The following is a 127,331-nucleotide window of genomic DNA, read 5'->3' as shown; positions in this document are numbered from 1 at the left end:
TCAAGAAAGCAAAAGTCGAACGATATGGCTTCTTAGCTTTTTTTTTAAATATAAAATAGTAATTTATAGAATAATTTGGTTATTGGGTCATTAGGTAAATCCATATCTTTAAATACGTTGTGTAACCTATTTCAGTTTATCATTACAAGCAATTTTTGATATTGATCAAAAGAGAAAAATTTGACAATAATTCTTTCCCTCAATGGCACTAGGTTGTAACAATGATCCGTAAATCTATATCGTGATTATAGTTTAATTTAAAAAATGCAAAACGAAAAATTTAAAGTCTGCACCATGTGCAGGTACCATATTAACCCTCAATGCGTTACAGTAATATCCACTAATAATAGTTTTCACTTTCTCATATAGGCCTTATAACAAGGGAAAGTAATGGAATCGTGTCAAATTTCACTCTCTGGGTTTTTGCAAATCTTGAGTTTTGAGATAACAAAAGAGTCAAAAAAGAAAAAAAAAAAAAACGAGAACGATTCTGTGTAGGTGTGTTGGCGTCTATTTCTCTTAATATCTCGGGATGGGGTGAAGATTAAGAAACGTAATTTGGTATGGTGACTTGTATTTGAGGGGCATATGTTGCTATTAAATTGCTATTAAATTTTGCTGGTTAAAGGTCCAGTGGGTGAGGAGATAAAGAGGTGAAGTGTCATATGTCCAGAGAGTAGGACTTAATGAAAATTTTATTCTTTATTAACATTTACACTTTTTTATATATATAAAACTTATCACAATCCTTAAAATTAAGCTTTTTGCCATTTGATAGTAATTAAAAATATAAAAAACTTTTTATAACAAAATCTCATAACAGATGGCGCCACACACAATTTTATTTATTTTGCTTAATAATATTAAAATTATTTTTAAAATAAAAGCTCATAACAGCCGGGAAAGTTAGGCAACTCTCGTTGCTGGATAATTTTTTTTAATATCAACATTATTATTCTCAAGGAAAGTAATAATAATAATATCGAGATAATCTGTGCCTCTGGTTTAATTCTTCATAAGGAAATTTTTGCTAAAATTATCAAATAAATACATTGGAAGCGTTGATGTAGCATTCCTTCACAACCTCTGAGTCAGTAAATTGTTTCAGATGTTTACCAAGTATGTAACAAATTTCATATGATGTTTAGTCACCGCTGAATTTTGTGATAACGCACTGAAATAACACTTTGTTGTTGCTGCAATGTCTTTTTAAAGAAAATTAACTTTTAACATCTTACTGAAGATCCTTGGAAAAATTGTCATTAAATGATTTGTGTTTCGTGTTATAATGACGAACAATGTCATATTTTTAAAAATATTACCAGGGCTGTGGAGTCGGAATCGGAGTCGTGGAGTATTGGTATTTTAGTCGGAGTCGGAGTCGTCAAAAATCCCGACTCCGACTCCTTTTTACTTTCCCAACTTGTTATGTATATAAAAAACGAAAAAGTATTTGAATCGTGTCACATTTGACTCTCCGAGGGTTTTGCAAATCTATACGTTTGGAAATCCTATAAACCAAAAAATGTCAGATAAAAAGAAAAATTCGCGCTTCCACGCGCGTATGTTGGCGTCTAATTTGTTTAATTTCTTTATTCTGTTCTGAACTATTAAACAATATCTCAGAATGAGTAAAGTTTAAGAAACAAAATTTGGCACAGTAGCATGTGTATAAAGGGCATTGATGCTATTAAATTTTGGTTCTTTATTAAAGGTCGAAAGGGTAGAGACATAGAAGGTGTCATGTGTCATATCTCCAGTGTGAACTGATGGTTACACTTTTCCTCTTATATATAACAGCCAGAAAAGTAGAAATTATCCCATTGATTCATTACTTAGAGAAATATTTTAGCTTTGGAATAAAAAAGTTTCTACGTTCTATCTTTATTAGAACTATATTTATTAATGCTAATATTCTGAGGTCACGTGATGTCAGAATTTTCGGGCCTACTTTGTTAACAAGTCCGCCCCTACTCGGAGTGGGAGTGGGAGTCGAATCGTAAGAAAAAGTCGCAGTCGGAGTCGTGGTAAAAATCTACCGACTCCACAGCCCTGAATATTACACTTTCGCAACAAGTTGCTGATCCATCTTATTTGACACGACAAAATATACTTCTTCCCAATTGTCTTCAAACACTATTTTCTTCGGATTTTTTCATTTGTATTGATATTTTGAAGACACTCCTGCCATTGTGTGGTAATTAAGTTACGGTTTAAAACGGTCACCCATAACGATTCGGCCTAAATGACACTGAAAGTTATAAGAAACGAAACTGTATGCATGGACTAGGGTTTCTCATTTCCTGGTCTTTTGCTTGCCCTGGATTCCGGGATATATTTTATTTTATACCTTAAAAACAATTAATCTTAAAATCGAATGATATAATTATTTTTTAATCTAGTAATACTCTCTTTAATCCGAAAATTTGACGGTAGACTTAATAGGTTCAAACTCCTTTATTGCCTTTTTTACAAATGCATTTCGGATCAGTATTATTTTCTCTGACCCCTCTTCAGTGCTACAAAACGAAATTTGTATAAGTAACAAAACTAACGCGAGAAGAAAAAACAAGAAACACTTTAAAAAACCGTTTTTCCAATACTTTAAATTCTTCATACACTCCTTTTACATCTATACAGTACTTTCGGGTTCTGTTCACATTGCCTTAAAAATTACGGTTTTTTCCATTGCAACAGTGCACTACAGCAATACTACACAAATAATTACAAAAGTATAACATCTAATTAACGTTCTAACCTATTAAAGAGCACGTAGAAATAATAAAATATAATAGTAATAATAATAATAATTTAGTAAATATATCAAATGGAATACAGATCGACCAACAATGGTATAACCTGATAGAGGGCGCGACATGCCAGTAGTTTATATTAATAGAATCATATTGTCGTGGACGGGAGAAAACTGTATCGAAGGGATGTTTTCAAATGTGTATAACATATGTAGTGGCATAATTTGGCAGAGGCGTAGCCTCTAAAGAAAGGTCGTCTCTGCTGTGGAGAATAGTTTGTTCCTGGTGATTGGACATGGCGAGTAAAGATTTTCATTATCTGTTTACGTGTTTTTACTTGTTAATACAGTATTTCCGCCAGCCCTATTTTACAAATGCAAATGTATTCTGACAGTTTATGGGTTAATAATTATACTTTCTATTTGCAAAATTTCCTCAACTTCAACACAAACTAAGGAAACTGTTTTCTATTTAGTCACACAATTTGTTAGCTTTCTTTACTTCACAACACTCAAATCAGTTTTCGTTGCTGTCAGTAACTTTTACACAAAAGACACTAACCTCATTGAAACACACAACATTCACTGTGTAGTTCTATAATGTGTTGGTCTTACAACAAGTGGCTCTCGGTCGCACCAAGAATATTCTGAACACGGGAAGCTTAAAAATTGACACTTTAAAAGGCAAATTTGTAAATCAACTCTTTATTAAATCTCACATACAAGAATATTTTCACCGCTGTGTGAAGACACAAGAACCAATAGGCCTAAATACACTTTTCTCTACACAATGAAGTATAATTGCTGCGAAGGAGTAAAATTCAAGAGCTTGAGATGAAGTCTGGTTCTTCTTACATAGTGATGAAATCCGCACTGGCATACACATCTTAAGAACATTTCAGGATTTTGATTGGCTGAGCAAATTTATCTACCTGTTTACTAAATTAGTTGTGTCTAGAATTTTAGAGAAGAGTCCCATAACACATTTTCCTATTGTCTTCCATAGAAAAGTCAAAAAATGCAATGAATTAGAAGCCCATTAATTAGAGAATGCATTGAACAAGCGGATCTGATTTCAAGGGAGTTAGATGTATTAATTGAACTGTCATGTGAATCAGTTCTAAAATCGATAGTTACTACAGTCTAACAGAGTTTTGGTTTAAAAAAATCCAGAACTGTCTGAGAGGAGAATCATTTCATGGCCATTTTAGAATCACCCATTGAAATTTTATGAGAAAGAATCATATTTTCGAATTAATGGGAAAAGGAATGTTGGGACACACCATCCTAGACTAGTATCGAGAGTTTTACAAAATTTCTTTATAAAACTCTAAATCTTAGTAACAAATCTAGCACCATATAAATCTCTAGTTCCACGTCTGGACCTTTGTTAAACGCTATTCGTAGTACACAACAATAAAAAGTTTTCATAAAATTGAATTTTAATGACGTTTTTCAACAGATTCTAGAGAATTTTTCAAACACTTTTATGAAATTTTTGATGTTATTAATTAATACATTAATGCCAAAATTTTAGGTTTTTTATGCTGTTTAATATAAAAGCATAATATGATTTCAGCGCAAAATATTCTTGTTTGCTGACGTATTTATCTAGTTAGAGATACAATTTACGAAACTACGTTAATTAATTAAGTTGTTTAATTATTATTAATAATTACTGTAATTAAAAATGTATTACCGCTGAATAATTTCTGGAAATCGAAAAGTGACGCCGTCATTTTATTAAGTAAAAAATATAAAACGCATTCTTCGTGCTATTTACATAAATTTGGAAGAATAAAATAACCTGTCATTAACTTTAATTAGAGTTATCTTTGATTTATTCGAAATTTTAGAGTTTATTCTTCTTCATTTAGAAGAGGATTCATCTAGAACTTTACTTGAAAAAACTTTAAGACGATTCTTTCCAGGATTTTCTAGGATCTTTATTTTTTCATATCTGAGTCAGATCTAGAATTTTATTCCAGATAAAAAGGTATAGAATCAAAAGGTTTTAACTTCGAGTGGAAGAAAATGTTTCCCAGCGACGTTACAGATTGTGTCAGCCATAAAATAGTGTAACTTACTTATTAAATTTCATACTTCGTATTTAATTTATAGCATAAAACAATGAGCGTGTGTCACGAGATACTTACATTCGAGGATTCCGAGGATGTGTTTCGAGACAGTGGAAGTGAAAATATATTCCCAAAAGACCTACAAACCGTATGTATGTAGTGAGAGCTCGGAATTCGAATTTAAGAAAACGTTCGAGCTACGAAGCAATTTTTCCCGTAAGGCATACTGTAAAGTGAGTTAATCTGTTCCCAAAACCCAAAAGTGTCCATTTTAATTCTAAAAACGTCATAATTTAAGCTAAAATTACACAAGTAAATGCCCTAATTAATGAATAAAACAGTGAAAATAATAATAGATTAAAAACAATGAAAAAGTAAATGCAGATATCCTACACCAAGGATGGCGAACCTTTTTGAGTCCGCGTGCCATATTGTAAGTAGTGCCGTCTGTAGGGGAGGGCCTACGGGGCCCGGGCCCAGGACCCCGAGGTCATAGAGGGCCCTGAATCCGAAAGTAATAAAGTTACAAAGAAAACAAATAGGTTATTTGAAATGAAGAAACCATTAATAATACGATTGAAATTACTCCTCCAACACGTAGTGTGAAGTTTTGAGTACAGGGTGAAAAATCTCACTGGTTAAAAAAAAAAAGAAAAAAAGGTCAACAGATTTTCTGGGATATGTTAAAAGGGTGATAGCATGATATCTGTAACTGGTCTCGCCCATGCTAGCTACACCAGCGACCCATAGGTCTGTAATCTAGTATTGATTCTGTTTCTTCATGGGGGCCCCCAACATTCTTCTGGCCCAGGGCCCCTTACGTTCTAAAGACGGCACTGATTGTAAGCATACTTAGCTTTAAAGATGTTAATGCGTGCCAAAGTCTTAGACTTCGAATAATGATATTTAAAGAAATTAAACGAATACGCTTTAATTCGAATAAATGTAAAAAATCTGATTGAAAAAAGGATGATCAGGTGATAAACAGAAAGGATGATTGAAAAAGACAGAAATCATGTGATACATTACGTGCTAGATGATTTCTCAGGACCCCTGTTCTAGACCGTACGTATGGTCTAGAACAGGGGTACATACATACGGTTTGTAGGTCTTTTGGGAATATATTTTCTCTTCCACTGTCTCGAATCTTCGTGTTCGAGTTCCAACAAAAGTTCGAAGTTTTTGGCGAAATTTACTGGAAGAAATTGTTCGGATTCTGGAGCATTCGAGTTCGAGGTACCACCTATATACATACAGGGTGGGCCAGCGAAAACGAAACGGCAGAGTGTTCGTGTTCGTCCAAGCAAAGCGCTCGGACAGGTCGATTTTACTCTCGAGGGGACATCTTTTGCAATAAAGTTTTTGAGATTCTGAATATTAACTAAACAAACATTTTTTTCGAAATAAATGCTTGTTTAGTTAATACAAAATAAATGAGTTTTTAAAATTTTTTGTTGTCTGTTGTATTCAGAATCGCAAAAACTTTATTGCAAAAGATGTCCCCTCGAGAGTAAAATCGACCTGTCCGAGCGCTTTGCTTGGACGAACACGAACACTCTGCCGTTTCGTTTTCGCTGGCCCACCCTGTATATGCACACGTTTGTTAAACGCAGTTCGTGACGGAAGTGACTTGTATATATACGTTAAATGATGTTCCGTAACGAAATTCGTGATTGTATCAGCGTACTTTTAAAAATAATAAACGTAATAGATACCTTCTGCCGCTCTGAATGTGGTCTCAGGATCCGCACACTACGAGAATTGTCACTAGAAACGAAATTCATGACAAAAATTTCTGTAGAGTAAGTATTTAGACTAATTTGACTTACGTGACAGTAGTTATTGAGAATCTCGTCTATAGATTTGGACTCGTGATAAAATTACAATTTTAATTCTTTATCCTTTAAATTTCTTTTGTAGAAAAACAACGAGAGTTCACTGATACATATAAAACACTTCAACAGTAATTTAATTACTTTTTGTGCACAAATTTTAAAGACAGTCGATGCGTTATCGCAATCTGGAACAAGTAGATCATCTCAACACGTGTAGATACCATATTAAACATCGATAACATTTTTTAAAAAAGTAACATTAGAAGATTAGCGACGTTAAAGAATAGACATTAAATTATTTAAAAAAAAACAAAAAGTCCTACGCATTTTCGGCTGGTTCCAATTTAACTCGTCTATAGCATCCGTCGGGTAAAGAGGCGCGAATAGCTGCTATATTTTCTACTTCTTTCTCCAACATCTCGATCTCTGATTCGTAATCCCTCATCCATCCGGCTTGTTTCCTCCTAGCGTCCCTGAGATCGGCCGTTTTGGCATCCAGATCCGAATCCCTCATCTCTTTCTCAGCTCTCAACAGTTTCCTTTCGAGTTCGTTTAATAGGGATCCATCAACGTCATCCAAATTATCTAACAATGGATATATATACAGTTAAGATAACATTATACGCAATCTGTAATTAAAAAGTACGTACCTAATTGTCTTAAGATGTCGTAAATATCGTCGAGAGCATCGTTAGCGTTCTTGGCGACGTTAAGAGCATCGTGTTTAATTTCTCCGGACTTATGTAGGACCTAAATTTAAGGGGAAAATTTCGTGTTAAGTAGATGAGAATGCAAAGCATTCATGTCGCTTCGTTTAAAAATAATAATTATTAACTTAACATTAAGTAAGGATGTAATGATGGTTAAAGATAATATTTGATTGAGGAAGAGCCTCGGTAATGAGAATATCCCGAGAGAAGTAAAAGGTATGGGATAAATTAATTTGTAAGAATTTTTACGATTTTCTCTATGGAGTAAGGCCTATAGTATTAGAGTTCAAATTTATTAAACTAAATCCCTGTACAGCAATGCATTGCAGAGTTGCTCTTGAATTTTTCATAGATGTGTTGACAACTATGAAAAGTCAAAAGACAACTATGAAGAGGAGCGTATTGTTCCTATTGATTTTCTCCCTCTTGCAGCAATATGAGATCACTGGGCATCCAACCTAATATTACTGAAAGACTAACAAACTTTATCTTAAATTCTCAACTTTTTCGCCGTTATTTTCTCCAAAAACTCTTACTAAAGAATATTGTACAACAAAGATTTTCTAGTACCTCGTGTGCTAATTGATTTTCGTCGGCAGCTTGTTTCTCGGCGCTTCGAAGTTTCTCCTCCGCATCGTCTATGTGAATGGAAAGTTCTTCTCCTTGTTCCTTCAGTTTATCTGCCAGAGCCATTGTTTTGTCTGCTTCTTGAAGAATGTCTTTAGCTTTCTAGTTGTAATAAAACCAATAAGTACATAAACCATAAGCATGATTATCTTTAATGATAAGAAAATATCGACATACTTTCGAAGCTTGTTCCGCGATCCTTTGAGCCTGTTGCGCTATGTCACGTGCTTCGAAAGCATCCTGCTTGGCATTTCCTAAGGCATCGTTGGCTTCTTTAGTTTTGTCTTCCGCTTCTTTAATTAAAGATCTGATGAAAGGTATATCTTTTAGAGAATCCTCGGCTTTATCTTTGCTATCTTGAACGACTTTGTCGAATCCTAAAACGTAAAATTTGGACAATAACTAAACTTTCCGGCATATTTTCGATTTCTTATTTTCTTTTAAGTTAACCTTTTAACGTTTCCAGAGTCTTTTGTGCGTCTCTTAATGTATCTTCTCCTAATTTAATTGCATCTAGAGCTTTGGCAAGAGCAGAATCTGTATCCCCCAACAACTCGTCCGTTAACTATCCAATGATTTTTTTATAATTAAATCCAATATAATACCAAAAATTAATTTAATATGATAAACTTGCCTGTTGTTGATAATTTGCAGCATCCAGAAGATCCTGCAAGCTTTCTAACGCATTCTGAAGTTTGTCGACGGTACCTTTATGTAAATCCTCTACTTCGTCCGCTTCTCTACGAATTCTTTGAGCCTGAAATAGTAAAGTTTTTAAAACTCATAAATCATGTAGTAACAATCTTTGTGTAATTCGCTTACCTCGTCAATAATATAAGCTGCTTCGTCTTTCATTCTTCTCTCGTTAACTTCAGGTATAATCAATGAATGCACGTCAGTGTACACGTCTAGTGCCTTGTCATAGGCTTCTTCGCCTTCTCTATGCGCATCCTGTGATAATTTTTTCGACCTGTTTATCATATCTTCTACATCACTCAGTCTTAAAGAAAAACTTTTCATTAATATACCTATTATATAGTGTTCGAAAAACAGAGGAAGAAGAAATTTTACTTTTTATTTAAGGCATACACTTCTCTGTTCAATTTATCTAAAGAATCTACAGTGCTTCTAGCTAATTGGAATGCTTCTGCTGATATATTTAAAGCGTCATCACTGAAAATCTTCACTTCAGCTGCCATCTCTTCGTGGCTAAAATTTAATAAAAGTTACTATACAGATCATATAAATAAGCATAACGTTGTTAGAATATACTCTTGAGAAACTAAGCATTTATAAGAAGTGCTTAAATCGATATATAATCCGTTTTAACTGAAAAAAATGACAGCAATTCAGCTACATACACTTTAAATATTCAAACAATTATCGAAATTCTCCGGATAATTGCATAAATGAATAACTTTTGAAGTTTATTTTGTGGTTGCTATGAATGTTTGTACTATATAAAATCATTATAACATCGAAAAAACGTGATTCATCTTATAGAAAACACGAAAAAAGTTGTACTGTATGAGAATAAATATATGTGTCAAATGGGATAAAAATCAGTAATTTGGTGAAACTGGCAACGTAGTGGTAATGTTTCTACAAAGAATCACCAGATTATTATTGATATGGCAAGTTAGGAATTGTACCACTTGATGACGGGACTTTTCCCGCCATCTGTGACGCAAATTCTCTCTAATAATGATATCCTGGTTTTTTTGTGGAAACATTAATACTACATTCCAGTACAGCCAAATTAGTGAACTTTATCCAGTGGCGCATTAAAGCTTCGTGGGGCCCAGGCAAATTTGAATTGGGGACCCCATGTGCAGTGTTGACTTGAGACATTTTTTTTTTTTTTCGAGGAAATATTTTCGGAAAAATATTTTCTTATAAAAGATTGGTTTGGAGCCTTGGGCCCCCAAACCAATCTTTGTCCTTTGTGCCAACCAATTGCCCTTCGTGCCCATAGGATAACGCGCCACTGACTCAGTAGAAGCAAAGAAGAGAAAATGTTTGATTTACTTTAAGTTTATAAGTTAATTTAAGATATAAGTTTTTAATTAGCGTAAGGATGTCTACACATCATTTCCAAGTTTATATGTAAGCTTATATCGTTATATAGATCTATATACATTACTATAATACAGAATGAATAAAACATTTGCAGAAAAAATTGCAGAAATAAGCAAACCTAATATCATGAGAACGTGTGAACTTAATGTGTCTGTCCACAAAACTCTTGCAAAAATAAAAAAACACTACAAGTATTTAAAATATTTTTAATATAGTTCTCATATTATAAACAGAACTCCCATATTAAGCTGACTCGGTCTGCTTAATATTAATTAATGATATATTAATTTAAAATATTAAATAAATTAAAGTTATAATTTTAATTTAAAATATTATTACCGAGGGGTAACAGACTATACTTTTATTGTGTATTTTTGTAATATATTCTGTAAGATTATACAAATTTTCACTAGCAGTTTTCAACCTTTTTCACTCGATTACCACCTGAACCATCTGTATATAGACTTGTAACACTAACCGAAGCTTCTTGCGTACCCGTAGGGATATGTGTGCCACTGGTTGAGAATCGCTGGTCTAGACACTACACATCATTCCTGGGTAGTGTTTAAACGCTTCCCGGACTCGTTTTTTTTTTTCCTTAAAGTTATGATAAAAACTCCTTACCTATCAGCCAATATCCTGGCTTCTTTAGCGATTTCGGACATCCTCTTGGACTGTTCATCGTGTTCTTCGGACCGATCCAATGCATCCTGTAACGCTTTGCGACATCGACTATCGAAATAATCTCGAGCGATCCTTAAACTCTCTTCGATCTGATTAATAATATCTTCGGCTTGAGTGATGTTGGAATCTGCTTCTCCGCTGCCTTTTTGTATATCTGGTATCTGAGACGAAACTTTACCTGCCGTGTTTTGAACTGCTTCTATCTTCTCTCTTAGATCCTTTAGATCTTTTATCAATGGGCTCTCTTGAGCTAAGAAGAGAGCGAGTTAATTTAAACCCGTTCGAAATTTTGGCGCAAGCAAGAAATATTTTTAATGACCGACCTGCAGCTTTCGATGCGTCTTTCACTAGTTTGTCCAGAGAATCTTTGACTTCGTACAGTTTTCTTCGAAATTCGAAATCGTCTGTTACTACTTCGTCGTGGTTTTGGATTTCTTCGATAAGAAGTGCCAACTCGCCCAATCTGTTCTGCACCTCTTCGGTTTCCTCTTCGATTAATGTGTAACACGCTGGACAATCTGTAAAATTACTCATGAATCTGTACTCATAAACTGTAATTTTTTAAAATGGCTTCTTTTTAAGTTGTTTTATTTGTTTAATAGAATAAATATTATATATTAATTGAGTATTTATTATGTTGTTTCGTAAGCCTTAGGAAATTGTGCGGAGAAGCGTCAAGAGATTGCAGGCAAATCTATAGTATGCCGGTTACATGATGCATCATTTCAGGTCTGCAATACTGTCAAACGGAAATTGACTGCACAAAATTCATATGCGTGGCGGAATCACTTTTAACTAATGTAAATCGGTATGTTGTGAGGATTGAATTTGTTTTCTTTTAATACTCAATATGCGGATTATAACAAGGGCGCAACACATTGTCGGTTTAAATGTTATTTTTAGTTTTATTTAAATAAAATTAATCACAACAATAATTTATAAAAACCTCAATCCTCAGAACATACCTTGTTGTGAGTTACAGAACTATGCAGCCGGGCCATACGTTAGATGAAAGTGATTCTACCACATATATGAATTTTGTGCAATTCATTTCTCTTTGACAATTGACAGTACTGTGTACACGAAATAAAGCATAGTATAACCAATACACTATATACACTTGCCCCTGATGCTTCTCTGCACAATCTCCTATTGCGTGAGCTTTGTGAAAAACCCATATAAGTAGGGTGTCCACTTAAACATCTAACCAAGGGCAAAAGAGATCTTTCCAGCGTCGGGTTAGGTTGCGGACTGCAGAGGACACCAATACACAGGATATTATGTTGCCGTCACATCTACCCAGCACAACATAACATACAGAGGATGCAGCACTATGATTTGAGTGGTGCAACATGATCTTAAATTTACATGTTAACGACTAGCACATTTTGTGGACCGACGAGCCACTGTTTTCCCGGAATGGAGTGAACAACTGTCACAATGTGCACCACTGGGCAGACCGTGCTCCACGATGCACGCGATATACGCGACACCAGGTGTTTTTTTAACCCTAAACGTCTCATGTAGAATTTGGTGCGAGAATACACTTGGGTCCCCTATTCATCAATGGTACCCCGAATAGTGAATATCCGAACGTTCTAAACACGACGGTGGACGAATGACTCGATAACGTTTTGAATATGTTTTTAATAGTGTTATGTTTATCCTTTAGTCAGAAATTATTTGTATGTTATGCTGAATCATTTTAAATCGATCCTCTTCGGTTATTTTTGTTCCGGGACAAGCAAGCACTACATGTGTACACTCGTGAAATGATAAAAAACCTCCTTTGCCTCTTGATAGGCATTTAAGTGGACGAAGAAAGACACAGATTGAAGTTCAGAGATAAAATACAAATCGATACGATAAAAGAGTAGTTGACAGATGAAGATGTAAAGAAAAAAACAAAGATGGCAATGACTCATTAAGGCTACTAACTCCTAATTTTTTGGATAAAGTGAGGAAGAAGATAAACTATCAGCTATTGTATTCAATTAGAAACATTTAGTTGATATAAAACAAATAAGTTAATTATATAAAAACTTACAACATGATATAGAAATATAACGAATAAATTTTTAAAGAAAAGCTTCGAAACCTTTAAAGAAAAAAGCTGTAGAAATTAATGAATTAATTTATTGTTTCTGAGTTAACAAAACTTGTAGAAACGGCATCATGAACACGCCAAATATATAACAGATAAGGGAGAATATAATAAAAAATTAAAACTTCTCTATGAGTAGAAGAAGAGGTAAAATCTGTATGTATAGGGCCAATATTTAAAAAAAAAACGTACAAAATAGTTTCCATTGATCAAATTCAGCATATAATGTCTCAAATTAAATGTCGTGACCACTACATGTGCGGTAAACTATAAAAAAGTTGAATAAATTTCAAGTAACGAACAATTTTGGCGATTTCGATCTGTCACCTGACCAATAGTACTATCACACCATCTAATATAACACGTGAGTTGGACTAAAACGTAGAAATTTGTCGAAATTCCTTTACTTGATAATAAAATCAAGTAAAGGAATTCCTCTTGTGCGGTAAACTTTTTTATAGTTTACCGCACAAGAGGAAAATAAATAAATATTTTCTTCTTAAAGTATTACTGTATATTCACCACCGATCAAGCTGTATTACGTATGTTTATGCATATTTGAGACACGAACCTACCAAATCATATCACAACTCCGGCATTCAGTACTAAATACACAGAATATCAATATTTTCTTACAATATGAAATACGATGTAATCTCCTACCTAGGCAGATAGTTTCTGTCGGAAACTTCTTATTATCACGGCAATGAGTACATTGACGACCTTGCATGTTAGGCCTACATGGACATTGCCCCTCGGAATCACACTGCAGCGAAGTTGATCCAACGGGATCGCAATTACACGCTAAAAAAGTGATTAAAATTCATAATTAATGCGTAATTAATATACTTAAACAACGGTTTAAGTACAATGGTAATTACGTTTGCATCCCGAAGAAGAAAACCCGTAATAGTAGGGTCGACAAGTGTCGCAATGCTTGCCGGTTACGTCTGGCAAACAGTGACATTGCCCCGTTCTGACGTCACAAGTCTGATTATACGACCCTATTGGGTTGCAGCTGCACTTCTCGCAGCCCGTGCCACTTCCTATATTCCAGTAACCGACCTCGCAGGTGTCGCAGCCTAGTCCCACCACGTTAGCTCGACACCTGCACTGCCCGGTTAAGACGTCACAATTAGGAGCACCGGTCTGCTGTACCGTACCCAAAGGATAACAGTTACAAGCTGAAAAAACACAGAGAGGAAAATTAATAATAGCTTGAAGACGAGTCGAATGGCTTATAAAATATTCAAGACTCACGTTGGCATCCTCTTCGGGGTACAGCCAGGGGATTACCGTAATATCCCGTCTTGCATTTTTCACAATTTCGTCCAGCTGTATTATAGATGCATTTCAGACATTCTCCAGTCGTCCTGAAAGAAATTACACGAAAAAAATACTTGAATTTCTAACGAATATAAGTGAACTTTCGCGTGACGAAAAGACTTTAAAACATTAAAGTTAATCGAAAGTGAAAAATTTATTTATTTATTTATTTATGCAATCTTACTTACGAATTGCAATTTCCCACGGCGTTAGGATCAATATTATCGTTGCACTGGCATTTTCTGCAAGGTCGAGGGGGGCCATAATTACCTTTAGGATCTCCGTAATATCCGTCTACGCACAATTCGCACTTTGGTCCTACATTATATAAAATTAAATTATGTATATACATACTTAAACTTCATATAAAGCCATGTTCTTAAATTGCTTTCAACGATAGGCAAGTGAAATTTGCCTTACCTATAGTTCAACTGATTAATAATTGTAAATTCTCAAATATATATATATATTATTTTTTACATCAGCAAGTGAGCTATATATATACATATATATAGCTCACTTTTTGATGTATTTAGTGCAGTGGTTTTTAACTTGGCTCTCACGACGCTCCGGGGTGTCGCAACAAACTTCTAGGAGTGTCACGAGTTTCCCCGCTACCCGATGATTTATTTTATGCTTAAATAAATTATTGGCTATTTCGTGTCACACCAGCCAAAAACCTAATTGCTTACTTTGTTGTGTCTGACTCGCGACTTGTTTTCACTCGTAACAGGTGCGCGTGATCAAAAACTAGTGAATTGCAGTGGTTTTCGGTCATCTAGTGTGTGTGATAAATCACTGATTTAGTGTATTTAAGTGAATTTTATTTGTTTGATTACTAATTATAATTATTTAGACGAGACGGGTAAAATTCTTCAAAAATCGGTGCCATGTCATCAAAAGTAGTTATATAAATTAATATTCGCATTTTATCCCAGATTTTATATTGAAGATAATGGCATATTCGTGATAAATAATCTGATTTCACTGATTGCAGTGAGCAAAAATTCTCTCTCCTTAAAAAGAATTTTTGCATTGTTAGTGCTGAAAGTCATAAGATCTCATCTTTAATTATTTTTGACGTTATTATTAATTTATTTTTCAGTTTGTGCTACTTCAGAAATTAATATAAATTAATTCATTTGATTGATAATGGCTTAAAACTAAATGTTTAAGTTTTATTAAGAGTGTATTTATTTATTTATTTAGTACAATGTGTTCACAACTTTTATCTGCATAAAATGAAAGACGTGTAAACAACCTTTGTAAATAAATGTAAAATTGAAATAATTCTTTTCAAAATTTCTGGAATAAAAAAATCATAAAAATGTTTTAGGAAACTAAGTGTTAAACTAATCTAACTCTCTTAATAGCAATCAATAAAGAAGAAAATAATAAAACAAAAAGATATTTATAGGGAAAGAAAAGACTTCATTTCTGTCCTATCGAGCTACCCATTATGGGTGGATAAATATAAAAATTTACAATGTAGTACGAAACGCATTGATTGCTGCAGTACCAAATTTTATTTATATCTAGTTGCATTATATATTATAAAATAATATAAACAGTACTTTACAGTGTTTATCAGTGAGATAATGAATAGAAGTAAAAACTTGTCTTTTTAAAAACAAAACTGTAAATATATTTGTTTTTAAAGTCAATATTGTCTTTGTTTCATCTGCTGACACCAAAAAAGACAGTTTTTTTTTTTTTTTTTTGTATTTTGGTGTGTGCGTTAGTACAACCTACGTGTGCATTTCAATTAAGGTAATGATAATTATCTTGAATATTTCAATGCTGTTAATTTATATTATAATCATCAGCTGAAATAATCTTTGAAATTAAAATTATTTTCTGTAAATATTTTCGCGCAATTTGTAGTATTTAATATTTTCTCGCACCTGTGACTTAAGCAGGAAAAGTACCAACAAACATTTGTTATTTTAAGCTTTACACATATTTACTTACCCGTATGACCTATCTCGCATTCTCTACAGGCGATCCGTCCGTCTGGAAGGACCACACAAGCTCCTTGATTCGGACAAGGGCAAGGTCGACAGTCTCCGGGAGCACCTCTCACCAACCCATAGTAACCTGGAGCGCACCTGTCGCATCTCTCCCCCACTGTATTGTGCTTACACAAGCAGGCACCTGCAAGAATAATATTGTATGTCGATTCCGACCGAATATAATAAACGACTTCACGTTAGTTTCACCTGTTTCCGGATCACAAGTATCGCCGTGTCCGCGACAACTGCAGGGCACGCAGGTATCAAAAACTGTACCACCGGGTGGATTTCTAGTGTACCCGGCGGCACACTTCTCACAAAACTGTCCGGTATGACTAGGAGGACAATGGCAAGTTTCGATCCAGGTGGCTTCTAACCTTCCGGGCGTTTGACGAGCAGAATCCAATCTCACGTTATCCAGATATCCGATGGCTTCGGGGAGGGGTTACAAGCAGAATTAATTGAAAATCACGAATTTCTGAACTAATAAACAACCTACTCACTTCCTGGGGTATAGATTCCACGTATTTTTATAGCCGTCACGTTGGATAAAACCCTCATGAAGTCGTGAAATCTTAGTCTAGGCTGCCATCCGAAGGAGGGGTGTTCGTGCAAACGAAATTTATACTTTTGACTACTCCGCGCTTCGGGCATCGGATTTCCTTGGCCTACGATGGGTGACGAGATCTTCAATCCTCCACCTTCTATAATAACATCTTCGGCTCCCGCTCTGGCTCCTTCTCCACTGAACCGAAGTTCGAACGATAGATATTGATTATAGGATGCTCGTTGATCACCCAAATAACAGACTAAACGAGGAAAAACGTGTCGATAACCGCATAAATTTGAAATATTTCAATTTAAATGGCCTAAATTACCTGGTGCAGAAAAATACATGGTGTGACTGTTCGTGGACCTGAGTTGTAACACCTGAAGATCGGGGTCATAATACACAGGTACACGTACTCCGTGATCTTCACCTCTCCAGTCTTCCTTATCTAGAAGACAGCGTAATGTTAAGTTAAACAGTTCAAGAAAAGTCATTAAAGTATCGATAATTACCGTTATTAAAGCTTGTATCAATAATAACTTGGTAGTATCCAGGAGTACTCCTGCATTTATTCGAATGGCCGTAACAGAAACAAGAAACACATCCGAATTCATTCTCTTCTTGCATATCAAAATATCCCTCTCTACATCTAAGATTATAAATTTCCGTTAATATTCGTTAAGATTTAATTTTAAAATCCTCTAATTATTCACCTGTCGCATTTATGTCCTTCGACGTATTCTTTACATCTACAACTACCAGTGGTAAGCTCGCATATGGGAATTTCTTTGATTATTCCGGCGGAATTACAGTCACAAGAACTGTAAAAAATTAATTAATTAATTAAACAATTATACCGTAAATGTTTTAAACAAATCCCGCAACGAGTTGCTTAACTTGCTCGGTAACATTTGGTGGCGCCATTTGTTCCGATATTTTATTTTAAAAACTTTATATTTTTAATTAGTATAAAAAGGCAAAAAAACTAAATTTTGAGGGCAGGTAGGGATGGGTTTTATAAAAAATTGTAAATGTTAATAACGAGTAAAAATGTTATTAAGTCCAACGGTATTCGAGGTGCACACGAGCCCCGTTATCTCCCCACCTCTCGACCTTCAATTACCAAAATTTAATAGCATCGATCCCCTAATACACAAACCTCCCTGCAAAATTTCAGAAATGTTCGACAAAAAGCACAAAGTTATTAAGCTTCAAAGAAGGTGAACAAAATCGTACCCCCATACACACATAAACATACATACAAAAAAAAAACGCCATTTTTTGCATTTCTAGACATTTCAAGGTCCCGAGTCCAAAAAATGTAAAAATTTTCGGGGGGCATTTTTTGATCGATCGCCATACTTTCCATCTGCTAACAGAGCCAGGAAAATAATAATAACTAAAATCTACCTGCAACCGTGAGGAGACAAACCGAAATAATTAGAAGAGCAACGTTGGCATCTCCTTCCTTCTACGCCTGGTTTGCATTGGCATTTTCCTTCATTATCGCACTGAAGAGAGTATGATCCTGGGAAAAAATCATCCATAATTAATAAAATTCTGATAAATTTATACCGAAAATTGTTAGTTTTAGTATCAGCCTACCTAAAGGATCGCAATTACAGGGTGCGCATCTTCCATCTCTCCTTCGAAAATGGTTTGGCTTGCAGTTTTCGCAGTGGGGGCCGTCTGTGTAATCTCTGCACTCTACACAATGACCTCCATGCCCCGTTCTCTCCCATAATTCCATATCGAAGTAGCATTTTTCGGATCGGCCATTACAGTTACATTCTGATAGAAGAAAAGGGGAGGGAAAAACAAACAAAAATCTGATTAAACAGACGATACGGACGGATTTTAATAAGACTACTTAATTATAAAAATATTACATAATTGGCACTAAAGGTGGGAGGTTAAGCCGCCATCTTGTGTTAAATTAACCAATTTAGAATATACTAGGCGAGTAGCTACGATATCTATCCACAGCTTATATTCGCGCTATATCATACTACAGTAAAGTTTAACTATGCTGTAGTATAGTATTAGTTGTTAGTTTTCGTACTACACAACACTATAGTATTACCATATAGTACGGCAGTACTGTATACTGTAGTGCACTGTAGTTTATAGATTAATAACAGCATATAAAAGAATCAATGCCATAATAAGGTTCTTTATTATGTTGAGTATTTATCATCAATAACACAAATTCTATCACCTTTATCATTTTCTTATACCTTTAACGAATGTTTAAGCAGTGCAAACGAGGGATTTTCACATAGCCTTAAAATTCAAGTCGAATCAATTTATCTGTATAGCTAAATTAATTAGAGATAAGTTAATGTAGCCCGTAGTGGCAAGTTCTGTATAGAAATTACTGGTTACATTTCATCCTTACACAGCAGTTAAAGTTACCTGCTCCCACCTTTATTCCACCTATCGTCCCACGCTTAAACATAACAAAAATTGACATCTGTTGTAAAACAGCGAGGAAAAAATCAACCCCGAACAAAATTGGCACCCATTTTAACTAATTTTTCAAGTGTTAACGCGGTCCTAATTCCCCTACACGCATTCAAAAAATAGTTAATTAACGACGAGCGAAAGTTTACTTAAATGTAAATACACAAAAAACAAGATCATACTTTCGCTAACGAGACATAAATATTAATGTATATATCCTACAAGTTGTTAATCACCTCATGGGAGTGTCAGCGTATAAAATCTACACCTTTTAACGTATGAAAAAGTCCCTTTTTACTAATTTATAACCGCTTACCATGTCGGAAAAGTATTTTCTATTATCTTACCTCTACCCTCCAGCCTTTGTTGGTGTTGATAAGGGGGCGAAGCCGCATCGATTGACAAAATTGGCACAATGACATACAAGAAATACGTAGAACACTTAAGATAACGGCGAAACATAACGAAAAAATGTTAAACACCAGGATATATTTATCGTTTTATACATAAATCGATGCTCGGAAGTGATTGCCGAGATCAACATCCGCGAGAATGACAGCAGAAGAGGGAAAGTTTGTAACAGGTGTCCGACTTTTACAAGTACAGTAGTAGCCAACCTACTTCCTGAACTGGGACTCTTCCCTCCCTACTCGTTTTTTGTTTTGCAAGTTGCCATTGGTGGAAAGCGTACACGGGAACGGGGATAAAGATTCGTGACGTAAGAACTTACATCGAACACGTTTAATAATAAGAGTATATGCGCCCTGTAAACTAGATTTTTACATCGATTTTGTGTAGAAGAGAGAAAGAAGTTTACCTTGGCATTGAAAAGCCTTATCTACAGTTGCCTTCTCCCACTGTACATCATTATGAGACGGTAAGCATTCGTTACAGTCGGGTCCCGTAGTGAAATGTTGGCACTGACATTCCAGTACTTGAATTCCACCAGGCAATGCCTTAGGCAAGCATTGACTCGCGTGCCCGTTACATTCGCATCTGATAAAGGTGAAAAAGAAAAAAATAATACAGTAAAATTAATAAAGTTTATACAAAAATATATTTATGTTAATTTATTTTAGTAAGCAAAATTCTATTGGTTAATTTATTCTTTCAAAAAATTCATCTAGCGAATGACAGATGATGTAAGAGTTCTGAAAACGACGGTTCGATTTTTAAATTTTAGAAACCGTTAGAAACCGTTAGATTCTAATTGAAGAAACCATTGTGTTAGTTTAATTTCTTCCAAATAATTTAATATAAAATCTCAACGACGAAATGTCGACAGTCGAAGATAAAGTTTCGAAACAGAAACGAAAAAGGGCGGAAAATTATCTCTCAAATCTAATAAATCACGTCTCACCCGAAATTAAAGAAAATCTAAAGGAGATGGTAAGAGAAAACTATGAATTTTACTTGCGAGAGGATTAATATTTTGATTTTAAGCTATGCATGAATCCTGAAAAGATAGTTTGCCTAATTATTCTAAAAATAATATTTTAATAATAAATTAAAGTAATTTCATAAATATTTTTACGAGTTATTCGTTGATTAATTTATGCAAATATTTGTAATTTTAACACGAGAAATCGAAGCAGCGGGTAATTTAATGTGCGATTCTAGAGTTAAATATTATTTGCAGCCTTCTACTCATTACGACAGTCATGAAAATCCATAATTAATAAGATTTCAACGTAGTTTGATGCGTAATTTTGCTTATTTTCCACGACTCTAAAGCTCCATTTTATTATTGCAAGCCTTCTAAACTTTTAAAGATTCGACGAACAGCTTTAAGATTTCGTTATAGAGCTGGGCATCGTATATAAGATAGTTTCTAACGTCTTAAAATCTACAAAAATAAAATTTGCATTATCATTTTGTTCTGTAGAATTGAGTAGACATATTCCAGATAACAAACAGGCTTTGTAAAGCTAAGTGTTGCCTAATTTTAACTCTGATCTTTTGTGCTTTCTTAACACAAAATATATTAATAGAGCACGTATAAAATTTGTAAAAATTAAGTAAAAATAATTCAAATTTAACTTCACAAAAAGTTCCCTTCTCGATGTTTCGCTTGGGGGTAAACTGTTAAAGCAAAACAAAACAAAATAAATCCTTTCCTCCTCCTCCTTCCCTCTCTTTTATCTGATGCAAAGAAATAAAAATACGTAAAATGTATAGGGAGAAAAATAAAGAGAAGAATGAGGAGAGATGGAAAAGGAAGAAAATGAGAGAGATAACAGACAGACAGGAGGAGGAGAATTCATTCTATGAATTAAATAGAGTCAAACTTCCGACACAACAGATTAGAACATAGAAAAATGCAGGTTATGTTCCATGCATTTTTGTTTTAAAAAATTCCCGAAAAAATGTCCGCTGTTGAAAGTTCAACTGTATAAAGTCCTGAAACTAAAACTGCATCACATCTAGTCCTACATAAATCCGTTTGAAATATTTAATTTTTACTAGCTAAATACTAAATTCGATTCATTTACAGAATTTTATATAATATTCAAACGTGTAAAAGAAAATTAAATTCCGAATTAATTTTAAAAAATTCGAATTAATTCCTATATTCTATTTTTCTGCTTTAGAAAAAATATCCTTCTATAGTGAAAGCCGTGTATTTAGGTGACGAGAAAGCCATTGATCTCTTGTTAGATGCCGGTGACAGTATCAACGTGCAAATAGCGGTGAGAGCTTACAATTTAAAATGTATTTTTATCAATTTATTCTTGATTAAATGTCCATCATATTCTTATATTTAGGATGGCACTACTCCACTCATCATGGCGGTCGAACGAGGTCACGTGCATTTAATTAAGAAACTCCTAGAGGCAGGAGCCGATCCAACCGTTCTGAGAAAGGTTCGTGTAAGTTTTCCTCATCTTTAGGCATTGTTTATTGAGTATTTAATCTCTGACCCTCGACGTCGTCAAGACACCGATACCTTGACGACGTCGATCATCAACTCTGATATTGGCTCGTTCGATCTTCTCTAGAGATTTTTAGAGAAATTGGGAGGATGAGATCCGAATCACATAGATAAAGTAATCTTTTAAATTATAAAAGAGGCTTATAAAAATTAAAATTTGGTTTTAAATACGTCTTCGTTCTAGCACGGAAATACCCTTCTAGTACTAGCAGCCGGTACGAGTTGGGAAGCTGGAATAACTTCAATGTTCTCGCGCCATGACATTAATATAAACCATCAGAATTTGGTAGGTTTTTAATGTACTTTTGCTGTTTTTACACAATTTTTAGCTTTCATTTTATTGAATTAACTCCATTTACAGAATGGGAAAACGGCCTTGATGATAGCAACCGCGCAAGGTCATATGCAAATAGTCGAAATACTCCTCTATCGTGGTGCGAATTTGCTGCTTGAAGATCAGGTAAACCCTAATATTAACAAAGAACTTTTACACAGTATATATGTTTAATCGTACTCTTGTTCATTGGAGAACTCAGTTACAATCAAGCACATTCGAGCATTTTGGCTGGTCACAGGTGTGATGTACAGCACTGTATAGTACATCTAGTTATCTGATGAAGAGCCGAACATTTTAAAAGTACTAGTTTGAGCTCTCGAATAGAACAGATAAGATGAAATTTAATAAACGAAGTCCAGACTTAGTATTTATATGCTTTACAGAAAGGAGCTACAGCGTTATGTTACGCCGTATTCCACCAGCATTCCGAAATAGCGCATTGCTTATATCAGAAAATGGATTACTCCTTCAAAAATACCTTCGTCAAGGTAAATTTTTGTTAAATTCTACAGAAATATTGTATTTTCATACATAAAACATTTCCTAATTGTACAGAGGAGGATCGAATTACTGACTTGTCCAGCAGCCACCTCCTCATTCCTTAAGGATATATTATTCCCAGTTCTATTGCATATACGTCGCAAGATGAAAAAAGGAGTTACACTTCTTCATACGAATGGCATCTTTGCCAACCTGGTAGAATGTGCCGAGAAAAATGTAAAAGATGCCGACTTACTATGGACCTTGTTCCATCTATCGGCCTGCTTGATATATGATAAAGCCGATTATAGTAAGTACATCGTTGAAGAATTGGCCGAAGATTTCGTAGAAGCAAATGCTCCAGAACTAATATTAAAGGTGGCGAAGATTTATAAAGAGGAAGATCAGTTTCAATTGAGATGCGCCGCTCTGTTACCAATTCAAGCGGTGGCAGAAGTCGAAGCTGGTAGGAGATGGTTAGAGAAGAATTTTACGTTTCTGACCCCCTATGTAACAGAATTTAGTACCCATATTTTCATCCTAAACTACTGGCAAGAGAAGGAGCAAGTTAAAGTATCGGTGATATGGGAGAGATTTAAGGACACGTACCAGAAAATCTGCGTTAAAAGTGGTGACTTAACCACAAATTTAATGATAGCGAAAGGTTCGAAAACAGAGAAAACGAACAATCAGAAGATAAAGAAAATGAGGACGAAACTATTCGTTAATAGTAACAGATACGTTAAAATTAAAGAAAGTGAGAATGAGGAAACGGGAACAAAGCGTAATTTGGATCCTTACACTCGGACACGAGAGAGTGAGGGTGACGATTTCGAATTGGCAGTACGTAAGAAAAAGGGTAAAAGCACTCCCGGAAGAAAAAACAAGTCATCGACATCAAAAACAGACAAAAATAGAAATGGTGCAAAGTCCATCAACACTTTCTCTCAAAAGCACGGGTCTGAAATCAGAGAAGACGACTGGTCACCTAATATTAATTACTGGGAAGGACCACGCAATCAGTTTACCGAATCGGAATCTAGTCGTTCTGGTGGTTGGAAACGACACCCCGGAACCTATGCCAGTGCAGTTAAGAAAAATCTAAATAAGTCGATAGATCTAGAACTAGACGAATATTCTAAAGATTTTCCCTCGATTTTATCATCATTAGGGTGCCATAAACATTTAGACAAAGTAAGTTGGTATATACGGGCCGACCCAAAGTCGGTTAACTATATTTTTTTGCAGGAAACTCGGCAATTTTTAAAAATGTTTTAAAGTGTAATTTGAGTATTGAAAAAGAACACCTGACTTCGAACAATTTTTGCAAATTTAGTAAGTAATAAAGTGTCTGAACAAGACAGTAATTTAGTCTGTAAAATGGTTAACCGACTTTCGATCACCCCGTATATTTAAATTCCTGGCTTTCGATATCAATAATACCGAGTCAAGTTGGAAAAACCATATATTTTGCTAATTTGTGGTGTTAACTTTCTGGTAGCCGTCAGAAAAGTTGGATGGCACACGGGGTGATTTCATCTCGACCAGGATATTTACGAACGCATCAAACGTCGCCAACGATTCTTCCTGCTATTTATGGGATCTTCACAAGGATAGTTCTTCGCCTAATCTGGAATCTGCCAACATTACGTTCTCCGACCTTCCCTCGTCTGATTGTCACTTTACAGAAGATAGGGCCGATCCCGAAGGCGGTTCCGAAACTTCAGAAGATCGAGTTGAAATTACAACGAATGACGACAAGGAAGATCCCGAATCGGAACGATTCGTACAGTTACTGTCCGAAGTTTTAACAAACTTGATGAGGATGTTGATGAGGAAGTGTAGAAATTCGTTGGATGCTGGGATAAATGTCGCATCGAAATCGGGGGAAGAAATCGTCACAGAATGGAGACCGCAATCCCAGAGATGGAAACCTCTTCTACGTAAACTCTTAGCAGAACCTGAGAATCAAAGGTGTTTTGTCAAATCCGCTTTCTACGTAGAACGGAAGGAATGGACTCTACGCCAAGGGTAATCAGTTCGGTTTTCTCACTATTTACTCACATTTTATTCACTATTTACACACTTCTGTTCAATATTTACTCAATTCTGCTCAATTTTTACTTATTTCTGTTTACGTTTACTCATTTTTCTCAGTTTTTGCTCAACTTGCTCACTTTTTACTCGCTATTTACTGTCCTATAAGTTCGTTTTAATTTCATCGTTACCGTTTCTTAATTAATTTCACATTTCGTATTTTCAGAAAAACTTCTACTTACCTCGGCTTTTATGATCGAGAGGAGGTTGTAATTAAGAAAATATATTCCGACACTTCCTGCAAAAAAACGGCACAGAACATGCTTCGCTTAACGTCCAATGTGATTCATCATAAGAATATACTTCCTATACTTGTAAGTGAATTAAAATTAAAATATTGGCTATACTTTCAACCTTAACCTCAGTTAAGATGTGTTTGATGTAACATAATTCAGCTTTCGATATATAAAAATATCTTTATTTTTTAAATAATAAGTTTTGATTAAATAAATATAAAACATACTAGATACATCCAATACACCTAATTGCTGAGAACATATATTTATTACGTATAACTAACGTTTTCGGCCCACTTTATGGGCCATCCTCAGGTTACAGTTGTTCGATTCTAATACAAAATCGAACACGTTCAAAATTAAACTAAATTAGAACATACATTTTAAAATTAAACAAATAGAACAAGTATAACACCAAATAATAAATAAGAAAATCCAAATAAAACACAAATGTAAATGCAAATTATGTATATTATGCAAAAGAGCCCCCACAGTATATAGGTTGATTAGAAATGACAAAGAAAGAATTGGCGATAGAGAGCAGGCAGGAGTTTATGCGATTCCCTACAAAAATGAGCAATTGGGAATTGATAAGGACTACGTAGGGGTCACCAATAGAAACCTTAGAGTGAGGATTAAAGAGCACCAGTATGATGTCGCAAAAAACAAGTGTTCAACAGCGTTATCCAGGATTGCGCAAGCCGATGGTTCTGTTGTGCAATGGGAGGATGCCAAAATTCTTGCAAAAGTACACTCGCCAACGTTGTCATCCATAACGGAGAAATGCGAAATTTACAGAGCGGGTTTGTCTGGCAGATGTTTAAATTATAAAGATGCGACGGGGTTACCGTCATCATGGAAGTACATGGTAAAAAGTAACACACATAATAATGCTTCTACAGAGGCTCAGTAGATATCTGGGCTAAAGGATAAGGAATTTTTCCTTAATGTTTACGGCCAGTCACCGTATTTTATTTGCATTTACATTTGTGTTTTATTTGGATTTTCTTATTTATTATTTGGTGTTATACTTGTTCTATTTGTTTAATTTTAAAATGTATGTTCTAATTTAGTTTAATTTTGAACGTGTTCGATTTTGTATTAGAATCGAACAACTGTAACCTGAGGATGGCCCATAAAGTGGGCCGAAAACGTTAGTTATACGTAATAAATATATGTTCTCAGCAATTAGGTGTATTGGATGTATCTAGTATATTTTGTAAGAAGGCTGAGTTTGAGTTAGTGATTAAATATAAAACGTTTTTAATATATAGACAAATGAGTCCAAATAACTATAATAGAAAACGGTTACAATTAGAAATGTTTAAAAATTCAAATAGTTTTATCCATTTTTAACTTCTTTAATAAAGCATTATCTTTAGACAAACATACCTTCAGCACTTATCAATGTTTGGCAAATAAACTTTTTTAAATAAAAAAACTCATAACGGCTGAGAAAGTTACGCAATTCAACTCTCTCTGCTAGAATTTTTTTCTTTATTGTTTGAGTTCGGGGATCTCAAAACGTCGAGATTTGCAAAAAAGGAGGGTCAATGCCTACTATATTTACACAAGTATTCAATATAATTTAAATTTTATGTTTAAATCTTACAGGAGGTGTGCTATAATTACTCATGCGGGCCAGTATACACGATGACAAAACTATGCGAATACAATCTACAAGAATATCTACCACTCGTACAAAAGAATAATTTACTACCAATCGTTGGTAAGAAGTTGGTCCATCAACTTTTCGAAGGTCTTGAGTATTTGCACAGTCAGTCGATCCTGCACGGTCGATTAAAGGTAAGGTTTCGTTCCTAACGCACTTATGACGTTTTGTTACGCGTTAACAGACGTAATTACTCTTTCGTACAGCCAAACAATGTCCAAATAGGCACGAATGGCAACCTGCTTTTGAGTGATTTCGGTCTGTTAGACATGTGGCCGCCTCTCTGCGGAATTTTAACCTATTCTTCTCCTAATGAAGTATCTGGTAAGTACGCTTGTCGACAGGAACCAATGGGAATGTAATGATAACTTTTACGCCATCAGTTTACAGCTGGAGATGTCAAGAATGCGTTACGGCTATAAGTACATCGGTGGCCAAATCTGCCTTTACGGCCGCTTCCGATATACAAGTATAAAATCATCGATGCTTCCATTAAACTCTGCGTACACTTTACTACATTTTAGTGTATTTACAGGTTGCTGGAATGCTAACATACTTTATTTTTACTGGCCTACATCCTTTCGGTTCCAATGATATTGAATGTCAAGTGAAAATAGGTGAAGGTAATCCCATATTCCAATATCTTGGCCCAGAATTAAACGATTCGGTGGCTTGGATGATATCTTACGAACCGACCACCAGACCTACGGCATGCATGATCTTAAAGTGAGTTTAAAAAACTTCTATTTTATAGAGTAAGAAAGGAATTATAACAAAGTTTAGGATATACAAAGCATCACCCTAATAAGTGGTGATGCTTTGTATATCCTGCGACGTTTTACGCGGCTTAATATTAAATCAAACCTTTTGCAGCCATCCTTACTTTTGGAGTTCTCAAAAAAAGCTGGACTTTCTGATAGCCGTAGTCAATCAACCCGAAATGGATTCAAAGTATGTCATATGTGCCGTGTTCGCATTTAAATTGCACCGGTTTTATCAGAATGGTGTACACCTTTACGTTACTTCGACGCTATTTTCCTCGTCCCCGTTATAAAAACATACCTCGATGGGAACGATTAAAAAGGGGTGATATCTTTTAAGACATTCGGACTGATATATTACACTTCTTGAAGGTAAGTTAAGGAAAAATCGGGAATAGACGGGTCGAGAAAAATATTATGTGATCAAGCAGCTGGCTAGGGAAAGACTGGTAAGAGAGTAACGCGCTACCTCCCAGCCACGAACTGAGGGACGTAGACAGAGGAGGAGCATTACATCGAACTGGCATAAAAAGTATACACTGTTCTGACAAGACCAATGCATCTCGAAGTATCTACCAATCGTAGTTTCTAACAGGTGCTGGAAAGAAATCGAAGGAAGAACAGAATTCACTCGCTTTGAAAACTGGGTAATAGCGAATTCTATAATTGAATTTAAACCGTAAATCAGCATTTATTTAATTTATATAAGTTGAGCTTTTCAAATTCATCCGCAGATCTCACAAGATACCTACTCAGGTCAGCATTTTGAAAAAATGTCGGGTCTCCTTCGACTCATATCGAACTGTATTAAACCTTATAATTTACTGTAAGCGTACATTTTAATACGAAAATTAACAAATTGCATATTAAATGAAGCAAAAACACGTATATTTTACAGATCAGACGAAGTTCGAACCATCCTGAACAATCCAGCTTTCTATTTTACGGAGAATTTTCCTTCGTTGGTGATAAATATATATAAAGTTTTGCTTCGGAGTGATTGGAAGTATAGACCTTCTCTAGCCTCTTTTTTCAACTGAACCCAGAAAAAAATGTGGAATTTTTATATATAATTAAATAGCACTCGTTCATTCAATTTTACTACAAAATTACATACGTTTTTTTTATTTGGAAAGAGTGTGAAAAATATTTTTATCATATTTAAATATGTAATAAATGTATGACATTTTTAAAAAGAATAAATTTGTACTTATACTCACATTCCACCTATAGTTAAATCGGATATGGCGTAGTAATACGACTTCAAAACGTGGGGCGCTCCATAAATTTCGTCCCTAAACGTATTCAATCTGTCGAGTGTCAGTCTAATATCCTTCGCTTTAACCCACTCCTAATAAATAAAACCCGTCTGTAACGAACTGTCAGTTTAATCCCGCGCTAAAACAGGTTTTGGAAACGGACCTACCTGTAACTCGGTGCTGTTTTGAAACTGGTAAATCCTCTGCCTCCTCGCTAATGTACTAAAGATGACGATACCCCCGGTTAGGGGTGAAATTTCGCTATATTCGGACGAACACAGGGGTTTAGTTTGGTTATATTCTGTTAACCAAGTGCTATTCGATATGCCGTACGTCTCTAGACAGGATGAACTAAAATATTGATAGGGTGACCATGGACTCGACTCCGATTCTCTTCGATAGATGGCGAAACTCTCCGGTCGACTGGAGTAGAACTCGATAGCGATGTGAGAAATGATGAAAGTTTTCCCTAAAATACAGGAAAAAATAATTAAAATGTAGTTAATTATTTACAAAAACAATTTAATTAATTAATTATTCTAGTTGATCCTAAATCTTAACTCATACAGCCATTTTATAATTATAACACGAAAAATGTAGAACTAAACCAAAATATGGGGTAAGCTAATTCTGATGCAATAAGCATTTAAGGTTGTAGAAGGCATTAGATGAAGTAGGCCTGAGAGGCCCCTTCTGTAAGCAGTATCACACGATACACGTACAGTACAAGATCTCCCACTGGCTTCCAGGTATCAGTAAGTATATATTTATGAGTGTTTGAGGCCTTAAAAGAGTGAGGCTTTACACTTAAAACCTCAATTTTATATAATAGTAACAAAAGATTCATTTATCAGTATCAGAAATAGCAATTATTGGACATTTATTTCTCAGCTGCATAGCATCTTTCCATTGAAAGATGCCATGAATTTATCATCTTATCGTAGCATTCTAGTGTATCGTAGAACGATTTATTTATCATCAATTGAACATCAAAATTTATAAAATTGAAAATAAAAGCTAGATTTAAAACATAAAATTATAATTCTAATTTGAAAAATTCTTTAATGAACTTTAAGTTTAAACTGTAGGGACTTCCTAGCATATTGGCTATTGAATTATGTAAATCAAAACTAACTTAAATACCTTATAATCCATTAATTTGTAAGTAAGAGTTATAAAATATAATAAACGTATAAAAGTATAACTGAATTAAAAATTCATTTAAAATTTATGATTTTTTCAGCATTTATATTAACTATAAACGATTCTTTCTATATTATCATCGAGGATAATCATTTTCTTAAACTTTAAATTTTCCTTTGGGACTATTTAATTTTAAATTGCTGAATTTTCTGACACTAAATCACATCTTTTAAGACATTTTGTATTAAAAATTAAGGTGTTTAAATGTAAATTTTGCTTTATTTAAATTAGAAATCTTGTTCAAACCGAACGGGGGCACAATTGAATCGAATGAACAATTTTAAAAATATACAACGTGACAGACAAACTATAAATTAAAATTAGTACACAAATTATGACATCGAATGTTTTAAGGTTTCCATTCGTTGAAAATCTTACGCGAAAATCACCATTTTTAATTAATTTTATTCAAATGCAACTGTTTTTGAGCTACTTAAAAATTAATATTTCTAAATATAAACCTAATTCATCAAAATTTTATAAGAAAAATAATTAAAGAATAATTTAAGTTAATTAATTCTCAATTTTTTAAAATTTATTCATACTATTTTAATATGAAAACTGCAGATTTGAAGGCGAAATCTCTCTGCAAGATCGGTAACAATGCAGAGAAGACCGCTTTACGGGCGCCAAAACTGGATAATTTTTTAAAAAGTTAATTAAATTTTAAAATAATTTCTTAAGCAGAAGAAACTAATTAAACATTTAAACGTAGTTTTATACTTAAAACTGTTTTTCTATAACGAAACATTACTAATTAAGCTTAATTTTACTGTAGACCTACCTAGATGCAAAGTAATGTTAACCTGATTTGGAAACTGCACCCCTTCGTTCATAGTTTCGCTCTGCCACCAAGTAGGTTTACCCTTATCGTGACTGTCCGTGATGTAGGAAGGTGGATGAGACAGACGTAGCACGTGCGCGTCGCACTTCCTGCACTCTTCGACCACATGAAGGCAATATTCTATCGGTTCTTTGACACCGCAAGTATTAGTAGCTTCCACTAAAACATTGGAAGCAACGTTAGTAAATGGGGGGAAACAATACTTAGGTTGCCCATTTTCGTCGTAACAAGGATCGTCGTGGCATAGGATCAAGGATAGACGAAGGAGAACGACTATAAAAGTTACTTGGACAGCTGCAGAGGGCATTTGGATGCTGACATCGCCTGTGTGTAAAGAGGAGGTGGAGGAGGAGGAGACGTGGAGACAGACTGACGGTCTTTTGACCCTCTTTTCGATTGATGATCCGCTTCGTATGCGCTGTTATGCAGTTACAATGCATTGCGGATAGTATAACCTTTATTGTATTTAAAAGCATTATTTCCCCCAAACTAAAAGTTATAAAAAAATAATAATAATATATTAAAAATGCGATGTATACTGTTTTGTGTTTTATACACTTATATATTCACTAAATTTGAATATTTATCTGAAGGTATATCATGTGGCTAGAAAGTTAATTTTATAAGTTTTAAATTAATAATAATAAAATTGCGACTTCATATTCTTATAGGGAATAGCTGGCCACTTCTAAGTATCACTATAAATAGAAAAGATATCTCTAACCTTTTAAGTGATTGATTAAGAGCTTACACCCTAAGCCTAGAAAGATACACAGGAAAATACTGTACATACAAAAGCACATAGAACAATATATAGAAAGTTATATATAGGAACGTATATAGAACAGTATAAATATGTACATACAGTACCTTCAAGTATGATATTTATCTTCAATAGAATGCAAGTAGAACTGCAGTTAACATTATATAAGAACCTACACACTGAAGCTTCATCTTGACTGCAATTCTACTTGTATAATATGGAAGTTATGACGTTATATTTTTAAAATTATATGGTATAAAGTTATAATTTCTTTAAGACCTCGTCAGGTGACATATAAAATTCGGATTTCAAAAATATATTATTTCATACCTGAAAATTTCGAAAGATTTCAACCCTTTAAGCACTTCCTGATGATATAACGTTACTGCAGTTCTAGCCTCTAATAACTGTTCTCAAAAAATGTTATTGATTACAATATAATTTTTGGCAAAACTACAAGTAACCTACTTTCTATATTTATCAAAATTCGAATTAATTGACAAAATAAAATATAAAATAATATAATGATAGAAATTTACCTTCTAAATACAAAAACTTGATAAATCTTATTGCTAAAAGTCTATATTTGTCGTTTAATTTAGTAGTAAGTTTTAAGAGTACGTCCGTTTGTAAGTACTAAGCAGAATTTAAGAGAGATTGTCCAAAAAATTTCAAGATTAAAGTCTTTCAGAGCGTAATTCAGATATAAAATGGCAGAGAATTTATTCCTTTTTGATACTTTTGCTTTAATCTTCAGTTATAAATGAAAAAAATGCGATAAAATACCATTTCCCGCCTTTCCTTTTAGCGTAATTGAAGAAGAATAAAAATAAACAATATAAATTCGCCTAATTTTTATTGATACTTAATAATTAAAAAAAAAAATACAAAATAAATCATGACACTGTTAAATAATACAATGAATTTTTCTAGATGTTGCAGAAAGCATTTACACGTTAAATAAAGTTATAATTTTACAGAATTTAGCTAGGAAATTCGCCTGCAAATTAATTAAATTTACCTTAACGATAGGATAATATATAGAAATTTTATGCAAGATTCATATATAACTAGAAGAACGTCAGATTTGTAAACGTTACGCATTAAAATTCCTACTAAATCATTATCGATTCACTCCACAACATTATCTCTTATTCGGTCCACGCTTCATTTTTCTCGGATGTACTTAAATATTTATAGCAGGCGGCTTTATCAGATTCCTTAGACGAAGATAATCTGAATATTTAACTTGAAAATTCGTTTTTTCTTAAAAGAGCACTTAGCATCTTATCTTTGATTTCCAAGACTTTCATTAAGTGAAGTACATTATCTTCAGATATGGAGAGTCGACGACGCAATCTTTCCACTTCATTATCGTCATGGGGCACTTCCACCTTTCCTCCTCTTTTATCTCTGCTCTTATTTTGTTGGTTAATAGAGGAACAAAACGGGTTTAAATTCCTACCGTTTAGTCCATTTTCGGTGTTTATACACTTTTCCATTCGATTTAAATTTAGTTCTTGCGAAGGTTTAGCGACTTCCTCCGCTTTTTTCAGCAAATCTCTCTTTAATTCCGTAATTTCTCTTTGTAAATATGATTTCTCTCGCTTAAAAGATTCATTTTCGATAGTAATTTTCTTCGCTTCTTCTAGTTCTTTCTTCGCATCGTCCAGATTCTTCTTTAACAATTCAGCATCCCTTTCTTTATCCTTCAGCTTCGTTTGCAATGTTTCGATTACTTCGTCTTTTTCGCATAAATTCCACTTTAATTTTGACCATATTCTGTCATTTACGTCTCGAAAACCCTAAAATGAAGTAAAATTAACTGTTAATTTTCTGAATAAACTTTAACAATTAAATACTAATTTTTAATTACTAATAAACTTTTTATATAATTTTTTAATTACTAATAAACTTTAACAATTAAATACTAATTAAATACTAATACTAATACTAATCTCTTTGATTATATTACTCGAATATTTCTGTGTTTTGAGCTTATAAAAACTAGAATTATTTATATAAGACGTTAAAAATTCCAATTTCCAAAACTTTTAATATATCCAAACCAATTAAAATTGCAACCGTTCTATTTTTTTTTTTTTTTTTTTTTTTTTTTTTCATTAAAATTGAATTCGCTCTCTCTTCTAGTAGCGTAATGTAACCCTGAAAAACCCCTTGCACAAGATTAATATTCAGATTAATAAGAGTAACAAAATTAAGGCTTATAGGCATAAATTCTCTCCTCCTACCAGATAATAGAAGCCTAAATTTTTTCCTTCTAGTAGACTAATACAGAGAAATCCCCGTTAAGTCGAAGTTAAGAGTAAGGAAATCCCATCTTTGAGTTAAAAAGTTTCCAGTTAACGAGTTTAATACCCGATTTTCTCAAAATTTTCTATGCCTGTCAATTTCCCGTTATCAAGTTGTTTCTCTGAGAATCTGTTCACAGAATGATTATAAAACTGTAAACAGATTTAAGACGTTTTTCAGGCACATCCTTGCGTCCCAATCAGAACACCGGTAACATACTGTATCAGTGAAAGGATATCGACGCAATGTGTTGTATTCGGCATGGGCGATCGTTTGAACTCACACGGGATATAAAAGAAAGCGAAGATCAAAGTATGGAAGATACACGGAAAAATAGGTTAAAAGTACTGACTATTTCCACTTAACCAGATCGTATTATATGGAAAAGCCTATAATTACTCTGTGCTCGGGGCCTTAGACAGCTTCGAATTAGCCAGATTGTAACTTACTGTATGAAATATCCAGGAAAATTACACTCATGTCTGAACATTGTTATAAGAGAGACGGGTAAATTAATAATAATAACAAGAGGGAGAGAGTGCTGTTTGTATTTATTTTATTATCAGTCTCGTCCCTAGCTCAAAATTCAGTTAACCATTGTAAAGACTAAATCGCTGTCTTATTCAAATACTTCACCCAACCATAAGAAAGTAGTACCATTGTTGTAAAAGAAAAGCACGTTGCCCTGAACGTTTGTGATTCGTTGGTAAAACCCGGAAGGTAAAAACCAAGGTTAACTGACTTTTGGGCCGCCGTATTTAACAGTCTTAATGCTTTCCAAGAAATTACAAAGAGAAAATTATCGTTAGTGTTTAAAACTTTAAATGCTGTTTTAAAGAATATATTAATGTTTACCGAAAAAGACAGATCGACAGCTTGTACACATTTTAAATATTATATTTTGAAATATGTTTTTTGAAACTGGTCCAAATTTTTTAAAAAATTTGGGATGAAATATACTGTTAAGTAACTTATGACCTGTTATTCTCGAATGATTTTATTTTGGATTTGTTTTTCTTCTCCTTGAAGAACAGAAGTAAGAATTTGAATCTCTCTCCTCTCGAAGAGCAGTAAGATCACTCTGTAATCAGGAATAAGTAAGGAAATATCAGACTGGTTAATGTTATGCCCGAATGCATTAATGGAAAACTAAGAAGTTAAAACAGTTCTAAAAAACAATGAATCCAAGGCAAGACTTGTGACTGAATAAAGATGCAGTAAACCATAATAATTCTGATCAAAAGTACAAGGTCAATTTTCTGCTAGCCCATTTATTTTTAGTATAAAAATATTCTAAACTCATAAAAAGTAATGAAAACTATTACTAGAACAATTCGTTTAATTCGTTTAAAACCGTATTAATATCGAGATAATTAATATGTTAAATGTATTTTAAGAAGGTTGAGTGACTAAATTTAGCTCAATTATACAACTTCAATCATTAGTTTAAATAGAAAGTTTCAGAAATAAGTCAGGAAAACTGTCTACTTATTGCATTTAACTCAAGATTTTATTCAAATTAATGGATTCTACAGCATCTTGTGTGATTTTTTTTTATTTATTCAAATGGCAAAATTTTGTACAGAAATGTTCTCCATTGACCTAAATAATGTCTAGAAAACATTTTTTTTTTTTTTAATTAGCGCATTGCGGCTTATCTCCTTACAATTTAACGTTTCATTATACTAGCGACTCTTAATAGTACTATAATGCTATATAAAGTATTTCCAAATTGAAGAAAAGGCCTTGATGATTTCATTTTATCTCATTTCATCCCAAATTTTCATTATTTTGGACAATTACTTCTTTGTTTTTAAAATTAATCGAGCGAAATTTGATGAAATCTGCTGTTTAGTAAGTTATGAGGCTGTCTATCTGTTCTGTGGTGATTTTCTGGATTGAAAGGTCTTTAAAATCCAAAAAGAAAGTAGTAAAAACTGCATCAAGAGATAGATATCGAGAGAATTAACTTGTTAAAAACTAGATTTAAGCTTCAATTTAGCGCCTTCACTTGTCATCTTCTGAAATTAGCGCTAAATCGAGTGTGGCGCAAAATCGAATCGTTTAAAACAATAAAATATATGCTTTATAATAGCGAGGTCTAAGCACAAATTCGAGTTTGGAAATAACGTGATGTGGTGATAACACCGAATGTCATCTACACCGAGCCGACAAGAGGGGTGTAACCTAGAGCCCAGTACAGAATCTGTGTAATAAAATTTTAATTACTGTATATTAAAACTTTATTATATAGATCAATACACAGATTAAATTATCCAAATCAATTGATTTGGTAATTTTCCATACATAAAAGGGGGGAAATGTAACAGTACGTCAGAGGAAGGAATAGAAGGGGTGTGAGGCCCATGATTGCTCTCCTTGATCGTATGCCCTATATTTGGTAATTCATATATTGAAGAATTTCCTATTTAAAATTTAAGGGGACGATCCGTTCAAGAATATTCAGTAGCGCTTTACGGTATTCGCGTTATTTAGAAGGGCATCACATCGAGAATTGACTGTATTGTAGCTATAGAGCGTTACTAGCAATGATTTTACATTACTAGTAACCAGTGGTGATATTCGAAATAGTTAACAAAGGGTTCACTAGCAGAAAATTTTTCCCTGACAATCACCGACAAACGAAATGGAAGTTTTGGCTAGAAATAAATACAATACCTTTTCTTGCGACATATCTAATAATCAGTGGCGTATTTGGAACGTAAGGGGCCCTGGGCGAAGACCAGGTAACAATAATATATTAGTGCTGTCGATTTTTTCTTTTTTTTTAGGCAGAGAAATTTTTCACCCCGAATGGCACTGCTGATAATAGACATATGTCATCGTCTCTCGAAATACAATATCCTTTTTATTTCACTATCCATAGCCCGACACGTGTTCCACAGCCATCTTGTATTATCTCACGCGCATGGCATTCTGGGATCTCTCTTATGACTGGATCTACTTTCAAGAACTCTCTTGAATCGATCGCGATTAAACCTCGTTTCGGTCGAGATTGAAACGGTTGAGAGAGATCGCACCAAGACATAGTCCCCGACCTTGCTCACAATCTAGATTGAAATGCTCGGTGCAAACGGGGTATAAGGCCCTAGTTTACTAGTATTACAGAGTATAATACGTATATTTTAATATATTAAAAAAAAAAAAAAACCAACAGAAATGTTCCGTGTGTTTAACAAGGTTCGGGAAACTGAAAATTTTAACGAGTTCGGGCGAACCCGTTCGGAAAACTTTAACAACGGGTTCGGCCGAACCTGTGCGAACCCGCTGAATATCACCACTGCTAGTAACACCTTAACCACTAAATCACGTGACTCTCAAACCTAAACTTATTTGTAGACTTCGTTAACAATGTAACATGTACAGTACAGTTCTCGTTGTTTGAAATACTTTGGTTTAACGCCGGACTCGATATAGGGCCAATATCAGAGGGGAACAAAGAGTATCACTTAATCGAAATCTCAGTGCATAACTCTCGAGCGTTTTTTTAGTTTCTTTGCTAATTATATCGCTTGTAAATCTGTTGACAATAGTGGAAGCCATAAGTAGTACCACATCAAATCAGTAGCTGTGCAGCTGTTTATTCGTGTCTACTCTCTTAAAAAATCGATTGTTTATTTAATTTTAAATAATAAATTGCGTGAAGATAAAAATAAAAGATTTCTTTTAAAATTTCACCTAAGAATGAACCTTAATTGTATTTACATTTTGCTTCGTGTTTATTTGATTTTTCTCCATTTTCTCTTCTAAGAGAAATAATCGCAGCTTCAGATGAAAATTCTCGTTTCTCAGAGAATTTAATTGCTAAAAAAAGAAAAAAAACATTATTATAAATAAATTTAATATAGATTTTTTTATATCTTATAAATAAAACATTTTAAATTTCATTGCACTTATTAGACAATTAATTAAATCTGTGTTTTGAACTTAATTTTCTTTTCTTTAAAAATATCATGTGCTCATCTCTTCCAATTTACTTTATTCTTGACGTTAATAACTTTTATAAACTTTATTTAATATAAATTCCAGCACACTACATGTAAATTTATGTATACACGCCTTATGACTAATATTAGAAAATAATAATGTAGCAAAATAAGCCACAGTTATTGTCTGTAGAATAACACATCACAATTAAGGCGCAGTACAATGCTTATTCCCTCTGTGCTCTCACAGTGCTTCCTCTATGCGCTCTCTTTAAGTCAGTTCTCAGTAAATCTGAAACGTGGTTCTAGATAGGGCAGCTATGGATTAAGCGAGGCCCTAGACAAGGAACTTCTGGAACTTCTTTTATATGACTTTATACAATATAAAGCCCGTATCACACGCTAATGATAAAATGATAAAATCTAGAATCCTGACTATTAATTAAACCAAAAACGAATACGGCGTGTCCCTCAAAAAGGCGAGGCCCAAAATAAGAATCTGTAAGTGAAGCTGGCATTGCACTGGCAGTTTCACCCATTTTTTTTGTTTAGGGCTTCAGACGCAGAAAACTATATTCTTACCTAATCTTCACCTTGGTCCAATATCCGGGAGTACTAGCTAGGTTCCTATGTCATGTACAGTACAGAACGTAGGGAGTTGGCGTTAGAGGAGTTGATTAATAATGGATACGTCAGTAAAGAAATACTAGGAAACGCGGAATTCAAATTGGATAAGATCCTGGCTGATAAAATCAATCAGATAGCTACTCTTAAGGAAGAGATTGCTAAGCAGTGCAAAATGCACAACGACATGATAAGAACTATTGAATCTGCTCTGGCTAAATACAAGTTGGATTCAAAGAGTTTGGACTTACAAAAAGTGAAAGAATTTAAGTGTAATTTTTTTAAAAAATTCACTTATATTTTTCTCAAAATTTTAAAAATAATTCATGTAATTATATATTATAAATAAATTAAGATTATTGGATCCAATACGCTTTTGTCAATCATATTAAAGAGTAAAAGACCAATATTCCCGAAATGCTAGTATACAAGCACGTTATTTGGCCCTGGGTAAAGTAAATTTCGAGGCCCACCCCATCGCATACCTTAGGGTGTGACTATGCAGATGCGAATTTAGTAGCGAGCGATATAGTTCTCGCAAAGGAAAACATGCACAAGCGAGAAGCGAGAAAGTGTGAAGCGTGAGCGAATTTCTCTCACATATCTGACAGGGTTTGATATTTATCGCGTCTCGCCTCTTCTCGTCACATATTCTCGCTCTCTCGCGTCTGCATAGTCGCACCCTAAACAAGGTCAAATAACGGGATTAATTGTGGAAACCGTTGCCAGGAGGCAGGAGGCATAAGAGAGGTTCAGCAAATCAACTGGGCCTGTTAGTTTTGGGGCCTTAGGCAAGCATCCTATTTTCTTATGGTATAATGCCTCACAATATACAAGAATTATCGTAATTTATTGACATGAACAAAAGTTAACTTTTTTCTGCAAGCAAGAACAATTAAAAACATTAATTCAAACCTTTTAACTCATTTTCTAATCGAACATTATAATATAACGCTGTGAAACACAAATTTATTATTATTTTTTTAATTTCCACTTTAGACTTTAAATTAACGAGAGACTAGCTGTTGAGCCGTTAAAGACACGAATGTGATTAGAATAAATATAATGTTTTAATGTTAATTCCGTGTTACAAATGACTATAACGCACACTTTCGTAGTAATAAAAAGATTTATAATTATATCCAAGGCCTTTCAGATGTTTGAATTGTTTTTCAAGGGCATGTAGAGCAATTAATTGCAGTACATAAATTACTCATCCACATATCAAACGGCTACACTTGGATGCGTGAATTATGAAAAAATATTTAATAAATTATGCTCATGATCATAAAGTTAACAGTCTTTTAATTAATGAATGTGAATGATCTTTAAAATTAAATTTACATGTTTTCGTTAAAGTAAACATAAGGAAAACTTATAAAAAATTGCATCTATCCTAGTAATGTAGGTTGAAACCCTTCTAAAACAGATCATTAACAACACGGAAATTCTGATCTTTCCGTATTAGACAGGTTCCGTTATATATATAAATATATGTTATTTATTTAATTCGCTAACGTTCAAAGAAATATAGCAAGAGTAAGAGAAATATATATATAATAGTAAGAGTATGACTTTTTAAACACATTTTATAGAAAATAATTTATACCTAAACAGCTACTTTTTTACTTTAATTTGCAGTTAAACATATATAAAAATCCTGTAACTTCTTTTAAATATAAATCCTGTAAAGAAATTCGTCAATTCTTACTCTTCAAATTTAAAAACGTCTGCAGAAAATCCCGTAAAATCCTTAATCGTATAAATAAAGATATATTTAAGCCTATAAGTTTTCTTTATTTTCTGCAAACAAATTTGATAAAGTAACAATTGAACTATTCATATATTGTCTAGACACAGTCTTGTTATGTGTGTCAATTATGTCATCATTTTAAATGGAAAAAAGACGGATATAAACAAACGTCACACTGTACTGAACATTAAACGCTGTAACAAATAAAAATCATTTTACTGCAATTTATAGTGTACAAAAATGATTCTCGATCGTCTTACATAATAACAGTTACACAATGAATTACTTAAATTAATTAAGCTAATGTAACTAGATCGTAATTCTGCATAAATTAGATATATCCCACATCGATCAATTATTGTTAAAGCTATTTTCAAACAGCGAATAACTTTAATAATAATTCATTTATACACACAAAATTATTTTCTTTGCATAAACGGTCCTAATCGAAAGGGTTTCGGGCTAACAAGCGTTATTTTTCTGAGTAAATTAATATTAATTAGCTTAAGTATCGTTATCTAATAATGAAAACGGTGTCGGTTAATGTTTAATTAGCATTGTCGAATAACAATTTAAAATAATGCATCGTTATTTTGAAAAGACAGCAGAACTTTGCATTATTTTTAAGTTTATGCTTTAATTTTTACACTTTCCCGGACGTTGTACTGTATACTGTATAACACAGAGAAATATACACATCAGTCAAAAAATGATCCCCAGGAGTCAAACAATTTTTAAATTTTTTAAGTCCGATCCTTGAAACGTCGAGAAATGCAAAGAAAATAAGGGAGTTTTCCTGTATGTGTGATGTTAGTGTGCGGGGGACACGATTTTCTTCTCCCTCTTTTAAGCTTAATAATTCCTGTGCCTTTTGCCGAAAATTTCTGAAATTTTACAGGGCGGTTTGAGTATTAGGGGCATTAATGCTATTAAATTTTGGAAGTTAAAGTTCGAGGGAATGGGGAGATAGAGAGGGTCGTGTGTCGCATCTCCACCGAGATCGAACTTAGCGAAAATTTTACTCGTTAATTTTTTTTTTTTTTTTTTTTTTTTTTTTTATAAAACTTGTCCCTACCCCGAAATTAAGTATTTTGACATTTTATAATAATTAATAATATAAAAAGTTTTAAACAAAATACAGTCAAACCTGTTTTTGTGCGGTCTTTTTCTGTGCGATTTGTTTTGTGCGATTTTTTTTGTGCGGTATATGAAAATTTCAAATAAATTGGAACATAATTGACTCCTGTAAAATTTTTAAAAACTCTATTGGTTGTTTTCTATGACATCAGCAGGTTTTTTCATTTTTTATTGGGAAAAATTTTTTTCTCATATGTTTATTTCGGTCCCCTCTTATTTTAATAGCATAAAAACCATAAATATTATGTTATATTTGAACAGATGCGGTAAGTTAGCTCCCCTCCAGCTTTAGACTGCAGGTGTGAAATTTCACGCCTTGTTAAATGAAATAACACTTCCTGCAGCTATATTTATCAAATAAAATCATTATTTAACGATTATTTTTAACTTTTTAATGTTAGATTCTTCTATCTTGAGGAAACCGTGTTTTGTATTTTTCGTTTCTTTTCTTTCTTTCGAAGACACAATGTAGTGACGTAAACTTAAACACTGGGCGAATTTTTCATCCTTTTTATTCGGTTGGAACGCTTTTTTATTACATAACGCGTTTCGGGCCGATGCCCCTCTTCAGCCAACTTCTAAATCCTGGTGGTGAGAGCTTGTATACCGTTAAAAGCTGGTCCGTACCTCATTCGGTAGTTTAGACGGATGTAATAGTCCAAGGGTACGAATCTGAGATTCGTCTTCCGGTGTGTTGTCTAACACTGAGCTCGTACTCCTCCACCAGTTGAGGTGGAGGAGTACGAGCTCAGTGTTAGACAACACACCGGAAGACGAATCTCAGATTCGTACCCTTGGACTATTACATCCGTCTAAACTACCGAATGAGGTACGGACCAGCTTTTAACGGTATACAAGCTCTCACCACCAGGATTTAGAAGTTGGCTGAAGAGGGGCATCGGCCCGAAACGCGTTATGTAATAAAAAAGCGTTCCAACCGAATAAAAAGGATGAAAAATTCGCCCAGTGTTTAAGTTTACGTCACTACATTGTGTCTTCGAAAGAAAAGAAAAGAGTTAGATTCTTATTTAAGTGGAAATAATTAATTAATATAAAAATTAAAATTCTTAGAGGATTTTTTTCCCCATTAGGTGTTGCAGAAAAAGGCCCAAGGAGTTAAAAAAGCAATTCCTAGTTATTTCGTACGGTTTCGAGTTATTTTCTACGTGAGACTTTTTTATGCGGTCCCTATTCACCGCATAAAAAAAATATTTTTTAATTGTGTTGCGAAAACTATTTTTTATAGCCACTCGTGAAGTTTCGCGCGATTTTTTTTAATGCATTTTCTTTTATGCGGTCCCTATCCCCCGCATAAAAACAGGTTTGACTGTATCATAACAGATGGCGCCATACGCAACTTTAAACTTTTTGCCGGGAAAGTTAAGCAACTCGTTGCTGGATTTTTCACATTAAATTTGCTTCTAGACAACAGATAATTTTATCAGTCTTCAGTTAACCTGACTGAAGTAATTTCAGCACAACGGCCACTGAGGGAAACATAAAAAATAACCGTTATTTGGAGGTTATTTCGGTTTACAGCCACCATTTGTTCGACTCTGAAATTGGCACTAAATGAAAAATGACGCTAAACTGAAGTATCTCAAACAATTAAAATTACGTCTAATCATGAGAAATTAATATAATCTGGAGTTTTACAGGTTGAAGATCACGTGATTTGATGATGCTAATGTTATGAATTAAGGTATGTATATATTATACTAGCAGATAGGCCCGGCATTGCTCGGGCAAAAGTAACGATAGCAAAGATTAAGATTATTACGTTATAATCAACCTTACCCTTTTCACAGAATGCAAGAATTGGGTCCCCCCTTTTCCAGACTAATTAGAGAATTTTTAGATGGGTCTAAAAATATGTTCGATTTCCAGCAAAAACGAAAAAAACTGCATCTGCGTCTTGCACGTCGCTTTCTCTTAACACTTCCATTGTTGACACTTCCATTGTCACTTAACACTACCATTGTTAATGGAAGTGTTAAGCCTTAATCCTGCCCCTCTCCCCGTGGGGAGAAATTTCGAAAAATCCCTTCTTACTGAGCGTTCTCGTGACGTACCCTAACTATGTACCAAATTTCAACTTTCAACTCCTAACCGTTTGGGCTCTGTGCTGATTATTATTATTATGTTGGATTAAGAGAGATATACTCGGTTAACACCGGTGGCTGTGTACTGTGCCGGACCAAAGTCAAGGCATTTATTATTATTATTATTATTATTATTATTATTATTATTATGTTGGGTTAAGTGAGATATACTCAGTTAACACCGGTGGCTGTGTACTATGCCGGACCAAAGTCAAGGCATAGTAACCAAAACATAAATTAAAGAAGTGTATCAGCGTGTATTCAAGAATTTTCTCACAATATGACTTGTATTTGATATAGTGGCCTTCTGTAGTGTGATGTATGTGTTTCTATTCAATTGTAATGTGCCCAGGCTTTTGTGCAGTGTGTGTGGTATGACACCTGTAGAAGAGAGAACAACAGGTACAATAAGCACCCTATCCATCCTCCACAGATGCCTTATTTCCTGGGCGAGTTCTGTGTACTTGCTAATTTTTTCAGTGCATGCGTTTTGTATATTGTGAATGTTTGGAATGGATATGTCTATAATGTATGTGATTTTATTGTGTTTGTCAATGAGTGTGATGTCTGGTCTGTTGTGGTAAATTGTTTTATCTGTGATTATGGCTCTGTCGTAGTACATTTTGTGCGTATTGTTTTCCAATACTGTTTGTGGAATGTATTTGTAGCAATGGTTCGTGGATATCTACTAATTTGTGTTTCTTTGCAAGCTCTTGATGTATTATATTTTCTACTTGATTATGTCTGTGTAAATAGTCTATCTGTGCCAAGAGCTTGCAACCAGAGGTGATGTGTTGTATAGTTTCTGGTTATTATTATTATTATTATTATTATCATCATCATCATCATCATCAACTCGTCTCGATTATATATATAGATACATCAGGGGCGAATCCTGACCAAAATTTTTGGGCATGCTGAAAGTTATAATAAGAATAACAGGCCTATCTCTAGCACTAAACAATAGGCATAAACGTTACTTGGTGTGATTAAAAAAGTAGGGACTATTATAAACCACATTATATCTACACATGAAGTATATGAAATATATTATAGTGGAAAAGTATTAAAAATTTATGATGAAAGTTCAAATTTTGTGGGCTCTTGACAATGGGGGGCCCAGGGCTTAAGCCCCATTAATCGCTATATAGATCCGCCACTGTACACAATACATGTATGCTGACTGAGTACCGCAAGCTTTCGATACAATCTTGCCGTGTTAAATGCTTCGAATGACGTCATGCGCGCTCACTCTTTTGCTGCAGCAAACCTCCACACGAGCAAGCGATCGAGTTCCCGCAAGCATAGCATTAACTTAAAACGGCTAGCTGCTAGCTGCCAATGTAAAAGCTAACACAAATGATAAAAGAGTTTACACGTTACAATCTTCCAAAGAGTCTTCCAAAAAGAATAAGAATGCTACTATTTTAAAATATTGTAACAGTGTTAATTATTATCCGAAAAGACATGTGTATTAAAAACATCGGAATGTTTTTTTTTTTTTAACTCTTTCCGCCCTGTGGGCACTAAGAGGGCCTCTTTTAGTAGGCCCATTATGGGTTCGGCCAGGCCCACAATGGGGCGACCGGGTGGTGAGGGACGGGGCCCGACATAACCGAACGGACCACCCCCCGAAAAATTCCTGGGGATTATTCGACCCGCTCGGATTCGATCCCGGGTTCACCAGAGCGGTAGGCTGCCACCTTTACCGCTTGGCCATCCGGCCGTCATGTGAGGTTGCCGAATTCGTGATTTCCAAATGTCAGGACTTATCGTATGTGGGGTGAAGGAAAGTGAGGCAAATAGCTGCAGTGACAAACAAACCCGTTTATTTACACTAAGTCTTACAATCTAGTGTGTCTTGCATGTCTTGTCTTCTGGTTGCTCTTGATGGTTCGGTTGTTGGCCCCGGGGCAGACAGTTGATGCTCGACCATGGGAGGTTGTGACGAATGGTGAAAGCCCGAAGTTCAATCGGATGGTGTCCACTTGTAGAGGCAGGGAAAAGTCTGGACAGTTGATTATAGTTGTTAGCTGAAGAAAGTCTGAACAGTGGTTGACACGGACAGAAGCTGGGAGAAGTCTTCACAAGGGGAGGCAGAGAAAAGTCTTCACAAGAGGAGGCAGAGACAAGTCTGCTTTGCCCTTGAGATCCAGGTTTTTATAAGATCTTTCTCCCCTGGATCTCCAGCTCCTGATTGGTCGGTTTCCTGTCTCTAGGCAGACGACCGACCGTTTCGAGCTATGAAAGGTTTAAATTCGACACTGTTTTATTCCGATCAAGGGAATTTAATCGCAACTTGAAACCTCTGCTCGTATTCAATTGTTTCGAATTCTTATAAGTCTGATACATAATATCAGCGCTGCATCTCCTTTTAAGGTTAAAAAAAGAACATTTTTCTCTCGATTAATAGTTTTAATATTTCCCGATTTAAAGTTTCCTTCCAATTTCTACGAGCATCAGAATCAAAAGCTTGTTCCCTTGATTTGACATTTTTATGATATCAAAAACACATGAGCTCGAGTATCGCTCGGGCTTCACAGTCACATCGGAATGTTTTTAATGCACATGTGTCATCTTTAATCAACATCTTTAATGTGCATTAAATGATGCTTTAATGTGCATCGGAAAACTGTCCAAGTTTTGCATTTGCCTGTTACGATTTCTCAACACGTGCACCTCGTTTCACACGGTCCAACAGATACTCAAATTCTTTCTATGCTCACTAAGGCATATCCCTCGTCATTCCTCCCAAGGCATCCGCAATTCTACTGCTCCTAAAGATTACTCATGTTGCACAATGCTGAGTGATTTTGACTTCGCGAATTGCAGAGTGCAAAACACTTCTCGGATAATAATTGCCATAATTACAGTAATTTCAAATTGTAGCATTCATTTTAGAAGGCCCTGTATACATAATTACCGGATGTCGCAAACGACAAACGTGTGAAATGAGAAAATTAGCAGAAGCGGTCAAGGTTGAAAACTAGTGATGTAACGAATATTCGGTTACTATCCGGTATTCGGCCTATTTTTCGCTATTCGGCCGAATACGAAATATTTAAATCACTATTCGGCCGAATACCGAATATTTAATCACTATTCGGCCGAATACCAAATACTTAAAAACAGGAGTAAGTAAACTAATCATTTTGGTAACTTTTATTAATGGTGAACATTAAATTATAATTATTAAAGTTAATAAGAAATAGCATCTAACTCTAGTATTAAATTATTTCGTAATTAATAGTGATGTAACGAATAGTATATTCGACCTCAGCCGAATACCGAATATTCGGCTAGGAGAGTGGCCGAATACCGAATATTCGGCCAGGAGCGTGGCCGAATGGCCGAATATTCGGCCAAACTATTCGGCTTGATTAACGCACGTACAAAAATTGGCGCGCAAAAATTATGGCAAGGATCGCGCATCCTGCTCTCTATTGGCCCGCTGTCACTACGATTTTTTCTTCCAGTAGGTCTAAATTATTTAAATTAATTAATTAAATTATAATTATTAAAGTTAATATGAGATGGAGCCTAACGTCTACCTCTAGTGCTCAAATTGGTTTATAATTTATGTAATAGCCGTAAATAGCCCGATACGATTCGGCAGTTGTTGGTATTTAGATGTAAGTTATAACTTATAAGTTATTTTATTTGCAATCGATCTTTTTAACTCTTTAATTAAGCACTAAAATTTTGTTTTTACTACGTATTTGTAGACTCAATAGTAACCTAAGGATATACTTTAGTGGGGAGATTTATGGTCTAGTTTCTCCCCAGTTGTGGAACAGTTCAAATATATTATTGGGGTTTTCTATTTGTGAAGTTTTGTGATATTTTGTTGTTATTGTTTTTGTCAATATTTTTAAAATTAACATGATTTCAAATGTTATCTTTTGTATATAATGAAAAATGCTCATTCTTTGCTTTATATATAAAATAAATTATATATTAGTTACTCATCTTCTAGAAATAGATAAATAATTCTTTCTTTAAATACGATAAGTTTCAATAAAACGTTTCGTAAATCATTTTAAAATATCGTAAAAAATATAAAAATACACGCGAATACGAATATAACATAATTAACAAAACAATAACATTGATGCCTGATACATTCTAACCTACACGCCATCAATGCCATAAGATATCGGGCTAGATAAAGGCTATAATATTATTTAATTACGAAATAATTTAATACTAGAGTTAGATGCTATTTCTTATTAACTTTAATAATTATAATTTAATTTTCAGCATTAATAAAAGTTACCAAAATGATTAATTTACTGTGTTTTTGTTATTTCTTACTCCTGTTTTTAGGTATTCGGTATTCGGCCGAATAGTGACTAAATATTCGTATTCGGCCGATAGTGATTTAAATATTCGGTATTCGGCCGAATAGTGAAAAATAGGCCGAATAGGCCGAATACCGGGTAGTAACCGAATATTCGTTACATCACTAGTAATTAAATAATAATATAGCCTTTATCTAGTCCGATATCTTATGGCATTGATGGCGTGTAGGTTAGAATGTATCGGGCATTAATGTTATTGTTTAGTTAATTATGTTATATTCGTATTCGCGTGTATTTTTATATTTTTTTACGATATTTTAAAATGATTTACGAAACGTTTTATTGAAACTTATCGTATTTAATGAAAGAATTATTTATCTATTTCTAGAAGATGAGTAACTAATATATAAAGCAAAGAATGAGCATTTCTCATTATATACAAAAGATAACATTTGAAATCATGTTAATTTTAAAAATATTGACAAAAACAATAGCAACAAAATATCACAAAACTTCACAAATAGAAGCCCCCAATAATATATTTGGACTGTTCCACAACTGGGGAGAAACTAGACCATATGTCTCCATCTAAAGTATATCCTTAGGTTACTATTGAGTATACAAATACGTAGTAAAAACAAAATTTTAGTGCTTAATTAAAAAGTTAAAAAGATTGCAAATAAAATAACTTATAAGTTATAACTTACATCCTAAATACCAACAACTGCCGAATCATATCGGGCTATTTACGGCTATTACATAAATTATAAACCAATTTGAGACTAGAGGTAGATGTTAGGCTCCATCTCATATTAACTTTAATAATTATAATTTAATTAATTAATTTAAATAATTTAGACCTACTTTTTTTTTTTTTTTTTTTTTTTTTTGTAAAAGTTGGCAGTTGAGGAGACACTCTCTTTCCGCTCAAAGAGCACTAAGAGAGTTACAAGAGTGTATATTTGGTTTCAAGAATGATTCACCAATGCACAGGGAAGCTGCCCAATCGGTTTCGGTAGTCTGTGGGACAACAGCATGTAATATACCGAGAAGAGATAGAGATGTAGAAGTATCACCAAGCCTCTGAGCATTCCATGAATTGTACATAAAGCTTATTATACTAATCAAAATAAAAATAGAGGGCTAAATCTAAACTTATATACAAGAATAAATACTAAATTAAGACTTAAGTAACATATAGTTGTAGTCACCAACACCCAAACGTAATATACATATAAAGACAAGAAAAAAAAAAAAAAAAAAACCAATTATACTGTTTTGTGTTTCTTTTTTTTAATATTTATTTATTTATTTATTTATTTTTAAATTTTATTTATTTATTTATTTTTAAATTGTATTTATTTATTTATTTTTATTTATTTATTTATTTTTTATATCTTATTATTATCATTATTACCATCGTTTTCATTATTATCATTATTATTATTTTTTTTAAATTTATTTTATTTTTATTTTTTTATTATTATTATTTTTTTTAAATATAAATTTATACATACATACAAGTAACACAAACAAATACAAAACATAACAAATTATGAATAGATGAAAACAGTAGTCAGTAGTGGGTAGGTGCAGTTCAACAAACAGAGTACAGTAAAGTATACAAAGTACAGTAATGATAGGAAAACGTTATTTGTCTAGTTTGGTCCATATTTGTTGAAGCTTTCTATGATGCAACGTTTGAAGATTTTAAGATCGTCTTCGTTCTGTGTGAGTTCACTTAGTGCCACGGGCCAGGTAATTAATTTGTTTGTGAAGTGTGTAATGAGTTGCCTCCGCCAAGGGTCGAAAAGAACACAATTATATATTATGTGTTCTACAGTGTCGGGTACATTATCTCCACAGTTGCAGTTCGGTTGATTTATAATTTTGAATCTAGTTAGATAATTATTAAATTTGCCATGTTCTGTAAGTATTTGTGTTAGCCGAAAATCATGGGTTATAATTTTGCAGTTGTGTCTAGTTTCTAATTTCGGGAAGAACTTGTGTGTAATCTGTCCTTTATTATCTTCATGCCAACGAGTTTGCCATGTCCTGATTGACCAATGCTGGAGATGTAAACGAGCGAATACCACAGGTACGTCACTGTATTTAATTGTGTCATTTAGATAAGCGGTTGTGGCAAGCAAGTCGGCAAGCTCATTGCCGCCACAACCTGAATGGCTTTTTATCCAAGAGATTTGCGTGTTGTGTTTGGTGTAACTTGCTTTGAAGAGTAGGTAAGTGTTGTAGTATAGTTTGCTGCTAATTTTAGGTGTGCTCAAAATTTTAACTGATACGTTTGAGTCTGTACATATGAGTGTGTCATTATATTTATATTTTAAAATGTATCTTAGTGCGTGATTGATGGCTAATATTTCTGCCTGTGTTATTGTGCAGTGATTTTCTAGCTTAAATGTTGAACATTGAAGTACTTTATCATCCTTGATGTGACAGAAACCTGCACCCACACCATTTTTTGATTTGGAGCCATCAGTATATATGATGGAGCGTTTGTTAGGAGTGTATTTGACTACTGCTTGTGCATGTGTATATGACGGGTGAGGGAGGGCGCGAAAATCGGCTGGAGAGTCTATTTCATAATGTTTTGTATTTATGATTAATCTATTTGTTTTTATTGTGTTGTGTAATTCCATTTTACTTTTTATGAGTATGTCTATAGGAATTTTATTGGCTATTACCAACGTTGACTCTCTTGAGAGTGTTCTGTATCCTTTTATCATTTTAATGCAGATTTTTCGTTGAAATTTTAATAACTTTTCACAAAGATATTTGCGATTTAGCGCATGACCCCACACCTGGCAGGCGTATGTTAGTTGTGGGAGGAGGACACCTTCATAGATAGTATCTAATGTGTTTGAATTTAAACCCCAACGTAAGGTAGCAACTCTGTGTAGCATTAGCAGCATTCGCTCAGCTTTTTGTATTTTTGTATCTATATGTTCTTTCCACGTGAGTTTTGAGTCGAGAGTGCAACCCAAGTATTTAATATCTTCATGATATTTTAAATATTTACCTTGTAGTCTTAACGTAGGTTTTTTGTGCTTACCTGCTTTGTGTATTAGCATTAACTTAGTTTTATCCGTATTAAATGTAATTTTGCACTCTTCCCCCCAGTTTTCAATTTTACGAAGGATTGATTTTGCTTTGTTTTCTAGTGCTTTAATGTTATCAGCAACAACTGTTACGAGAGAGTCGTCAGCAAAGCAAAACAGTTCGCAATGTGCTGGTAGTTTGATATCAAATATTGTGTTCATTAGGATGTTCCAAAAGCCTGGCCCACAGGCAGAGCCCTGGGGGCAGCCCAGGGAGACATTCCTGGTATAAGTGTTATTGTTGTGTATTAGTGTTGTGCATCTGTTTTTAAAGTAACTAACTGTTAGATCATATAAATTTTTTGGGCAGTTATATCTACGTAATGTGTAAAGTATCTTAGGGATCCAGGCACGATCAAACGCCGCGGAGATATCAAGGGATATTAGTAAACAGTAATCTTTGTTATCTTGACTATTTTTAATTATTTTGGTGACTGCAGATAGGGCGTCTACAGTACTACTTTGTGGGGTAAAACCAAATTGTTTTCTATTAAGTATGTTATTTTTGTGAAGGTGATAATTAATTCTGTTTATTAGTAATTTTTCCAAAATTTTTCCCATAACTGGTAGGAGACTGATCGGCCTGTAGTTTTTGGGTTCACTGAGAATTTGGGTGCCAGGCTTTGGAATTAATTTGCATATTGCCATCTTCCAGGTATTTGGAAAGGTAGCTTGTTTTAGACAGCTATTGTAGATATTGTGTAAGATATCGGGAGTTATCTGGAATATATGTCTTACTATCTCTGGAAGGATCCCGTCGTGCCCGGGTGCTTTTTTATTTTGAAGTGCTTTTATTACATTTTGGACCTCATGTATCTGAAACAGGGAGTCATTTTCCTTGAGATATGGTTCATTAATGCAGAGACGAATTGAGCTATGATTGCTATTGTCTGTGTTTTGCTCATCCTTAGGATAAAAGTAGTCAAGTATTGTTTTTGCTTCATCCTCGCTAGTCATACATTTATTTCCATTTTTATCCTTTAATAATACAGTTTGTTGGTTGGTGTTGCTTTGGTTTTTTAGAAATTTATATACTTTGCCCCATGGGTTTTGATTTCCTACATCAGTACAGAATTCCTTCCAAGAGTGTGCTTTGGATTGTTTGATTAATTTTTGGTAATTGTTTCTTAGCTGGGTATATGTTTGTCTTAGTGTGTCTCGTTGGGATTGTTGCTTACAGCGTTGGTACTTTCGCCTCGCGTTATTTAATAGTCTCCTCTGTAGGGTTAGTTCGCTAGACCACCAGGGAACTGATTGTTTATGTTTGGAGTATGTAGGGATATTTTTATCACAGCAATGTATGATTTTCTTCGTGTATTCCTCGACTATTTCGTTAATGGGTAGGTCTAATTGTAAATTATGTCTAATGCTTTGTGCTTCATTATTGTAGTCCAAGTTAAAGTTATCCCAATTTGCCTTGTGTATATTATATTTTTTAGTTATTGCTGTGTTTCTTTGATGTTGATTTCCTATGAAAAGGCTAAATGTAATATATCTATGTCCTGATAGTGTTTCTGTTAGCAGTGTTGACCAGTCTGTAATATGCTGGCCTATGTTCCCAGTGGTTAGTGTGAGGTCTATATGGCTAGAACCCTGGTGGTTATAGAAAGTAGGCGGGCCTTTAGTGTTTTGTAGTGTGATTTTGTTGTTCAGTATGAATTCGAGAAGTGCAACGCCACGGCCATTTCCAACCCTGTTCCACCATGCTGTAGATCTGCAGTTTGAGTCTATTCCTATTAGCAATGGGTACTTTGCTTTTGTTAAAAGGTATTTTATGTTTGGAATCTGCTCGTTAACATTGCCACTTGGTCGGAAATAGGTGGAGTTTATTAGTAATTTCAAATTATTAACTTCCAAATAAACTGTGGTCATTATCTCATTGCTGAGCTCTTCTATTAAAGTAACCCGTAGTTCAGGGTTGCAAACAACAATGGCTGTGTATTGATTCTTTGTGTGTACTTTGAATCGCTGGGGAAAGCCCTTGATCTGATCTGTATGGTATGGTTCTTGAATTATTGCTATATCTGTACTGTTTTCTGTGATATATTTTACCAGGTGGTCCGTAGCACTAGAACCTCTATCCAAGTTAATTTGTATGAAGTTAATTGAGTTTTTCTTTAATATTCGCATACCCTTGCTTTAGCTACCTCACACTGATATTTAAAGACAGGACAGTTGCGATTTCTGGCTCCATGATTGGTATTAACCTTATCTTGCTCTCTTCGGCATGATTTGTTATATTTCTCACAGTTGATGCATTTTAACTCATGTAACTCACACTCGCATTCACGTGAAGTATGACCTGCTTTTGAGCAGTCAGGGCAGTGAATCCCGGCATTACATTCATTCCCAAGATGTCCATATTGAAAGCACTTATTACAGCGCTTGAAGTTATAAAAGTCTCTTATCTTTGAGCTGTTCCAGCCTATTGAGATTATGTCTCCATTGTCCTTTAATTTCCTGCGACAAGATGGCATTAGTTCTAACACCCAAGCACACAATTCCGTATGCTCGTTCTTGTTGATGGGAAAGAGTGGTTTGAAGTTATCTTCTTGCAGTTCTGTGTTATATATCATCAAGTTTTTTTTTACGTCTGTGTTTTTCCAGCTCAAAGGTATTTTGTTTATTGTAATTTTTGGGTTTTGTTTTCTGGGAGCCTTTGCCTCGAATTTGTTAGAATTGTTTATTTCAGATTTTAGTCTCTCTGCTCCCTCCTTGGAGCTGCATCTCAGTATAACTCCATTTCTTATTTGTCTCATATCCTTGACGCCTACTTTTATTTCTTTAATGTCAATTGTCTTCTTTAGTTCTTCATCCATCTCGGTTGGTTTTATTTGTGATTCCTTTGGAAACACCATTATGTCTGTTTCTGTCGTCTTATGTATTGGTTTTTTCAAGATCTCTGCATATAATTTTTTCTTAGGTTCAGGTTGAATAGTCATGCTTTTAAGTGTTTTCAATTCTTCTTCAAGCTTAAGGGTTCTATCCCTTTCCTCATGGTAGAGTAACAATAAGTCTTCAAACAGTTCAGACACACAATCGACGTGTGTTAGGGCACTCTTTTTTAAAACTTTATTGATGTTTTTGCTTTGATTAATGCATCTCTGTATTTCTTTTATGCTGTTTCTGTATTCTTTTACTTTGTCACCTTCGTCTTCTTCTACTTCCTGGATATCTTTTGTTTCATCTGCAGACATTTTGAGCAGCGAGTCGTACAAAAACGGCTCAAAAGATTTGCATAAACACAGTAATAAACTACTCCTTAACTAAATTCCCTATTCAATAATATAAGACAAACGGGAAATCAAGATGAGAAATTTTTACAAATTGGTAACTAGACAAAGAAGTAGTTTTACTGAAAGTGAATTAAAAATAAAACTACTGAACTGATTTCAAAAATACAATCGGCGCGTTAATCTACGTAACGAGCCAGGTACGACGATATTTTACTATTGATAACCCGCATAAAACTAAAAAGTTACAAAACACGTGTCTAACAACTAGACCCGTAAGCCTAACTAGGCTTAGCTGCCTTTGTTTAAAGGTAAAAACTTTAAACTCTAGTAGCTTCGCAAATAATTAACAGAAATTAATGAAATAACCAGTGAAATGCTCAGAGTAACTTAATGAACAAAATCGTGTATAAGAAACACTCACCAAACAGCGATAAACCACTAAAAGTCCAAAAAAACGAGAAGCGCACAAAAGTGTGACCTCTCACTACCGAGACCAACTGCCAACCCCAATTTAGACCTACTGGAAGAAAAAAAAATCGTAGTGACAGCGGACCAATAGAGAGCAGGGTGCGCGATCCTTTCCATAATGCAGTTTGCGCACCAATTTTCGTACGTGCGTTAATCAAGCTGAATAGTTTGGCCGAATATTCGGCCATTCGGCCACGCTCCTGGCCGAATATTCGGTATTCGGCCACGCTCCTAGCTGAATATTCGGTATTCGGCTGAAACCGAATATACTATTCGTTACATCACTATTGAAAACTCAAGCTGAGGAAATTGTCAAAAAACAAGAAGAGTTACTTTGCCATTGCAGTGGGATGACAACGAGCAGCAAATCGACAGTTTCCAGGTAGGAATGTCGCTCTTATTGTCAAAGAGCAGTTACAGCAACGTTCTGCATGGTTACAATTCTGAATGTTACTACATCGCACAAGCCAAAGCTTTACCATTCGCATCTGAATTAGGTGTTGTGGAAATTCAAATGCATTGCTCGAAAGACTTCCAAAGTAACGTTATCAAATTGAAAGATTTCCGTGAAGAATCATCTTGAGTTGATTGCAATACAGTAGCAGAGTGGTAGAATAAACATTTTTTCATTATCGCTAGATATTTTCCAGAAAATATTTTAAGCCACACTAAAACAGGTCTGTTCTTTCGTCTATCCGTGACAAACATTTTGTGCTTCAAGTTCAATCATGTTCCGTAGCAAAGTAGCAAAAGAACGACCAACAGTTTTGTATGCCCAAGTATGGACAGGAAACGCGACAAACTCCTAGTAGTTGAAAAGGCTGCAATGACAAAATGATTCAAAAATATACGCATTACACAATTTGAAGTTGAATGAAAATCAAACAGAAAAGTCTGGACGATGAAAAGAATTATGAGAACTCTCTCATAATTTCTCATCATTTTTCAACATGTGCCAAAAGAGAAAAGTGCTATTGTTTCTTGACACTGCTGCAGACATCTAGACAGCCAGCTCGCAAATATCGATTTTATGTTTCCAAACTATTTCATGGATTTGAAGAGCTTGAAAAAAGTTCTGCCAGGAATTCAGAGTTGTTGCTTCAAAGCCGGATTCCTTCCAGCAATAGGAATGCTTATAACTTCGCGACAGCTATTGTGTATGATATGAGGAAGGCAATGCGGAATTTTACAAATACAGCATGATTTACTACCACTGAAAACCATTACGCTAACATCAGTGGCGTGCCGTGAAATTTGATGATAGGGAAGCTGTGTTTCTGTAAGAAGCCGACTTACAGGGGCAATCAATTAATTGCGCGTCAGGACCCGTTCGTATTCGTTTGTTCGATAAGCCAGTAAAAACCGTATACTTCTTTAAATGTATTTTTAATAGATTATCTGACGTACTTAATAAATAAGAAAGTTCAATATAATTGCCTCCGTTATTAGATTCAATAAATTCCCTATGCCCTCTAAATGCCAATTCTTGCTTCGAGAAAAAACATATAACATCTATTAATTTAGATATATCTATTAATCGTAATTATCTTGTTATAATTTTCAATATTTATTTTATATTGTCTACCAATGTTAAATTCTATTCTATTTTGATTTCTAAATTGCTTCAATTTTACGAAAGAATCGTCATTCGTCATAAATTTTATCGTCAAAATGTCGAAATTTTTTTTGACGTATTTATATTTAATTTAGGCATTGGTCTTTCTTTTTAATAATGTTTTCTTTTTCATTATATGGTCTTGAGCCAAAACTTTTTTTAAAATAAATTTTCTGATATCACTAGTGTGACGACCGGCAAAAACCGGCCAGTCCGTTTTAAATTTTATTGTTCAAACCCCGATCAAGATTCAAAGGATGTGCAGTCTTCCGCCGGCAAACTCACTTCCCTCCTCCCCGGATCTAACCTCTGAGTCAGGGAGATCGACTCATCATCGCAGCGGACGAGACCGGGAGTATAAATAGGGGGGAGATATCTAAGAACGGGGTCGGTCGCTGAAGGTCCGCACAAGCCACCCGACCCGTAGGATCCGTCCCGAGAAGCGAGGGCCGAGACACGAAGTCACCGAAGCCCGCCGACGACGAGCCGCCCGCCCGATCCTCCCGCTTCCCTCCACGACCGGAGAACTGAGAAGATTAATCCTACGATTACAGCTAATCCTAGGAAGAGGTATGATCCCCCCCTAAATTTGTAAACTCTCTCTCTCGCGGTTAGGAACGGAACGCGTTAGATCTTTTGTATCTGTTTACCGTCTAAATAAATCTTATATGTGTTGTCCTGTTATACGGATATTGCCTTTCTTTATCGACGACCCCACACACACTCCTCCACTCGACCTGACAAGTAACTGACCGATCCCGACAAGTCGGGATATCGCGCAAAATTAGCCATCCTTGACAGTGGGGCGGGTCTTGCCGACCTATTCGCCGAGAACAAGGAGGTCCGACTTCCGTCCTACCTCCCGGCGTTTCCCACAAATTGGTTTCAGGAGTGGGGTGCGATAAAGGAGAAAAAAGGCCATATTCGAATTCGGGACTTAAGGATAAATAGCGATAATGGAACCCAATCCCCAACCCGCGGCAGAGCCTGCTAACCCAGCGAATCCGCCACCGCTCCCAAATCCAGGACCGAACCCTTTTACGTTAGGCGGTCTAGGCGGGATAATCCCGTTGCTGCCTGTATTCTCAGGAGACCCGCAAGGCCCCCGTGTAACGGATTTTTTTGATTCGTTAGCGGATATCATGAAGGTTGCTGCATGGTCGAAAGCGCAAATGCTGGCAGTAGCGAAGTTAAAACTAGCGGGAATAGCCCGGGAATTCGTACGAAAGGATCGGCGAATTAAGGAAGTCGACGATTTCGACGAATTTAAGCGACTTATGCTCCAGCGTTTCGATAGAGTGCCTCTCACTTTTCGATTAAATCGGTTTTATTCCTGCGTGCAAAGACGGGATGAAGATGTCCAAGCGTATGCCGCACGGTTGCAAGCGCTAGCGACGGAGATAGAAATCACCCCGGAACCCGGTGCGGATGCGGCGGAAACCGCTATCATACAGCGTGTGCAAAGAAAAGAGTTGGACGAACGCCTAAAGGTCCAATTCTTGAACGGAATCACGCCGCGGATCCAACAAAGGGTAATGAGTCATGCCCCAAAAACCTTTGATGAGGCCTTAGATGCCGCAATTAACGAGGAAACAATTGAGGAACTCACCGCGCGTTCACGCGGAAACTTGCGGACAATTAACCTGCGATCAACCGATCATCCTCCGTTAGACGATTTAACGCAATTAACAAAGACGCTGGAAGAACTTAAAGGTAGAGTGGACGGGCTCACTCGAGGCATAATTCCACGCGATTATAGAACCCCATACGGGAGACGAGACGATCGAGAAAGTTTTGCGAATCCCACCTATGGCAATCCCAACCGCAGACCCGACCGGCCGAGCGACCAGAATCAACACCAGAACCGATATGATAACAATAACGACATAGGAAATGATAGAAATAGAGTTCGATTCAGATCCCAGTCTCCAGCAGAGGATCGAGATCGCTGGAGAGGCCAAGTGCGAAGTGTCAAAGGTCAACGACGTCGAATTAGACCTAAAAGAAATCCTATAGTTGAGAGGAAACGACGATATACTGATTCCTACAGAACTTTTCCTCCCCCTTATACCGATTGGACAGGAGAGGAGAGCGACACGAAATGGAAAGGCAGGATCGGATTAACGAGAACTTCTTCCAGACCTAAACCTATCATTTTAGTTTACATTAATAATATTCCGGTGAAGATGCAAGTTGATCTCGGAGCTGAAGGCACGCTTATATCAACTAATCTAGCAAACAACTTGAAGGGTAAAGCGCCCGTTAAATTTGGTATCAAAAGGAAGATGGTAGGTTCACAGGGAAATTCTATTCCGACCATAGGCACAGCGGTTCCCATCTTTAAATTAAGGGGACACAAGTTCCCTCAGTTTTGCAGAATCGTTCGAGCAGAGATCACCTCTCCGTGTGACGGCATAATAGGGCGAGACATTCTCGAAACGTTGCGATTGAATCTCGATTTCCATAATAGCCAGGTGATTCTACCGGATGGAAAGGTCGTTCACTTTTGTTCACCTTCCAAACCCGTAAAACGGAAGATAAAAGGATCCAAGAGTCAAGAGAAACGTCCTCCCGAACCAGGTCAAATACGAACGCTCCGAGCGCCTTTCCCCAGGGACGCTATGACACATCGGAAAAAGAAACGCCGAAGAAAGACGGCCCATAGGAAGATTAAGCGACCGAAAATACAGCGGAATGACGCTGACATGACCGTCGATCAATCGGAGGTATCACAAGGAGAAGACACATTAAGGAACACGCCACCACCTAGCGAACTACCCGACCCTTGGGATGAAACTATTCTGGCCTCCGTACTCCCTCCACTACCGAAAGAACCGTCGGAACCAGAAAGCGAAAGCGAGTTAGAGGAATCCGAGCTAGAAAGCGAAATGTGTGAAGCGGAAACGACGGGGAACAAGAAATCATGCCCCCATATGCACTTCGAAGTCGCGGCCCGGTGGAAGACCCACCGTGGATTATGCGTAGACGTAGCCGCATAAATAGACTTTAAATTGCCTATTGAAATTATCGATAACACTATAATCGCATGCTGAGCGTAGAAAAAGGTCGATCGAATTCTAGTAAACAACCCTTCTATATATATATATCTAATCATAACCTATCTCCCCACCATTGGAGAACCATTACTCCCCAAAAGGAAAACGGACGTTAATGCTAATACCCATATTTTGGGGAAGAAAGAATTTGACTCGGGAGAAGTGCCCTATCAAAGTGACCATATTCTACTCCCCCGACATCTTGTCAAGTCAATCAGCCTTAAATTCAGAGATAGAAGTCATAAAACAAAGAGGGATTAATTCATTTATTACGATACAGTTATTACAATCTCTTCTAAACGGGGCCTTAACCATAAAATATATTCACCAACTCCCGGAAGGTTACGCGATGTTCGAACCTATACATCCGATTTCGCTAGTTAAATATTATCCAGGGTAGTCAATCGCGGCAGCCCTAACTGTCAATTTAAGCATCTTTGCAAGTCGAGACTAAACATCCAGGTATCGCGCTATCCAGGGACAGCCAGTCCTATATGCTAGGGCAACGTCACGACTTAACTACGTGTAAGACCGCTTACTTCCCTTTGTGCTCATTAGACTGCCCCATACAACGAGAGCCGCAGACAAACTGTGAATATTCACTATTTAGTAGCAAGGAACCCAAGGTCAAAGCCAAAGCAAATTTTTGCGATAATTGTTAATCTCATTGAGGGTTCCTTCATAACCCCACTAACCCAAACAATTATCCATATATGTATATTTTTAGCGCTTCTCGTATTCATAGTTTATATCTTTCTAATTCACAATATTAAAGTTTCGTATATTCCTAGGAGTATCGGAAATTGCATTCGATTATAAATTTTTACCTTTAGAAGTTTTGAATATTAGCGTTTAGAGAGAAATGTTTATATTTTGTTATCTAAATACTTAGCTATAATTCTCCGAGAGAGAGTAATATCCCGATTTACGTATGTGTTTACATACCTCTATCCTCTATGCCAATGAACTTTAATCCAAGTACTTTCTATGTTAATACGTTTTGAATATCAAGACAGTAACTTTTTCCAATTCCGCCGGACGAATATAGCCTCCCACAGCTCGATCGTAGATTCAACACTCAACAAGAATAATACCTGCATCCTACTTCGCATCGCCGGACATTACGAACTTCCATGAAACCCATTCGTCGAGCACCGAAGTAATCTGTGACCATCAAAAATCCAACCGAGTAACCTCGTCCAACATATCAACTTCTTACCAAGAACAAAGGAAATCTAACAACCACGTGTTTCCTCAAATTACGAACTTCCACTCTCACACCCAACCCGACCAATCAATCAACTGATTGACAACCGATCAACAAATTAGATCGAACGTACTGTAACCAGTCCACCTAGCCATCGAATTTATCGTATTGTTTTAATATTGGTTCTAATATTGGTTCTTAATAGATACAAGTGTAACGCGTTAATCGATACAATCTTAGTACGCTGCAATCTTATTACGATGTTCAATACAATCTATAATCTATCAGTTAATCTATACAATTGTAACGCGTCTCAAATAACCTAGCTATACTTATTTATAGTAGTATGTATTGACAAATGAGAGAGAGTAACATTCCCTGTACACCCCGATATAAAATTAAAATCAAACTAGTCCCATTTAGGACCAAGTTTGATTTAGAAAGTCCGATGCAATGTGACGACCGGCAAAAACCGGCCAGTCCGTTTTAAATTTTATTGTTCAAACCCCGATCAAGATTCAAAGGATGTGCAGTCTTCCGCCGGCAAACTCACTTCCCTCCTCCCCGGATCTAACCTCTGAGTCAGGGAGATCGACTCATCATCGCAGCGGACGAGACCGGGAGTATAAATAGGGGGGAGATATCTAAGAACGGGGTCGGTCGCTGAAGGTCCGCACAAGCCACCCGACCCGTAGGATCCGTCCCGAGAAGCGAGGGCCGAGACACGAAGTCACCGAAGCCCGCCGACGACGAGCCGCCCGCCCGATCCTCCCGCTTCCCTCCACGACCGGAGAACTGAGAAGATTAATCCTACGATTACAGCTAATCCTAGGAAGAGGTATGATCCCCCCCTAAATTTGTAAACTCTCTCTCTCGCGGTTAGGAACGGAACGCGTTAGATCTTTTGTATCTGTTTACCGTCTAAATAAATCTTATATGTGTTGTCCTGTTATACGGATATTGCCTTTCTTTATCGACGACCCCACACACACTCCTCCACTCGACCTGACAAGTAACTGACCGATCCCGACAAGTCGGGATATCGCGCAAAATTAGCCATCCTTGACAGTGGGGCGGGTCTTGCCGACCTATTCGCCGAGAACAAGGAGGTCCGACTTCCGTCCTACCTCCCGGCGTTTCCCACACTAGCCACGATATAAGGGCTAAAATTAAAATTATCAGAAAAACTTACTTGGTTAAAACAAATGTGTGATGAATATACATGCCTAGTACAAAAAATTCTTTAATTCTTTGAATATACTTTTAAAGAAACTTATAATTAAATATAACTTTGTGAAGAAACGTACATAAAAGTGACAAAATATTCTTTACTTTTTAAAATCTTAAAACAATCCACTTAAAAGTTAGTGAAATAGCTCCCTACGAGTGGCTAATGAATGGAATCAGAGACTGTCCAGGTAAGTGTAATACGTGCCAAATCCCGAGGGTGCCGATACCGGTCAATGTCAAATGCCTCTTTTGTCGCATCACTAGTATTTATCAAAGGACGCGACAGGGTTGTTGTAGATTTTAAACGTTTCTCACCATAGCTGTAAAAATCTAAATATGTTAAACTTAACAGATTGTCCGTCGTTCGTTTTCTAACTAATTCGTTTTAAGACCAAGTGTTCACGGAAATTTCCAAAATTTACAACTTTTCGGTCACTCTCATTGAACTGGAAAAATTTCTGTCTTTATTACATCTAATATTATGAAGAGATCAGACCCCACTGTACTCGGCAAGAGACTGGTTCAGTTAAGCTTCTGTTTAAGTAAAATTTCGGCTCTTTCATCGGGTTTTATTTATGTTTCTAATTCCCTAATCGCTTAATTATTTAACTACTTCTTAAGTAGCAAATAAGTTGAAACCGGTTACTTTGTACTTGAATATCTGTAGTCTTGGGAAAGAAGTGGAAAGAAATTTATATGACAACCGATACATAAATCGTAAATTAAGGAAAATAAATTCTAGAGCTTTTTTGTACCATTGTACGTCTCATTCATTAAATTTGGTTGTAAATGATGCTGCCAAAGTAACAGTTAATTTTTTAACACTGTACTAGAATTGTACAACGTTTTTCTGCATCCCTTACAGATGGGCACATACTAAATCGTAATATCACCGGTTTAACATTGAAATCCGTAGGTAATATAAGATGGAGAGCGAAATAAACGCAGAATAAATATATCAAATATTTTAATGGATTTTTTTAAACTCTTGCAACTATACAGAACTATCATAAAACATGCCAGTATAACTCCTATCGGTTGGGTTAAGTTATAAATCTAGTCTAAGGTGGGCAATCTTTTTTGATAACATGGCCGGAATAGAATCTTACGTTCTTTTTCCGCGTGCCGTAGTAGTCTTAATTTGACGCCTTCTTGTGACTTGTAATTTTTTATAGTCATGCAAATATGAAATAAATAAATAAAATAGTTAATTACTACACTTTATTTCTCTTATCGTTTTCGAAAATTACAAAGAATTGGAAAAATAACTATTAATTAATAATTAATAATTAATAAATAAGTATTAATTAGTTATTTTTCCAATTTAATAATCTATTAAAGATCTCGCGGGCCGGGTAAAAACTTTTCGCGAGCCGTAGCTGGCCCGCGGGCCAGGGGTTGCCGCCGTTGATCTAGTCTACTTATGATTCACATAATCGGGCGAGGGCGGCCGAATATCTAGCAGGCAGACAGCTAACAGCCCACAACCGGTCCGGGATATAAAATTAGAAGCTCTATGTGTGAAGCATCCACCAGCTACACCGGGTGACGTTGGTGCTCTGTAAAGCGCATGCGCCAGTGCCTTATAATCTGGCTGACTTGGAAGCTTGACAAGCAGGCGGCTAACAGCTCAGAACCGGTCCGGGATATAAAATTAGATGCTTTATGCGTGTGTCGCTTCTACCAGCTAAACCGGGTGAGGTTGGTGCACTGTAAACCGCATGTGCCAATGCCTATATAATCTGGCTGATTGGAAACTGACCCGGTTTCGACATTCCTTCCGCCACCGAATTATTCGACTATACAATAGCAATCTTATCGTTTTTTTTCACATGTAGTATAGAAATTTGTAAAAAATACATAATGCATTTATAATAAAATATTAATTTTAATTAATGCAAAGTACGTTAAAATATGAAAATTTATATTTTGTAAAATACAAGGGAAGGTCATTGGAAGGTGGAATCGACGCTTTCATCGCTTCCAATGACGGCACGCCACTGTTTAGGACAATCAGCCGTTCGAACATCCTGGGCGTCGATGTGGTTCTTTGATGGTCGATCGAAGGTGGCCCCGGGATAGCGGCGTTGACAAGTCTGTAAGGCACGGGGGGACTTCCTCTGTTGGCGTTGGAGACACGGTCTAAGTTCGAAGTGGCACGGGTTACGGGTTGGCACAATAGACGAAAAACTTTTTTTTTTTTTTTTTTGCGCGTTGACACATGGCGTTTTGGTTATTCGGAACGTTAACCGAGTGCCAGGTGTCCTCGATTGACGGAGATTATATCAATCTCCGTTCTTTCTTTCATCCATTTTGATTGGTCGTTCTCCCTCAATCACGCTTCCCGAGTGGTCGGTCCCTGGTTACTAAACGTAACGAGACTCTTACCTGGAGCGCGAGAAAAGTCAAAATCGAAGACGAATTCGATCTTCCACCGATCATAGGACGACTTCCTTCCGCGATTTATGGTTTCTGCCTGGCAGTTTGATATAAATAATGAGTGTCCGACTAAAAATGACTTTTATCTATGTTTTTTTTTAAACTAATAAATTTTTCTCTAAATTAACCGTTTTTTTGCGTCTTTCGTGACGGGTCAGACCTGTTCGGTACATGACATTTCCATAAAAGTTTTAAACAAATACGGTAATGCAAATGACAAAAATAAACAATTTATGTGTTTTAGTTCTAAAATACAAATAATACATACAAATTGATATGATACAAACAATGATAGAAAAACTTGTTTTTTTAATTTTTTATAAACTAAAGCTTAGTTCACACTGAACGCGATTCGCTGACGAGAGCAAAAAACAGAGCCAATAACACGTCAGACATGACGTCGTTTCCGGCGAATTTTACCATTTAGCGAATCGCTTCGAAGTTCGGAACCGTCGAGCTTTTTCGCTAGCGGAAAAATTTCGCTACCAATCGTATTCCCGCTAGTTGTCACGTGGTTCTTGTTTTCATGATGGCTATAGAAACTTCCTACGCAATAGAGTAAAAGTTGTAATTACGGATTTTTAATATTCCTCTTACCCAGCATCGTTTTCTTATTGACGTATCATTCATTCTCAATAAATAAACAAACGTGGTTAACGACGGAATATCGGAAGCGGCCATTTTGTTTTTCGAGATGATGTTTTCTCGTTTGCAAATGATTGGCTCCTTAAAATTCGCAATCGCTTTTCGCTTTTGGTTGTAGGGTCAATTTCGCTAAGCGAATAAAAATCGCTTTTCGCTTTCGCTATTCGCTCAGTGTGAACTAAGCTCGGCTCTGTTCGGCGATTTTTTCCGCAAAGTCGTTAATTACTTTATCATAAAAGTCGCTGGTCGTCGACTCCATCAACGTATTTAAAAGCTCTTTTTCTATCGAAAGCAACGCTAGCGACGACAATTTTTCCTGCGACCGAGTGTTTCTGGCCATTGTTTGAATTTGCTCCGTGGTCGAAAAACTGCGCTCGGCAGACCCACTGATAGATGGTACCGTAAATATTAACGATATTAAATCATATAATTCTTTTAGTTCGTCTTTGTTCGGATCGACATTAATTATAATATGTTTTATGTTTAAGAGTTACTTGTCAATATAGTCCGGACACGAATATAAATATTGCGATTCGCTACGTAATTTAGATAAATCAAAATATTTCCCATAAAATTTACTTAATTTATAGAATGAAAACACGCTTGGAAAAATTGTTTTTCATAATATCAAAATTATTAACGTCTAAAAGTGATAAAAATTCTAAAGATTTTATGTCTGAAAATCTGTCAATATAATTACAGTATAATTAAAAGAAAATTATAATCAAATATAACTTTCCAAAAAACCGTGCATAAAAATAACATTGAATACTCTTTACTTTTTAAATCTTAAACAATTCACTTAGTCAGATAGCTCCCTACCCAGTGGCTAAGGGATAGAATCGTTGGAAGCGTTACACGTGTGTAGCTTCCACCAGCTAAACCGGGTGAGGTTGGTGCTCTGTAAAGCGCATGCGCAAATGCCCTCTGGCTGCTTTACACCATTCAATTATTCTCGCCGTGGACGCCGTCTGGTAAGCGCTTCCATTCCGCCACTGATATTCGAATATACAATAGCAATCTTATCGTTTTTTTCACTTGTAGTATAGAAATTTGTAATAAGATACATAATGCAGTTATAATAAAATATTAATTTTAATTAATTCAAAGTACGTTAAAATATGAAAATTTATATTTTAGAAACTACAAGGGAAGGTTATTGGAAGGTGGAAGCGGCGCTTCCACCGCTTCCAATGACGGCACGCCACTGGCTAACATAGATTCTGACATCCCAACAAGCAGTTTTACATAAATAGAAAAGACACAGACGTAAACAACCCAACTACACCTTAAGTTGCTGAGAAAAATTTATTTAAACGTAACTAACGTTTTCGGCCTATTCGATAGGCCATCCTCAGGTTAAATGAGAAACTGACACAGACGTATAAAACTAGCAGTTAAAACTAGTAAATTAATTATGCATAGTGATGAGCAGATTGTTACAATCAATTGTAAAAAGCGAGCATGATTGAATTTAAAAAAAAATTAAAACCGATCCTTTTATGATAATTCATCACTTACTGTGATTTGTTATATTATTTTTGCATGATATGTTTATTATATGTTCTTAAATACAAAGTGTGCAGGTTACATTTAAAGGATGTTTCATTTGATACTAATTTTCACAAAACCTACTCTTCAGGCGGACACCAGTGGCAGAACTACAATGACATAAAGTAGTTCGGCCGAACAAGACCCGAACCCAACAGAGACTGAGAGACATGCATAAAGTTTACGACCCATGATCAAAACATCTCGTAAATTGGGTAGTTATTTTTTACAGTCAAGATTAAAGGCAGTTTTTGAAGATGCAAGGCCCGTCCTTTGCGGCGAGAAATGAGAAGGGCGAAGCGCATATGTATGTATAAATTATATATACAGTATAAAATATATCTAGACTTCATCATTTTCAGTCTGTAACTGTCTATCGTTGGACGAAGTCATTCCCACCACTTTCTATTTTTGTCTGTTATTTATCTTTGTTGGCCATTGTGGACGAACAAAAATAAATATGAACGCGGACCTTTTTGAGTCCGTGTGCCATATACGTGGTACCTGGGCGGACATCGTAGTAACCATACTTAGCTTTAAAAATGTTTATGGGTGCTGAAGTTTTAGACTTCGAATAACGATATTTAAAAAAATGAAATGAATACGTTTTAATTAAAATAAAGAAGCTGCTTGAAAAAAAGAATGATGAGATGATAAACCGGAAGGCTGAATCAAAAACACATATGATAAATCGAATTCGTATACGTTACGTGCCAGATGATTTCTCCCGACATACCACTTTCGGCTCGCGTGCCATAGGTTCGCCATCCCTAGCGTAGGATCTCACTCAAAGAGGGATCAAATTCCATACTTCCTAAGAATTGATTATTTAACTCAAGACATTAGCAGCGTCGTATCTAGACATTTATCATTGAGGGGGCGTGGTGGGAATGAAAGCTGATTTTGCCTAGTGATAGCAATGGCTGATATTGATAGTTTATACAAAAAAGCCAGTAAAGAAGGCTAGCATTCTTCCCCGTTCCCCATATTCATGCTCCTTCTTTATATTGCTGTATTTCTCTTAATTTTGAAAAAATATTGTATTTTTTATATAGTGTAACTTTGGTGGCGCGACTATTCAGTGGAATTTGTCTTGTCCATTCAAACCCCCAGTAGCTTCCCTTCTGAGCACTAGCCCATTATAAGCAACGATACTACCTATCACGAATGGGCCTGATCATTAATAGAGTCAAACAGTATGGATGTGGGATGGAGTCTAAGAAGTTATTACGTACTGTCCATTTTTATTTGTTAAAGAGCGAATAGCGTTTTATATAGTTAAATACCACAAGTTCAAATCGAGTCTTGGTAAGGTTCCAAAACTATAAATGGCTCAAGCCCTTTCTCTCTTCAGGTCTTGCATTTAGCATGGTACATGATAAATGCAAGAACTGGGGAGAGATAAAGTGAGTAACTGAGGTGAAATGATTAACTATTTCTCTTGTTCTGTAAAAAGTTATAACAGTATATCAAGCAATTTAGGCCTATAAAAACAATAAGCTCACTTGATCGTACTCTTTAGTTGACTTTGGTCTTCTGGTAAACATGTTTTTGGCTTTCTGAAAGTAAATAAAGTCTTATTGTTAATAAATGAAGAAATCTTAAATAATCATTACAATCGATATTTTATAACTTGACTTTGAATCTAAATAAGTTAGGCCTACTTATAGGCCTTTATAAGTTAAGCCTAAATTATAAATTAGGTCTAACTTATAAACATTAGAATTGAGTTAAAATATAATATTTAATCGCTTTAAACCCGTAAGACAAAATACCTGAATAAAAAGTTTGGATAATTATTTATCTTTTTCGTATAAAATATGTGTCAACAGTTCGAGAAATAATTTCTATTGAAACATTCATCCACTCAATTAGGCCTAAATTAATTTTAATGCGTAAAAACACTGAATATTAAGTATAATTTATTTCATAAGTTAATAATTTCTATCATTTGTAAATATATTAATTTTATAATATTAAATAAATAATTTATTAACGTAAAAATATATTAATTTTATATAATGAATAAATATAAAATTAAATGATTTTCAGAAAAATATATTTTGTAGATGGCAACGTAGAACAGAAGCGAACATAAACGCGACTTTTCCGCTTTCAACGGAGAATTGTCGTAGCGGCCGTGACATTTTATTTGATTGTCTATTGAATTTCACGTGATTTGATTGACGAATCGGAAGCTTGATAACTCCTCTCTCTTTCGTCAAATTTTTTTAAAATTTTGCATGGAGATTTGTGAATTAGGACGATTGATGCTACTAAATTTTGGTGGTCAAAGGTTGAGGAAATGGAATGATAGAGGGGTCTCGAACGTGTTTATCTCGAATGGGGTCAGACTTAAATGAAGATTTTACTCGTTTTTAGCATTTACAATTTTATTTATTTATTTATTTATATAGAACTCGCCTCTATCCTAAAAAAATAAGCTTTTTGCCATTTTATAATGATTAATAATATAAAAATATCTTAAAATAAAATCTCATAACGGATGGTGCCACACACAATTTTTAATTCGCAAAAGTTACGCAACTCATTGCTGGATTTTTTTCAAAGTTAAAATGAAAAAAACATGTTCTCCAAAATGACAACATAGTTCGAGGACGAAGTTAGAGGAGAAAAATTTCGAATTTTGAACCAAAATGCGTACATTATTTATAAATCCGTGGATAATAAATAATAATTTAAAATTTTTCATGGTTTCATTGAGTGACGTTCATCGAAAAGTTTCTGGAATCAATTTATCACAATCCTCGTCGCCGACCTTTCTGTCATACTCATAACTGATGTATACAAATGTAAAAATTGAAAATTTTTCCTTTTTTACCTTGTACTTATCCCCTATTCAATATTTCTTTCCATATTGACAATTTAAGGCAAGATCCTTTGTAATCCAGCAATCATTTATAACAAATGAATATTTTCATCCATTTTGTAATAAGTAGCCATTTTGATTTCTTCTATAACCCGAAAAGGAATGGGCTCTACTCCATTCACGTATAATTTGTCCGTCACGTGCACAAATATTTTGAAATTAGGTCGTTAATATATTTTTAATTATAATCGCGGCATACCATATTGCGTTATTTATTAAATACATTTTACAAAAAATTAAAATTAAAATTAAAATTAATTAATGTAGATAAGTCATTTTTCTGTAAAATATTTTAAAAATTTCTAGAAAAATGCGTAGTTCTAATTCCATCCGCCAGAGGTCTTGTCAATTCGTCTGCAAACAGAGAAACAAACGAAAGATGGTGATGCTGGTGTTGTTTATGTTCGTCGCACTTCTCGTCGTTTTATTTTTTATAAGCAGTACAGCGAAATTTTATTTAAAAGTCATAGGATTCTACATGTCTTTATTTTTTCTTTCTATTCTTTTAATACCTTTATGCGCCATAACACCGAAGAAACCTGGCAATTTGTTGTAAGTACCTTTTTAATTCTTTCTAATTGAATTTTTCCCTTATAAATCATCAGATAATTATAATTCCAGCGTAAAGTGTATAAAATTATAAACAGTTTTATTCATTTTATGTCTGCTTATTGTTTAAAAGTCGGATTAAAAGACACTGCAAGACTGGATGAGAATACATTAAAAACACAAACTAATACCTGTAATCCAGTCAAAATAAATCAGTTTATTATAAGAATAAAACGTCTTCAGGTCGATCGGAATGTTACATGAAACAAAATTCAAAAAAAAAAAAAAAAAAAAAAATGGAAAGAATTTAAGTAAAATGGAATTGAAGTTGGTACTTTTGAAAATACACTGCCGGCCAAGCAAAATGAGATGCCGCGAAGGAAGTTTCGGTTTCTATAGACCGTTGCAGTGTTGCATTTTACTTGGCTGGCAGTGCGTGTACTTATTATGTTTTAGTAAGAACAAAAATTATTTGGTTGTTTGATTAATTTCTACTGTTTCTGTGATTCAACAAGATAATTACATCTGTATGAAGGTTACAAGCTTGAAAAATGGAATAAAGATGCTGGCTGGACTTTGAGAAAAATGTTATATTTTCTTCTAATTCTGTGTCAAAGAATGCATATGAAATTGTGTAATCTAGTTACAACTTGCCTCTATCCCTGGCTTTCTCCTCTGTACAAATTTTGATTTTTCTTTGGATCTTAATTTCTTTTGTATCGATGGTCAGAAGTCGACTTGCTGGTTGTCAGGTGGATGATACTACTGAATGCTGGTGGTTGGTTGCGGGTTTGTGTTCACTAATGGTCTGGCTACATGAAGTTTTCCAGGGTTTTCATGTGCCAGACACCTAAATTGGGGCGAGTTTCCTATAGAGAGGCATCCACCTTAGCAAATTTCTTGTATTTTGCATTGTCTTATCTCATTAATCAGTCCATTAAGTATTCCCTAATAACCATTTTTAAATTTTCAATTGTTGTAGAGTTGAGAGATTTTCTTAACAATGATTTAAAGCAAATTATTGTGTAATTGGTATGTCTGTTTTAAGGATGCTACGACATATTGGATCCGCATCGGCTTTATCATTTATCAGATTTGTTGCTGAGATTCAACTGGGACTAAGACAGTTTGCCAGGGGTTTATAGCTACTTTGTACCCTACCTAGGTCAGTTCTCAAATTTTTTTCCACAGTAGCAATCAGGTAATTGATCTGCAAATGTAGAGATTGAAAAATTTTCTTTTTTCATCTTGTACTTCTATCCTTCTACTTCCTTCCATATTGACAATTCAAAGCAAGAACCTTTGCAATTCAGCAATAATTTATAATAATTGAATATTTTCAACTAGCTTAAGTAGCCATTTGAGTTCTTTAGAATCTTCAAATGGCAATTTAAGCTGGCTGAAAATATTCATTTGCTATAAATTATTGCCAGATTACAAAGATTCTTGTTTTGAACTGTTTATTTGTTCAGTTTTATTCATTTCTTGCTTCTCTGTTGACAGTTTGAAATCATTAAGCAGTCCTTTGCTAGCCAGTTGTAGGTCTTCAACTGTTGTAAAGGCAAGTTTAGAAATTTTCTGTTTTATGATTTGAAAGAAAATTATATATTTGTAAATTTGGGTTTTCAGAAGACCACATCACAGCTAGCTTTAAACTGTCATCAACCAAATTTATCTTCATAGTTTTCTCTAATTGAGAGACTTATTTGTTGCAAAGTTCTGGCTACTCTTTATACTATCAATGTTGATTTATGAAGATGATAATTATTTGAGAAAATGTTTTCTTGTTAATTTATATTGTATTCTGCAAGTCCACATTCACTACTTTATTCAATACAATAAAGTTTATTGCCTTATTGTTTTGCGAGAATGATAAATGTGGAATTCTTTATTGATTTTTCAATGTATTGATGCTTATGTTCTGCATAATAAAAAGTATATGAATGATGTTCCACAGCGTCAGAAAGATTGAGAACCATGCATTTATTTTACCAAAAAATATGATAGAAACTGAAAATAAAATAGACACTGTTACACAAACTTCTTTACAGTCTAACAAAAATTATTACATTTATAATAGAATGTTTGTTTTAAATCCTAAATTTAAAGCAGTAATTCTATAAAAAAAAAATTGTTTGAAAGATTGTAATAGAAACTGAAGATGGCCCAATTAGGGGTGATTTCCCCCCCCACTTCCATTAAAATAAATATTTTGGTTTTCATATAGTTATTTAACAATCTAAAAACTAATGCATAGTATTATCTGATGCTTGATTTTATTATCATGCATCAGTTATTACTATTTTATTATTTTGAAAAGTTGTGAAATGTAAATAAATAATCTTGATCACATTTATGATTCAAACAATAACAATAAATGTAAGTTAGCACAATTACAGTTGTATATATCAACCTTTAGACCAAAAAAAAACTAGTGAAAAAACCTTTCAAACCAGCAGATTATTTAAAAAACTAATTTTTTTGATCACCTTAATCAGTTATCTTCAGGTATAGAATTTTAAAACTGTTTTTGTAATTAAAGATGACTGATTAAGGCCTTTGAACCCATCAGTTTTTAAATAACTACTATTTAATAAGATTTTTTAATGTTTAATCTTTAAAATATACTTTGTTTCTGTTGCTTATAATAAATATAAATGACTTTAACACAAAAATGAAGATTATGTAGCCTTTTTCAAACAGTTCCAAGCAAAAATAAATGTTCAAGAGAGTGAAAACTAAACACACAAACATTTTATAACTGTTGAGTTATGTAATAAGTGTGTTCAATGTAGTAAAAACAATGTTTCTTTCCTGATTAAGAACTGCATAATTCTGTATACAAATAACATTGCTACCAACTACAATTTGACCTTTATATCGTAAACATCATTATCAGATAACACTCATAATAAACTACGTCAAAATCTGAATGAACTTATTTTGCAACTTTATTATCAAATATATTGAATAATGTTACATCATATCACATAAATATATGATAACCTCCTAACTTTTTTAGTGTTTACCTTCAGTTAGGGCCATTGTAACCTACTAAACAATTGAGGCAATGTCAGGGAGTGGTAGGATTTTTGTACACTTTTCTTTTTTCTATATTTTACATATTTTCATGAATTTAGAGGAAGTGATTGTTGTCTAGGAATATCATAAGGATTAGATATTGAAATTATTCTTCACTTAATAAATAAAGGAAGATATATTTATAAATTGAGTATACAAAATATTATGAAGTAGAGTTAAATGGTTTTAAGAAGTCACCACTGGATATCTGACATATTTAAAGTAGAATTATCAAAATAGTTTGACCCTTTTTTTTTTCTTAACATATAAAAATAAATTTATTAAAATTATTTCTTAAGAATAACAGTAAATTCGATCATTTGTTCAATTGATAAACAGCTGCATTTAAATAGATTACGTTCTTCGAGTAATGACGTATCCATCAATTGATTGAATTTGATTGATAAAATTACTTCTTGGATAAGATCTATTGATTGACATTTTTAAAAGAAAGAAAGATTGTTTAGAAAGAATTTTTTTTATAATAGAATTAATGGGATTTTGGTTAATACTTTTATTTTTGATGATAAATATATTAAATCACTGGTGTAAAATAATTTATCTGTATTTATCATTTCTCTTTGTCAGTAATTGCAGGAGAATTAATGTGTTTATGGGGAAGAGAGGATACTTAATTTCCATGGCTCGTGTTTTGTTTCTATTGATTATTTTATGGAAATTGTGCTGAATATTGATTAAATGAATTTAGTACAAACATGCTAAATTTACTAATTTGAGGTTAAATAATTGCCAAAAATTCAAAATTTTTATTAACTCAATTAAAACTGACAAATTTTGTTAATTTATTGCATTATTTTATCTCATTTATTGTATATTTAGTTATGGTATATAATTTGATTTTGTGTATGTTCAGGAGGAAAATTAGGTAAATATGTTTGTTGTAGAATTTTTTAAACATTTAATTATTGCTGTTTGATATGAAATTTTAAATACGGTTACTTACATTTGCAGTTATAATATGGAAGTAATTAATTTTTCCTTTGCATCAAATTGAATTTCTGCAAAATTATCAATACAGACATTAGGAAAATTATATAGCTGAAATAATAAGAATTATTAATATTATTATTATTATTTTTATTATCTCAAATGATTGTGCTATCTTCTTGAATGAATGCTTACCTAGGCTAACAAATATAACTTTTTGATAGATTCTTCTAGATTTTTCAGAGAATTCATTGAAGGCTCTACAAATTTAAAAATCAGAAGAAAAAATTGCTTTAATGGAGTTTTAAAAACAAAAGTTTTAGTGTTTTCAAGCATTTTAAAATTATTTTTATGCAAATAACTTGTAGATTATCCATGTTTTAAGTAAAATTTGAATGGGAGTGCAATGAGGATGTGCTGATTTTAAATTACAATTAGCATGCTTATGGAGAAACAGCTTCTCCTTTAGGCATGGATGTATGGTGTTGCAGGCTATGTGAAAGTTTTATTTTTTGTTCTAGCAATTTTCTGCAGATTTTATGTTGGAGTGGCCAAATGGAAATATACATGGCTTTTATCACAATAAAAGCCATGTATTGCCTATCTTCTGATATAAAATGCCATTTTAATAATTTGCCTATTACATACAGTTAAAATACTATAATTATCACGGTTATGTAATATACATAAGCTGCAGTAATGGTCTGGGAAAGCTACAGTCTAGCTACCATGGATATATGCATGAATGTGTCATAATTATTGCCATTTATTATAAACTCAAGTATACTATTGGAGTTTTGGGATAACCAAAACAACTGCAAGTAACCTTGCTATATTTTATTATGGTTTTATACATTAGTTTTGTACAGTATAGAAAGAATATATATAAGAGTAGTTCTTAACTTTATTATTCAAATTAGCAAACTTTGTTTTAGTTGTGTTGAAAGAAGACATATTTAATTTAATATCTCGTAATCTCTCTCATGAATAGCTATGTTTCATTAAGAATAAAAGTGATACAAAAAGAAATTCTTAGAAATAAAGTTTATTACTTGAACAATACTTTTCTGTACTACACAGGAATAAAGATGTATAAAACAATATAACAAAACAATGTACAGTGTCGGTTAGTTTAGAATAATTTGTTTAGTAGAAAATCCATAAAGTGTATGTTGTGTCAAATTGTACTATTATAGGTATCCCTTGATTAACGCAGTTAATTAATAGTTTGATGACACAGTGTATATCAAAATCATGGTAATCAAATACAGTGGTATCTCAGTATTCGACCGAAAAATCATGACCCGCTAGAACAAATTTTCAGTAAATAAATATTTTTATTTTAATAAAAGAAAATGGCAAATTCACTAACACCTTATTTGCTGAGAAAAACATATCTAAGTTAAGTAAAGACAGCTGTTAAAGCCATGTTAATTAAAACTTTTGCTGCATATAAAAAAGAATTACAATTAATTTCACACATTAATCAAATTCCATGTTGAGCAAGGAATACATTTATATTGAAACTAGACGAATTTTGATTCTGAATTCATTTCATTTGAAAGTTACTTATTGTATAATTAAAATTTTTGTTTTAAATCATGCATAAATATCTATTTTGAGGTGGATGTAATAAATGCAAAAAATTCTAACATTTTAATCCAAAGTTTGTTTGCTTTTAGTAATAGTTTTCATTTCTTCTTTAGTATTCTATGGGATCACATCTGGGTTGTAACTTAATAACCTACATGAGATCCCAGAGAGTTGTGTTATGACTCATAACACAACTCTGTCTGCCTTCTGAGTAGCTGTGATAGCAAGGAATATACCATTAAAAAAAATTTGTGTAAATGTAATAATCTTTCTAAACGACCAATTTTCAGTCCAAAATTATCATAATTTTCAATGAGAAATTAATTTTTGGCATATTTCTCACATTGTAATAGTTTGAATGAACAAAAAATCTCTCATTAACAACTCATTAATGTAATTTTAATATTGCCACTGTTTGTATGACTGAATCACCATCGTAGATATTTTTATCACGAAAACGTTCCTTTGATAAGTGAAATTAATCTCCGAGGAAAAAAATTCTCTTTCCATACTGCCATATTGATTTTGCATATAAATGTAAGAGCCCTTCAATTGGGGAAAAAAAAAATGTGGAAAGAGAAGCTCGTAATAAAGTAATCTATAGGAGTGCCAATAAAACAAATTTTTATTGCCAGAGGTAGCTGTAGTTTTGATGAATATTTCATTTTAAATTCATTAATTCTAAGGCAGACATAGAATGCTGCATTCTAAAACATATTTTCCATTTATTACTAAAAACAAAATATTGTAGAATGTAATTTTTCAAGGAAAATTAAATGTCTTTAAAATATGAAAATTGCTAAAATATTTTGCTATTGGGCAAATTGCTTAGGAATTATTTAAATCTGATTTTGAATGCATGTATTTGTTAAATGATATCCAATCTCTTGTTCCAATTGTAATCCAAATGAGATCAACAGTTGGATTTCTAACTTTTGGATATAATTGTTCTGCTCCATATAGGGATTGCAATTGCTGGATCCCTCATCCAGCAATCCAGCTGGATCCAGCGCATTCTTCGGCCTGCTGGATCCAGCGCTGCGGATCCGCAAATACTCAATTAACTTTCTAAATAACTGCGCAAAAGTCTACATCGTCGCGTTGCCGCTTTACTAACTACTAGACTGCTACTAATTACTTACTCACTACTTTACTAACACTAATAATTAAATTACTTATAAATAAACTATACCTTAATCAATCCAGCAAAATTTAATAAAATAATAACGTATTCGCTTTTAACGATCTTCCTCAGTTACAAAAAAATACAACATTAACTATAGAACATAAAATGTGTTTGGAATAAATATAAAAATAATAGTGCTTAATTACATCCCATTTTTTTAAAACAAGATACATAGATGTACTGCCAGGTCTGATAATTTTCGTATTGTATACCGACGTAATTCTACTGTTTTCAAACTTTTAAGAAACGATAAAAAGAAAAAGGATCAGAATTCAACAACGGGTATATATTCGGTGCCTTTACACAACCAACATTTCAATTCTAAGCTTGTTTATGTGGGTGCAACGATGCACAGTTTAAAACAAAGGCTCAAGAGCACAAATATACAATCAGTAAGAACCTTGACAACACTGCGCTAGCATCATACGCAAGACAGAAGGATGTTAACGTCCAATGGGATCAAGCGGCAATTATAAAAACGACGACGAATAGGCAAACGGTTAAACATCTTTAGAGATTGGAAATCTGCAAGGCGCACATGACAACTGGTTGTATAAACCATAGAGATGCTGTTATTAATGGACAATGCTGGTTTCGTTGGATCTTATATACAGGGTGTTTTTTTTTTTTAAACTGACGTTACTCAGAGACATCTGTAGAGCAATCTAACAGCCGGACTGTCGCCAAATTTGGGAGAGTGACTAAGGACGACATGGGAAAGAGATTCCACGAATAAAAAAGTAGTACCCAAATTTGCTGGTAGGGGTGGATTTGGCGCTGTTGTAGCAAAACAGCTAAGAATCTGCATGAAATCCAGCTGCAATTAACAAACACACGAATGAATGAATAATCGGACAGCGGTTTCAGTGTAATAACGAAAGTTTAATTAATCAGCAAATAACCTTCTCCCTTCTTCAATGTGATCACCGTCCTGCTGGACAACTCATTGCATCCTGAACACATCCATGTTACGTTCTCTATGGCCGAACGTAACATGTCCGCAGGAATGTTCATCACAGTTGGAGAAATGTTGTCCTTCAAAGTCATCAAGTTTGGGACACTACCAAGATAGACCTTGGACTTTAAATAACCCCACAGGAAAAAGTAACATGGGGTTAGATCCGGGGAGCGAGGCGGCCATGCAAGTGGAAAAAAGCGACTGATGACCCTTTCTTCAGTGAAGTGCTGGTAGCTGTTTTGCTACAACAGTGCCAAATCCACCTCTACCGGCGAATTTAGGTAGTACTTTTTTTCTTCGCGGAATCTCTTTTCCATGTCATCCTTAGTCACTCTCCCAAATTTGGCGACAGTCCGGCTGTTAGATTGCTCTACAGACATTTCTGAGTACAGTCAGTTTAAAAAAAAACACCCTGTATATATTTTTCCGCTATTTATTTTGTTTATTTATCTATATTTTGTCTGTTTGGGCGTTTCCATTAATTTTTATATTTATTCCGAACACATTTTATGTTCTATATTTAATGTTCTATTTTTTTTGTAACCGAGGAAGATCGTTAAAAACGATTGAAAACGTTATTATTTTATTAAATTTTGCTGGATTGCTAAAGGTGTAGTTTATTTAACCTATTCTACTTCCAGTACATAGTTTTATATACTTATAAATAACTACAGACTAATATGTAGAGCCTATATATGAAAACTGGTAAGACTGATAGTCACTTAGCTACTGATTATCCGTCTTTACATTATTATAATATATTAATATAAATTAATCAGTAGAATTACCTTTCCTATTATTTAACTTAAAGATTACATTATAATTATAATCTAACTAAACATTTAAAGTTAATTATCTCTATCTCAAATGTTAAACCGAACCAAAGTTAAGTTTACTACCTAAATGTGTAAAAAGTTTTACTGATTTATAGTGACCAGTCTAAATAATAAAAGCTTCTTAAGTATTTTTAAAAAATGGATAGATAGACATAAATTGCAGGATAGATAGACAGATAACACTTTATTGCAGCAAAAATACATCCACCCGCTGGATCTGCGCTGGATCGATTTCAATCCAGCAAAAATCCAGCTGGATTCAAAACACTGCTGGATTGCAATCCCTAGCTCCATACTTAAAATTTATATACTGTATATATAAATTTTAAGTATGGAGCAGAACAATATATATATATTAATATTAAATATAAGATTAGAATAAATTTATAAAGCAATTATTTGGGCAATTAATTCATCCTTATATAACCGTGGTGGCTAAACTGTGGCTTGTGAGCTGCGTTTGGCTCTTCTAAACCCTTACTGCAGTTCCCTTATATCTCAGATGTTTTTGTTTGGATATCAATTGTTTTTTGTTAATGATTGTATTATTACATCAAGACCTAAGAGGAGGTTGTTACTGTACAGTTTGGTCAACACTCAGTGACATGACTGCTGCCAGCTGAACGCTTTTAATACACCATTAATAAAATTGTTATAAAAGTTTTAATTCTCATAAATGTGAGCTTTTATTATTCTGGGAAACATTTTGAATAAAAATCATTCATTTCCATGCAATTTTATCCTTATATAAAATTAAGTGATAGAGCTATTTTACTTTTATGGGGAAATCCCCTGTTAACATTGACTTATTGACCTTAAGTTTTGCCAGCTCTTCACTGATAATGAGGAAGGCTTAGGTTTAAGATTTGAGCTTTCTAGAACAAGTAGTTTTTTTCTGTGGAACATCTGCAGTTGCTGGACGAAGAAGAAACTACAGTTCTTTTGGCAAGTTTTGCACTTTTCAATTGCCTATATTTTGGCAACCTCTATATAGGAAAACATGAAATTTTGCACACTACCTAAGGAAACAAGTATCTTTCTAATGTGATATTCAAACTTACTGTAGGCATTTGGGAAGCAGAGAAATTGACCCCCAAAAATTGGCAACTGGATTCCTGTATATACAGGGTGATTCAGCTAAGCATGTACAAACTTCTGGGAGGGATAGGTTGCACAAAAACAAATTGGAATAGCAATGCTAGGTCGGAAATGCCTTCTTCGTGTGGGGTAGATGGCATTATTCAGCCATGAGATTGCTCATATGTTCTTTCAGAATACTGTCCCATTCATTGGCCTGCAATATTGCCTGACTTAACATGTCTTGGTTACTTCTTCTGAGGTTGCATCTAATGTATAATAAGAAATGCTTACTGGAACTAAATCCGAAATTAAATCTATTTCACACCTTTAATGTGTCCAGCATACTGTTATGTCCAGCATAAGTGATCAAAAACGTTTTTATGAAAATTTAACAGTATGCTGGACACATTAAAGGTGTGAAATAGATTTAATTTAAGTTGCATCTAATGACTGGTATACTGTACAACACCTCCATTGAAAGTGACAAGGACCTTGTAGCACACATCTCCGAGCTGCTTCAGAAGTCTGAGACACACTATAATTGGTTGAGAGTCATGGGAGTGACTTTCAACCAATTATAGAAAATATAGTTTTGATACAGAATGCAGCTCTCATATTTCTGATAGGCAATATCTGATTCATGTCTTAAGGTTTGGCAAGTCCTATTATATAAAGATGAAATATTGATTACTCAATTGAACTAATCAATGCATCTTTAAAACAGTGGATGAAGTTTAAATAATGCTAATGTTTTCAGCCCAGTTAATGAGCCATCTTTATGTATGAACAGTCGAAAGTGGATTGCCAGTTTTAGAGGGAAGACAGGATAGACCCCAATAGAGTAAACAATCAGAAAGGTGAACTGTGACTGTTTACTCTGTCGTCATCCATTGCATCTTCCTTCCTTTTGACATTCAACTGTCCAGGCTAAAGATGGCTTATTAATCAGATCAAAAAGATTAATGTTATTTAAACCTCACCCATTGTTAAAGGTACCTTGATTAATTCATTTGTATATTGATAGAAATCTGAGTTACAGATTTAAATTTATACATGTATAAACTTTCTATCCAAATAATGATAAATTTAAATTAAAATTTATCTTTACATTAATTTATTTTACTTGACAAAATCTGGAAGTGAAAGCTGAATCCTGAAGTTTATCATCAAACTTCCATGTTATAGTCTGTGAAAAGAGAGTAATGTTCCTGATATAATATGATGAGTTAATTTGATTCAAACTGCTTTTCCTCCTAGTAAATTTCTAATTTCAACTCTAAGAAAAGCATTTTGAGCTGAATATTTTTGAGGAGCTTCCTTAATTTGTTTGCATATATGAGGTCAAATAATTGACAAGTACTAAGTTAAACTCTATACTAGATGTTGCAATATAAGGACATTAAAATCCTTTAAATGACACAAGTACTTTCAACCATACAAAATTGTTGTTATTAGACTAACAAACATCTTGAAATTGGAACAGAAGTCTTCTATGTGGAGTGTAAAATTTTTAACATTTAAATATTTTAATGGAATTTGAAGCTCACAAGTGCAAAAGGAACAAATCACAATTTGAGTGACTCTTCTGTTTCTTGCAAGAGAACTGGCAAAATATTTTTAATTGTGTGAACTTGAGCCCATGGTACATGATCATGTGGATCAGCTACAATTGCATAGATTCCTGGCTGAGAAGCTTAAAAAGTGAGATCCATAAGCTTGGAAGATGAAGTATGGGTATATTGCATAGGCACAAGGTATTCACCAGCCAAGTTTCCATATGTGCTTACCACAGTTAAAAATTTGATGTTCTCCCACACTATGTTATATTCTAAAAAAGAAATGATCTTGGCGCAGCCACCAATGCCATTCCTTTGTCTCCTCTAGAAACTTTCAAAAATCATGGCTTCCTTTTGTTCATCTCCCCACATCACACTTTACAGAGGCACTCTATCTATAATGATAGGAACAAGCCCACACTTCTTGAAAAATCTGAGGTTTGTGCTGTTCTGCTATCAACCCCAACAATGGGAGAAAATACATGGTACTGTACATCAGCACCACTGCCAGAATGCTAGCGAGTTGCTTAGCAGAGCACGAAGAGGATATTTAAGCTTCTCAGACAGAAATCCATGTGACTGTAGCTGACCCACATGATCATGTACCATTGGCTCATGCAATTAAAAATATTTTGCCAGTTACGTTATGCTTATTGTTTCAACTTTCAATTTTGTTCCTTTTCTTGCACTTGTGTGCCTTGAATTCTATGAAAATGTTTAAATGTTATAATTTTGCACATAGATGAATTCTGTTCCAATTTTCAGATGTTCATTAGCCTGATAACAATGATTCTGTATCCTTGAAAATACTTGCATTATTAACAGTGGCGTGGCGAGGGGGTGCAAGGGGATGTATCATGCCCCGGGCGCCCCTTTGCGAGTGGCGCCCAAATGGTCTCCAAGAGAAACTATATGTGTTTCTGGAGAAGGGAGGGGGGCGCCAATAAAGTGTCGTGCCCCAGGCACCAGTTATGTTCGCTATGCCACTTGTTATTAAGAGGGTTTTAACACTGTTTACTTTTTCTGTTCTAACATTAAAGTCATATAATATTGTTTACTTGTTTCTTGTGCTTATTTTGAAATAATTTATCAAAAATATTACCAAAATCTCTTTAAACAGATTATTTGTTCATAATCTTCTGTAAAATGTTTTTAGTTTAATAATGCTGCAAGCCACACACCTTGTGTCTAGCGATTCCTTCTGCTATGTAATTTAAAACATTTCTACACACAGTCTGTTACAAAAGTATAGGAACACCATAAATTTTGTGTTTTTTCAAAATTTATTTTGAAATTATTACTTGAAATATTATTAATTATTATTATTATTATTATTTTAATTATTTTATCAGGTTCTTTTACATTTCATAAAGCAGCAGCATAAATTTTTTTTTGACAATTATTCATTTTTTGATGTGTTATAAAAGTATAGGTACACCACTTAAAAGTCTCTTAAAAATTAATTTATCATAATAATAATTAAAAATATTACCACTACGTTAGATGACATCATTTTTAATTGTTCTGGTGGCTTTTTTGAATGTTTTATTTAATGTTATATAAACATTTTCAACAATACCTCGTGGAACTGTACTTCATGAGCAAGAAATATGTAAAATTTATTACTTGAGTGGTTCAGGCAAGTCTGAGGCAAATTGCTCCAGCTGTAACTAGATCTGTCATACGAATGCTATTCTAAACGTTTTGCAACAAAGTGAAAATTACAGGTAAAAAAGGAAGTCAGGAGAGCCTAAATGTTTAACATTCAAGAATGAGAGAAGTTTTGAAGCTTATAACTAATAAAAACATGTAAACAAGGCAAACTGCTGCTGAATTACCAGTAGATCTATCTCATGCAACTGTTTGGAGAATTTTAAAAAACAATGACAATGTAAAATATTTAAAAAATGAAGTTGAAACCACCTTTAACAAATCAATGTGTTTAAACTGGGATAAAGACAAGATGGGATGGACTGAAGAATGGCAACAAATAATGTTTAGTGATGAGAAGAAGTTTAATTTAGATTGCCTTGATGGGTTTTCATATTATTGGCATGATTTAAGAAGAGAAAGCAGAGTTAAAATAAGCCGGCAACAAGGGGATGGGTCTTTAATGATTTGGGATGGTTTTGGATGGGGAGGTAAAACTAATTTAGTATTTGTTGACAAAAATATAAACTCAGAAAGGTGTCAAGAATTATTGTATAATAATATGATTACAATTGGTGCATTAATTTGAGGTCATAAATGGAAGTTTCAACAAGATAATGCTCTCATTCATGCCTCAATGTCAACTAAAAATTAATTTAAAAAAGAAAATATTGATGTAATTGACTGGCCTTCACATAGTCCAGATTTAAATCCCATTGAAAATTTATAGGGGATGTTAGCAGCCATTGTTTATCAAAATATGAAACAATATGAATCTGTAAATCAATTGAAAATTGCAATAATGGATGCATGAGATGAAATTAAGGATGAACAATTAAAAAAAAAATTAATAAACTGCATGCCTAACAGAATTTTTCAAGTGATTGTAGCCAAAGGGGGTAATAGCAAATATTAAAAGTGTTTAAAATATATTTAAAAATTATTTTTATGTAATTTTAGAAAGTGTACCTATACTTTTGTAACACATCAAAAAATGATTATTTGTGAAAAACAAAAAATTTATGCTACTTTACAAAATGTAAAAAACCTGATAAAATAATCAAAATAATAATAAAAAGTAATTAATAATATTTCCAGTAATACTTTCAAAATAAATTTTGAAAAAACACAAAATCTGTGGCGTTCCTATACTTTTGTAACAGACTGTACAATTCTTAAGTGTATTAAGAGAAATAAATTAACATATTATTATGATTAAATTAGTATAATTTGGAGACAAAAGAAGTGAATGTTTTGTGGCATTCTCTCTCTGGAAAATCGCTCAAAATGAAATTTTTGTATTTAGTATTTTATTGTATATGATTTTCTTAAAGAAACACAAATCTGGTTATTGAAATGTTTTATAAAACTTAACATTTCTTAGTTTTTATCAATTCTTCAATTTTTATGTAATGAAACTGGATTAAAATCCAACTTCACAAATATAACAATACTAATACAAATAAAAATTAATTTTTTTATAATTATTAAGTATTAAGAAGTTGGATTTAAATTTAATTAAAGAATTAAACTTTGTTAATATTTATTACTGTTTTTAGAGACTGATCTATGATGATTACTCTACTTACCATAATTCCTTATACTTAAAGTGGTAGTCTACATCATTAATATCTATGATTTAACTTGTTAGCAGCCTTCATATGTCTTCATTAGATTACCGCAGACAGTGACAAGACGGTTTATAGGCTATTTGATGTTAAAATATAAATACAGTATATGCAATAATATTTACGCCTCTAATCATTATTAATTCCCTATTGATTTTTTTCTATTTTTAAATGGATATTTCCTTGTATGTAGACTGTAAATTATCTAAAGGTAGTAACAAATGTCAAAGTTATTTTTACATTTAATGGCTGTTTAATAATTCGTCTCAATACACTTAACCGGTCTTTGGATCTCGCTGTTTATCGCCTGGAGAATTTGAGGCAATGCAGAATTATTTAGAATGGATGTGACTCTTGAAAGTTGAGAAGAAGGGGTAGTCGCTTGTTAAATGGGGGGTAGCATTTGCCATGTGACTTTGCTTGAAACATTTATTTATATTAATCTATTTTAATTATCAGTTTATAAAGAAAATTATCATTTATATTATATAAAAGTTTATTAATAAAAGATGAGTTTTCTACAAATATATATTATGTATATATAAAAAAATAGCTAAAGAAATCTTAGATTTATACTAAAATGCTACATGTTATACTACATTGATCTATAGTAATGGATCTATACACTGAAACTGGTGAGCCATTGATGTTTGTAGAGTTGCTCAGTAGAAATTAATCATTAAAGCTAGTTAATGTGTTGCTATGACAGAGGAGTTTGCTTTGGATTACCTTTCTTCCTAGGCAATCTGGCAACCCTGGCATCCCTTCTGATCAAAATAATGACACATTTTCCCCCCTTTGAGCTGCTTCTGGTTATGACATGTGAGTAGCAGGATTACAGGAGCATGGAATCAAATTTTTTAATGTCACACCTGGGTATAAGAAATATTTCAGCTTTAGGACTTTTGGAAGATGTTGAAAATTAATGCTTAATATTTTGGATTATTTTGAATATTACAATTAATATTACAATTAAAGAATAAGTCACAAGCAAAGATAACTCCGAAGATAGATGATTTATGGTCAAAAAATGCACAAGATTTTATTTTGTCGTGCTGTTAATCCATGTTGACTACAGTAATGAAGAATTTTGGTTGTTATAATTTAATCAAATTGAAGAAATTAATCAATTAGTTTTTTGATAAATGACTTTGATATAGATTTTATTAATTTTACATTGAAACTTTTGTAATTTTTGTATAAATGTGATATCCAGATTAACTTAGTCATGATTTATATAAAAATGATTTCAATTTGACAAAAAAAATATAAAAGTATGTAATATAAATTAAATTAAATATTAATTAAATATAATTTTTAAGTGCTTAACAGATCTACAGCATAGTTAATAAATAATTGATTAATATGTCTGTCTATAAAACTCCTGTTTTATTTATTTAGCATTGTTTCAAATTTTAAATATTTATGTTTTTTGATAAAATTCGTGTAAAATATTTAATTTTCCTTTCAATTTGATTAGTTTTTGTTCTGGAATAAGCAAAAGTATAAATAGTTTTATCACAAAACAGTTTTTAATGCCTTTGTAGGTTGTGCGCATAATATTTGAGATGACGGGAAATACATTAATTGTATCTAAATGATATTAGTTGATACTATTTCTAAAAATAGAAATTGTTTAAAAAAATTTTAAAAGTATCAAATATTATAAATTTTGTAGTGTTTGAATGTGTGTGTGTATAAATCATTTCTGATGATATCAATCAATAAAAATGTTGTTACAAATAATTACAATCTGTTCTGTTTAGTAAATGTTTTTTTTTTACTTTTTGTTACCAGCTGTTATGTATAACAACACTGGAAAGGATCAAATCTAATACAATTACAATACTATGAGTTTTTTTAAAATATCAACATTTAAGGACTCCTGAAACCAAAAAAAAAGTTAAAAAAGGAGGGAAATTCCTAGGATTATGTTGGAGTCTAATTCATTTAATATCTCAGGTTGGAGTAAAGATTAAGAAACAAAATTTGGCATGGTAACTTAAGGGGCATTGATGCTATTAAATTTTGGTTGTTAAAAACTGAGGGAATGGAGAGATGGAGGTGGGTTATTTGTTACATTTGTTGAGAGGGGTCAGACTTAGTAAAAATTTTACTCATTATTATTATTATAGCATTTTAATGCACAGTTATTGATATTGTTTTGAGGAAAATATGGTTTATGAAATAAAAAAACTGAAAACAATAGCCAAAATGTGTATTTTTATTTTTCTTAATTTTTAAGATATTTGTGGCAATTTTTTTAATTTGAAGTTGTTCAGCTAAAAGAAAGGTTGACCACTGATTTTTCTGGCATTCTTAGTTCCAAAGCCTCACTGCATTTAGTTTTGCAAAGATGAAGCAATAAATTTTTTAGTTTGTTATTGTTATGACTGATAGGCCTTGCTATGAATACAGTGAGGGAGGATGCAGATTAGTGTGACATTTCAGCTGAATGGGTGAAGCTGAAAGAATCCTATGTTTTAGACACAGTTACCAGACCATTTCTAGGCATGGACATTCAAAAATGGAAAGTAGAATGATTCCACTTTTCACTGGGTCCATGCCAGAGGAGGTTCATTAACTGTGTCAAAAATGTTAGTATTTTCTGTTAAAATCCATCGTAAGAAAACGAAGCAAGAGCAAATAAGTCCACTCTAATAACCTTAAATAGCTTCGCAACTATATTTATCCACAAACGTTTTCGGTCCCTTAGGACCTTCTTCAGGTGGGATATAAGCAGAGAGTGTCCCTACGAACTGAACTCCCGTAACGGATACATTCCAACCCCCACTCCAGATGTGTACTATAAACAAACATCGCTGCGCATGCGCGATTATAACGCCGGGTCGTACATCGCTTGCCACGCCTTCGAAAGTTGTATTTCGTCTTTAAAGTTGATAGAGAGGCCCTGGCAATCAGCTTTAAAGGTCTCCAGCGCCTCTAAATACTTAAGGTGGTGCATGCGCAGCGATGTTTGTTTATAGTACACATCTGGAGTGGGGGTTGGAATGTATCCGTTACGGGAGTTCAGTTCGTAGGGACACTCTCTGCTTATATCCCACCTGAAGAAGGTCCTAAGGGACCGAAAACGTTTGTGGATAAATATAGTTGCGAAGCTATTTAAGGTTATTAGAGTGGACTTATTTTCTGTTAGTTTACCCATGTTAAAGGTGCATTAATTAATTCATCTGAATTATCACAATGGCTAGTTCATCATTGTTTACAGTTTACATCTTTCTTAAAAATCATAGCTATTGGTTAAATATAAATAAGCAAAAAATCATACTAGAGAGGTGATCAATATATTACAATGTAGACAACCCGAACGAATGTGTGCCACACCTAATGCCATCTGTAGCCATTCAGTCTAGCAGTCACTGTGTCCTCTTGTGATTCTATTTGGATTAAAAGATGTACCAGAAAATCAGTAATGAGCCTGCTTATTAACCTTGCATAAAAGATGATAAACTCTCTGACTAGATATGTGATTGCTTTTTTAAAAATTTCTAATTTTTAAGTCCAAGATTGTGTGAAAAGTAATGACCAACATCACCTTATGAAAAAATCATTGGCAACAGAAGAACATCCAATATGTGCCTTGTACCAACAACTTTCGTCGTACTCTGCGATTTGAACATCACTCACATCAATTGTGACGCAAGAAAATGACGGGCAACATCACATTACCTTGACGGCATTTGGCGGGCGAATTTTTCGTTAAAAAATTTCCCCAGTTGATATTAACTAAAAAATAAAACATGTATGTAGAGAACTTTGTATAACAGACATCATACATAGGTCTCATAGTATTGTCTTGGACTGCCTCTAGTGAAATCAACAAAGATAGACTCAATGCTTTGGTAACAGCAAGTCGTCATAGGACAACTATAAAAATGACACCATAGTCAGTTTGAATCCCTAGATTTAATTCTTGTGCAGTGCAAAAGAATGCAAAAGATTCTTAAAAAGTCTGTTGAGTTCAATCAATTACTAACAAATGATCGAAACCTTGGACTCATCTCCCAGAGTCCAGACTTGGCCCTTTATAAATTATTTCTTGTCTAGTTTTGTAAAAAAAAGTATATGCAGTAGCATAGCGAGGGAGGACAAGGGGGTCTATCATGCCCCGGGCGCCCCTCTGCAAGTGACGCCCGCGGCATGAAGGTAATAGTAACTATTCGTAATATATTATAGATATTTTAAGGTAAGTACTACATTCTATTATTATTTCTATTACATCAATCAAAATATCTCCTGCTTTTCGGGAAAAACTGTCAACATCATTACAGACAGTCATGTGGCACTCCATCAGATAATAGAATCGGAACCAAAAACTGCCCATCATTGACAAAAGTCTTAACCTCCTTAATGAAATCAATAACTCAGCCTACATCAATTTCTACTGGGTTCAGGATCACTCTGGGAATCCTGGTAACGAAAGGGCCAACAGGCTGGCTAAGAATGCCCACAAGATAGCTGACTCCTATGCTTATGAGGCCATCCCTCTCTCTACTCTTCGCAGAGAATTGCATGAACTACTCATTACCATCTGGCAAAAAGAGTGGGATACGGGCACCACCGGCCAGCATACGTACAAATTTCTCCCAAGCGTCTTAACTTATCCTTCTTCCACATCAACCATGCCATCACTCAGCTTATGACGGTGCACGGGAACTTCCGGGTGAACCTTAATCGTTTCCTCAAGAAAGGAAACGGTAAGTGAGTGACATCGTAGAAGAAGAGGATCCATTCCACGTTTTATTCACCTGCCCTAAGTACACCTCCTACCGCGGAAATCTGCGTAACGTGGTGCAAGCGGAAGGTCATCGTTGGCCCTGCAACTTCAGTGTCCTCCTCTCCTCAACACGGATCTTCCATGGACTAAAAAACTTCTGTAAGCATCTTCCATTAATGAACTTTTACAACGGACGCAGAACGATAACCTAGTTGTCGGACTTATTACTGCTTACATTATAAGGGCTAACCCCTTTGTGTCCTCTTCCAATCTGCCCCCGCTTATCAATCCTGTTTTTTAGTGGGCGGACATCTGTTTTTTACTGTACAACTGTTACTTTTCAGAGCGTACTCTTCTCTGTCTACTACACGCTTATTTGCACTGCTTGCATCACACTCTATTTTCAGGATCCCATCCATTTGGTCCCTGCGTATCGCTCTACTGTTCTCTCCTTTCCCTCCCCTTATACTTCTCTCACCCTCTCTATCACCCTTTTTCTTATTGGCAACATCCCTGGGTACGCCATTTCTTTCGCACACTATCACTATTACGAGTAAATTCTATATATTACATTACTATATGTGTTTCTGGAGGGGGCGCCAATAAAGTGTCGTGCCCCGGGCGCCAGTTATGTTCGTTACGTCACTGAGCATATGTGAAACCAACGTTACAAAAACTCAGAGGCAGTCATTCAAGTTGTTGTTTGTAAATGATCTAAATGGGTTTCTTAAGGACATTTTCAATCAGAATGGAGATTTTGTACAAAAGTAAATAAAGATACATAGATTACAGATATGTAGTGTTTTCTTTTCACTGCTATTATTTAGAAGTAAGTTAATGTAGATTATAAACCTTGTAAGATTTTTCTCCGGAAACTTTTTGAAAGTAATTTTGTAACTAAACAAACAAAATATCTAAGTTATATATTATGACGACGTAGATACGTTAAACAGTTATAGAAATTGGTATAGTCATTACCGAAGCTATTAGCCCGATACCAAAGTAATCAGAACAAATCTGTCGAAGACGAATGTGACAACGCATTAGTCATCAATCTTGGTATAAACGAGATCATAGATAAGTGTTGAAGAGCATCCTGTTCCCTATACAAATTAGTTGAATGTAAATAAACGAGTACATAAATAGTATAAATGAGAGCACCGGTCATTTCTAATATTTAATTTGAATTATTTGGATTAGTGCCAGAATCTCGAAATTTTTGCATTCCGTATTGAGTTTCGCTTTCTCTGTCAACTATGTTAATATAATTTTTCAATTGAATGAAACACTACTAATCATATGCATCCATTTTTGACATTAGGCAGTGGTGGAGACATTTTATTTAAAAACTTTTCACAAAAATGATACCGATATTCGTATATAATATATATATATATATATATATGAAAATTATATTCGGTAAATTTTTGCATTCCGTGCATTTCCGCAAATTAAACTAACGAAAATTATAACCGTGGAGTATTACAAAGTATTCGACCACCAGTGGCCGACTGGATAAAACCCCTGAACACTGGTAGTCGTGGGTTCTCGCCAAGCCAACTGGCTGGCCACGTGGTGTTTTCCGGGATTTCTTTGTGTTTCTAACACCTAAATAGGGGTCAGTCTCATAGAAAGTCTTCTCGGGAGGCATCCCCTTTGGCAGATCGCCCACGTGTCGCGTTGCCGTAACCAAATAAACCAAACTTTACACTGGATAACTGAATTTGGGCCTCCCTGCGTATTTCAACTATGAAGATTTAAGCAGTTGGAATGTTGATGCATTACTGTATTCGGGTCAATTAAAATTAACCTATTTGCCTACACGTAAAAGAGATTTAATTTTTGAGATTTTTGTAAAAGTAATTTACCGTGACTTTTTTTTTTTAACAGATACGCTACTTGGATGGTAGATAATCTCATCAATCCGGTCTTCAGCTTTCACTGGGAAATTCAGAATCCAGACAGGATCATAAAAGACCAGTCGGCAGTGGTCGTGTGTAATCATCAGAGTGCTCTGGACGTCATAGGTAAGGTTATTGATTTTCGTAAAATGAAAATTTAAAAATTGATAATTTTGGAAACAAATACGCCACGGTTTTTTGAAATATTTCTAAAATTCTACGCGGGTTGTAAATGATTAATTGACTGATCGGTTGATTTCCTTCTCGTCATTTACGAGAATGACTGGCAAAAATGCCATTACCACAGCGTGATTATGCTTAATCTACTGGCTGAATTTTACTAAGGTGGAAAGGTGTTTATAAGTTTCACTTTGTCTGTATGGAACGGCTACAATTTTCATATTAAAAGTGTCTCGCTGGTACTCCAGTTTTCGAGAATGGTGGCTTAACTTTTTAATTAATTCACTTTTTCTGCTGATGCAAAGAATATTCCATAAATATTTATTTAAAGAATGAACTAGGTTTAGGAATTTTGAATAGATTCGTTTCTGGAATTGAATAAGTTCCTATGCAAATAACTATAAAGAAAATTAATAACATGTTTGTAATTCAAATAGTTTTGCAAATAATTCTATAAATTAATTATATATATATATATATATATATATAATAATTTGTTTCATATAAATCAAACTAAACAATAGTCTTAATAGAACTTTAAAACTCTGTTTATCCAATTCGGTTAATGTTACCTTAGGTAGCCAAGATGACGGACCTTCCGGTAATCTCGATCCAGGTTACTTAGTGACGTCAAGATGGCGGCCATCTTGACTGCGATTTATGATGGAGCAAATATGCATATGATATGCTCCGCGATTTATTAAATACTAAATCCCGATTTTAGAATTTCGGAATATTTTAAAAATAAATACTATTTCGAAATATTAAAAAATATATTTAAATAATTTTAAAAAATAATGTTATTACTTACGTTATTATGGGATCTGGGGTTAACGAAATTCTCGGAGTGATTAACTGTCCTGTGCTCTATTTCGATGCCTTCTAAATCGTCTATGTTGTTGTAACCTTTCCATTCGTCAGTTAAGACCAAGCTTCCTGAATTAACACATTTCGATATAATCCAATTTAACGTGATTTCGGAACGATCGTTTACTTGACAGATAAAACAGCTCGTCTTCTCGACATAATCCCCCTACAACCATTTCGTACTTTTTAGTTTGCGGCCTTTTTCTTATTTTCGTTTACATATAACAGTCTCGTCGATTTCGACAGTTTTCTTCGGACCTCCAATTTTAAACGATGTCATATTGTGCAAAGCTACTAGTATAACAAAACGTATATGATTAGACCAGTCGACAGCAGCCTTATTAGAAATACCTACAGCAATACCCGAGGTGGTCGAAGAGCATTCCAATGCAATATGATGCCATATAAAAGATAATATTCTACTCCATGATATTTTTTCACATTTACCTTTAAAGGTTCCACCGAATGCCGAACTATTTCTTCGACATTTTTTGCACCGCGTAACACACGAATCTCGGTCATGTCGATAAAATATTTTGCACGAATTCGAACAAATCTTACACACTTCCTCAATATGCTGTAATCCTAGACCGACCGCAAATTTAAAACCTTTATCGATTCTGGGGTCAATATCTAATTCGGAAAATTCTGATGCGAGCACTTGATAGAAATTATGGGTGGTGCACGCTGCCCAAAATTCTTGGAAATAAATATCGAAAGCACTCATAATTAATCAATTAATATTAAACAAAAAAATTACGTCTAAAGTCAAAAAACACTCAAATCAACGCTTATCACAACTTACTTTCCGCCGATAACTCTACACGAAATGCGTCGTTAGTATTAATTTGCATAACACATCGCGATAGTTCGCAGCTTCCTCCATTACCGACGTCACTAAGTAACTGGATCGCGATTACCGGAAGGTCCGCCATCTTGGCTACCTAAGGTAACATTAACCTCAAATTCTTTTGAATTTCCTTGTCCTCGGTAACATCTAAAATTAAACTACAATATTTTTGAAAGTAAAGTTCTTTCGACTTGTAACACAGACTTTTAATTCTCTTGCCAAATACAGTAAAACTTGTAATCACTTATTGGATCCCTGCGTAAACTGAATTGGATTGCTGGTTTTGGCGAACACTCTGTATAATGTGTATTTTTCCATTCCTGAAGTCGAACAAAGTTTCACGTGTCACTGTCGCCCACGAGACAACTCGCCACGTGCCCACCCAACCTATTAAGTTCCCCGAATCCTTAAGCACGTAGTCGGGGCAACTGGCTTTAATACAGATGGATAACTTGACAGTGGAAAAATCTGCTAAATCTACCTTTCCTACAGCATCGTCGAGTGGCTTAAACGTTACGTTCCCCACCTGGAAGAAGTGTTAGCAGTTATAGAAAATTAGGTTAATGTTACCCTAGGATCCAAGATGGCGACGGGGAAAATTTTTCCCTCGATTCAAGATGGCCGCGTTTCCGGCCGCCATCTTGAATTTCTCTGCAGACTCCGCGGACGTTAACCGAAATAACCAAAAAAAAAAAAAAAAGAATTTTTTTACTCACTTTTCGATGGTGGTTGCCTACTTCCTTCTTTTTTTTTTCCCCTTTCCGATCCATTCTTTTTTCGGTTTTGCCAGCCTCGATACTTTTCTTTTCGCTTGGTGCGGCTCTTTTCTTCCCTGTTCTTTTCGATTCGGCTGCTCTTTTATTGGTCGATTGGCGTTTCCTTCCGTTCGATTTATTACTACTTGGCCATATAAACGACAGAATGCAACCCCAAGAAATGTGGCCAAATTTACTTTTAAATGTTCCTTCAAAGGCTTCGTTCCGCACTTACTACATCGCAAGAAACAGCTTTCTCTATTACGCCGATAAAATAATTTGCATTTAGAATCGCACGGAATGCAAACGGACTCGGTCGGCTGTATGCCTAATTTTACAGCAAATTTCAATGCGTTATCGATACGGGGAGGCAAACATAACTCCAAAAAGTCGTCTTCCATTAACTTGTAGAAATCACGGGTGGTGCAACTCGACCGAAATTCGTCGTTGAAACTCAAATCGGCAAAACTACTAATTATCGAACAATTGGCAATAAACTAAACGCGGGGAGGTGGAGAGGAAAAAAAATGAAATATCGTAACGAGAAAAAAAACAGCAATTATTTCAATACGCAATTCGTCGCAACACTGCAGTAAACGATTCCAACTGGAAACTAGTCGATTTGCATAAAATTGCCTAGAAAGGAACAGAAATCACGTCGTAGATTATGCATTTGCATATTCGTTCGTAACACCCCTACGTATTTCCCGTCGATTTAACTCTCGCACTACGTTACGAAAAAGCTCCCTCTACCGTCGCAAATATACACTACCGTCTCCGTTTCGAGGTTACAGGAAACTCGGCCACGTCGAACGCATGGTAGAAACCGAAAGAAGGAAAAAAAAAATCCCCACGTCGTCGACGTCTCGACTCTAGGGAAAAAATCTTTTCCCCGTCGCAGTCTCCAACGTAGGGAAAAATTTTCCCCGTCGCCATCTTGGATCCTAAGGTAACATTAACAGAAAATTATTATTTAGAGAATACTGAGGTGGCTAAATTGTATTTTAGTCCAGGGGTGTCCAACCTTTGTGTTTCTCTGGACCACATTGAAAGAAGCCATGGAGTTCTGGGCCACAAGTATCTTGTATATACTTGTGGCCCAATCCTTAAATATACAAGTATATTTAAGGATTAACATGTCTAGATCATAGTAATAAGTATTAAAGCTTTATCAGGAAAAAGGATATTTAAAAAAATTACTTCTACAGACACTTTCAATTTTTACTTAGAAATAGATAAATTCATTTATAAAGGAGACAAAAAAAAATTTATTTGAAAAACACAAATATTTGTTTTACAGTAGAGAGTCGTTAATCGGAACGCCGGTAATCGGAACGATTTTCAGTCGGACTGTGTCGTGCTGAATCGAACGTTATTGATACTAGATTTACTTCTAAAGTATAATTTTCATGTTTTTATATTCTTCAATATATTTATTTTGTTTGTACAAAATGCAGAAATAATTTTTAACGATACGATAGCCTCGATTATTATTATAAAAATTTTCGTTAGGCTTAAAATCGACGAAAATTCAACACGAAGCGACACGCAAGGGAGAAAAATTTGAACATCGGACAGGTTAATATATTTTTTCGTACAAAGTCGGTAATGGGATCAAATGACTAATCTGAACACCCCCAGTCCCCAGTTGATTCCGATTTTCGACGCTCTACTGTATTTGGGTCTCTTATTAATAAAAAAACGACAAAACACCATTTTAAAAGTGCATTTTTATTTGACTAATATATTTATAAAATATAGCCCAAAAGTAGCCAATGCCTCAAATGATATTTTATACGTCAAACTAAAAAATGGGTAGACAAATTTGGCGCAAAGTAGCCAAATTTTGCAACGCTGGAAGGAATACTAAATAAAGCTGGAGTTGGAACTCAGGATTATAGACCCAAATGCAAAGACAAGATAAAGAAGTGAGGAAGGTTGGAAAATTAAGGGTCAATATTTGCATAACAGAAGGTCTATTTAACTTTTCTCACTACTTTTTATCTTTTGGCCTTTCTTTCCATTTCTCCGAATTTGGGTCTATAATCCTTTGAGCCACAACACCAGCTTTATTTAGTATTCTTTCCTCATTCACACATTTTCAAGTATTTGAAAACATTTCCTTTCCACTCAAAAATAAAATATGTATAAAGGTTTACGGTCTTTTTGGGTTTATACCGTTGAAATGAATAAATAAAAATAAAATTTAAAAATTTGTCGGTTTACACGTTCATTGGGCCGCATTGGAACTTGCTTTGGTCCGCGGGTTGGACACCCCTGTTTTAGTCTTTTGTTTGGAGAGAACGACTGACTTTTCTCGTAATTCATATTTCTATTTAGTGCAGTTGTGGCAGAAAGTATTAAGGAAAACAAACTAATTTTTGTATAACTTTAGTGTAGCCGTACAGGTAATTTTGTAATGTACCTAAATTTAAATATTTCATTATCACAGTTTCATGTATTTATTTAATAATGATTTAAGTAAATGTCATTGACTTAAATATAGCACAGAATTGCATCTTTCATCCTACTATGTACAGGGTGTCCGAAAAGTTACTGTGCACTGAGAAATTCATAATGACATTAAAGTTATACGTACGGCATTACCTACGAGACCCGTAAGTCGCACGTCTTGCATTTCCACTTTCCGATAGATTGCGTTATCGCTCTTTCCATATGTTCCGGTTTTTGGAAGACTTCTTTGCCAATCGCATAAGTTTCCGCGGAATCTGGCCTACTTGTTCTCCGGACCTCACTCCCCAGATTTTGGGACCTCCGGGGGACATTTCCGGCATTTGTCGTGGGAGAAACTGCAGTATGGTACTGTACGTAAAATTCGAAACCTTTGAAGTGTCTTGTCAAATAAATCGTGTTTTACAAACTAATATCCGGGTCGATTTAACCCAAATGAACTTTAGTAGTAACTTTAAAGTTACTTCTAAAAATATTTCTTGATTATTGAATTTCATTAAAGTTTTTGTTTACAATTTTATTGAGAGTATCAAGTATAAAAACTGTTGTGTTTTGTTACATTTTAATAAAAGCATCATACTTCTACCTTCCAAATAATGAAACAATGGCAGCAACCTTTTATCTTTGATACAAATCAACGATACGTGGTAATAGTGTAATTCTATATATTAATTGAAAGAAAGATGATTTCAGTTTGTTCGACTAAGTTTGAGTAAACGGCTGGGACTAAAAGTACGGTTCAGGATATCAAATTAAAGCTCCTACCCTGTAGATGATGCCGCTGGTGAGAGATTTGAGAAATGTGCAATTATTCGGGCGTGACGGAGTGGCAAAAGTTCGATATTTAGTCTGAGAGAGAAACGTGTCGGGCGATTGCAAAACCTCTTGCAACCCCCGCAGCTTTTCTCAACACCAACACTTTAGAATAATTTACTTGTTTCTTTATACAGTATTCTATAAACAAAACAGAAAAATCATCAAACGTCCCAACAGGTAAACTGAATAACTGATGGCTTGTTAAATTCAGCACTGTGGAGCAATCGCTACTGAAGGTCTTTTAACAACCGGACGGAGCAGCGCTGCAGTTCTAAAATGGCGGATCTCTGCCGCTTTTGAAATATTTTACAAATCGTTTAGATCGAAACATTTTAAAAGTACTGTAATTCATTTTTGAAATTCACTTCGTTTGGGAGGTAATTTTTTTTAATGATTTAGTATATTCAGCTTCTTCCTGCAACATAAAATAGATAATAAAACATTAATAATAAAACAAAAACTTAAATATGAAAAATCGTTGCCAGAGGGAGGCCGAGGTACAAATGTACATTTCCCAGCGCTTTTTTCGAGTGGATATAAGACCCGAACTCCCGAAAGGATATGGATGTAAACCAGAAGACGGCGTAAGATCCCATTTCCAATTTTTAAGAATTTTTAAAAATTTTAATTGGACTAATTTTGTTTTTAAGGAACGTTTTAACATTAGATGACTAAGTAGCCTAAAAAGGAAGGTCTGGTCATCTAAGAAGTTTGTTCTAGAACAAAAATAAAAAATGGTGATCGTCTAGAAGAATTTTTTTCCGGAACGACTGTGTCTTTCTTTCTTTTAATTTTTTAAAAATAAATTTTAACATCCGACGGAACTTCAAAAGATAATAAAACATTTTAAATTTACAGGTTTTGTCAAATCTGATTTTATTTTACTAATGAGTATTTTAAAAAAAATTAGTACAAACAGAATATAGTGATTGCAACCTTATAACTTTACTGTCACATCATATAAAAATTAACTTTTCCATCGTGGAAGCAGCCATCTTTGTTGCAGCGAGAATAGCAACGCTATAGAGAGGTTTCAAGTCGCATGTCACGTGATAAAACACACGTTTGCTCCGCCCATTCGCCATTTTTGTGGTAGTTTTCGCTCGCTTAGCTTGCACGTGGTCTGTTATTCGACGTCGTTTTTTAGTTTAAACGTACAAAAATACTGCAGTTCTATTATCATGGATTAAGTTAAAAAAGATTCTTTTCTTGCGGGCTATTCTAGCGGTCTAACAGGACGAGATGCGGCTCTGTACGAAGAGAAAATTTCGTTATTTCAAGGCGATCCATACGAAGCCAGTTTATCAGACTTCGTCGTAGATCGAGAGTTGTGGCCGAAAGTAGAATTTGGTGACATTATAAACTATTTGGTTTTGACAACAAATTTCTACACCCTGTCACAAATGAAAGCTTATAAATCTTTAGAGGCCCATAACTATTTAACAAGTGGCTGGGTTTCTCCTGATATAAAAGTAAAAGTAACCTTTATTTTCTAGTTGAAACTAGCATATAATAAGCCTACTTGCTTTTAGTTTTAACGTGTAACGTTTATAAGTTTGCACTAGCTAAAGCCTGAAATTACATTAGTTATTCGTTTATAAATGCACTATACCTAACTAAATTAATATAAGCAAATCAGTAAACTCTTTTAGGTTTTAAAATATAACTTAGTGTTTATTAACGTAAATATTGAAATGAAATGTTTCTGACAAACTCTTGTATTGGTATTTACTTTATTCGTAACGAAATTTTTCCGGTTAATTCTCGAGAGCCATGCAGTTTACCTTCGTTGTGAAAGCTCCTCGGTTTGGGATCCTCGATGACAAATAATGCCGGGAATTTTAAAAAAATTATGTTCCTCTGTTCTTGAGTGAACTAGCATTACACCCAATTACACAACAAATCACCATAGTGATATTCGCGACGAAAAAAAACAACACCAAAACTCCAGTTAAAGCGCACGCGAACTCACACAAAACGTAAACAAGTCACAAACAGTCACAAAGATGGCGCTGGACAATTGCGCATGCTCATGACGTCACTCGTGATGTTGACATGAAACCTCTCTATAGATTTAACCTCAATCAGTTAAGACCGCTGTGCGCTGCTCTTTAAGAAAATGAGTGTGGCGACGCTCTCGAAGACATCGCTCAGCAGCGATGCTCGCAACGCTTATTTTATAACAACAACCCATAGCTCTCAAACCTCAACAAAAGCATAAAGAAATTGCTAACAAAGAGAAAATTAAGTGTGATTAATTCATTATTTAGAAATGACCGCTTCCTGCGAAATAATTTTATTTCAAATTTAGTTAATCTTCTGCGTGCTTTTTTTCTATTTTTCGGATTATTCTCCGCTAATTGTACTGTAAAATACGCCATTTACCTTAATTAACATACTAATTTATGTATTTAAAGAGGGTTTGAAACTAAGACGTAGTTTGAATAAACCAAGGCTGGGACTAAAAATATGGTTCTGGTATCAAATTAAGCTATTATGCTATAGTTGATGCCGCCGAAGACAGGTTTGACAATGGTGCAATGATTCAAGTATGGAGAGTGGCAAAAATACAATGTTAAAAGACTACCGAAAGGCCAAACAACAAACATGCCAGGCACTCTCATGCCATCTAGCGATTTGTTTTCTTAACCGTTTTAACAACAAGAGTAGTGGTGAGCAACGGGTTTTTTCCCCCGTTGCTCACCACTACTCTGAATTGCTGCTTTGTTTGCTAATTACTCGTTAATTAAAAGACATTTTGCATTAGTCTTTCAGTAAATTAGTTTTGTCAATATTGACCACAGCACCATCTACCACTTTTAGTGTCAATCTGTTTTTATTCTGTTGTTATATGATGAGACCAAAACGTAATTCTAACCGTCCAATTCGTTATTTAATGCCGATTGATGACGTTTTCGACATATCTACCAACTATAAAAAGAAATTCGAACATACGACTGTTGGTACGTTAAGAGCTTTATAACAGCCAATGAGATTGTCACGAGGCGGCCGGATACTACTATCTGCGTTTATCCGAAGTCCCGCCAGTTGAAATTGGTCAGTCTTAGGGATGCTAAATTGCCATCCTGGGTGCCTCGTGGTACCACAGAACAGGTAGGCTCGAATCATTGCAAACGGCCTAGAAAACACTTGCCGTACTGATGATTTTACTTTAGAACGCCAAATTTTAAATGAGCTCTTTGTATTTTAATTAAATAAAACCGTCGATTTCGACTGGTTCCTTGCAGTCTCTATATTAATTAATTGAAAGAGGGTCTTGGTTTGTCCGACTTAGTTTGAGTGAACGGATGGGGTTTAAAATACGTTTCGGGTATCAAATTTTGGGAAATTCCGAATGTTTTCGATCCTGTTAAGGTGCCTTCTCCGGGCATTAAACTACGATTTGTTAAACCGGTTGAAAATGTTTGCATTTTCCCTAAACTGCTGCCCATTGTTAAAGGTGTATTCTCTACGTTTTTTAATGTTTTTGTGTATTGTATAATGGATATGTATAAAAAACACAACACTAAAATTTTATTATATTTTATTTTCCTTTCGGGTTTAGTGATGCGAACTGGAATTGCGTGTCGTGTTTCGGACATTTTTATAAATTCTCTTTTAAAGAATATTTACAAAAGAAAATTAATAATGAATTATTTTTTTAATTGTTATACTTAACAATTAATGACGTCCCGCCTCCCTCCAAATTGCGTAGTAATTACTCAGCCTTAATAGCCCGATAAAGGAATCCGGCCGTTCGTTTGTTGTTTAATAATAAATTATTAATAATGTATTTTTACTTTTAAGTTTGAAAATGTTCTAAATAATTATTATTTATACCCTTTCAAGAACTAATATATTTTATTATTAACTTCAGAGCGTAATTTTATTCGTACGTTCAACGATTATATTGATTATTTGTGTAAAGCTTATCCAAGGTGGAATTACTTATTTAAAAATCAATTGACTACTTTCTATTTCTCTCGATAGATGGCACAACCAGTCAACTGCCCTAATTAAAAAAAGTAAAAAACACAATTGAGTTATCCTTTTGTCTGAGTCCAAATTTCACACATTTTCTTTAATTTAGATTCGTGTTAATTTCTAGTTTATTTTTTCTTTTTATAATGCGTATAACTCATTAATACACGGCCTTAGATCCATAGAACCTTTGGCTGGGGCCCCTCTATACCTTCTAACATGGTTCTCGATTTGTCAGTTTCTTTTCTCTCTACTCGTTTAAAGTTACTTAAACTGATTTTCTAGACTTTTTAATTAACATTTTATTATACTAATTCTACTTTGGGCCTGTATACAGATGTAGGCCTGATATGAGGCTCCCATTCCCTGGCCAAACCACTCATCTCGGAGCCTGGGATGACGTAATCGGAACGTTTTAAAAGTAGTTTCGAAAAATTCCGGTTAACTGACTTTTATTTGCAATTACATAATTACATAATTACAAATTTCTCCTTGTAATTAATAATTATTAATGTTATTAACCAGAAGAAAATCGTGGAGCATTAAATAAAGATGCGGCATAAACCGACAAATGCCATTTTGCGCTTCACGGAAGTGATTTAACATTTAAAACACCCATTAAAATGGGTAATGATCGCGCGTTATCGACTGAAAATCCAGGCCGTTGTGGTAAAAAGGCGGCTTGAAAAATGCTTGTTTATTCAAAGACGATAATGATTACAATAAGCGAAGGTTTCTAACGTGTATTTTAGCGCATTAAAATTAGCAAGGAATTTGATCGTATCATTCGATTATATAGAAACTCGATGTCTAAAAGACTTATATCAGAAGAATTTGCTTCTTGTAAGCGAAGATTTTCAGAATCTTCGCTTAAAAGGAGAACTCCAAGAAAACGGCAGAATTTTGAAATTTGTGAATTTCTTTTACTAATGCCGAACGTACGGAACAGTTGTTTTTTTTTTTTTTTTTAGTATTGTTAAAATTAGAATTGCCAATTCTATACGTTAAAAGTACTAGGATCGCATTGGTTGAGAAGGATATTGAGCCTAATCTCAAAATATACAGGCTAATTTTAGTTGGTGATAGTTTATACGTACGCGATTTATGCTTAACCACTATACAGAATTCACCTGTAAGTGGTCAGAACATCTTGGAAAAACTGCGCGCAGTTTTTTTCTTTCGCCAGAAGTAAACATGAAAAATTTGGCTTGGGTTTAAAGAAAGTCCTTTCAATCCGCCTTATCGTCTATAAATATTGCAAGGCAATTATTCATATTTAGCAATTTAAGAATTGTGTGTTGTTTACACCTTTCTGTGTCGGTACATTTTCAGGTATGATGCACATCTGGCCTTTTTTCCATCCCTGTTTACCGGTGTTGAAACAGGAGCTTTTTTGGTCCGGACCCTTCGGAATCTTCTGCTGGTTGGCCGGTTGCGTGTTCCTGAACCGCTCCAATTCCGAAGAGGCCCGGAAATTACTCAATGCGAAAATGAACGAGATGAAAGAGAAAAAGGTATTTTGCTTCCACGAATACTTTTAGCGCGGTAAATCCGGTGTTTCCAATTAAAATAAACACCAAAAAAAGGGGGATTTTAAAAATTTTTTTAAAGTAAATAGACTGTATTTAATTTCATGCAATTTAAAAAAATCTAGCAACGAGTTGCGTAACTTTCCCGGCTGTTACGAGATTTTATTTTGAAAACAACTTTTATTATTAATCGTAATGAATAAATTTGTGTGGGGCGCCATCTGTTACAAGATTTTGTTACAAACGTTTTATATTATTGACTATTATAAAATGGCAAGAAGCTTAATTTTGAGAATACGGAAGAGTTTAAAAAAAAAAAAAAAAAAATTGTAAATGCTAATAACAAGTAAAATTTTCTTTAAGATGCGGGACGTACTACAACTCTCCCCACTCTCTCGACCTTTAACCGCCAAAATTTAACGGCATCAATATCCCGTATACATAAGCTACCGTGCTGAATTTCGTTTCTTAATCTTTACCCCATTTTGGGGTATAAACGAAATGCGCACCACACACAAGAACACGAAATATTTGTCCGCGTTTTTTGGGGGGGGGATTTAGGTCTGTAAACGTGATTTTTCAAGCAACCGGTAGGGTCAAATTCGACACGATTCCAACACTTGTTATGTGTATATAAAGCCGGGAATGTGAAAGAATTCGAAAAACTCTTTCGGCATTCGGCTGACAGTCGTTTAACCCGATCAAACACGACATTAATATTTATATTAATTACTTTCTCGTGCGATCGTCTATCGCGTCGCGAGATGACGTTTCCGGTGAGTATCCAATTACATTTTAATGTTCTGATTTAATAATTCTGTTTTCTCCCCCTCTCTCTCCTTCCTTGAAAAATACTAAGGACCACACATGAATTTATAAAGTTTTATTGCCGATAACTTAATAGTTGTCCTTTTTTTTAACAATGACGAATTCATTTCAGATCAAGTGCTGGATATTTCCGGAAGGGACACGAAATAATGAGGGGCACATTCTACCGTTCAAAAAGGGTGCTTTTCACATTGCGGTTCAGTCTCAGGTATTTTACACGATTTAATTTGTATCGTAAACTTAAATAAGAGTGAATTTAAAGAGTTTTTTTCGTCCGCAGTTACCAATAATTCCTATCGTGTACACACCTTATTCTAAATTCTACAGTCCTAGAGAGAGAAAATTCGAAACGGGTGAGTACACGATTAAAATTTGCCTTTATTTCATTTCGTGTGTTGTCCGGGTCTAATTTTTTTGTTTTTAACAAAGGAAAGACGACAATAACTGTTCTACAACCGATATCCACGAACGGATTAACCATCGGCGACATACCCATGCTGACGGAGAGAGTCCGCAATCTGATGATCGAAGAGTTTAGTAAATACTGAAGAATTCCAGAACGTAAATTATATATATATACATACATACATATATACATACATATATACATAAACATAAACACACGGAGTTATGTGGATGAGATGATTTGTACAGCTAAACGAGAATTTTCTAGTCTTACATAAAAAAAAGCATGTATAAAACAACAAATGGAAAGATCATACAAGGTATTCCCAACTATCGTATAATTCGGATTCAAGATAACTGCCATTTGATTAGAGATTTTGTAATTTCGAGAACGTATTTACAGTATACAAAAAACAATAGAAAAACGAACTTTAAAATTTGCAGGCTCATCTGTTTTGGACGTTTAAATATGCAATATTCATATTTAAAATCTACCGATTCTCTTTTAAATTTAATTTTGTCAAACATTTTAAAATCCATAAATAATTCCCATACATAATTTCGCGTATATATATATATATATATATATATATATATAACGAAGGAAATATTTTACAAACAATCTGGAATTTATAATTAGACTTGGAGAGTAGTGTTTGCTTAACTGTTAAACTCCGTTGAAATATTCATATCTGGCTATTAGTGCGTTAAATTTATACAGTATATATGAAAGAACACTAGATATTTATTAATATTGTAAATAATTTACGAAATATAAAAATAGCGCGACTTAAAATTCGATATATACTTAAAAAGTTTGCAATGTACGGAGCGGTGTGTTTCCGTGAAGCAGAAATACGATACTTTGGTGGAGCATTGCAAAATTTTATTTGTATCTTAAAGGTTTTGCCAATTAATTTACGATCGAGAAAACATTCCGAAGTGTAGTGACGAATGCTGCTTTACACACTGAATTTGTCACTACACTTTAGAATGTCGAATGGAACTCCCAGAATTGTGGAATAAAAAGTCGAAAAGCGATTTATTCGACGATTCGGAATTCCGAAAGTTCTTACTTATTGTGTTTTCTGAATTCATTATGTAAATTAATTACCAGCCATGTTTTCAAATGAATTTTTTGCATATTTAAAGAACAGAGATCCGCACGCGCATCGTTATTGTTACGCAAAAAGTTAAAATTATAAATTCCAGATTGGCATTTATCAAATCGGAATAATTTCATAACTATATTAAAACCCATGCAACCGTTTAACCGAAAGTCGCCGACACAAACGTAAAGCCGTTTTTCGAGGAGCTCCTGGCTTTCGGATATAAATCCAGAACACTCGGATCTAGAATCTACCAGGCTTCTAGATAAGTGTGACGTAACGTCTTCGAGTGTATTTCTGAAGGAGCTCTGGGACACGGTTTTATGACGGTGGTGACGAATCTCTTGGCAAGAAGTCCGTAAAAATTCCGAATTCAACACGAGATCCAGAAAAATGAAATTCTAGACAAATTTTTTGACATTAAATAGACCGAATCTCTACATGTTTAAAAATCAAATCGAGCATTTCCGTTTCGTCACCATCGCCTTCGGCAGCGACCGTCGATAAAATTAAACACTCGTTCCGGCTTATTATTATTGTTGTCGTTGTTGCTGCTAGATGCTAGTCCATTATAGTTTAATAATATTTATTAAATCGTTCTATATTTATCATTAGAGTTAATTTAAAAGTGCCATATTTGTCGTCGTGCGAAACCGAGGAAGATCTTTGCTTTAGGTTAGCTTTCGACACACGAATTTACATTCCTTTAGTGTACAAAATATAAAGTTTGCCATTCCTTGTTATATATTTTGTAAATATAACTCCAAAGTTCTAAGTATTAGTCTTTTTTAGTATTATTATTATTTTGTGTGTTTTGTATTTTATTTTATTCGTAATTTCCACCACGAATGGTTAAATGTTGTTGTTGTTGTTAAGTTATTGATTTTGATGTTTGTAATTGTTACGCTCTCACCAAAGATTTTTTCCCTTTATTTATAATCTCTAACGCTAAATAATTGCATTTATGGTAAGTGCACACCCAAATTTGTATGCACTTCCTCCGTGAACTAGTCTCATTCCTATCGTTTGTGTTCCTAAATAGACCGATATTCCTATTTCCATTCATTCTATTTTTTCAAACATTAAGTAGTTTAGTAAATATTAATAAATATTCCATAGTTTAACAATCATTAAGCATCTTGTATAAGTAAATGTTTTGGGTATATTGTAAAGAGAATTCAAATTTTTGCAAGCGTTAAGAGTCAAACACGAATTTTCATCCACGACATAGGTTATTAATGACGTAGAATCTCCCGGCATTTCTAAATTTGCTAAATTTCTCGTTCTTACTCTCCACCTTTTCTATTGGAAAAGGGAAAACTGAGACTCTCCACCGCAGCTTCCCTCGCAGTTAAAATTTATTATATTTTTGCAAGAAATTTAGACACTTCACAATTATTACCGTTTTTTGATATTTGATTTCGGCAATAATGTGAAATCTTGTGGTTTATAATCTATAATATAATAGGAATGTCACGTGTAAACCTGCTGTAAAATTAATTTTAACAGAGAAAGAGAGAAATCATTGTTCAATTTCTAACGGAATATATGGTAAAAAGTCAATGATATTTACTGTAATAAATGTGTTAAATTAATCACTTTTATGTTAAAATTATCATCATAAATGTGTGTGGTTTTAATGATGATGATGCCTGTTATGTTATACATCCATAAAAAATTACATTTATTTAATGTATACAGTAGATTGTTAATTTGTTTCCAATGTGCCATGATAATTTATATATATATACATATTTATTTATTTATTTAATTATACTCTATTACTTTTCTCAGTATTACCGATGCCAAAGAGAGAGTGTTTATTGTCAAACCAGTATTATTAAGGGTATAGAAAGCCCGAATTTAAACTCATTGTATTTTAATGGGTGTGAATGAAGACACATATCATAGCTTAGCGTAATGTTCCGTTACGGCACCTGGCTTTAAATCCTTTATTCCTGTGTCGTGGACTTAAATATTACGAACGGGCATCGTATTGGAAATGCGGGTGGCCCGAAAGTCGGTTAACTGTCTTAGAAACTCTCTTCCGATGCTTTTGTTACTCCGTAGGCAAAGCTTTGCTCTTTAAAAAAATTAAAGTGCAGAATTTAACGCACGAAAAACACAACGCCGTCGACCGACTTCTGGGCTACCTCGCATTTTTAGTGTCAAAATATTAAAAATTCAAAGATCTTGTGTACTCTGGTATATCTGGAAAGTGATTAAAGGCTTTTAATTAAAACTCTCGTGCGTGAAGTTTCTCGTCGTTATCGGAAATTGGAGAAATTTTGGAAGATTTTTCCCATTCGCAAAAGACCCCGATAAAATTTTCACGAGTGTTGGCATATTTATTGAATAATAAATCGCTTCAAATATTAATTGCATACTTGTAAAATCCTAGAACTAATTGAAACTTTTGCGTCTGTTGGAAGTAACAAGTGTTTTTTTTTATTATTATTTTTCTTTTTTTAGTGGAGGGTCGTCTTGGATTTCAAATTCCACTATTTTTCGCGTATATTCTCTCTCTAAAACTTTACAAATCGATAAAGTTTAAGCGCGAGAGATCAAGGCTGATAGTTATCGGATAACTAGGCGTACTTTGTTATAAAGTTACGAGAGAGTTCGGCCTGTCTGTCTGGTGGTAAGCTGGCTTTTTAAAAAAGGATCGCGCCCACTTCTTAGCGGCACTTACGCGTTTTTGGGTGTGTTCGCGTTGCGTGAAATCGCCATAAAGTTGGAGCGCCGATCGATAGAAGAACCGTAAAATCGGAGGAGATTTCGCGACGTAGACGAACGCCGCTTTTGTTAAGAAAAAGCGGAACCGACGAGAACCGTCTCCATTTTGGGAAGGCGCGGAGCGCGCGCTCCCCTTCGTGTATCCGGCAACAAAGGAGGGATGCTCCGGTCTGGCAAACGTGTTTACTTCGAATGCGGAGAAGGAAGAAGGGGGAGAAAGATAAATATCTGTTAGTTCGGAAGTGTGATCGGTCGCGGTCGTTAGGATCAACCCGTACCAGGAAAATACGCGAAGAGATGATTGGACCGGTTCCACGAATTGTGGGGATTCGGAAAAACATTAATAGCAAAAACAGATGTTGAAATCGGATGATGGTTGGGTGGAGCCCGTGCAATTTGCTTTACCCAACTTTGCCAAACGTTCTTTCCTCGGCGCTAGAGTTTAGGAAGAGGGGAAGGGAGGAGGAGGAGGAGGAGGGAAAAAAGTTTCGAAAACCGATTGGTATTCGTCGCGTGCGAAATTGAATCTCAAAGTTTTCCGGTTCCAACATAAAAAAAACACATTAATCAGATATATGAAGCAGACTCGACTCGGAATAGTTTTATTCCCTTCCTTATTTACAATCCAACATGAAATACGGTGCCAAGACGATGACGTGTATAGAACGTTTATTAAACAATCACACATTTAAAACGGTAAAATCATCGACGACGGTGCGTGTTCCGTAGAAATTAGTCTACACCTTTTTCGGTCAACCGGACCGAAATCGGGGGGCAGTGTGAATTAAAGGCGGAGATCTTCGGTAAGTCGGAAGAAAAATGCCATTGTGTACATGTATATAAACGAGTTGACAAGTAGGAAACCCATGCCGGAGGCGACGATTAATACATGAATCCGAAGACTACTACGACGACGACGACAAACGCCACGCTCTTACGAGGGGGATCAACCCCTAGGCGCGTAATTTGTTTCCAGCTGCTGATTGCATGAACCTGAAAATAATTTTTCCTTATTATAATGGTCGAAAACGCTTTATCTAAAGTGGCATTTGTATACCTCGTGCACAAAAGAAACGTGCGTAAAGCCGGACGAATGGGGAGAGGTATCGCGACTTCAATTGTTTACTCGTGAAAAATCGTGTAGATTATAAGCGGCTATTGTGCCAGTTTGTTACTATTTGCGGCAACCCCTTCGGACTATAAGGCTCGGGATAAAAGATTGTCGCCTTTAAAATGCTTGTCTCGAAGGCCGTGTACGAAAACCAATGTTTAACGTGTGTCGAGCGATTTTTTTTTTTTTTTTTTTTTTTTAATGAAAGAAACTAGATAGACCGAGTTACTTAGAGGATGGTTGAGAGTAATTTCCCATTAAAGCTATCAATAACTAGAGTACTTACAACTTCCCAATCTCTCCTCCAGAATTGCGATTTGTTCGCTGAGGGAGTTGATTCGATCGAAAGGTGAATCCATCGATCCTAATGAGTTGTGAGAGGGTGATGGAGGTTTTGACAAGATGGCAACTGCTTTAGCCAACGAGTCGACTTTCTTGGATAACTCGGTCGTGTTCTGTTCTTGCAACTATAAAAGAACGCGAAATACCTTTTAATCCCATGAAATTACGGTAGAAGCGTCGAAATATATTTCAAATTTCATAAATACCTTTTCTAGCCTCGCCATCCTTCTGCTGAGATCCTCGTATCCCTGAATCAGCCTCTGATATTCCGGAAATAATCCTAAATTAACTGATAATCGCACACCGTTAAGAACACTTCAATATCCCCCTCTATGAATTATTTCTATACGAATTTTGGACTTACTTTTACACCTTCTACCATCAGACTGAAGAACAAAGCCTTCGTGACACTTGCACCTGTAACTTCCGGGCATATTTACACACGAATGATCGCACTTGCCGTTGTCCTGGACACATTCGTTGACATCTGTCAAAACGATGTTCTCTATTAGAGACGTTCCACCGCAAGAAAACTCAGACCATTTTCATTTGTTATAAAAAAACAGTGACTTTCCCGAAAAATTCTCGACAGAAATCAAATACGCCAAGAGATCCTACATTCCTACGTGCTTAACGCGAAAAATTGCAGCTTTTTTTCCGCCAAAGTTACGTCGTGTCGACCCGATAATGACCCCTTTTACGTAGTTCATTAAGGTAAACTTGTCCCCGCACTGGATTTAAAACGGTAGATAATAGGATAAAACGTTTATCGTCGGTGAGGTGTGGACCGCATCGAATTCCACCCGAGATTATCCTCGGAAATATTTATTGCCTCGTAAAAACTTATCCTCCTTCCATCAGCAAAGTTGGCATGGCGTGTGTTTTAATCCCGAGACATTTCGTGCCTACCGAATTTGTTAAAAACGACAACTTCCCCCCATGCAGAATGCCTGGTGTCGGATTTATTTGCCTGTTTACTTTCGATCCTTATCGATTATAAATATCGTGTGTAAGTGTCGGCTTCTTCGATTGTCTTTGTCGAGATCCCGTGGAGAGCATCTGCAAATTTCATTCATCTCGCACCCCGGGAAATTACGTATTAAATTGAAATCTTAATAATCGAAATACATAAATTCTAATAATTAGAAGTGCGAAAACTGTGAAGGAATTAACAAACGGAATTCCTTTGATTTCCTATCAAATGTGTTGTCGTTTGTTAAATAATATAAGGATCCGAGGAACTACTACAATTTCGAAGATTTCCCATATGTGCTAGAGTAACGCGCGAAGTTGCATTATCTGCTTGCATGGGGGTGAAGTTTTACCAGTATCCAATCACTTATTATGCAAATTTGCGTACTGTATACTTTTATGTATCATCGGTGACGATTCGTGATTTTAAATAATACAGATTCCCTCAAAGGGAAATCTATTGTTCTAAATGAAAAGTCAATTTCCTCGTAAAACGGTAGAAGCCATATTAAAACCATGTGCGATTCTTGACATTGTTGTGTCTTGTTTATGTGTCATTTCGTCTGTCAGTGGTGTCAGTATGTTAAAGTATTCAGGATCACTATCGTTCGCACCTTTAGTGAAGTTTTCTCGTGTATTAATCATAAGCGAATTACCTATATCGCAGCATTTTCCAGTCCATCCCAGAGGACAGTGGCAGTAATCCGGTTTCTTACACTTTCCTCCATTTTTACATTCTTGAGTGCAGATAGCTGCGAATCAAATCGTAACAATTACAGAAAAATAATTTAAGGATCGAACCTTTGATACTTAACTAAATACCTTGAGTACAGTCGTGTTTCGCTTGAGAAACCTGCGTCCAACCCGGGCAGCAAACGTACAGGGTTTCTGTCTGAGCGGCTATTTTGTGAACAGTCCTGAGAGCCTTTTCGTATACCACTCTAAATTAAAGCATTAATTATAAATCAAAACCGTATTATTTAAATCTCCGGCGAGGTTACCTTACCTGAAAGATGAGCAGAGGCGATATTTTTCCTTGTCGCACACATAAGTGTACGTCTTGTATACTGGTTTACAGTAAGACTCCACCTGTTTGATCGGACGAGTGACAACTTTATTCTGCACGCAGACGTGTCTCCTGTAAACCATTAAAGAAAAAGAATATAGTAAATTTCGACTTAATCGATCTTTTTTTCGGTATTAAATAACTTCCATCTTAACGAGTGAGGGGTGGCGATTTTAATCGCCGGACCATTTTCTAAGCAGTTAACAACTCTTCTGGCCAGCCTCATTAATGCAGTCTAGCGAAATTTATCATCCCCTAGACGAGACACGCATCCGTAATTCGGTTTACATCCGATTCATTGTAAACATAGATACTAATAACAGTCGTTATCTGTTGACTAATTAAGTTGTCTAATCAATCACAGAAAAAGGGTCGACTTAAAACTTTTGCTGGATAAGCAAACGTGGACCACACGCGTGAACTCACTTGCGGGGATCTCTTTTTGCAGCTATAAACAACGCACTCGATATTAAGAGCTTTATATATAAACAATCTCGAATGCACTCTTTACGGATACCGTGTTTATTTTATTAAATCCTCACCCCCTATTGTTTCGATTCGAACGGGGCGTATAGAAATCAATAGGGGGGTCGAACTTTCCAGGGAATGGGCACCTGTTGATTTATTATCCAAGGACGAAATTCTGATCTTTTGTCAGGAAACGCCCTTATAGACGAAGGAGAACGACCTTCGATGTTTGTTTGAAATTCAAATAATCCAAAACCTTTTTCTTTCTTTCTTTCTTTTTGAAGAATTCTTAAATAATACGAGTTTATGGTAGAGAACGTGTTTCCTAGAGAAATCTTTTTATTTATTTATTTATTGTGGGAGCTTTAAACAGACATTTGGAAATGAGAAATCTTTAGAGAAATGTCTTGGCTCTTAATGGAGCGTGATGAGTAGAATACTTCTTTGAATATTAAGTTTGAAGTTTTCTCTTCCCTCCTAACGTATTCGGAATTTTTCGAGTTGATACCAATTAAGTTATATGTTCGAGAAAGCAAAATAAATAAATTGAAACAGATAGCACTATATGTGGCTTATATGATCAGAAATGTATAAAATTCGAGCAAATCAATTATTTTAAGCGCTCATCGATGCACTGATCAATCTGTTTAATCACAAATCAATATGTTTTGTCGGTCGATTCTTAAAAACTGATCGATCAAACCAGAAAATATTCAAAACTTCGTGATTGATGATGTGCTTCGCCAGTTCAGTTTGACAATTGAAAGAAGAAAACGGAATTATTTCTAGAACTACTCCCGCAAATTTTATCTAGAACACTCCTACATCTAGCTATAATTTCATATATTCTTAAAATCTACAGCATCTATAACCGAAAATAACGAAAACGTAACGAAAAACTGAACCTTTCTTCATTTTAACTTATTACATTTGTTTCTACACACAAAAACGTAATAAAACGATAGAACCTCCTAAATCCTTCGCTCCTCCTCCATATATTTCGCAATAAGGATTGAAACGTGGCAGCATAAATAAGGCGAAAACTCCATTTTCCGAACGTATTCCATCGAAAATTTGCCAGAATCTTGATCTTCTCTCCTTATTTAAAGGAGCGGGAGTTTTATTATATTTAACTTATGACGTTTAACTGCAGAAACAAGTCGAAACTCCCCACACTTACTGTAAATCCACAGATTTATGTAAATCGACCACCGTTTTCCTGTCGGTCCGAACGTATTGCAGGTCTTACCAATTACTTGTCGATGCTCTTCGAATGCTGCAATAATGGTAATAATAATTATAATAATTATAATATACTTTCGTTGGCCGATTCTCGTAAAGTGTCGTTTGTGTTGAATTTTAATCAGAATTCCTGCTTTAATTGCATCATATATTTAATACTTTTCGTCCTATTATGCGATACTCTGGCCGCTAATGAATGGAACGCAATAAAAATAAAATATAAACTTTATTCATTTATCCATTTCACTTATTAATTTTCTGTTTAATTTTAATTTAATAGATATTTAATTTTCTGCATTTCCAAACTTCAAAGGCATTAATGTGGAGAATCAGTGGAGACTTCTGCTTTGTAGCACGCTCACCACTCTCGAGAACTTACTTCTCTTCGTTTGTTTATCTTCGTATTTTCAATTATGGAATGAGTAATTTAACTAAATTCGATAATTATCATATTCCTTTAAATTTAAACGCACTTTTTCGTGTATTGCCGTGTGGGCCTATATGCCATGCCAATTTTATACTTTTTGCTTATTTTAATTTATTCTAAATGCGTTATTAACGTTTTCACTCTTTAGTAGATTATATTTTTATACTTTTATATATAACAGAGCGAAAGTGTGGCGGTCAGTCAAAAAAATGACCCCCAAAATTTTGGACTTCAAACATCGAAAGATGCAAAAAAATTTGGGGTTTTTTCCCTGCATGTGGGGAACACGTTTTTGTTCACCTAATTTTAAGTTTAATAACTCCTACGCCTTTTCTCGAAAATTTGTGAAATTTTGTAGGGGGTCTTGCGCATTAAAGGGAGGTCGAGGGGTGAGGAGATAGAGGGGGAATCGTGTGGAATCGGACTTAATAAAGATTTATTAGAGTCCATATATATATATATATAATGATAATTTTAAAAGTATTTCTAATTTATTTCATATTGTCTATTAATGATTCTTTACATTTAAAGAGAGATCTCGTGATAGGGCTATAATTTCGCAAGATCAAACCAACAACCAATGAACGAAAGCTAATGAAGAGGATCGTGTAGAACCTATTATTTATTACTATAACTCCGGCTTTCTCATGCGTGGTTATGAAAGTTATAGATACATATCGATCCTTCTATCAATATTCTTTTAGGAATTCTGTACAAAAATACTTCACGTGTCTGTCAAAAAAATTCTTTGGGCATTATATAAGCCTTTATCTTATAGAAACTCTCTTCTTTTTTCTTAACATCCTTCGCCATTGTCTATAATAATAAAGCTTTTATTGGTAAAGAGAAAATTTATTATTTACAAAATACGGAGTAACAAGGTTGATGTAGGTGAAGAAACTTTTGCCTCCAGTCAACATGCAATCTTCTTCTCTTTTCTTCTTTCTCCTGTATGCCCCAGTTTCCAGCTTTTCTAAATGCAATTTTGATGCTAAAATGAATGTTGGTTGGGTAATACCTTTCTGATTTGACTAGGATTTTATGTTGTGCGGTTACATGAAACTTGGTAAGGGCTACTACTTTATTCTTTTATCTTGTAAAATATCGAATATATTTCTAATAATGTGCCTCTTTTCACATTCGATAAAGTTATGAGTAGAGAAGGTTTACTATCTTCTTTTCTGCACTCCATTTTTAATTTTAGCCTTTTTTCTGGCATTTATAAGCGAGAAAATTCATAGTATTCTTTAACTTGAAAAACAAAATGCAGCAATTTCTTTCCCTTCTTATATTAAACGCATGCCCTCAAACGGGAGGTTCGTTTGAAGAAGGCCTCGTGTTCATTGGAGCCTCATAAACATTTGTTACTAATTATTCATTCAAGCATTTCTTGTGCATCGTGGAAAAACCTGCATTTTTTAAATCAATTTTATTGTTTAAGAAACGAAAATAAAACCTTTGTTTATTTGTTAAGACCTTATAAAAGTAAGTGACTCCGAAATCCTAAAATGAGGAGAGTACTCATTTATATTATTTAATTCAAGATAGTAAATTTTCTTAGAATTAGAATGTAGAAGAAAGGAAACGATTTCCTAAAGATTGATTTCAAAGTAATTCCTATTTAATTCAATTTTAAAAAGTCTTTCTGCTTCTGGTTTAAGGTTTATTACAACCGTTATAAATCGAATACTCTCCACGTATGACGTTAAAAAATAGATTTTCTCCTTTATTATAGATCCACTTTTGTTCATTTTAGTCATGTGGATAGCAAGAAAAAAGATTTGTGCTCACTATGGTGATCGATTCCTGATCGATCTACCGTCCCTCTGACTTGTGAAAAATAATTGAACTTCACCGATCCAAGTGAACCGTCCTGTCCTGTCCCCCCTCTCGATTACACAATTCTTTTACGTTTAACACAGTAGAATAACTGTCAAGTATACATAAGCATACTTAACTCGATTATTTGAAAGTATTGTTTCTATCCAATATAGGAAAATCCGTGAGAGAATTGGGTGTTAATGAAGAAAAACATCCGTATTCTAGTGCACAATTGAAAATCGATATTTGACAACGCAAACATTACAGGCATTTCACTTATAATTCTTTTCCTTGCACAATATCAGAAATTTTCCAAGATATCGAATTATCAGTCGAATAAACAGGTTAACAGGCATTTATTGCAATAATATATTTTGTTTTTGTGCCGTTTAACGAGGTTGGGGAGCGTTAACAATCGTGAAAATTACTTCATTGTTATTAACAAACAGGAAACTTAATCGATTATTGTTATATTTTATAGTCAAAAGATAAATATTTTGAACGGATTTTTATTGTATCATTGAAAAAAGACGTGACAATGCAAAAATACAGTCTGTCGTTTCCGAATAATACGGGGGGGTGAAAAAGTAGGTATGCAGTTTTTATTATGGAGAAAATCTGTAGATTAGGAAAAACAAAAGGAAAAACATTAATTATTATGCGTAAATCACAAGTAAGGACTAGAAAATAATAATAATGAACTCTGCACCAAACATTTGTATTTCTCAGATTAACAATTTATTCATCTTCTACTACGAACTTAGCTGACCTAATCGAACGAGTACACAGACAATCGCATTAGTATTGTTTCTTCGTAAACAACTACCGCGAAGCAATTTAGCAAGATAGTAAAAATTTCACCAGAAATTTTCATATCCTTGTAGAACGTGTGTTAATGCCTGTAAGGCTACAGACATTGCTGTAAACCACTCGATACCTGCAAACTGTAGACCAGTTTACGCGAAGCTTGTAAACTGCTTTTAAAAGGTGGAACGATTTTCATCGGGAAGTCAATTAAATTAATATTCCGTTGGAGTTTCTATCCCGTGCCACGCCTCTTTCTCACACTAAAACCAAGGTCATACACTTCAAGGGTGATTTGAAATCATTTATAATCAATATCGTGTTTAAGAACGATATTCGATCCTTATATGTTACAGGTATAAATCTTTATTATATCTAACACTCTGCCTTCGATTCGCAGGTGAGACAAGAGGGAAACACGTCATTAACGTCAAAAATCATTTAAAATGAGATAAATTGTTAGATGATGAGTCCGTTTATAGTTGTATCTGATTTAAAATGTGAGAGTTAACGATCCTCCGCAATAATACAGTAATTCTCTACTACAGAAATAGAAACTCTGTAAACTTTTAATACACGAATTCTGCAACTCTCTACTGTAAAATTTTGTTGCCATTTGTGATATTTTTCGGTGCAGAGTTCTTCCTCTACTATAATAACTTTTCAATCCTTTACCGCAGAAATTTATGCACCCTATAAGCTAAATAAGCTAACAGCTAGGCCTCAAGTTACGAGGAGGCTTCTTTCTATTCTTAAAGACAGTTTATATACATTTTCCATTATTATTTAGTAAAGGAGGAAGGGTCTCTGGCAGTCTGCAATAAGTGTACAAACATCTACCACCCAAATTCTGCAACTTACCATAATAATTCTTCAAACTTCTACCATATACATTCTGCAACAAGTGTATAAACCTTACCATAGAAATTTTTCGACCTTCTACTATACAAATTCTACAACTCTCTACTATAAAAATTGTTTAAGTAAATAATATATAATATAAGTCAAAAATACAAACTAATCACTTATTTAACTCCATTATTAATTTTAATTTTTAAAATTACCCGAAACCATTTTCAATTTCCTGAAATGAAAATGCAATTTAATGGATATTTAATAGAAAATAAATGATCTTAATAGCACATTATGTGAAATAGTTTAACGGTAATTTATAATTAAAATTATCAAATTAATAGCATAAATATTTTAAAGAATATTAAATTTAAACGTTGGACTTGCCACTATTAACTTTACATTGAACATTGTTCCAACATAAAACAATTTTTCAATTGATTATACATTTTATCACAAGATAAAACGTGTAACAAATGGGAAAACTGATGCTCCGACTACAAAAAAAGATGCATTTTTTAGTGTTTAGGATTGATTATTTAAGAGACCTTTTTTTAAAAATTCACGTATAAAATAATAAATTTAGTCTCTTCTATCAAGAAACTTTAATAAAATAAAGTGAATCTACCAAAGCTATTGTTTTAACGATGAAAAAAAATGAAAGTATCGTTTTTGCAATGTTAAACAATTAAATTATTCACGATAGACTTCACTTTGTACATAATTTAACTCAAGGTGATAAATGCACTTAATAGCTGTACTTTAAGTTAATATAAAATTTTACTATACATAGAAAGAAGCTTAAATTCTCTTATTCGCTGCTGGAAAGCACCCCATTATGGAGGTTTTATTATATAAAAAAAAAGTAACAAGAGTTTAATTTAAGGAGGACTAGAAAGAATCTACACTGCATTAAAAAAAGAAATGCACACTCGAAGCGTTACGTGTCAAAATTTTATCAGAAAGTTTCGATCAAAGTGATCTTTAACGTTTAAAGAGAAAAAAAGAAAGTAAAGAAAAATGCAGAAACTTAAACTATTTTCTCTTCAAAAGTTGTAGAATACGTAGGCAGAATGTACCATTTAATATTCAAATTAAATTTCTGAACCTTAACGGAGGGAGGAAGAGGGGTTGATCTTCGAAAAAGGAACGTGGAAGAATTAATATCGTTAGATAAATAAGCTGTAGTGAGTAGCAGTTTGATTTTTGGCATAGTTTACTCGTAAATGTAGCCAGCTGCACTACCCCTTAATATTACTTTTGTGTTATTTATCTGATACTTCTCGACATAACCCCCTACGAACGGCTTGTAAATCTGCAAACCGTTATTCTTGTCAATTCTTTAAGAAACTAATCTTAACTCGATCAAAAACTCGACTACAAGCGCGTAACGTGTCGGAGGAAGAAAATTCTAATATCTTTCTTCTCCTCTTTTTTCCCCTCCTTCTCCTATTTTATACATAAAAATTTCGACAAGACGAAAATTCTCTCTCTCTCTTTCTCTTCAGGCATCTTGCCTGTTATTTAATCTAATAAATTAGAATTATATACGAAGATAACGTGGCACGGGGGTAATTTATGAACCAAAAATAAAATAACGTCGCATAAATTTCGGTTAATAAAATTCTAAAAATTACTGCATTAATTTTTAATTGAATGAATGAGAACCCAGCGGACTTTGTATCTTCATTAATTAAGGGTGTTTACATTGAGAAAACATTTCTGCTATGATGGTTCATTAATCAAATCTCTCGTTCTGGCTATTGTACTTTTATTTTTCTATTTTTATTCTTATTTTTTTATTTCCTCCCCTTTTTGTTGTTGTTTTTGAGGAGATTTTTGTGTTATTTTAACGTTTCAGAACACGAAAAACAGTTTAAAAGTTTTCAAAAATGATGCGGATGAGGAGGAACGAAGATGAATTACCAAGGAGGATGCTTATTAAATTTCTTATTTTACTTGGGGTAAATCGCGAATGAGGTTTTTATCATTTAAACGGTTTATTATTTTAATTAGTTTTCATTCTGTTTCCTGGAAAAATCGAATGATTCCGCGTTTACTTCAAAAGATTTTAAGTATGTTTACAGAAATGTTTAACTTATAAATGGATTTAAATAAAATTTTCATTAGTTTAGATAGAATTAATGTATTCTCCGAGGGAAATTGTAAATAATAAAAAAAAAAGGGAAAAAGGAGGAGGGAAAGAAACGTTCATTTCATTAAAAGAAGCCATGCGCTTTTTTTATTTAATTGTTTAGGTTTCTTTAAAAGTAAGTACTGGTGCTTTTTTATCGTTTAGTTTTTTAGCTTAAGAACTATTTGATGCATTATGATTATTATAAAACTCTAATAAAATTTAATAACCTGATTTCCCACTGGATGCGTGAGGAACATACCTAGAGGCCCCTGGTCTCTAGGGGCCCGAAACTGGAAAGGATAAAGCAACTGTACCGTTGCGTATATCATAATTTATAAATAATTCTGTAATTACATTCAGACGTTATTAGTTTACGATGTCGTACAGTTATGCGGAGGAACCCACATCTTCTATGGTTAGAAACCCCGAAAAGTTTGGAATACAAGCAAGGACTTTATGAATCGAATTTTATGTAAATACTTCTGAATAAACTAATATTTCATTATTATAAAAAAAGAAATATAATTTATTATACAGTTAACGTGTTTCTAAACTAATTAATTATTCATGGTTATATAATAACCATGAATAATTAATGTATGGTAAAAGAGAAATAAAAATAATTTACAGTAATTTTGTGGTTTTTTTTTTTTTGTTCGACAATCTGAACTTTTATGATTTACACAGGACATACATTATTATTATTTGCATAGAATAATATAAATTATGATGAATTATGTCTTGTTGCAGTTTGAATAACATATGCAAATGTCGCATAATTAGATCTACTTACAATCATACCTAATTACGCACCGATTCTTCGAATAATTCTATAAATCTATAAACGTTCGGACTAATTTATTTAATGGCAATTTTCTAATTACTTGCTTTGCATAGATCAACACACTTTTAAAATACTCCATAAATTAACTGAAACCGAAACATTTTAAAGTATTTCATAAAATTCAATATATTCCAGTGCAAGTCTTTAGAATAAAACCTTAAAAAGATGAATGTCGTTGATTTATATCAAATTATTCTTTCGCCTGCATGCCCTATCGGGCTTCAAATTAGTTGGGGTTGAATTATTTGAATTTCCATAATATATCGACCCTAGTCTTAACCCACTACTCTGTAAATGTGTAATGAAGTCTTTGGATATCTCTTGATCGTAGATAACGCTAGTACTGTACGTAATAATGTGTCTACTCTGGTTTCTGGCTTGCTCTAACCGATCGAAATTGTACAGTAACATCAAGTACAATAAGCTTGACTGTTGAAAGGGGAAGTGCCAAGCTTTTCTTGTGAAAGAGCTGTTTATGACTCGCTAAACTTGATCTAGATATAAATCGAGAATATCTAGATATAAAACTAAAATCTAGATATAAAATTACGTAAAATTATGTTCGAATCTATTGAAATCGCTTAAATATGACCCCACTTTGAGTTATCGTATTACCGTTTTAAGTTTATAATTATTTGAATATATAACTAATTGTTCATATTCTTAAATATCATTAACGATTTAATGTGTTAATGAGAGCAATCAGAACGGATTTAACTTATATTTAACATTGCTTCTATCCCACTTTATTATTAACTTTATTCTAATCACAGAATTATTTGAATTATTTTCTTGAGTTTCTTGGCTTAATGATTTAATCATTGGGCTTCTTTTCTTGGGTTATTTTACATGTGTGATATGCATTGCTAAAAGAACGCCAACTGAAGAGGGACTAAAGTTCCGAAGTACTGTACATCTTGGCATATCAATATATTGTATATGCATATAGATTAACATATTAAGGGTAATCTTGGCTGTATATGTGATAAGCCCATTAAGTATAAGAAAATTATTATTGTTATAATTTTAATTTTATGGTTAGATCAAAGTCGATAATTATACCTTTCTTACTGAAGAATTATAACGCAAATTCTTCTTTTGATAACAATGACAGTTTTTCTGCTCGGTAATTTCAATCTGGTATCTTTCGATCTTGATCGAATCTTTCATTGACCTCGGATACGCACACACACACTTGTCTTTTCCGTTCATCCCACACTTTTTCTAACCAAGTTTTATTCATTTCTTCCATCTGTCATCTAAAGAAATCCAACAGACTTTTCTGCTACATTACATTTTGTTCTGTAACACGTTATTTACTCACGCCATAGGATATCTACCCTCTAGATCCTATCTCACGTTTCAATATTGAATTCATATCTATCTTATCGTGCCTACTGTTAGACATCATCAATTCTGCAGACAGACTCTTACAAATCATTTTTTGCATATATAGTAATTAAAATACGTTCCATAAAAAAGAATTTTCTGTAAAATTACTCCGAGTGTTATTTTAAATGAAAATATCTCGTTTTAACCCGAAGCTTTCCATGTTTAAACATAGAAACTTCTAACCTTTCATGAACATTATCATCATTTATATCATATATAAATGATATATGATATAAATATCCCTTATGATATCCCTAAAACTATGATCCCTATGTTCTTATGATATCCCTAAAACTATAGTAGAATCTCGATTTACCATTTCATAAATATCGGAGGGTCCAAAAGTCAGTTAACCGCATTTATTTACAGTTCCCACGTTATTTCTAAGTATGAATTGTAAAGTGAATTCGTGTAGTTATACCGGTAATTTGAGTAGCGAATAACAATGCTCTCATTTTAAAAGCAATTTTTGTGAAGTTTGTAACTAATAGTGCACTTGAATAACACAGCAATTTAGTCATTACGACGGTTAACTAACTTCTAGGCCAACCTCGCTCAGTCTACGTGACAAATTTAGACACAGATTTGTCACGTGGACTGAACTTCTCTAATTTAAGTCACCCGTGAGAGAAATTTGGACGCGATCAATCTTAACAGTGATATTATTCCATCAAGATTTTCTGTAATAGCGCTTCAAATACTCCAGACATTCAAAATAACAATTAAATATATTTTAATCTCTACGCTGTAAAAGTAATGTTACTTAGAGTGTCATTAGCGAGCGTATTCTAAAATTGCTCCCGTACACGATTATGCACATTGACAAATGATTATGGCGTTATTAATAAACTTCTGCACGTATATAAGCAAGCAACAACACACGACACTTCTCACTAAACTATTAAAATTTATCTAAACTTATAAATCAATTTAATGCGTCAAACGCGAGTTTGATAAGGAGAAAATTAAATTCAAATTTATTTATTAAATCATTTGATATATTTCCCGGATTAAAAAAAAAGAAGAAAAGAAAAAGAGAGGGGGAAATCAGCAAATTTGGAAGTTAGGTCGCGCAGCTACTGAATTAATTTAAGAACAGCGTACAGAGAACGGTGCAGAAGCCTCTTCCGTTGGGTTTTATCTAGAAATTTCAGATATGCAACGAGTTTGCTTTAATGAAATCGCTACTTTTCCCTTAATTAAACAGCATTACACGGTATTTGTACTATGTGACAGGTCATGCTGGTTAAGAATTACAAATAATATATATCTAAATATATGCTCGGCGAAGAACTTAATGGAGTTAGAATATCGAAATATATTACCAGATAGAGATCTCATGGAGAGGGGGAAATAAATAGAGAGAGAGAGAGAGAGACTGAGAGTATCTGATACATTATGTATTGAAGAAAATCGTTATATAACATATCACGTAAAAATTGGCGTTATAACATCTTCGGAATCCATATATATGAAATATTTACCAACGAAAAGAAATATCTTCTGATGATTCAATCTTACGGTTTAGTGTTACAACGGCCTATCAATAAATAAGAAGAAAAAAAGAGAGATGTCGAAAGGTCAGAAATGAATTTCGAATTCTTAACTGAGTTATCTGGTCGAACAGTTGAAATGCTTCGTTCAAATTGAACTTGGTGCCAAGTAGAAGTGTAGATAACGATGATGTACGAGAACGAGGAAGCTTTTAAAGTTCGTGAAATATTAACACGGGTACCGGACTCCATTAATGAATTAGCCTATTAGTGTGCTACCATAAAGTGCGATAGAAAATATTAGAAGAATTCGTCTCGAAAGTGGGTCGGCTTAATTCTATTGAAGTGTCAAGAATGAACTGATTTTTATAAAATTAACTTAAAGAGATCGCTTCTGTTCGTTACCTTTGCTTGTCACGTTTAAGTGTTATGGATCTTTTATTGTCCTAAAATATTAGGCCTATAAAAGTTGTTCTTTTTTTTAAGTTCTCCAATTCGATATACGCTCGATCGCTTTTCAAACATCAGGACCGTAGATCTGGTAATTAAGCATACCTCACGAAAATTACCGGGTATATAATTATCTCGTGTTACAAGGAGTGATGGAGCAGCTATTGTTCGTGACGTACCCTAGTCGCGTGTAAATATCACACGCTTAGCAACAAGCGAAAATTATAGTTCTACAATTTCATGAAGTTGTAGCAAGAGTTTGAAAGAAAGTTCAAAGAAGAAGGAAACGATCCGAGGAGAGAGCAAAGTAATTTAAAATATCCTGACAGTTCGAAACACTTAATTTCGTAGCTTTAACGGTTCTCGTCGCTAGACGGGGATATATTTCTACCTGGTCAGAAAATGAATAGACCTACTGCAATTAGAAACGAATACAAAGAGCCTTTATTATATCAAACAGATGCATAATGCGAAACATTCGGAGCTATTAGCTAGATTGGTTGTTAGATTAAGAGAAATAGCTCCTCCTCCCGAATTGCTTGGCCTTGGCAGATCACGTTGCCTCGTGACATGTCAAGGATGGTCCCTATGACCACACAACTCGATCACAGAATGTCGATGATCTCGCATAAATTAATCTATAATGCTTAATAGGAAAATTAAATATGATAATAATTTAATTGATCGACAAATTTGTTAGATCTTAACGGGCCTGTTTGATACTTGCGTTCGAAATACAAAAAATTAATGGTGAATGCGGTGTCATACCACATTTATCTACTGCAGGAGATGATGTAAAGATCCAAATCCACGTTCCAACTATTTAAATTCGATTATCGAACGAATCCTTCTTTATTTTAAATAATATCACTGTACATAGTCTCATAGATAATTCGATTAAGCGTATATTTCAACAGAGAAAAATGGCTTTCGATCTGTTATTAAGTCATATGGTATTAAAAAAATAAATTTATAGAGGTTCTATATACAATAACCATTATAGTGAATGCTTTATAACCATATTGAAAATCATTTAGCCTTCAACTATCCAATAAAGGCAATTTATTGAAAGCTATACATAATCCATTTGTTCAAGCTGGCAATATATACCGGTATATATATTTTTTCTTACCATTAAAGAATCTGAATGCGGTTTGTGATGAATCATCTTGAATGACTAATGATGTTATCGATTACCGAAGCAGGATTTTCATCTATAAAATATCCGAATGAAAGAATTTATTTATATTTTTAATTAATTTTTCGTATCGATACCAACAGAGTATGAGAAAAAATTAAGGTGTATATCAACGCGAGGCATTAAGAAGTTTAAATACAAATCGATATTTATCGTATCGGAAAAACAATTCCAGCAAACAACATAAACTTTCAAGAAGAGAGCATTATCTGATGTGTGTGTGTGTGAAATTGGGACTTTCTCGTGTTTCGGAATTCAAAGAGACTCACTCACTAAGCTAGATAAACAGTTGGTTTCGCTATTTACTGCAACTGACCTTGGTCGTTAATGTAAGAAATAAAAGCCAGTCTCGACCGAGACATAAATCAATGCTTTCGTGCATCGACGACTCCACCCACAAAGTGAATGTTTATTTTTGATTGGGGAAAGTCGATGACAGAACTCTATCGCCTTTTACCCCCCCCGTTCTCTTACAGAAGCAATAATCAAAGCAAAAACATCCTAAAGTTCTCGAACAGATATAAACAGAAAAAAAATGTACTGAGATAAGAAGGATTATACTTTCTAACCTTTAATGTTAAAATAATATTGTTATACCGAAAAAAATTACAGTACAAATTGACAATACTCCTAACTGTGCAATCAATTATAACCTATGCTAGATGCCTTCTATAAACTATCTCATATAATTCTTCTCCGTAACTTACTTCTTCGAATCATTTAACAATAAACCCTTATAAAAAATCGAATACGGTAATTTTTTTTAAAATCAGTTTATTCTTGAGTTCCGGCTGTAATCTAACTGTTATCTAAAATATTAAAATGTTTAACTTAGGAGGGTTCTTAAAAGTTTAATTAACGTAAGTATGTTCCGAATTTATACTTATTCTTCCTTATTTTCTCCTACGAATTTGATAAGTCAGCGAATAAGTGGATGGCCTGACAAGTTTTACTGCAAATTCAGTGATAAGAGTGATATTTATTACCAGTGATACACGTTGCACAGAATAAAACTTTTTTTTTTTTTTTTTAAATCTTCGAATGAAGTGCGATAAGAAAATATCTCAGGAAATGTTAGTTAAATTAATTTAATTTTATGTATAAGTAAACGTTTAAGCTCGGACAAATGTAGAAAATTGATGGAACATGCTGATAATAACAGATTAACCTGAATCATATATATGTATATTTAACTTGTATTTATATATTAACCGATATCAATTCTCTAAAGAAAATAAGCACAGTTGTCACAAACTGTGAAGTGGACAATTCTGTTTATTGTTCTCATTTGATAAAATTTTTATAAGTATCATATTAAATTACAAGTTGAATAAGCTAACAATCTGCTAGTCGAATCCGATATGTTTAAGTATTACTTTAAAAATAATATTACAGATTTCAAGAACGTGAATTGATAATAAAAAAATAAAAATGTGAGGAAAGATTTTTAAAAAATCAGGCAAGGTGGATTCGATTCATAAACCGAAGTGCCTAGCACGATTTTGTATCTAAAAAGTTCTCATAGAAAAGTACAATCGCTCTGGATTTCCTATCAATCCATAACCATCTGTTCGTATTTCTGAATCACTCCTATAACCTATGTGGACTGGAGTAACATCTTCTCTGGAGAGATGCGCGATTACTTACTCCCTGATGTAATTCATCGCTAAGAAAAGAAAAATATTCTAGCCACATCAAAACTATTACCTCACTTTATTCCAACTATCAGTTTAAAGATTCACTTTTCTCTTTAAGCTATGCCGCGAGGACATTTACACAAGTAGGACGGGCAAATTGCCTCAAACGCTTATTACGCAAATTGTATCAAATAAACCTTAATCGTTTATACAAAATTGAATTGGAAATCTAATAAAAGCTTTAAAATAGCAGCTTGAGAACAGCTTCGACGTTCGATATTTATAAACAGGAAGCACTGATATTTATAATAGTAATTAATGCATATTAATTTTGAAAATTGATATTCTTTTATTCTTCATCATTTATTTAAAAATCAATAAAAGCTAAATTTCTACCATAAAAACTTGTATAGGTTACTTCGTAACAGTATTATGCATTATATATCAGAGACAAGAATATATAATACAAGAAATCGTGCTTAACGATCGAATTTAACGCGTGTTTATTAGTAAAAGTGTATTTTCTTACCCCATAAGTCGATGTGTCGACTGAACTGAAGGTCTCGAAGTAGAAGTTGGATTTTTTGACGACAAAACAGGCGACAGAAGTGCCAAATATCCAATCAACAAAAACATCCATGTGATCATCTTTCTTTTTAATAGCTTCTTTTTCCGAGATGAATAATAATAATAAAAAAGAAATAAACCATTTACTTCCTAAAATGAATCAAAATAATAATAAATAATTAAGTATTTAAGTTTATATTTCTGCATTAAAGTCTGCATAAATCTAGACTGTCATTAAGTTTCCGCATAAGCTCGAATTAAAAATAGTTAGAATTTATACCAAAATATATATAGTTACAGTTAATTATGCAGTTACTGTATAATTTTGGGTAGTTATATACTTAATGTATATAGTTGGTGCATATAGTTAGGTAACTTATATAACTATTGTATATATGCTAAACTGTTAGCAGTATAAACTATACTGGTATATAGCCTTTAACAGGCTATTTAGGCCTATAACTATACTGTTACCAGTACATCATATATATATATACACTATACTGCTAGAGTATAAGTTATACGGGTATATAGCAGTAATCACACAATTATAGTTATACATTATAATTACTGTAATTATACTATATAACTATACAGTAATTATAATGTATAATTAGTACAGTATAATTACAGTACAGTTAGAGTTTATGCAGGAAAAAAAGCTTGAAATAATAACTGAAAAAAATGGTAATAAATTAAACAAAACAGAAATTTCTACATTAAAGAATAATGATAAATAAAATTTTAATTTAAATTAACGAAGATTAATGTAGGTTAGCGTCATTTTAATCTTAACAAGTGCATTTAATTCTTAAATCTTATATAACTCAATTAAATTTGGT

The 127,331-nt window shown here is 34.2% G+C and overlaps 5 protein-coding genes across 10 annotated transcripts; 2 read left to right on the top strand and 3 right to left on the bottom strand.

The window, feature by feature from the left end:
* Positions 1 to 6,772: 6,772 nt before the first annotated feature.
* LOC136989496 (laminin subunit gamma-1-like) lies at positions 6,773 to 31,450 on the bottom strand. Of its 2 annotated transcripts, XM_067287671.1 has the most exons (26): positions 30,982 to 31,450; positions 29,162 to 29,463; positions 28,956 to 29,086; positions 20,038 to 20,216; positions 18,363 to 18,548; positions 18,168 to 18,285; positions 17,471 to 17,578; positions 17,270 to 17,406; positions 17,086 to 17,205; positions 16,711 to 17,016; positions 16,415 to 16,639; positions 16,167 to 16,349; positions 14,384 to 14,513; positions 14,130 to 14,242; positions 13,751 to 14,053; positions 13,533 to 13,673; positions 11,089 to 11,283; positions 10,706 to 11,015; positions 9,074 to 9,211; positions 8,825 to 9,002; positions 8,637 to 8,759; positions 8,453 to 8,567; positions 8,180 to 8,379; positions 7,946 to 8,104; positions 7,316 to 7,415; positions 6,773 to 7,250 (listed from the first exon to the last, which is right to left on the bottom strand). In XM_067287671.1, the coding sequence occupies exons 1-26, from the start codon at positions 31,346 to 31,348 to the stop codon at positions 6,985 to 6,987; spliced, it is 4,833 nt and encodes a 1,610-aa protein (XP_067143772.1). In that variant the 5' UTR covers positions 31,349 to 31,450; the 3' UTR covers positions 6,773 to 6,984. The 2 variants fall into 2 exon arrangements, with proteins under 2 accessions (XP_067143772.1, XP_067143773.1); XM_067287672.1 differs by lacking the exons at positions 20,038 to 20,216; positions 28,956 to 29,086; positions 29,162 to 29,463; positions 30,982 to 31,450 and adding an exon at positions 19,568 to 19,909.
* Positions 20,393 to 28,950, top strand: LOC136989497 (uncharacterized). Of its 5 annotated transcripts, none has more exons than XM_067287675.1 (14): positions 20,393 to 20,609; positions 21,812 to 21,910; positions 21,986 to 22,084; positions 22,337 to 22,438; positions 22,514 to 22,612; positions 22,873 to 22,977; positions 26,917 to 27,108; positions 27,181 to 27,298; positions 27,358 to 27,443; positions 27,510 to 27,700; positions 27,848 to 27,925; positions 28,331 to 28,382; positions 28,470 to 28,561; positions 28,634 to 28,950. In XM_067287675.1, the coding sequence occupies exons 1-14, from the start codon at positions 20,496 to 20,498 to the stop codon at positions 28,773 to 28,775; spliced, it is 1,569 nt and encodes a 522-aa protein (XP_067143776.1). In that variant the 5' UTR covers positions 20,393 to 20,495; the 3' UTR covers positions 28,776 to 28,950. The 5 variants fall into 5 exon arrangements, with proteins under 5 accessions (XP_067143776.1, XP_067143774.1, XP_067143777.1 ...); XM_067287673.1 differs by having other exon boundaries at positions 21,986 to 22,090; XM_067287676.1 differs by lacking the exon at positions 22,873 to 22,977 and having other exon boundaries at positions 21,986 to 22,090.
* A 1,214-nt stretch (positions 31,451 to 32,664) lies between the features above and the next one.
* On the bottom strand, positions 32,665 to 68,091 carry LOC136989498 (ERC protein 2-like). Its single transcript, XM_067287679.1, has 3 exons — positions 68,050 to 68,091; positions 37,844 to 37,942; positions 32,665 to 33,609 (listed from the first exon to the last, which is right to left on the bottom strand). Exons 1-3 carry the CDS (start codon positions 68,089 to 68,091, stop codon positions 33,049 to 33,051), a joined length of 702 nt encoding a protein of 233 aa, XP_067143780.1. The 3' UTR covers positions 32,665 to 33,048.
* A 1,699-nt stretch (positions 68,092 to 69,790) lies between these two features.
* On the top strand, positions 69,791 to 107,172 carry LOC136989473 (1-acyl-sn-glycerol-3-phosphate acyltransferase alpha-like). The gene is made up of 6 exons (XM_067287628.1): positions 69,791 to 69,986; positions 91,128 to 91,264; positions 102,392 to 102,573; positions 103,529 to 103,624; positions 103,697 to 103,769; positions 103,846 to 107,172. The coding sequence occupies exons 1-6, from the start codon at positions 69,814 to 69,816 to the stop codon at positions 103,962 to 103,964; spliced, it is 780 nt and encodes a 259-aa protein (XP_067143729.1). The 5' UTR covers positions 69,791 to 69,813; the 3' UTR covers positions 103,965 to 107,172.
* A 1,080-nt stretch (positions 107,173 to 108,252) lies between these two features.
* Positions 108,253 to 126,639, bottom strand: LOC136989472 (epidermal growth factor-like protein 7). The gene is made up of 8 exons (XM_067287626.1): positions 126,452 to 126,639; positions 111,098 to 111,229; positions 110,914 to 111,032; positions 110,748 to 110,843; positions 109,484 to 109,606; positions 109,326 to 109,408; positions 109,064 to 109,244; positions 108,253 to 108,659 (listed from the first exon to the last, which is right to left on the bottom strand). Exons 1-8 carry the CDS (start codon positions 126,568 to 126,570, stop codon positions 108,613 to 108,615), a joined length of 900 nt encoding a protein of 299 aa, XP_067143727.1. The 5' UTR covers positions 126,571 to 126,639; the 3' UTR covers positions 108,253 to 108,612.
* Positions 126,640 to 127,331: the final 692 nt, after the last annotated feature.

Source organism: Centruroides vittatus, unplaced genomic scaffold (genome assembly GCF_030686945.1).
Source record: "Centruroides vittatus isolate TY-2023 unplaced genomic scaffold, ASM3068694v2 scaffold_576, whole genome shotgun sequence".
Lineage (NCBI taxonomy): Eukaryota > Metazoa > Arthropoda > Arachnida > Scorpiones > Buthidae > Centruroides > Centruroides vittatus.
Note: the sequence above shows the minus strand (reverse complement) of the source record. Positions and strands in the feature narration are given on the sequence as shown.

What these genes read in the sequence shown, in the direction of transcription:
- LOC136989496 (XM_067287671.1), bottom strand. Translation starts at nt 31,348, where the DNA reads ATGCCCTCTGCAGCTGTCCAAGTAACTTTTATAGTCGTTCTCCTTCGT. An exon ending in CTGTAATTGCGATCCTTTAG is followed by an intron (nt 18,286 to 18,362) that starts GTAGGCTGATAC and finishes ATTTTTTCCCAG; the next exon opens with GATCATACTCTCTTCAGTGC. An exon ending in ACCCCGAAGAGGATGCCAAC is followed by an intron (nt 14,054 to 14,129) that starts GTGAGTCTTGAA and finishes GTGTTTTTTCAG; the next exon opens with CTTGTAACTGTTATCCTTTG.
- LOC136989497 (XM_067287673.1), top strand. Translation starts at nt 20,496, where the DNA reads ATGTCGACAGTCGAAGATAAAGTTTCGAAACAGAAACGAAAAAGGGCG. An exon ending in AAGAAAATCTAAAGGAGATG is followed by an intron (nt 20,610 to 21,811) that starts GTAAGAGAAAAC and finishes TTTCTGCTTTAG; the next exon opens with AAAAAATATCCTTCTATAGT. An exon ending in CGGCCGCTTCCGATATACAA is followed by an intron (nt 27,444 to 27,509) that starts GTATAAAATCAT and finishes GTGTATTTACAG; the next exon opens with GTTGCTGGAATGCTAACATA.
- LOC136989472 (XM_067287626.1), bottom strand. Translation starts at nt 126,570, where the DNA reads ATGATCACATGGATGTTTTTGTTGATTGGATATTTGGCACTTCTGTCG. An exon ending in CGCCTCTGCTCATCTTTCAG is followed by an intron (nt 111,033 to 111,097) that starts GTAAGGTAACCT and finishes GCTTTAATTTAG; the next exon opens with AGTGGTATACGAAAAGGCTC. An exon ending in GAAACACGACTGTACTCAAG is followed by an intron (nt 110,844 to 110,913) that starts GTATTTAGTTAA and finishes TTTGATTCGCAG; the next exon opens with CTATCTGCACTCAAGAATGT.
- LOC136989473 (XM_067287628.1), top strand. Translation starts at nt 69,814, where the DNA reads ATGGTGATGCTGGTGTTGTTTATGTTCGTCGCACTTCTCGTCGTTTTA. An exon ending in ACGAGATGAAAGAGAAAAAG is followed by an intron (nt 102,574 to 103,528) that starts GTATTTTGCTTC and finishes AATTCATTTCAG; the next exon opens with ATCAAGTGCTGGATATTTCC. An exon ending in ACATTGCGGTTCAGTCTCAG is followed by an intron (nt 103,625 to 103,696) that starts GTATTTTACACG and finishes TTTCGTCCGCAG; the next exon opens with TTACCAATAATTCCTATCGT.
- LOC136989498 (XM_067287679.1), bottom strand. Translation starts at nt 68,091, where the DNA reads ATGTTTACCAGAAGACCAAAGTCAACTAAAGAGTACGATCAA. An exon ending in CAACTAAAGAGTACGATCAA is followed by an intron (nt 37,943 to 68,049) that starts GTGAGCTTATTG and finishes TTCTTTTTTTAG; the next exon opens with CAATTAAATTCTCTGAGAAA. An exon ending in AAATAAACACGAAGCAAAAT is followed by an intron (nt 33,610 to 37,843) that starts GTAAATACAATT and finishes ACTTCATTTTAG; the next exon opens with GGTTTTCGAGACGTAAATGA.